At 45.6% G+C, this 110,315-nt stretch overlaps 1 protein-coding gene across 1 annotated transcript; it reads left to right on the top strand.

Moving 5' to 3' along the window:
* Window positions 1–42,375: 42,375 nt before the first annotated feature.
* On the top strand, window positions 42,376–101,068 carry LOC122559165 (protein SSUH2 homolog). Its single transcript, XM_043708539.2, has 13 exons — window positions 42,376–42,525; window positions 55,737–55,798; window positions 62,498–62,596; window positions 65,147–65,225; window positions 71,943–72,072; window positions 72,637–72,697; window positions 74,379–74,503; window positions 75,787–75,849; window positions 79,516–79,598; window positions 80,238–80,330; window positions 89,567–89,672; window positions 93,265–93,372; window positions 96,364–101,068. The coding sequence occupies exons 1-13, from the start codon at window positions 42,503–42,505 to the stop codon at window positions 96,505–96,507; spliced, it is 1,176 nt and encodes a 391-aa protein (XP_043564474.1). The 5' UTR covers window positions 42,376–42,502; the 3' UTR covers window positions 96,508–101,068.
* The last annotated feature ends 9,247 nt before the right edge of the window (window positions 101,069–110,315 follow it).

A 110,315-nucleotide genomic window follows, 5' to 3' on the forward strand; every position in this document is an offset into this window, starting at 1 on the left:
GTGCCTGCACGAGCTGCACTGTGACTGTGCCTGCACTAGCTGCATTGTGGCTGTGTCTGCACTAGCTGCACTGTGTCTATGCCTGCACTAGTTGCACTGTGGCTGTGTCTGCACTAGCTGCATTGTGGCTGTGTCTGCACGAACTGCACTGTGGCTGTGGCTGTGCCTGCACGAGCTGCACTGTGGCTGTGCCTGCACGAGCTGCACTGTGGCTGTGTCTGCATTAGCTGCACTGTGGCTGTGCCTGCACGAGCTGCACTGTGGCTGTGCCTGCACTAGCTGCATTGTGACTGTGTCTGCACTAGCTGCACTGTGGCTGTGCCTGCAATAACTGCACTGTGGCTGTGCCTGCACGAGCTGCACTGTGGCTGTGTCTGCACTAGCTGCACTGTGGCTGTGTCTGCACTAGCTGCATTGTGACTGTGTCTGCACTAGCTGCACTGTGGCTGTGTCTGCACGAGCTGCACTGTGGCTGTGCCTGCAATAACTGCACTGTGGCTGTGCCTGCACGAGCTGCACTGTGGCTGTGTCTGCAATAACTGCACTGTGGCTGTGTCTGCACGAGCTGCACTGTGGCTGTGCCTGCAATAACTGCACTGTGGCTGTGCCTGCACTAGCTGCACTGTGGCTGTGCCTGCACGAGCTGCACTGTGGCTGTGCCTGCAATAACTGCACTGTGGCTGTGCCTGCACGAGCTGCACTGTGGCTGTGTCTGCAATAACTGCACTGTGGCTGTGCCTGCACTAGCTGCACTGTGGCTGTGTCTGCACGAGCTGCACTGTGGCTGTGCCTGCACGAGCTGCACTGTGGCTGTGTCTGCACGAGCTGCACTGTGGCTGTGCCTGCACGAGCTGCACTGTGGCTGTGTCTGCACGAGCTGCACTGTGGCTGTGCCTGCAATAACTGCACTGTGGCTGTGCCTGCACGAGCTGCACTGTGGCTGTGTCTGCAATAACTGCACTGTGGCTGTGTCTGCACTAGCTGCACTGTGGCTGTGCCTGCACGAGCTGCACTGTGGCTGTGTCTGCAATAACTGCACTGTGGCTGTGTCTGCACTAACTGCACTGTGGCTGTGTCTGCACGAGCTGCACTTTGGCTGTGTCTGCACTAGCTGCATTGTGGCTGTGTCTGCACGAGCTGCACTGTGGCTGTGCCTGCACTAGCTGCACTGTGGCTGTGCCTGCACTAGCTGCATTGTGACTGTGTCTGCACTAGCTGCATTGTGACTGTGCCTGCAATAACTGCACTGTGGCTGTGCCTGCAATAACTGCACTGTGGCTGTGCCTGCACGAGCTGCACTGTGGCTGTGTCTGCAATAACTGCACTGTGGCTGTGTCTGCACTAGCTGCACTGTGGCTGTGCCTGCACGAGCTGCACTGTGGCTGTGCCTGCACGAGCTGCACTGTGGCTGTGCCTGCACGAGCTGCACTGTAGCTGTGCCTGCACGAGCTGCACTGTGGCTGTGCCTGCACGAGCTGCACTGTGGCTGTGTCTGCACGAGCTGCACTGTGGCTGTGTCTGCACTAGCTGCACTGTGGCTGTGTCTGCACGAGCTGCACTGTGGCTGTGTCTGCACTAGCTGCACTGTGGCTGTGCCTGCACGAGCTGCACTGTGGCTGTGTCTGCAATAACTGCACTGTGGCTGTGTCTGCACTAGCTGCACTGTGGCTGTGCCTGCACGAGCTGCACTGTGGCTGTGCCTGCACGAGCTGCACTGTGGCAGTGCATGCACGAGCTGCACTGTGGCTGTGTCTGCACGAGCTGCACTGTGGCTGTGCCTGCACTAGCTGCACTGTGACTGTGCCTGCACGAGCTGCACTGTGGCTGTGTCTGCACGAGCTGCACTGTGGCTGTGCCTGCACGAGCTGCTCTGTGGCTGTGTCAGCACAAGCTGCACTGTGGCTGTGCCTGCACTAACTGCACTGTGGCTGTGTCTGCACGAGCTGCACTGTGGCTGTGCCTGCACGAGCTGCATTGTGGCTGTGTCTGCACTAGTTGCACCATGAGTGTGCCTGCACGAGTTGCACTGTGGCTGTGTCTGCACTAGCTGCACTGTGGCTGTGCCTGCACGAGCTGCACTGTGGCTGTGCCTGCACGAGCTGCACTGTAGCTGTGTCTGCACGAGCGATACTGTGGCTGTGCCTGCAATAACTGCACTGTGGCTATGCCTGCACGAGCTGCTCTGTGGCTGTGCCTGCACTAACTGCACTGTGGCTGTGTCTGCACGAGCTGCATTGTGGCTGTGTCTGCACTAGTTGCACCATGAGTATGCCTGCACTAACTGCACTGTGGCTGTGTCTGCACGAGCTGCACTTTGGCTGTGTCTGCACTAGCTGCATTGTGGCTGTGTCTGCACGAGCTGCACTGTCGCTGTGTCTGCACTAGCTGCACTGTGGCTGTGTCTGCACGAGCTGCATTGTGACTGTGCCTGCACGAGCTGCACTGTGGCTGTGCCTGCACTAGCTGCACTGTGGCTGTGCCTGCACTAACTGCACTGTGGCTGTGTCTGCACGAGCTGCATTGTGACTGTGCCTGCACGAGCTGCACTGTGGCTGTGCCTGCACTAACTGCACTGTGGCTGTGCCTGCACTAGCTGCACTGTGGCTGTGCCTGCACTAGCTGCACTGTGGCTGTGTCTGCACTAGCTGCACTGTGGCTGTGCCTGCACTAACTGCACTGTGGCTGTGTCTGCACGAGCTGCATTGTGACTGTGCCTGCACGAGCTGCACTGTGGCTGTGCCTGCACTAGCTGCACTGTGGCTGTGCCTGCACTAGCTGCACTGTGGCTGTGTCTGCACTAGCTGCACTGTGGCTGTGCCTGCACTAACTGCACTGTGGCTGTGTCTGCACGAGCTGCATTGTGACTGTGCCTGCACGAGCTGCACTGTGGCTGTGCCTGCACTAGCTGCACTGTGGCTGTGTCTGCACTAGCTGCACTGTGGCTGTGCCTGCACGAGCTGCACTGTGGCTGTGCCTGCACTAGTTGCACTGTGGCTGTGCCTGCACGAGCTGCACTGTGGCTGTGCCTGCACTAGTTGCACTGTGGCTGTGCCTGCACGAGCTGCACTGTGGCTGTGTCTGCACTAGTTGCACTGTGGCTGTGCCTGCACGAGCTGCACTGTGGCTGTGCCTGCACTAGTTGCACTGTGGCTGTGCCTGCACGAGCTGCACTTTGGCTGTGTCTGCACGAGCTGCACTTTGGCTGTGTCTGCACTAGCTGCATTGTTGCTGTGTCTGCACGAGCTGCACTGTGGCTGTGTCTGCACGAGCTGCACTGTGGCTGTGCCTGCACGAGCTGCACTTTGGCTGTGTCTGCACGAGCTGCACTGTGGCTGTGCCTGCACGAGCTGCACTGTTGCTGTGTCTGCACGAGCTGCACTGTGGCTGTGTCTGCACGAGCTGCACTGTGGCTGTGCCTGCACTAGCTGCACTGTGGCTGTGCCTGCACTAGCTGCATTGTGACTGTGTCTGCACTAGCTGCATTGTGACTGTGCCTGCACTAGCTGCACTGTGGCTGTGTCTGCACTAGCTGCACTGTGGCTGTGCCTGCACTAGCTGCACTGTGGCTGTGCCTGCACGAGCTGCACTGTGGCTGTGTCTGCACGAGCTGCACTGTGGCTGTGCCTGCACTAGCTGCACTGTGGCTGTGCCTGCACGAGCTGCACTGTGGCTGTGTCTGCACGAGCTGCACTGTGGCTGTGCCTGCACTAGCTGCACTGTGGCTGTGCCTGCACTAGCTGCACTGTGGCTGTGCCTGCACTAGCTGCACTGTGGCTGTGCCTGCACTAGCTGCACTGTGGCTGTGTCTGCACTAGCTGCACTGTGGCTGTGCCTGCACTAGCTGCACTGTGGCTGTGCCTGCACGAGCTGCACTGTGGCTGTGTCTGCACGAGCTGCACTGTGGCTGTGTCTGCACTAGCTGCACTGTGGCTGTGTCTGCACGAGCTGCACTGTGGCTGTGCCTGCAATAACTGCACTGTGGCTGTGCCTGCACGAGCTGCACTGTGGCTGTGTCTGCAATAACTGCACTGTGGCTGTGTCCGCACGAGCTGCACTGTGGCTGTGCCTGCACTAGCTGCACTGTGGCTGGGCCTGCATGAGCTGCACTGTGGCTGTGCCTGCACTAGCTGCACTGTGGCTGTGTCTGCACTAGCTGCACTGTGGCTATGCCTGCACGAGCTGCACTGTGGCTGTGCCTGCACTAGCTGCTCTGTGGCTGTGTCAGCACAAGCTGCACTGTGGCTGTGCCTGCACTAACTGCACTGTGGCTGTGTCTGCACGAGCTGCACTGTGGCTTTGCCTGCACGAGCTGCATTGTGGCTGTGTCTGCACTAGTTGCACCATGAGTGTGCCTGCACGAGTTGCACTGTGGCTGTGCCTGCACGAGTTGCACTGTGGCTGTGCCTGCACGAGTTGCACTGTGGCTGTGTCTGCACTAGCTGCATTGTGGCTGTGTCTGCACGAGCTGCACTTTGGCTGTGTCTGCACTAGCTGCATTGTGGCTGTGTCTGCACGAGCTGCACTGTCGCTGTGTCTGCACTAGCTGCATTGTGGCTGTGCCTGCACTAGCTGCACTGTGGCTGTGCCTGCACTAACTGCACTGTGGCTGTGTCTGCACGAGCTGCATTGTGACTGTGCCTGCACGAGCTGCACTGTGGCTGTGCCTGCACTAGCTGCACTGTGGCTGTGCCTGCACTAGTTGCACTGTGGCTGTGCCTGCACGAGCTGCACTTTGGCTGTGTCTGCACGAGCTGCACTTTGGCTGTGTCTGCACTAGCTGCATTGTGGCTGTGTCTGCACGAGCTGCACTGTGGCTGTGCCTGCACGAGCTGCACTGTTGCTGTGTCTGCACGAGCTGCACTGTGGCTGTGTCTGCACGAGCTGCACTGTGGCTGTGCCTGCACTAGCTGCACTGTGGCTGTGCCTGCACTAGCTGCATTGTGACTGTGTCTGCACTAGCTGCATTGTGACTGTGCCTGCACTAGCTGCACTGTGGCTGTGTCTGCACTAGCTGCACTGTGGCTGTGCCTGCACTAGCTGCACTGTGGCTGTGCCTGCACGAGCTGCACTGTGGCTGTGTCTGCACGAGCTGCACTGTGGCTGTGCCTGCACTAGCTGCACTGTGGCTGTGCCTGCACTAGCTGCGCTGTGGCTGTGCCTGCACGAGCTGCACTGTGGCTGTGTCTGCACGAGCTGCACTGTGGCTGTGCCTGCACTAGCTGCACTGTGGCTGTGCCTGCACTAGCTGCACTGTGGCTGTGCCTGCACTAGCTGCACTGTGGCTGTGCCTGCACTAGCTGCACTGTGGCTGTGTCTGCACTAGCTGCACTGTGGCTGTGCCTGCACGAGCTGCACTGTGGCTGTGTCTGCACGAGCTGCACTGTGGCTGTGTCTGCACTAGCTGCACTGTGGCTGTGTCTTCACGAGCTGCACTGTGGCTGTGCCTGCAATAACTGCACTGTGGCTGTGCCTGCACGAGCTGCACTGTGGCTGTGTCTGCAATAACTGCACTGTGGCTGTGTCTGCACGAGCTGCACTGTGGCTGTGCCTGCACTAGCTGCACTGTGGCTGTGCCTGCATGAGCTGCACTGTGGCTGTGCCTGCACTAGCTGCACTGTGGCTGTGTCTGCACTAGCTGCACTGTGGCTATGCCTGCACGAGCTGCACTGTGGCTGTGCCTGCACTAGCTGCTCTGTGGCTGTGTCAGCACAAGCTGCACTGTGGCTGTGCCTGCACTAACTGCACTGTGGCTGTGTCTGCACGAGCTGCACTGTGGCTGTGCCTGCACGAGCTGCATTGTGGCTGTGTCTGCACTAGTTGCACCATGAGTGTGCCTGCACGAGTTGCACTGTGGCTGTGCCTGCACGAGTTGCACTGTGGCTGTGCCTGCACGAGTTGCACTGTGGCTGTGTCTGCACTAGCTGCATTGTGGCTGTGTCTGCACGAGCTGCACTTTGGCTGTGTCTGCACTAGCTGCATTGTGGCTGTGTCTGCACGAGCTGCACTGTCGCTGTGTCTGCACTAGCTGCATTGTGGCTGTGTCTGCACTAGCTGCACTGTGGCTGTGCCTGCACTAACTGCACTGTGGCTGTGTCTGCACGAGCTGCATTGTGACTGTGCCTGCACGAGCTGCACTGTGGCTGTGCCTGCACTAGCTGCACTGTGGCTGTGCCTGCACTAGCTGCACTGTGGCTGTGTCTGCACGAGCTGCACTGTGGCTGTGTCTGCACGAGCTGCACTGTCGCTGTGCCTGCACTAGCTGCACTGTGGCTGTGTCTGCACGAGCTGCACTGTGGCTGTGCCTGCACTAGCTGCACTGTGGCTGTGTCTGCACGAGCTGCACTGTGGCTGTGCCTGCACTAGTTGCACTGTGGCTGTGCCTGCACGAGCTGCACTTTGGCTGTGTCTGCACGAGCTGCATTGTGGCTGTGTCTGCACGAGCTGCACTGTCGCTGTGCCTGCACTAGCTGCACTGTGGCTGTGTCTGCACGAGCTGCACTGTGGCTGTGTCTGCACGATCTGCACTGTGGCTGTGTCTGCACGAACTGCACTGTGGCTGTGTCTGCACTAGCTGCACTGTGGCTGTGTCTGCACGAACTGCACTGTGGCTGTGTCTGCACGAACTGCACTGTGGCTGTGTCTGCACGAGCTGCACTGTGGCTGTGCCTGCACTAACTGCACTGTCGCTGTGTCTGCACTAGCTGCACTGTGGCTGTGTCTGCACGAACTGCACTGTCGCTGTGTCTGCACTAGCTGCACTGTGGCTGTGTCTGCACGATCTGCACTGTGGCTGTGTCTGCACGAGCTGCACTGTGGCTGTGTCTGCACGAGCTGCACTGTGGCTGTGCCTGCACTAACTGCACTGTGGCTGTGTCTGCACGAGCTGCACTGTGGCTGTGTCTGCACGAGCTGCTCTGTGGCTGTGTCTGCACTAGTTGCACTGTGGCTGTGCCTGCACTAACTGCACTGTGGCTGTGTCTGCACTAGTTGCACTGTGGCTGTGCCTGCACGAGTTGCACTGTGGCTGTGCCTGCACGAGTTGCACTGTGGCTGTGTCTGCACGAGTTGCACTGTGGCTGTGCCTGCACGAGTTGCACTGTGGCTGTGTCTGCACTAGCTGCATTGTGGCTGTGCCTGCACGAGTTGCACTGTGGCTGTGTCTGCACTAGCTGCACTGTGGCTGTGTCTGCACGAGCTGCACTTTGGCTGTGTCTGCACTAGCTGCATTGTGGCTGTGTCTGCACTAGCTGCACTGTGGCTGTGTCTGCACTAGCTGCATTGTGACTGTGTCTGCACGAGCTGCACTGTGACTGTGTCTGCACTAGTTGCACTGTGGCTGTGTCTGCACTAGCTGCACTGTGGCTGTGCCTGCACGAGCTGCACTGTGGCTGTGTATGCACGAGCTGCACTGTGGCTGTGTCTGCACGAGCTGCACTGTGACTGTGTCTGCACTAGCTGCACTGTGGCTGTGCCTGCACGAGCTGCACTGTGGCTGTGGCTGTGCCTGCACTAGCTGCATTGTGGCTGTGCCTGCACGAGCTGCACTGTGGCTGTGGCTGTGCCTGCACTAGCTGCACTGTGGCTGTGTCTGCACCAGCTGCATTGTGACTGTGTCTGCACTAGCTGCACTGTGGCTGTGCCTGCACGAGCTGCACTGTGGCTGTGGCTGTGCCTGCACTAGCTGCATTGTGGCTGTGCCTGCACGAGCTGCACTGTGGCTGTGCCTGCACGAGCTGCACTGTGGCTGTGCCTGCACGAGCTGCACTGTGACTGTGCCTGCACGAGCTGCACTGTGGCTGTGTCTGCACGAGTTGCACTGTGGCTGTGCCTGCACGAGTTGCACTGTGGCTGTGTCTGCACTAGCTGCATTGTGGCTGTGCCTGCACGAGTTGCACTGTGGCTGTGTCTGCACTAGCTGCACTGTGGCTGTGTCTGCACGAGCTGCACTTTGGCTGTGTCTGCACTAGCTGCATTGTGGCTGTGTCTGCACTAGCTGCACTGTGGCTGTGTCTGCACTAGCTGCATTGTGACTGTGTCTGCACGAGCTGCACTGTGACTGTGTCTGCACTAGTTGCACTGTGGCTGTGTCTGCACTAGCTGCACTGTGGCTGTGCCTGCACGAGCTGCACTGTGGCTGTGTATGCACGAGCTGCACTGTGGCTGTGTCTGCACGAGCTGCACTGTGACTGTGTCTGCACTAGCTGCACTGTGGCTGTGCCTGCACGAGCTGCACTGTGGCTGTGGCTGTGCCTGCACTAGCTGCATTGTGGCTGTGCCTGCACGAGCTGCACTGTGGCTGTGGCTGTGCCTGCACTAGCTGCACTGTGGCTGTGTCTGCACCAGCTGCATTGTGACTGTGTCTGCACTAGCTGCACTGTGGCTGTGCCTGCACGAGCTGCACTGTGGCTGTGGCTGTGCCTGCACTAGCTGCATTGTGGCTGTGCCTGCACGAGCTGCACTGTGGCTGTGGCTGTGCCTGCACTAGCTGCACTGTGACTGTGTATGCACGAGCTGCACTGTGGCTGTGCCTGCACGAGCTGCACTGTGGCTGTGCCTGCACGAGCTGCACTGTGACTGTGCCTGCACGAGCTGCACTGTGGCTGTGTCTGCACGAGCTGCACTGTGACTGTGCCTGCACGAGCTGCACTGTGACTGTGCCTGCACTAGCTGCACTGTGACTGTGCCTGCACGAGCTGCACTGTGGCTGTGTCTGCACGAGCTGCACTGTGGCTGTGTCTGCACGAGCTGCACTGTGGCTGTGTCTGCACGAGCTGCACTGTGGCTGTGTCTGCACGAGCTGCACTGTGGCTGTGTCTGCACGAGCTGCATTGTGGCTGTGTCTGCACTAGCTGCACTGTGACTGTGCCTGCACGAGCTGCACTGTGGCTGTGTCTGCACGAGCTGCACTGTGGCTGTGTCTGCACGAGCTGCGATGTGGCTGTGCCTGCACGAGTTGCACTGTGACTGTGCCTGCACGAGCTGCACTGTGGCTGTGTCTGCACGAGCTGCACTGTGGCTGTGTCTGCACGAGCTGCACTGTGGCTGTGCCTGCACGAGCTGCACTGTGGCTGTGTCTGCACGAGCTGCACTTTGGCTGTGTCTGCACGAGCTGCACTGTGGCTGTGCCTGCACGAGCTGCACTTTGGCTGTGTCTGCACGAGCTGCACTGTGGCTGTGCCTGCACGAGTTGCACTGTGTCTGTGCCTGCACGAGTTGCACTGTGGCTGTGTCTGCACGAGCTGCACTGTGGCTGTGTCTGCACGAGCTGCACTGTGGCTGTGTCTGCACAAGCTGCACTGTGGCTGTGTCTGCACAAGCTGCACTGTGGCTGTGCCTGCACTAGCTGCACTGTGGCTGTGTCTGCACGAGCTGCACTTTGGCTGTGCCTGCACGAGCTGCACTGTGGCTGTGCCTGCACTAGCTGCACTGTGGCTGTGTCTGCACAAGCTGCACTGTGGCTGTGTCTGCACTAGCTGCACTGTGGCTGTGCCTGCACGAGCTGCACTGTGGCTGTGCCTGCACTAACTGCACTGTGGCTGTGCCTGCACGAGCTGCACTGTGGCTGTGCCTGCACTAACTGCACTGTGGCTGTGCCTGCACGAGTTGCACTGTGGCTGTGTCTGCACTAGCTGCACTGTGGCTGTGCCTGCACGAGCTGCACTGTGGCTGTGCCTGCACTAACTGCACTGTGGCTGTGCCTGCACGAGCTGCACTGTGGCTGTGCCTGCACTAACTGCACTGTGGCTGTGCCTGCACTAGCTGCACTGTGGCTGTGCCTGCACTAGCTGCACTGTGGCTGTGCCTGCACGAGCTGCACTGTGGCTGTGTCTGCACGAGCTGCACTGTGGCTGTGTCTGCACTAGCTGCACTGTGGCTGTGTCTGCACGAGCTGCACTGTGGCTGTGCCTGCAATAACTGCACTGTGGCTGTGTCTGCACGAGCTGCACTGTGGCTGTGCCTGCACTAGCTGCACTGTGGCTGTGTCTGCAATAACTGCACTGTGGCTGTGTCTGCACGAGCTGCACTGTGGCTGTGCCTGCACTAGCTGCACTGTGGCTGTGCCTGCATGAGCTGCACTGTGGCTGTGCCTGCACTAGCTGCACTGTGGCTGTGTCTGCACTAGCTGCACTGTGGCTATGCCTGCACGAGCTGCACTGTGGCTGTGCCTGCACTAGCTGCTCTGTGGCTGTGTCAGCACAAGCTGCACTGTGGCTGTGCCTGCACTAACTGCACTGTGGCTGTGTCTGCACGAGCTGCACTGTGGCTGTGCCTGCACGAGCTGCATTGTGGCTGTGTCTGCACTAGTTGCACCATGAGTGTGCCTGCACGAGTTGCACTGTGGCTGTGCCTGCACGAGTTGCACTGTGGCTGTGCCTGCACGAGTTGCACTGTGGCTGTGTCTGCACTAGCTGCATTGTGGCTGTGTCTGCACGAGCTGCACTTTGGCTGTGTCTGCACTAGCTGCATTGTGGCTGTGTCTGCACGAGCTGCACTGTCGCTGTGTCTGCACTAGCTGCATTGTGGCTGTGTCTGCACTAGCTGCACTGTGGCTGTGCCTGCACTAACTGCACTGTGGCTGTGTCTGCACGAGCTGCATTGTGACTGTGCCTGCACGAGCTGCACTGTGGCTGTGCCTGCACTAGCTGCACTGTGGCTGTGCCTGCACTAGCTGCACTGTGGCTGTGTCTGCACGAGCTGCACTGTGGCTGTGCCTGCACTAGTTGCACTGTGGCTGTGCCTGCACGAGCTGCACTTTGGCTGTGTCTGCACGAGCTGCATTGTGGCTGTGTCTGCACGAGCTGCACTGTCGCTGTGCCTGCACTAGCTGCACTGTGGCTGTGTCTGCACGAGCTGCACTGTGGCTGTGTCTGCACGATCTGCACTGTGGCTGTGTCTGCACGAACTGCACTGTGGCTGTGTCTGCACGAGCTGCACTGTGGCTGTGTCTGCACGAACTGCACTGTGGCTGTGTCTGCACTAGCTGCACTGTGGCTGTGTCTGCACGAACTGCACTGTGGCTGTGTCTGCACGAACTGCACTGTGGCTGTGTCTGCACGAGCTGCACTGTGGCTGTGCCTGCACTAACTGCACTGTCGCTGTGTCTGCACTAGCTGCACTGTGGCTGTGTCTGCACGAACTGCACTGTCGCTGTGTCTGCACTAGCTGCACTGTGGCTGTGTCTGCACGATCTGCACTGTGGCTGTGTCTGCACGAGCTGCACTGTGGCTGTGTCTGCACGAGCTGCACTGTGGCTGTGCCTGCACTAACTGCACTGTGGCTGTGTCTGCACGAGCTGCACTGTGGCTGTGTCTGCACGAGCTGCTCTGTGGCTGTGTCTGCACTAGTTGCACTGTGGCTGTGCCTGCACTAACTGCACTGTGGCTGTGTCTGCACTAGTTGCACTGTGGCTGTGCCTGCACGAGTTGCACTGTGGCTGTGCCTGCACGAGTTGCACTGTGGCTGTGTCTGCACGAGTTGCACTGTGGCTGTGTCTGCACGAGTTGCACTGTGGCTGTGTCTGCACTAGCTGCATTGTGGCTGTGCCTGCACGAGTTGCACTGTGGCTGTGTCTGCACTAGCTGCACTGTGGCTGTGTCTGCACGAGCTGCACTTTGGCTGTGTCTGCACTAGCTGCATTGTGGCTGTGTCTGCCATGCTGCACTGTGGCTGTGTCTGCACTAGCTGCATTGTGACTGTGTCTGCACGAGCTGCACTGTGACTGTGTCTGCACTAGTTGCACTGTGGCTGTGTCTGCACTAGCTGCACTGTGGCTGTGCCTGCACGAGCTGCACTGTGGCTGTGTATGCACGAGCTGCACTGTGGCTGTGTCTGCACGAGCTGCACTGTGACTGTGTCTGCACTAGCTGCACTGTGGCTGTGCCTGCACGAGCTGCACTGTGGCTGTGGCTGTGCCTGCACTAGCTGCATTGTGGCTGTGCCTGCACGAGCTGCACTGTGGCTGTGGCTGTGCGTGCACTAGCTGCACTGTGGCTGTGTCTGCACCAGCTGCATTGTGACTGTGTCTGCACTAGCTGCACTGTGGCTGTGCCTGCACGAGCTGCACTGTGGCTGTGGCTGTGCCTGCACTAGCTGCATTGTGGCTGTGCCTGCACGAGCTGCACTGTGGCTGTGGCTGTGCCTGCACTAGCTGCACTGTGACTGTGTATGCACGAGCTGCACTGTGGCTGTGCCTGCACGAGCTGCACTGTGGCTGTGCCTGCACGAGCTGCACTGTGACTGTGCCTGCACGAGCTGCACTGTGGCTGTGTCTGCACGAGCTGCACTGTGACTGTGCCTGCACGAGCTGCACTGTGACTGTGCCTGCACTAGCTGCACTGTGACTGTGCCTGCACGAGCTGCACTGTGGCTGTGTCTGCACGAGCTGCACTGTGGCTGTGTCTGCACGAGCTGCACTGTGGCTGTGTCTGCACGAGCTGCACTGTGGCTGTGTCTGCACGAGCTGCACTGTGGCTGTGTCTGCACGAGCTGCACTGTGGCTGTGTCTGCACGAGCTGCATTGTGGCTGTGTCTGCACTAGCTGCACTGTGACTGTGCCTGCACGAGCTGCACTGTGGCTGTGTCTGCACGAGCTGCACTGTGGCTGTGTCTGCACGAGCTGCGATGTGGCTGTGCCTGCACGAGTTGCACTGTGACTGTGCCTGCACGAGCTGCACTGTGGCTGTGTCTGCACGAGCTGCACTGTGGCTGTGTCTGCACGAGCTGCACTGTGGCTGTGCTTGCACGAGCTGCACTGTGGCTGTGTCTGCACGAGCTGCACTTTGGCTGTGTCTGCACGAGCTGCACTGTGGCTGTGCCTGCACGAGCTGCACTTTGGCTGTGTCTGCACGAGCTGCACTGTGGCTGTGCCTGCACGAGTTGCACTGTGTCTGTGCCTGCACGAGTTGCACTGTGGCTGTGTCTGCACGAGCTGCACTGTGGCTGTGTCTGCACGAGCTGCACTGTGGCTGTGTCTGCACAAGCTGCACTGTGGCTGTGTCTGCACAAGCTGCACTGTGGCTGTGCCTGCACTAGCTGCACTGTGGCTGTGTCTGCACGAGCTGCACTTTGGCTGTGCCTGCACGAGCTGCACTGTGGCTGTGCCTGCACTAGCTGCACTGTGGCTGTGTCTGCACAAGCTGCACTGTGGCTGTGTCTGCACTAGCTGCACTGTGGCTGTGCCTGCACGAGCTGCACTGTGGCTGTGCCTGCACTAACTGCACTGTGGCTGTGCCTGCACGAGCTGCACTGTGGCTGTGCCTGCACTAACTGCACTGTGGCTGTGCCTGCACGAGTTGCACTGTGGCTGTGTCTGCACTAGCTGCACTGTGGCTGTGCCTGCACGAGCTGCACTGTGGCTGTGCCTGCACGAGCTGCACTGTGGCTGTGTCTGCACTAGCTGCACTGTGGTTGTGCCTGCACTAGCTGCACTGTGGCTGCGTCTGCACGAGCTGCACTGTGGCTGTGCCTGCACTAGCTGCACTGTGTCTGTGTCTGCACGAGCTGCTTTTTGGCTGTGCCTGCACGAGCTGCACTGTGGCTGTGTCTGCACTAGCTGCACTGTGGCTGTGCCTGCACTAGCTGCACTGTGGCTGCGTCTGCACTAGCTGCACTGTGGCTGCGTCTGCACTAGCTGCACTGTGGCTGTGTCTGCACTAGCTGCACTGTGGCTGTGTCTGCACGAGCTGCACTGTGGCTGTGTCTGCACTAGCTGCACTGTGGCTGTGTCTGCACTAGCTGCACTGTGGCTGCGTCTGCACTAGCTGCACTGTGGCTGCGTCTGCACTAGCTGCACTGTGGCTGTGTCTGTACTAGCTGCACTGTGGCTGTGTCTGCACGAGCTGCACTGTGGCTGTGTCTGCACTAGCTGCACTGTGGCTGTGTCTGCACTAGCTGCACTGTGGCTGTGCCTGCACGAGCTGCACTGTGGCTGTGTCTGCACTAGCTGCACTGTGGCTGTGTCTGCACTAGCTGCACTGTGGCTGTGCCTGCACGAGCTGCACTGTGGCTGCGTCTGCACGAGCTGCACTGTGGCTGTGCCTGCACGAGCTGCACTGTGGCTGTGTCTGCACGAGCTGCACTGTGGCTGTGTCTGCACGAGCTGCACTGTGGCTGTGTCTGCACGAGCTGCTTTTTGGCTGTGCCTGCACGAGCTGCACTGTGGCTGTGTCTGCACTAGCTGCATTGTGGCTGTGTCTGCACTAGCTGCACTGTGGCTGTGCCTGCACGAGCTGCACTGTGGCTGTGTCTGCACGAGCTGCACTGTGGCTGTGTCTGCACTAGCTGCACTGTGGCTGTGTCTGCACTAGCTGCTCTACACAGCTCAGCAACAAGGGATGGGAAATAAACTCTGGCCCAACCAATGGTAGCCACACCCCATCAGTATATTTAAAATCTTAGAAAGGCATTGGAATGTTCATCAGAACATACTTTTTAAATAAGGTTCAAATGGTGGTTGAGACAGGTTTTTCTTAATTCATTCACAGGATGAAGGTGTCACTGGCACGGCCAGCATTTATTGCCCATCCCAAATTGCTCAGTGGCCAGTTAAGGGTCAACCACATTGATGTGGGTTGATCTGGAGTCACATGTAGGTGAGGATGATAGTTTCCTTCCCTAAAGGACATTAGTGAAGCAGGTTGGGTTTTCCTGACAATTGATTCATGGTCATTATTAGACCCTTAATTCCAGATTTTCTTTTTATTGAATTCATAATTCTCTTGTCAAGAGGAAGAAGGAGGCTTATGTTACGATGAGACGTGAAGGCTTAGTTAGGATGCTCGAGAGTTACAGTTTAGCCAGGTGTTATGAAAGTGTAGTACAGTACTCTTCCTTTAAGAAAGTGAAGGACTTTAGAGACGAAGACAGAGTGTTGCAGAAGTTACATTGCAACATTTGGTCCAGCAGCTAGAGTAGCTGGTTGCCTCGATACAAAACAAATTCGAATTCGGGAAATCAATTTAAATTATACCCCAAAAATACCAAACTCCAATCCAGTTTGAATTGAGTCTCTGCTTTGGGGCTATAAGACTGGGGAAGAATTGACCAGTTGAGAAAGAACTACCAAGCCAGCAGCATGTACAGACTGTCTGAAACACAGCTCTCTTAAAGGTACTTTATCTATCAATGATCTGTGAAGCAGAAAACTCTAAAAAGAAGAAAATCTACAGAGGAAAATACAAAGGTAAGATTTGACAGCTGCCTGGTTTTGAAATTTGAATTTTTGGTAAATCATACTTCGGGGTTTTATCAGACTAGTACTACAGAAGGGCAAGTAAAAGATAAATTAGAGGAAGAAATTGTAAATATTTGTTCGTCAATTATTCTCTGTAATACTTTAAGAAATAAAGTTGTTAATTTGTACTTCAAATACTTCTTGGCCTCTCGAATTTTAACAGATTACTGCATGGGATAAATCTTTTCTGTGTTGCTAGTTTAAATTAAGCAGGAGGGTTTACCCCGTGTTGTAACAGTTTGGGGTCTCATTGGTGGGGTTTGAATGATTTGGGGGCTTTTGTCCAAGATTTGAACTGGTTTATACAGATTTGAATAGATTTGGGGATACGAAAATCCCAGCAGATTTAAACACTTGCAAGTTAGTGCCCTAGATCTTTAAATAAAATGTAGGGGAGACAATTTGTTTAATTTCGGTGACTTGTGGTTGATTAAATTAAAAATGAAAGAAATAGCTCTTAAAAATGCTAAAGAGGTTTCGGGATTTGAAGATGATTCTCAAATTTGCCAAGAAAGTTTCGAAGGAAAGAAAAAAGCCATACTTTTAGAATTAGCAAATAAATTAGTTTTGGGTTTAACCAAGGACAAAAGTAAAGCTGAAATTGTAAGGGAATTACTCAAACACTTATGTGTGTCAGAGAAACAGCCAAGTGCAGTAGAGGTAGAAAAACTTCAATTACAATTGAGGAAAATGAAGTTAGAAGATAAACAAAGATAGACAGCGAGAAGAGAGAGGGAGAAAAGGGAGAGAAGGACAGATGTCAGAGGTAGTTTCTAAACTCAGAGAGTAGTAGGGGTGTGGGACACATTGCCTGCAACTCGCCAACTTTAAGGGTATTTAAATGGTCATTGGATAAACATATGGATGAAAATGGAATAGTGTGGATAGACAGGCCTCAGATTGGCGCAACATCGAGGGCCAAAGGGCCTGTACTGCGCTGTAATGTTCTATGTACACTCCACCATGGGATTCAAAGCTGGGTCTCAAAAACATTCTCTGGATCAATAGCCCAGCGATAATACCACTAGGCCATCACCTCAGGCTGGACTAGGAATCTGGGTGTTAATGTTCACAGCACTCTGGAGTTGGGTCAAGAAGTCACTCCATTTTCAGATTTGCCTGTTTTGATGCAAGAACAGTCCTATAGCGCCACCTACTGATATACAAAGCTTTACGTGTTCTGTGAGGAGAAAGTGAGGTCTGCAGATGCTGGAGATCAGAGCTGAAAATGTGTTACTGGAAAAGCGCAGTAGGTCAGGCAGCATCCAGGGAACAGGAGAATCGACGTTTTGGGCATAAGCCCTTCTGTGTCATGAAACAAAGGAAGATGTGCAATTGTTTAGTAACTTTTGTGACCTCAGCTAGGTAGATGTTTCTGAAATGTCTTCACTGCTTTAATGCAGGGAACACAGCAACTAATTGGTGTGCACTAATCATCCATAAACAGTATTGTGGAGCAAACAAAGACTGAACAGTTAGAGTTGTTCTCTTTGGAGAAAAGGTTAAGAGGAGATTTGCTAGGGGTTTAAATCATCGTGAAGGGTCTAGGCAGAATAGATAGGAGAAAAAATGATGCTATCTGTGGAAAGATTGCACCCCAGAAGACACCAGTTTGAGGTGATTGGTAAAGAGAGCAAGAAAAAACATCGTTATGCAGCGAGTGTTTGGGATCTGGAGTGCACTGCCTGAGAGTGTGGTGGAGGCAAGGTCATTCATGGTCTTCAAAAGGGAATTGGACAGGTATCTGATGAGAAAGGGGCCAAAGGGAAAGACTGGAACAGTGAGACCAACTGAGCTCAGGGCTGTTGGACACAATGGACGAATTAGTTTCCCTCTATGCTGCTACGATGTAATGATTCGATGACCGTGACCAGCCAATCTGCTTTTAGCTGTTGACTGGGGGTAAAATATTGGCCAGCATACTGGAGGGGCCTCCTAAGCTCCTCGTCAAAGTAGTGCAGTAGGAACTTTTACATCCCCTTCAGAGAACATTCAGGATCTCATTTTAACATCAGTTGCTCAGAGATCTTCCAAGTGAGACAGGGTCACACTGGAACACCAGGTTAGGCTGGGAGAAAGTGAGGACTGCAGATGCAGGAGATCAGAGTCGAGAGCGTGGTGCTGGAAAAGCACAGCTGGTCAGGCAGCAGCCAAAGAACTGGAGAATCGATGTTTCGGGCAAGAGCCCTTCAAAAATGACTGGGTTTTGACTCCACAATCCTCTGATTCCACAGCAGGGATGGTGTCCAATGTCCAACCACTATCCTAACCCCCACCACAGTTTATTGTTTTCCGGAAGGGAGGCCTGAAGCCTAATGTCACGTTGGGCTGAATCTGACCTTCTCTTGCCTATTTCCAAGTCGCATCAGGTTATTTTTACACCCCTCTAAAGATTCCACCCTCAGTATCTGCCATAAGCCTCTTTTTTTCCCTTAATCCTAACCTTTATGATCCTTCACACCCAGGATTCGCCGATCGAGGTCCCATACTTCGTCTTTATGGGAATATATCTGCCCACTACTCTCGCTAGATTTTTTATTTCAAAAATAAACTTTGTTCATAAAAGTTTCTTTTCACTGAAGCAGTTCGGATTTGTACAGTAGCATATGAAGAAATAACAAACATTGCAGTTTGATTCTATTCAACAAATAAACCAAAGGCATTTCGTACTTGCACAAGATTATATTTACATATATTTGAGGCACTGGGAGGGTCTGCAAACTGAACAGATCACCACTTAACTTTGGCAGAAAGACATTAGATGGTGATCTTTCCCCACTGTCGCTTGCTGGCAGCTGTCCCAGGCTTTAGTGCATCCATTCCCCGGGACATACACCGAGACAAACATCAACCATGCCTGGAGGACCATCAACTCGGTGAAAGATGCTCTTTGGCTAGCTACCTGAAGAAGGACCAGCGCTGAAAGCTTATGTTCCAAATAACCCTGTTGGATATAACTTGGTGGTGTGTGATTTTTAAACTTATTCAAAATTTGTTGGTCTTCCAGAGCAAGGAGTTGACCTTGACCAAGTGTTGCGGATTGGCACATTCCAAAGTCCATGAGTACTCTTGCTTTTTTCCTAACAAATTTATCTGCAAGTAGCTGTTCCCAGTCCACATAGGCTATTTCATATTTTATCTTAGTCAAATTAGCCATTCTTATCCTCTTCCTCCATGATTATCCTAAACCTAACTGCATTACGGTCACTACCTCCAAAATGCTGCCCTACTGATATGCCTTCCACCTTCCTGGGCTAATTTCCATATATTAGGACTGGAACTGTCCCTTTGTGTTTGGCTTTCTATGTACTGGCTAAAAACGTTCTCCTGGATGCAATTTAAAAATCTTGCTCCATCCCTGTCTTGCACACCAAATTTATCCCAGTTAATACTTGGGTCATTAAAATCTTCTTTTATTACAGCCTTATCATTCATACACTTCCCTGAAATTTGATTATGTATTTGATCTCAATCTCTCCTTAACTGTTTGAGGGTCTATGGTACACACCCAATGGAGTGTTTATCACTTTTATAATTTTTACATTGATCCATTTGGCATACTTTGACGACCCTTCCAAGATATCACCCCTTCTCACTGCTATGTGTGATGCCTAGATCAAAATTGCATCGTTCCCTTCTCTATTAATTCCCTCTCTATCTTTTCTGAATAACCAGGAATGTTGAGCTGCCACTCCTGCCATCTTTCAGCCAAGTCTTGGTTTGGATGGCATGGTGGTTCAATGGTTAGCACTGCTACCTCTCAGCACCAGGGACCCAGGTTCAATTCCAGCCTTGGGTGACTGTCTGTTTGGAGTCTGCACATTCTCCCTGTGCCTGCATGAGTTTCCTCCCACAGACCAAAAATGGGCAAGTTAGGTGGATTAGCCATGGTAAATTGCCCTGTAGTGTCCAAGGATGTGCAGACTTAGCTATGGTAAATTCATGGTTACAGGGATACGGTAGGGGGCTGGGTTTGGGTGGGATGCTGTTCAATGGGTCAGTGCAGACTCAATGGGTGAATGGCCTTTTTCCACACTGTAGGGATTCTATGATCATGAGGCATGGTCAGAAATACAATTTCAGAAAGAATAATCATATTCTCATGGAGGAATACATAATGGTATTCAGTAGATTGAATGCAGGGCTGCAGAAGTTTTATTTGGAAATTCCCCAAATTGTGCTGGCATTAAAATTATTAAATTGTGAACAAAATGTTGAGTTTAGGTAGAGTCCTATTTAGACTGGGGTTAAATTTGCAGATAATCACACACTGTTAGAAGAAACGTCAAAGGCACTTAAAAAGAAACTCTTTGGAAAGCATTTCTGTCCAGGAACATTCTTGGGGCAGTTAGCAATATGACAGAAAATGGAGGACATATTGTTACCCGTGTGGCATGACCACTTCGATATAGGTCACAGGAGACAGTACAAAACAAGAATATTAACCAAAAAAAATGGAGCTAAGAGGATTTGAGATTTACAATAAAAGAATGAATCTCAGAAATGCCCAGAGTATAGCAATCAATTGTTTTTTTGTGTGATTCAAAGCAGCATTAAACCATGAACTGTTCCAAACAGCAATCAAAACTAAACTTGAAACAGAAGATTCAGAGGAAAACAATGATGACATGGATCATGAAGGGGGCATTGTATTAATCACAAGATGTATCAATCCAATGATGAATGTGGTGATAGAAGCATCCTTCAATTGTGTAGCAATAGATGGCAGATACATGTCTGCAGTGCGCGCAATAGACTGACTAAAATTCTACCTAGACTCTCTGAGTAATCAGGATTTTATTATGGAACTAGCTCAGGAATTTTAGATTTCGACCAGTTTTAAATTTGGGGATAATGACACAAAAAAAATTTTAAAACGTCGTCATTCCCTGTAAAATGATTTTACCAGTACCGATGTAGTGTCCAGTGAAATATGCTGTGATTAAGCAAACAATTGTTGAAAAAGTATTGGATGGAAAGCTGCAAAGCCATTGTATTTGGAAAATCTTTGTGCTGCAATTGACTGCAAATGATAGATCCATTAGGAGAATCCGAATCATAGAATCCCTACAGTGTGGAATTAGGCTACTCAGTCCATCAAGTCTGCACTGATCCTCCAAAAGGCATCCCACCCAGACCGAAACTCCTACTCTAGCCCCATAATCCTGCATTTCCCATGACCAATACACTTAACCAGCATATCTTTGGACTGTGGGGAAAAACTGGAGCACCCAGAGGAAACCCATGTAGACTTGGAGAGAATGTGCAAACTCCACACAGACCCAGGGTGGAATCAAACCCAGGTCCTGGAGCTATGAGGCAGCAGTGCTAACCACTGAGCCAATGTACTGCCCAATGAAGCCATTGAATCCAAAGGACTACTCCCAAAAGTGGGTACTAAAGTTAACTACTTACTAGATGGAGCTTATCAAAGGAGGAATAGGACCCATATAAGTACAGCAAGGAAGGCCATTGGAAAATAAAACAACTGGCTGTTTGTACAGGACGAGAGAGCAGGAGGTTAAGTCTTTAGATTGCGAACATGAAGCACAAATATGGAAAGCAAAGACAAAACAACGTAATTGCAAACAGTGCCTTTGGAAGTAAACATGTGTCTAGAAAGAAATCACAAACTGTTGAAAGGGAGGATCAAAATGTAGCAATCCAGAAAGAGATAGAAGGTTTGTTAGAGAGCTATTTTGGAGATTTCCTCAGTAATGTTAGCAGCAAATAGTTGGGAGTGTAGATCAATTGATATTAAGATTACCTTTCCACAGGAAGATCAACTCAAAAGGGAAGTGCTTCTTCACTCTCCAAAGAAGCATAGACATTTTAAAATGGCTTAAAGCAGAATTTGGGCACTTTTCATCAGAAAATGTATTTGAAAAATGATAGCACCAGTACAGTTGGTCAACATTAGGCTTCGCAAAAAAATGTCTTCCAAAATGGAAATGGAGGCATTATGATGTCTACTTGGACAGCAAAATTGACTGGGCACCCAAACAATGCCAGATATCAGTTTTGCAGATTTTAGGATAATTATTAAAAAAAGACTCTGGTTGAATACATTACTTGGACAAAAAAAACATTTAAAAAAAAACAAAAATAAAGTGTTTTGAAATTTTGAAATTTCCATAATGCTATGATGATGAAACACAGTGTTTTTAGAGATCCTTCTTGCAGAAAGATCTATGAGGGTTCGAACGTGCAGAAGGGTTTATCATTTTTCTTGTGAGAGAGGAAGCCCTTTAACTTGGGAAGCTAAGGTCAAGAGAGGAACAAGAAGTACCTTATCAGCAGAAACTCTCGCTCCTTCAGGGGAAGTCGATAAATAATGTGGTGCATTATTTATCAAAGAAACTGAAAGAAATTCTAAAAAGGAATTCAGTAGCAATTCCCATTGAGTACTGCTTCAATGAGAAGTCACGACAAGATAACATACATTCAGCAAAATGTTTGAATGAACAGGACTGTGATTGATATTGCAGTTTTAAAACAGATAGTGGAGAATGGTGAAATCTCCAAATTGAAATAGGTGGATAGCGACTGTCAGCTCCCTGATTACTTTACAAAAAAAGGAATCAGCTCTAAGAAGTTATTAGAAATACCAGTCAAAGGACATTACAACTCAAATGGACCCAAAAAAAGCAGTAATATACTATGCTGTAACTCTGAACTATCACTTTTGCTCATTTTCCATTGTTATCGAATATAATCTTTTTTTATGAAAAAGAGGTATGTTATTGTTTAGTACGGCCTCACAGCAATGCCTGAGATCAAATGGGACTTGGGAACTGGTGATGGTTATATATTAATTAAGAGATTGTTCAGTGAGATCCTGGTGAGTGTGAGATATATTTATATATAAAATTGAGCAATCTATGTTAGAGTTTTGTAAGATGTGTAAGCTAACTTAAAACTCCGACTAGAAAAACCTACATCTAAACTCTGTCAGATCAACCTTTAGTCTGTGGAGTTTAACACTCTAGGTCTGTCCTTTGTGAACCCCGTGTTACACAATGTGTGTGTGAGATTACAAGCCAAATCTGTTCCTGCCTCTGTGAGGTTTACGTCAGCAACTTTTCTAGAAATGATATCCAAAAGTCTGGTCCTGCAGCCTCATTTTTTTAGCAATCCTCACACCCATTTCTAATTTTCTTGGGGCACAAAAATCTGGTCACTGTACTACAAAGATTAAATTGTGAGAAGAGATAACAGAAACTAGAAGTGCATTCCCTGGAACTTTGAAGATTAAGAGGCCATTTGATTGAGATTTTTAACACATTAATTGGAACTGGTAGGGGAGGTTAGCTGGGGAGTCCACAAAGTTAAAGCTTCCCATCTTGCACACACCAGCACCAGAGTGCAGGAACACTAATGAGAAGAGAGTGCTGATCGCTTGGACTATGTTGGCACAGAGATACAGCCAGATCTGTTAATTGTCCATTCTAACTAGTTGACTAACCTTAGACGAGGCTGGTCTGCTTTAGTTGATCCGGGTCATTGACATGGGCAATGCCATCTCCATAATCTTCTCTCAATGAAAAAGGCTCAATGTATACGCAAATTCCTTTTACCAACACTGAACCTGTGTGCTGTGTGTGAATATTATGTGGCTCTATAAGATGCATAGTGAGTCAGACTGATGATCTTAAATTGGTTTTGAATGAAATACTTACAGTCTGGATTACTTAATAAATGTCCATTATCGGATTCACATCTAGTTATATTCTGAGTGTTGTCGACACAGACTGATTAAACACAATTGGCATGCTCCCCACTGCAAACAGCCACAACGACATGTCATTTGAGATGACCTGCAAATTGTTGAGTTGAATGACATGTACCTGACATCAAGCTGACACTGAAACTCATATTGTGTTACTCATTTGTGTGGGAGACAGAAAAGCTTTCCAGCTGGACAGCAGTGTCCTGTGAGTGGAGAAAACCACTTGTGAGTTCACCGTAAAGTAGCAGCACGGAACGGCCAGCTTCAGGTACTGCTGAAATATTTGGAACACCTTCCCCTTTAAGGGTAAGCTGAGACAGACTGAGCACCTTTCAGGGTCAAACATGGCCTCAAGCATATTCTGTATCATTCTTTTTCACTGCAGAAATGTGGTATACCCTATACGTTATAATCAAACAGAGGGATGGCTACGAGAGGCAGTATAGTTGGTCTCCATGCCCTTCAGTCTGCTTGTCCTTACTTCCATCTGTGTTTGCAAAGGTCACACTGTGAGTGTCCATTTGATCTGTCCTTATTTTTGAGCAAAGTCCTCCGACGTTTGCCATTGCCTTCTGCGGATGGCTGAGTAGGGAAGTCTCCCATTCTCAACATCTTACCCAGCAGGCATTTTGGAAGCACTTACAAGCTGACAATGAAACGTTTGGCCATATTACAAGCACGCCTTCCATGGCCAATAAATCCTGGTGTGGGGCTCAAACCTGGAACTTATAGCCCAAAAACAGGGATGCTATTATTGTAACACAGGATCCCTGTCTTTCAGTTTAACATAGGAATATAAATCCAGGTCCCCTGCTTTGTTCACTATCTAATGACCCTTGGTGGAAATGCTATGATTCTTTATCCCTAACCCAGTGCTGTATCTGCTCTGGAAGTGTTTGATTGAACAATACACACAGAATATACTCAGCATCTAACCCTTGTTAACTAGGAATGCTTAAAGCTGACAAGGAATGCAAGAAGTGCAAAATGTTCCATTACACAGTGTTAACATCACTCACCATGAAAATCATATGTAATCCCAACCAATGTGATTTTTTTTTCAGAAAATTTATTTTACTTAAAAAAGGATGCAAGTATGTTAGAAACAGTTCAAATGATGTTTGCTGAAGTGATAGCTGTGTTGGAGTTGGGGGAGCTATGCTATGAGGAACAGCTGGACAAGTTGGGTCTGTATTCCCCTTTGGAGTTTAGGAGAATGAGAGGTAATCTTATTAAAATGTATGAGATCCTGAGGCAACAGAGTGGATGCTGGGGGGATGTTTCCCTTCATGGAATTGAGCAGAACTAGGGGACACAGTTTAAAAATAAGCAGACTCCTGTTAATGACGGAGGGCATGAAAAATTATCCTCTCTCAGAGGCCCATGAGCTTTGTGTTTGCCAGAAAGTGTAGAAGACGCCATCATTGTACATTTTTAACACAGAGGTAGGAAGATCCTTGACTAAAAAGGCAGTCAAATGCTTTTGGAGAGGTGGGGGGAAGGTAGGTGGAAATAGAGATGTGAGGCCACAGTGAGGTCAAGCTTAATCTTATTGAACAGCACAGCAAACAGGAAAGGACCCAGTGGGCTACACCCTCTACTAATTCATAAACTGCCTTCCATATTCATAAATTCACAAAACAATAAAACCCACTGAAACGTGGCAGTTCACAATGTGCAATGCAAAACAATTTAGTTCAATGCACGATATAGCCTCTTGGTTGAGTCAGTCCACTTTGAATGCAGATTGCTTGTAAACTTACATTGCCGGGAACATTTCCTGATGCACACAATCCAAGAGGGCAATGTAGAGCAGCATGCTAAAGGGAGGGAGAGAGAGCCCTTCACACAGCGGCAGCCAAGCTTTAACTTGATGCTTGTCTGAAAGTGGCGGTAATGACTGAAATGATGCTCTCAGCCTGATCCAGGAGCAGGATCCAACCTTCCCTTTTCCCACAGGGAGAAGCAGACTATTGCCTGATCGACCTGTAGTCCAATTTAACAGGCGAGTGTGGAGGCTGAACCTCACTGATGCTGAGATGGAGGTGTCAGAGCTCTATCTCACTTCACAACTTTAATAGTGGGTGAGGGTGCAGCTCTGACTTTCTACTGCAAACAACGAGAAATATGTGTACCACATCCTCCTCACTACGTGGTGAACATGAGTAACATTCACACCTTTGTGCTGTGCATTCTGAGGAGAGTCTCCAACACTTCATGAGCTGGAGATGGGTAAGACTAACAGCAAACAACATCGATTTACTTTGAAGCCAGATTGCTAATAAGCAAGTCTCTCCAAGCTATAGAGTGATCGCTCCAGTAAAATGCAATGACTTGCAGATGGCTTTAAAATGCAAAACCCAATCCCAGTCTATGAATGATTGATGGGAAACTTCTGCATTCTTCTCCATTGTGGCAAGGAACACTGGTGCCCATTTTTTGCTGTCCCTATTTCTTGGGTCATATTATTGTTATAACACATTTGTAACATAGGGCTGAAACTTACACATTTTTGTCCAAATTGTGTTGTGTGGTTTTTTTTGGAAGGTACATCACTATGAAACCTCATGCATTTTCTCGCGAAAGCCACTGAGTGGCCATCTCAGAATTCAGGAGTAGGGTCACTGGAGCCAACACAATAACTCTGCTTTCCCTCCATAGGTGAGGCCAGACCTGCTGGGTCTCTCCAGCAATTTCTGTGTTTGTTTCTGATTTCCAGTATCTGCAGTCCTTTGGGGTTTTGTTCTGGTTCAGAATTCACCAGCATCCTTTTTAACAGAGCCATCTTTAAAAGCCCATTGTGCACCCGGATAGCCACTGTCAGTCCCTGGCTTTTGCAGGCACCTAGAGCTCCTGCAGGATAGGCTGGTGCAGAGATAGGAGTTCCTTCTCCTCATGCCAGCCTGGTCCAAGTTTGCCACCTGGGTAAAAGCAATCCGATCCATCTGGAGGAATGCCCAGCACTAAGAGGGAGGTCAACAAACTTTTTCATCCCTCCAGGGTACATAGAACATAAACATTACAGTGCAATACACGGCCTACGGCCTCAATGCCAATCTGAAGCCCATCTATTCCAGTTTCATCCATATGCCTATCCAACGACCATTTAAATGCCCTTAAAGTCTACTACTGTTGCAGGTAGGGCGTTCCATGACCCTACTACTTTCTGAGTAAAGAACCTACCTCTGGCGACTGTCCTATATCTATCACCCCACAATTTAAAGATATGTCGCCTCCTGCTAGCCATCACCATCCGAGGAAAAAGGCTCTCACTGTTCACCCTATCTAACCCTCTGATTATCTTATATGTCTCAACTAAGTCACTTCTCAAACTTCTCTCTGACGAAAACAGCCTCAAGTCCCTCAGCCTTTCCTCATAAGACCTTCCCTCCAGACCAGGCAACATCCTAGTAAATCTCCTCTGCACCCTTTCCAAAGCTTCCACATCCTTACCATAACGTGGTGACCAGAACTATAAGCAAGTACTGTAAGTGTGGCCACACCAGAGTTTTGTATAGCTGCAACATGACCTCATGGCTCAGCAACTCAATCCATCTACCAATAAGAGCTAAAATACCGTATGCCTTCTTAATAATTCTAACAACCGGGGTGGCAACTTTCAGATTTCTATCATCTTTCATCTCATCTTTTAGAATGACCATGTTGGTTTCAGTTCTTTCATAAGTAAACCACAGAGCTTTTTTAAAGTTACATTCTCATGTGAACGTTACAATAGGTGCCATGTTGGCCCAGATAATGCATTGAAGGTGTGAGGTGCCCTGTGTGAGACTGTCTGTGCCCCTACGTTCAGACTGATTCTAATCTAAAAAATGGGATTTACAGAATCTTACATGGATTCATGCAGTTTTTGAGCAAAATAAAATGTAATTCTGCAAGTACAAATTCGCCCCACAAACTTATATGTGGGTGTGTGCATGTGTGCGTGTGTGTATTTGCATGTGTGTAGTGCAGTGGGGCCACTTGTAGTGTGACATGAACCCAAGGTCCCAGTTGAAGCCATCCCCATGGGTACCGAACTTGGCGATCAGCCTGTGCTTGGCCACTTTGCGTTGTTACCTGTCCCAAAGTCTGCCTTGCAGGTCGGTCACCTGAAGGTCTGAGGTTGAATGTCCTGGACCACTGAAGTGTTCCCCAACTGGGAGGAACACTCCTGTCTGTTGATTGTTGTGCGGTGCCCATTCATCCGTTGCCGTAGCCTCTGCTCGGTCTCACCAATGTACCATACCTCAGGGCATCCTTGCCTGCAGCGTATGAGATAGACATGAGTACCTGCCACGTACATGGTGGGAGGTGTCCCCACCCGTAATGGTGGTATTCGTGTCCACACTCTGACTCGTCTCGCAGCGCCTACTGCGACAAGGTTGTATGGTGTTGTCCTGAAAGCCGGGCAGTTTGCTGTGAACAATAATCTGTTTGAGGTTTGGTGGTTGTTTAAAGGCAAGAAGTGGCAGCATGGGGAAGGTCTTGGCGAGGTGCTCATCCTAAATGATAATGTGCTGCAGGCTGCAAAAAACATAGCATAGCTTTTCGGCTCTTGGTAGGTACTGGACAACGAAGGTAAAACATCTCCGAGACACCCGCACCAATCAACCACACCGCCCGTGGCCCAACATTTCAACACCCCCTCCCACTCTGCCGAGGTCATGGAGGTCCTGGGCCTCCTTCACCGCCGCTCCCACACCACCAGACGCCTGGAGGAAGAGCGCCTCATCTTCCGCCTCGGAACACTTCAACCCCAGGGCATCAATGTGGACTTCAACAGTTTCCTCATTTCCCCTTGCCCCACCTCACCCTAGTTCTAAACTTGCAGCTCAGCACGTCCCCATGACTTGTCCGGACTTGTCCTACCTGCCTATCTCCTTTTCCACCTATCCACTCCACCCTCTCCTCCCTGACCTATCACCTTCATCCCCTCCCCCACTCACCCATTGTACTCTATGCTATTTTCTCCCCACCCCCACCCTCCTCTAGCTTATCTCTCCACGCTCCAGGATCACTGCCTTTATTCCTGATGAAGGGCTTTTGCCCGAAACGTCGATTTCGAAGCTCCTTGGATGCTGCCTGAACTGCTGTGCTCTTCCAGCACCACTAATCCAGAAACTGGACAACGAAGGGTACCCTGTCGGTTGCAGCACGTGTCGGTCTCCTGAGGAGGTCATTATGTTTCCTTGCTGTGGCACATCGGAACTGGCGGTCGACGAGTTGGGCATCATACCCCATTCTTGTGAGGACATCCCTGTGTACTTCCAGGTGTCCATCACGTTCCTCCTCATCTGAGCAGATCCGGTATACGTGTAGGGCTTGTCCATAGGGGATGGCTGTTTTAATATGCTTTGGGTGGAAGCTGGAGAAGTGTAGCATCGTGAGGTTATCTGTGGGTTTGCGGTAGAGAAACGTGCTGAGGAACCCATCCTTGATGGAGATGTATGTGTCCAAGATTGAGACAGATATTAGAGAGTAGTCCATGGTGAGTTTAATAGTGGAATGAAACTCATTGATATCACTGTGTACTTGTTTCAGTAACTCCTCACCATGGGTTCAGAGGAAGAAAATGTCATCAATATATCTGGTGTATCGTGTTGGGTGGAGGTCCTGTAAAGAAGAATCTTATTCGAACCTGTGCATGAAAATGTTGGCATATTGGGATGCAGATTTGGTCCCCATGGCTGTTTTGTGTGTCTGGATGAAGAACTGATTGTCACAGGTGAAAACATTGTGGTCAAGGATAAAGTGGACGATTTATAGGACATCATTGTAGGGGATGCTGGTGAAGAGTGCTGAAACATCCATTGTGACGAGGAATGTTCCCAGTTTGACTAGTCCCTGGGTGCTGAGTTTCTGTAAGAAATCTGTAGTGTCGCGACAGAAGCTGGGGGTCCCCTGCGCATTGGGTTTCAAGATGACTTCGACATAGCCAGAGATATTCTCACACAGGGTCCCAATGCCTGATGTAATGAGACGTCCTAGTGTGTTGGCTTTGTGTATCTTCGGAAGGCAGTAGAAGTCGCCTAAGCGAGAAGTACATGGGATGAGGGTGCGTAGAGAACTCTGAAGGACTGGGTCCTAAATCCTGATCAATGTGTTCTTTGGTCGGATCGGCCAGTAGTTGCCAGTCATGTTCCTGGTAGTTCAGTTGTCGGTATACTTCCTTGCAGTAATCTGTTCTATTCTGAATGATGATGGTTCCTCCTTTATCTGCTGGTTTGATGGCAATGTCGTGATTGGTTTTGAGCATGGATGATGTTGCGTTGTGATCAGGTGATGTTTTGCGCGACCTTGTGGGTGCAACTGATGAACCTGGCATTTATATATTTCCTGATGCTTGAGCATACATGTCAAGCCCAGGGCAATGACCCTCTGGTGGGGTCCAAGTTGACTCTTTCTTTGGTTGCTCTCTACAGATCCCTGTGATGATTGTTCCAATTCCTCGGTGGGCCCATTGGGATCACTGCTGGCATCTTGAAAGAATTCCCGTAGTCTCATTTATCCAATGAATTCCTCCGTGTCTACTGCAAGAACCATAGGGTCCATTTTGGTGGTGGGGCAGAAATTGAGACCCACGTTAAGAACTTCAATATCTTCTGGTTGAAGGGTGTGGTCTGATAAGTTGATAACCCTCTTCCCCGTGGTGCCAGGGCAGGCTTGGCTACTACTGGTGGTGAATCCAAATTTCTCCAGTTTCTTGTTCTTGGTGTGCATGTACGTTTTGTCGCCTTGCCTGTTTGGCAATGTCCCATAACTGTCCTGCTGTATCCTGAGTGCAGGCTGAGAGTGTGGACTCCATCTTAATTTCAAGATTGTGGCGCCTGCTGTATAGTTGATGCACAAGATGATTGAGGAGTTTGCGAGAGGTGCGATGGCAAAGTCTCTCTGCGTAGTCTGTGTTGCAGATCGACTTGAGTGGGTTAGCGATCCGTAATCCTTTTGGAAGCTTTCCTGCTTTTCTCTAGAAACTTGATGTCTGTGTCAATGTGTGTGATTTTCTTGGAGATCCTCTCCACTTTGAGCCGGCAGTTAGTGGCGTCAATGCCTGGCTTTCAGGACAACATCATACAACCCTGTCACGGTAGACACTGAAAGACGTGGTAAAGTGTGGACACGGATACTACCATTACACATGGGGACACCACCCACCATGTACGTGGCAGGTACTCATGTGACTCAGCCAATGGTGTCCATCTCAAACGCTGCAGGCAAGGATGCCCTGAGGCATGGTACACTGATGAGACCGAGCAGAGGCTATGGCGATGGATGAATGGACACCACACAACAATCAACAGACAGGAGTGTTCCCTCCCAGTCGGAGAACATGTCAGTGGTCCGAGACATTCCTCGGATCATCGGGTGACCATCCTCCAAGGCGGACTTCAGGACAGGCAACAATGCAAACTGGCTGAGCAGAAGCTGATAGCCAAGTTCGGTACCCATGGGGATGGCCTCAACCTTGGGTTCATGTCACACTTAGGTGACCCCACTACACTACACACACACACACTCACACACAGACACTCCTACAGATACACACACACCCCTACAGACCCATACACTCACACAGACCTTCACTAATACACAACCTCTCTCTCATACGCTCATACATCCACTCCCACACCCACCTCCTCTCACAAACGTACACCCCTTTACACTCACATTCATATTCATACACACACTCTCTCACAGACCCTCATAACCGCCCCCACCCTACACACACACACACACCCATATAAGTTTGTGGGGTGAATTTGTACTTGCAGAATTACATTTTACTTTGCTCAAAAACTGCATGAATCCAAGTAAGATTCTGTAAGTCCCTTTTTTTTTTAGATTAGAATCAGTCTGAACATTGGGGCACAGACAGCCTCACACAGGGCACCTCACACCTTCAATGCATTATCTGGGCCGACATTGTTAAAGTTCACATGAGAATGTAACTTCAAAAAAGGTCTGGGATTTACATATAAAAGAACTGAAACCAACATGATCATTCTAAAAGATGAGAGACTTAACAAACAATCCAGGTCTTTTTCAATATATCATTTCAGTTACATCATACTGTAAACTTTTGCTATAAATTCTGGGTTCTACGATCCTAAACTCCACAACTACCTGTTGAAGGTGCAGCGTTCTGAAAGTTAGTGCTTCCAAATAAACTTGTTCGACTATAACCTGGTCTTGTGTGATTTTTAACTTTGTACACCCCCAGTCCAAAACCGGCATCTCCAAATCAAGAATCTTACCATTAGCCGAGAACTCTTTATTTCTGTTGCTCCTTCCAAAGTGAATCACCTCACATGTTTCCGCATTAAACTCCATTTGCCACCTCTTAGCCCAGCTCTGCAGCTTATCCATGTCCCTCTGTAAACTGCAACATCCTTCACCACCAAAAGACATGACCAACTAGTATCCTTCCACACAGACAATGAAGGACACCACTTCGAGTGGGACAACACCTCCATCCTAGGACAAGCTAAACGAAGACACGCACGGCAATTCCAAGAGGCCTGGCATTCAAACCAGAACTCCATCAATGAACACTTCGATTTGGACCCCACTTACCAACCTCTGAGGAAAAGAACCGGAAATGATGTCACCTACCGTAACAGACCAGGACACATAAATAGAAAGCAGGACAGAACTTCAGCACTTCACACTGGAGGCTCACTGACTATGTTACCTAGCATCATGATGACAAAATGTCTGAAAACAAACGTACCAGCTCAGCAAGCAAACTTACAACCTGAACCTCAATCTCAGCGATAAATCTTCTCAAAAATCGCATACCCTGAATTAGTCTCGTCCCATTTGTCAGCACTCGCTCTATATCCCTCTAAACCCTTCCTATTCATGTACCTATTCAGATGTCTTTTAAGTGTTGCAATTGTACCAGCCTCTACCACTTCCTCTGGCAGCTCGTCCCATTCACACAGCACCCTCTGCGTGAAAAAGTTGACACTTAGGTCCCTTTTAAATCTTTTCCCTTCACCCTAAACTTACGCCGTCTAGTTTTGGACTGCCCCACCCCAGGGAAAAGACCGTGTCTACTCACCCTATCCATGGCCCTCTTGATTTTATAAACCTCTATAAGGTCACCCCTCAGCATCCGATGCTCCAGGGAAAACAGCCCCAGCCTGTTCAGCCTCTCCCTGTAGCTCAGATCCTCCAACCCTGGCAACATTCTTGCAAACCTTTTCTGAACTCTTTCAAGTTTCACAACGTCCTTCCTATAGGAAGGAGACCAGAATTGCACGTAATGTTCCAAAAGTGGCCTAACCACTGTCTAGTACATCCGCAACATGACCTCCCTACTCCTATACTCAAAGGTCTGACTAATAAAGGAAAGCATACCAAACACCGTCTTCACTATCCTGGCTATTTGAGGCTCTATTTTCAAGGAGCTCTGAACCTGCACTCCAAGTTCTCTTTCTTCAACAACACTCCCCAGGACCTTACCATTAAGTGTATAAGTCCTGCCCTGATTTGCCTTTCCAAAATGCAGCACCTCACATTTATGTAAATTAAACTCCATCTGCCACTCCTCAGCCCGTTGACCCATCTGTTAGTGTCTCTTGATGTGGGGTGGATGTTGGTGCCCATGGAGCATGCCCTGAGATGTTGATGCCCAGTTTCCAATGTAGAGGTCACTTGGAGCAAGTGGTGAGCCAGTTTCACCAGGTACTTGTTCTGGTTTCCTTGTCAAGTTTTCATCGAGCTATTGAGGGTGGTTGAATATTAGTGAGGTGAGTTGGGCTGTTAACAAGGTGGCTATCAAGCATTAATCCCTGTCACTTGCATCTCGCTGCAGTCTAGCAAGAATTTCACAATACCAATTGTGAAAAGCATAAAAGATGGAGCAAGTTGCTCCTGACATCAAGATGGGCCACTCTGCAGTTGTCATCTGATTCTGTCGCACTATAGTCCCACATTCTGATAAGATTCCACTAATAAACTTTACGCTAGGTTCCAGCCATTAATTTCATTCATTGGTGTCTATTATTGTACATGTAAAGCATCTATAACCTCTACTTCATTCCCAGGTATCCACTATTCCATATATGAACCATTTAAATCCATCAACAATTTACTTTTATATGGCACCACTAATGTAGAAAAATGTATCATCGTGCTTCATGTGAAGATGGTAGATGTGCTCTCTGATTGATTGGTTAATTATAGACTCAGTCTTCACCTTTAAAAGGAAATTGGACAAACATTTGAATGACAGTTAGTTGCAGTGATATGGGGAAGACCAGAGCTGGGTCATACTAGCCATATTGCACAGAACCAATGAGCTGAATGGTCTCCCTCTGCATTGTATCATTCTGCAATTCTCCGAGATCCTAGGAGGGCTATTCAAAAGGGTGGTTAAAGAGGTGGATTCTGGGAAGGATTTTAAAGAACAGAGATGTGAAGAGGGGCAAATGTTACGAAGGGGGATTCCAGTGTGTGGGGTGTAACTAAAGAAAGCTTGGCCACTAATGTGGGTGCTGTAGAATGATGGGATGAACAAATGTCCAATTTTAGGACTGGAAGGCATCACAGAAAGAGGGAGTGAAAATCAACTAGGTAAAAACAATGACTGCAGATGCTGGAAACCAGATTCTGGATTAGTGGTGCTGGAAAAGCACAGCAGTTCAGGCAGCATCTGAGGAGCAGTAAAATCGGGCAAAAGCCCTTCATCAGGAATAAAGGCAGAGAGCCTGAAGCGTGGAGAGATAAGCTAGAGGAGGGTGGGGGTGGGGAGAAAGTAGCATAGAGTACAATAGGCGAGTGGCTGAGGGGATGAAGGTGATAGGTCAGAGAGGAGGGTGGAGTGGATAGGTGGAAAAGAAGATAGGCAGGTAGGACAAGTCATGGGGATAGTGCTGAGCTGGAAGTTTGGAACTGGGGCGAGATGGGGGAAGGGGAAATGAGGAAACTGTTTAAGTCCACATTGATGCCCTGGGGTTGAAGTATTCCGAGGCGGAAGATGAGGCGTTCTTCCTCCAGGCGTCGGGTGGTGAGGGAGCGGCGGTGGAGGAGGCCCAGGACCTCCATGTCCTCGGCAGAGTGGGAGGGGGAGTTGAAATGTTGGACCACAGGGCAGTGTGGTTGATTGGTGCGGGTGTCCCAGAGATGTTCCCTAAAGCGCTCTGCTAGGAGGCATCCAGTCTCCCCAATGTAGAGAGGACCGCATTGGGAGCAACGGATACAATAAATGATATTGGTGGATGTGCAGGTAAAACTTTGGTGGATGTGGAAGGCTCCTTTATGACCTTGGATGGAGGTGAGGGAGGAGATGTGGGCGCAGATTTTGCAATTCCTGAGGTGGCAGGGGAAGGTGCCAGGATGGGAGGGTGGGTTGTTTTTGGGGGGGGGCGGGCGTGGACATGACCAGGTAGTCACGGGGGGAATGGTCTTTGCGGAAGGCGGAAAGGGGTGGGGAGGGAAATATATCCCTGGTGGTGGGGTCTGTTTGGAGTTGGCGGAAATGTCGGCAGATGATTTGGTTTATGCGAAGGTTGGTAGGGTGGAAGGTGAGCACCAGGGGTGGTCTGTCCTTGTTACGGTTGGAGGGGTGGGGTTTGAGAGCAGAGGTGCAGGACGTGGACAAGATGCGTTGGAGGGCATCTTTAACCACATGGGAAGGGAAATTGCGGTCTCTAAAGAAGGAGGTCATCTGGTGTGTTCTGTGGTGGAATTGGTCCTCCTGAGAGCAGATACAGCGGAGGCGGAGGAATTGGGAATACGGGATGGCATTTTTGCAAGAGGTAGAGTGGGAAGAGGTGTAATCCAGGTAGCTGTGGGAGTCGGTGTATCACCTTCATCCCCTCCCCCACTCACCGATTGTACTCTATGCTACTTTCTCCCCACCCCCCACCCTCCTCTCATTTATCTCTCCACCAGGCTCTCTGCCTGTATTCCTGATGAAGGTCTTTTGCACGAACGTCGATTTTACTGCTCCTCGGATGCTGCCTGAACTGCTGTGCTTTTCCAGCACCACTAATCCAGAAAGAGGAAGTGGTAAGGCCTAGTGTTGTTAAATGCAAGGAAGAAACGTTTAAATTGGCCAGTAATACACCATCTATGATTCTAAGTTTCAACCATTCAGTCAGATGACGCTAATATTCATGATTATTCATCATTCTATCATTAGAAAAAGTGGAAAGCATCAATTAGGTCAAGGTTCATTGAAGCTAAGAGATAAGCCTGTCTATTAAAAACAAGCAGTTGTCCACAGAGTGAAAGATTAACTGGACCATGGCAGACATTACACTCTTGTGATGTTTGCCAGTGGTCAAACTGATCAAACTGAAGGCTGTACAATGTCAGGGTTTGATCACCCAGGCTGTTTGTGTGGAAAAGGAGTAGGGAAGAGTGTCCTCAGAGTGGTAGTTAGCTAGCTCGAGAATGGGAGCTGTCTGATCAGAGCTGGAGGTGGAGCAGGTTAATCATTGTTTCAGTGTAATCCTCAGACAAGATGTATAAGCCAGGGTCAACTTCAAATAGAGGCATTGTGCAAGTAATGGACCAGGGAAAATGGGAATAAAAGCCTACAATTTTTTGGATATTCCTAATTGTCACTTGTCTTATTAATAGCTCCTCATTCTATTGCATTTGCAAGCTTTGAATCACCTGCAAACCTTATAGTCTTGCCTGTTGGTCTAAGCCAATTCATATTTCAAACAAATGCATCCAACATCAACCCTTGGACGATATCACTGTACATTTCCAGTCAGACTAACAACTTGGTTTCAATAGAGAAGTATTTAACCCTGAATCTATTTCAACATAAAAGCAATTGGGCAACAAGTTAACCAGTTTGGTTGTGTGGGTTTATTTGCCTTTTTGTGAGAGAAGTAGATTTGTTGCTGGCACACAGCAGACTATTAAAAAAGAAAGTCAGTGTTTTGTTTTTATCCAGCATTATATCACTGCTCTTCGCACATGGCTGTCTTTCCTGTTTAATGTAACATAATTTAAAATTAAGAAACGGGTAACACCTCAACAGCTCTATCAATTTATTAAGTCAGTAAGAGCTCCCTAAACTTAGACATTAAACCGAGCCCTATCTCCCCTTTCTGGTGGTTGCAATAAGATCCCATTATGTTACCTTGAGAAAGCTAGTTTCTCCCAGTGCCTTAATCAATATTTATCCATTAACCAACAAATAAAGCTTAACCTGTCATTGACTACATTGCTGTGTGAGGGAGTTTGCTACATGCAAATTGCCTGTCACGTTTCCTCATTACAACTTTTCAACTAGCTGTGAAATGCCTTAGGATTTCTTGTGACTCTGTTTCAAATCATATCCAGCATGTGATCCCCAGACTGTGAAAGGTTAACCTCTGTCAAATCCAGAAGTCTCTTCAACTCCATTGCTTCAGCAGAGGGGAATGCAGCTTGCTGCTCAAAAATAACTTACATTTTTGTAATGCCTTTAATGCAAGGAAACATCCCAAGGTGGTTCACAGGGGCTTTTATACAACAAAATACCCATGCCAGAACGTACGAATTAGTTGCGGAAGTAGGCCATTTGTCCCACAAATCTATTCTGCCATTCAACAAGATCATGGCTGATTTGTTTGTGTTTTTGAATTCTGTACTTCCATCTACCCCAATAACCTTTGATCCTCTGTCTAACAAGAATCTACGTGCCTCCACTTTCAAAAATTCAATGACTCCCTATTCTCTTTTGAGGCAAAGAGTTCCAAAGTTGCACAATCCCGATAAAAAAATTTGTCTTCGTCTCTGTCCTAAGAGGGCGTCCTCTAACTTGTAAACACTACCCCCTGGGTTTTGATCTCATCCCCAGGAGAAAACATTTTCATATTCACCCTGTCAACTTCATTCAGGATCTTGTACATTTTAATCAAGTCACTGGCAAGATGGATCCAAAGTTGGCTCAGTTGTAGGAGACAGAGAGTGGTGGGGGGAAGACAGTTTGTGTGACTGGGGAACGGTCTCCATTGACATACCATAGAGATGAGTGCTGGCTCCTTTCTATATATATATATATATATATATATATTATATATATATATATATAATGTGTGTGTGGGAAGATGATAACTAAGTTTGCGGATCACACGATAATTTGACGGGGGATTTTGAGTGGTTGAAGAAGGTCTCAGTTTACAGGAAGATATCTATGGGTTGGTCAGGTGAGCAGCTCAATGGTAGATGGAAGTTAACCTGGATAAATGTGACGTGATGCACTTTGGAAGAAGTAACAAGACAAGGGAATACTTAATTAATGGCTGGACACTAGGAAGCTCAGAGGATCAGAGCGATCTTGGGGTGCTTGTCCACAGATCCCTGAAGTTGTAGGTCAATTTGATAGGGTCGAAAAGAGGCATAAGTGACAGCTGCCTTTATTTGTTATGGCATGGATTATAAGAACAGGGAAGTCGTGTTGGAGCTGTACGGAACTATGGTTAGGCTACAGCTAGAATATTGTGTGCAGTTCTGGTCACTGCAATATGGGAAGGATGTGGTTTGCCCGAAGCCTGGGATGGAATGTTTTGGCAATGAAGAGAGGCTGGATAAGCTCAGATTGATTTCATTAGGAGCAAAGAAGGTTGCAAGGGGACCTGAAGAAGGGCTTATGCCCGAAACGTCGATTCTCCTGTTCCCTGGATGCTGCCTGACCTGCTGCGCTGTTCCAGCAACACATTTTCAGACCTGATGGAGCTGTATAAGGTTATGAGGGGCATAGATAGGAAACAGCTGTTCCTCTTAGTTAAAGGGTCAATAACGGGTGGGGGGGGGGGCAAATTTTAAAATAAAAGGTAACAGGTTTAGAAGGAATTTGAGGGTTGTGGTGGAATGCACTGCCTGGGAGGATAGTTGAGACAGCGTTGCCAAGTGGATGATCTGTCTCGGCCTCCTCCAATGGTCCCCAGCCTCACAGACACCAGCTGAAACAGGAAACCTCACATGCTTTAAGATCAGATTCCCCACAATATGGAAACAGGCCCTTCAGCCCAACAAGTCCACACCGACCCTCCAAAGAGTAACCCAACTAGACCCATTCCCTTACATTTACCCATGATTAATGTACCTAACACTAAGAGCAATTTAATATGGCCAATTCACCTGGCTTGCACATCTTTGGATTGTAGGAGGAAACTAGAGCACTCAGAGAAAACCCATGCAGACACGGGGAGAATGTGCAAACTCCACACAGACAGTTGCCCAAGGCGTTCTTGGCACTGTGAGGCAGCAATGCTAACCACTAAGCCATCATGACACCCATAGAGAACTTGGATGAGCACTTGAAATATCATAACGTCTTTTCTTTACCAGCACCCTACACCCTACCCCAAGCCATAGCATAAATGATGTCCCCTCCACACTTCACTTCAGCTCTAATGAAGAGTCATCTAGATTTGAAATGTCAGCTTGCTCTCTCTCTCTATGGATGTTGTCTGACATGCTGTGACCTGGCATTTGTTGTTTTCAGTACAGATTGCAGCAGCTGCAGTAATTTGTTCCTGTAATATGAAATGTCATAACGTTCAATAGCTGGACAGTGGGATTAGTGTAGATTGGCTGGCACAGACACGATGGGCCGAATGACTTTTTCTGTACTGTATGACTATGACACCCGTCACACTTCTAAACTACAGTGAAAACAAGCTCAGTCTGTCTAACTTTTCCTCATAAGGCAACCCATCCATTTCAGCACTAATCTCATAACCCTTCTCTGAAACAGCTTCAACACATTTACATCTCTTCGAGATGTGGTCCCACCAATGTGCAGTATCACTGAAACATAACTTCCTTACTTATGTGATCAATTCTTCTTGTAGGACAGTATTCCATTAGCTTTCTTAATTGTTTATTGTATCTGCATACTAATATTGTATGACTCATTTACTTGAACTGAGAGAAAGTGAGGACAGCAGATGCTGGAGATTGAGTCAAAAAGTGTGGTGCTGGAAAAACACAGCAGGTCAGGCAGCATCTGAGGTGCAGGAGAGTCAACGTTTTGGGCATAACCCTTCATCAGGAATTGATATAAATTATAAAAAGCTGAGGTGCAGGGAGGGAATTCTACAACTTGGGGCAACCGAAGGCATGCCCATTAATGGTAGAGAAATAGTAAGGAATTCACAAAAGACAAGAATTAGGAAAGCATGGAGTTAACTGATGATCGAGAGTAGACTGATGGGATGGTAAATGGTTGGGCTGGAGTTGTCCTGGTGATTATGTAGGGGACATACCTGGGCAATTTACCACATAGGTGGGTAGATGCCAGTGTTGTAACTGTACCGGAAGAGCTTGATTAGGGGAGCGGCAGGTTCTGGAGCACAAGTCTCTAATACTATTGCCAGAATGTTGTCAGGACCCATTGTCTTTGCAGTATCCAGTGGCTATTTCTTGATACCATGTAGAGTGAATCAAATTGACTGAAACCTGGTATCTGTGATGCAGTGAACACTGGATGAGGCTGAGATGGATCATCCACTGAACACCTCTGGCTGAAGGTTGTTGCAAATGCTTCAGCCTTATCTTTTACACTGACGTGTTGGGCTCTTCCATCGTTGAGGATAGGGATATTGTGGAGCCTCCTCCTCTTGTGAGTTGTTTAATTGTCCACCACCATTCACAACTGGCTGTGGCAGGACTACAGAGCTTGGATTTGATCCGCTGGTTCTGGGATTGCTTCGCTCTTGGCATCGCTTGGCATGCAACTAATCCTGCTTACATCTCATTTTCCGGTATAGCTGGTGCTGCTCCTGGCATGCCCTTCCTGCACTCTTCACTGAACCAAGGTTGATCCCCTGGCTTGATGATAATGGTTAAGTGGAGGATATGCTAGGTCATTAGGAGTACACTTCTGCTCCTGTTGAAGACCTGCAGTGCCTCATGGAGGCCCAGTCTCGAATGGCTAGGTCTATTCAAAGTGAGTTCCTTTTAACGCAGTGATAGAGCGACAAAACTTAATGTAAAGGTAGAACTCTGGCTCCACAAGGACTGTGTGGTGATTACTCTTCCTGACAGTAGCATGGACAGATGCATCTGCAGCTGGCAGATTGATAAGGGCGTGGTCAAGTATGTTCCTCCCTCTTGTTGGTTCCCTCACTACTTGCTGCAGACCCAGTCTAGCAGCTCTGTCCTTTAGGACTCGACCAGCTCAACCAGCAGTGCTGCTGCCGAGCCACTCTTAATGGTGAACATTGAAACCCCCCACCCAGAGTATATTTTGCCACTCTCAGTGTTTCCTTCAAGTGTTCAACTTGGAGGAATACTGATTCATCAGCCTAGGGAGGTTTCCTTGCCCATGTTTAACCTGAAACCATAAGACTTCATGGTGTCCAGAGTGTTCAGGACTGCCAGGACAACTCCCTCCTGACTGTGTACAACTGTGCCACCTCCTCTGTGGGTCTGTCCTATCGAGGGTTAATATTGGTGATGTCTGTTACATTGTCTGCAATACTGGTGACAAGTATTCATTTGAGACCTCACCCACATCCTCTGATCTCATGCACCAGTTTCCCCTTTGGTCTCCTGTCATGAGACCCCGAATGACTATTTTTAGGGGCTCCTCACTTGGTTAGCCTGGATGATCCGCCTGACTAGTGATAGCCAATCACAAGCTACTGGAATGGGACAGTAAGTCATAACTAGGAGGCTGTTTCAGCACACCGTGTCCATTGCATCCCCTCGGGTTTTATTTCATTTTTATGGGGATTTGGATGTCACTGGCTGGGCCAGCATTGATTGCCCATCCCTAGTTGCCCTTGAGAAGGTGGTGGTGAGCTAACTTCTTGAACCGCTGCAGTCCACCTGCTGCGGGTTGTCCAACAATGCTGTTCGGGAGGGAATCCTAGGATTTTGACCCAGTGACACTGAGGAACCATGATATACCTCCAAGTCAGGATGATAAATGGCTTGGAGGGGAACTTGAAGGTGGTGGCGTTCCCATGTATCTGCTGCCCTTGTCCTTCTAGATGGCAGTGATTGTGTGTTTGCAAGGTGCTATCTGAAGACCTTTGGTGAATTTCTGCAGTGCATCTTGTAAATAGTACACACTGCCTCTACTGAGCGTCGGTGGGGGGAGGTATTCCATCACACTCCTGACTTGTAAATGAAGAAGGGTTACACCTGAAACACTAACTTCTCCAACTCCTGATGCTGCCTGGCTTGCTGTGTTCTTCCAGCCTCCTGCTTGTCTACTTTGTAAATGATGGACGGGCTTTGGTGAGTTACTTGGCACTGTAATCCTAGCCTCTGACCTGCTCTTGTAACCACTGTGTTTCTGTGGCAAGTTCGGTTTAGTTTTTACTCAATGGTAACCCCAGGATGTTGACAGTGGGGGATTTAGTGATGGTAACACCATTGAATGTCTACAGGCAATGGTTAGATTGTCTCTTATTGGTGACAGTCACAGCCTGGCCTTTGTGTGGCATGAATGTAACTAGGATCTCATTGCATGGGCTGAAGAGTCTAGGTGTGGGGGAGTGCTGTCTTGCTGTCTCTCTAGAACATCTGTCCATGTGTGGAAATGTGCCAGAGCTGTCTCAGGCTGTAGGTGTGATGCATCCAATACATAAATCGCTGCACTGTTCACCCAGAGAGTGGCAATGTGTGCAAGAGCACAAAATGGGCTTTGGAGGATGCCCACAGTGAGTCAGCACCATGTGTGTTAACCCTGGGATGGGGGAGTCCTGAATTAGAAGGCATAGGTTTAGGTTAGATTAGATTAGATTACTTACAGTGTGGAAACAGGCCCTTCGGCCCAACAAGTCCACACCGCCCCGCCGAAGCGCAATCCACCCATACCCCTACATTTACCCCTTACCTAACGCTACGGGCAATTTAGCATGGCCAATTCACCTGACCTGCACATCATTGGACTGTGGGAGGAAACCGGAGCACCCGGAGGAAACCCAAGCAGACACGGGGAGAACGTGCAAACTCCACACAGTCAGTCGCCTGAGGCGGGAATTGAACCCGGGTCTCTGGCGCTGTGAGGCAGCAGTGCTAACCAGGTTGAGATGGGAAAGATTTAAAAGGGGGCAACTTTTTCTCGCAAAGGGTGGTACGTGTATGGAATGAGCTGCCAGAGGAAGTGGTGGAGGCTGGTACAACTGCAACATTTAAAAGGCATCTGGATAGGTATATGAATAGGAAGGGTTTGGAGGGATATGGGCCAAGTGCTGGCAAATGGGATTAGATTAATTTAGGAAAACTAGTCGACATGGACAAGTTGGACTGAAGGGTCTGTTTCCATGCTGTACATCTCTATGACTCTAAACTGGGTAGAAGTGCTATATAACATTGCTGTGATCAGGGAAAGTCAGATCACTTCCGCTGTTCCGCCTTTGGCAGTGTAAGCGATTTGAGCCTCCCCTGAATATTTAATTCTAACTCTGAAAGGCTGCTGTAGTGGAAGGAAGGAGTGGACTAAGGCGTGGAAGACAGCGAGAAATCGAAACTGACTGAGCTCTGGATTGTGTGGAGTGAAACTGACCAGTTCCTGGACGGGGAAGACTGGGTACCGCTGGGCAGCAACACAGACTGAAGGCTCCAAACTAATGGAAAGACAAGCACTGCTCAGGTAAAGCTAAAATAAAAAAAGCAATCAAATCGTGAGGCAACTTTCTCGGTGCGGGCTCAGACCTCCCCTTGTGCTGACAGAGCCCCTGGCTGCAGTAAAAAGCTGGGGGGGGGGGGGGGGTTCTGCATGTTGTTGCAAAATTCCGGTCCAACCGCGACTGCAAAAATGCAACCAGAGTTCCTTGGCTCCTTTCCGTCGCTGTTCCCATTGTCTTCGAGCGGTGGCCTCGGCTTTGAACAGGGTCATTGCCAGCAGGTAACCGCGGTCCCGACTGCTCTCCAGCTTCCAGCTGGGTCTGAGCTACCAGACCAGAGTGTGTCAGCGCCCACAGGCGGAGGTATGGACTTGCAGCGATTGGAAGTTACCAGCGCTGAGAGCATTCCAGCAGGGGCCTGAAAAGAAATAAGTTATTCCTCAGTACCAGATGGCTGGGCTTTGAGGAAGGTTTGGATGGCTGGTGAGACTCCTCTCTTTGCGCTGGTTGGGGTGTAGGTAGGGCACGCTCTTGGGAATGGCCATGTTCTGTACCACACAGTGGTAAAAGCGGGGCAAAGGAGCCCATTCTGCCCATCGTGTCCTGCGCCATCTCACTGAGCAGTGCGACTTAGTGCGAAACTCCTGCCTTTTCCCCATAACTCTGCACTTTGTTCCTGCTCGAGTTGTTGCCCAGTACCCTCAGGAGGCGCCACTGTCATCCTCGCCCTTGGATTAGCATCACTTAAGGAGTTTCTTGTGGACCAATGGCAGTATCCCTAGTTCTGAGCCAGGAGGTCTGGCTTGAAGTCCTACCTGCTTCAGAGGTGTGCCATAACCTGTCTGGACAGGTTGATAATAAACACATATCTTTATCATTGTATTTCAAATCTTCCTCCACTGACACGGATCTACTGGGTCCACCTCATTCCAAGAACCAGGACTAGCATGCCTCCTGCCTCATTGAACTGAACCCTTACTGCTGCAGGAAATTCTTCTGAACACAAAATGGCTCCCGCAAACTATCCCAATCTACCTATGGGTAATTAACCCCCTCCCCCATCGTACCTACATTTTGATATTTTCACATCTTTATTGTTTCTTTGCAATTGATTGTTCTGCTACGTCCACCCCACTTGTCTCCCTGCTATAGGAAAAATGTTGTGAAACTTAAAAGGGAACAGAAAAGATTTACAAGGATGGTGGGGTTGAGGGTTTGAACTGTCGTGCGAGGCTGATTAGGCTGGGGCTATTTTCCCTGGAGCGTTGGAGGCTGAGGGGTGACCTTATAGAGGTTTTATACAATCATGAGGGACAGGAATAGGGTGAATAACCAAGGTCTTTTTCCTAGGGTAGGGTAGTCGAAATGTGGAGGGCACAAATTTAAGGTGAGAGGGGAAAGATGTAACCCGTGATCTAAAGAGCAGTGGTTTCACACAGAGGCTGGTGCATGTTTGGAATGAGATGCCAGAGGAGGTGGTGGATTCTGATACAATTACAGCTTTTAAAAGGCATCTGAATGGGTGTATGATTAGGAAGGGTTTAGAGTGATATGGGCCAAATGCTGGCAAATGGGACTAGATTAGTTTAGGATATCTGATCGGCATGGGCAAGTTTGGTGAAAGGGTCTGTTTTCATGCTGTACACACCTCTATCACTGTATGACTACACTGAGCAAATTGTTGTACCTTTTCTTATTCCTCAGCTCTGGTCAAATTGATTCTGCCCACATCTGAAACATCCTCTTTCTCTAGTACTACAATACTCTCTTTAACCAAAACACCCCTCTTTTATCTTTTAACCATCTTTTCAAACACCTTGCAACCAAGGCTATCTAACACCCAGATCTACCCTTCATTCAACCAGGTATCCATTATTTCCACAACATCATAATCCTATAATCCAATTTATACCTGTGACTCCCAATCTTATTAACTATACTCCGTGCATTCACATATATGCAGCGTAACCCTGATTTCAGACAGCATTACTTTCTCCTTTGGAAACTTTGAACACTTCTTCCTGTACACAGTACTCTACAGCAAAACGTATCTCAATTCTGTGTTCTCCAACCTGCAATATTCTCCCAAATCTCATCTTGACTGGCTGGTTGAAAGAAAAGTGTCAGTGTGGCTAAGCCCACCTTGAGGTTCTACTCCCTGATTTAGCCCATTTGCTATCTTTCTTTTTTGAAAAACTGCATTTATGTAACATCTCTTGCATTAGTTTAATGTCTCAGTTTGAAAAAAGTAACACCTGTCATAGTGCAGCCACCACTCGATATGGCTCTGAAGTGTCAGACTCAGTTTGATGGTCCAGTCGCAGAATGGAACTCTGATTCAGAGACCAGAGTGTAAACCATTGAACCAGTGCAGGCATGAGAGTCATTGTGAACATTTCCCAAAGGCTTTTGAAATACTAAATTATCTCTTATCTGTTCTGTTTTGTGTGACTGTGCTCATTTCTAACTATAGAGGAACCACGATTATCTGAATGAGATGTACAGGCACTATTTCATTCGGATAATTGATTATTCGGTTAATTGATTCGATGCCTCTCCTCTGGGACTCAGAGTTTTCTGAAGTTTATTTTTTCCTCGCTCTGCCTGTCTTTCTCCCTCTCTCTGACTCAGGGCTTGTTTCTGAGCAGACACACACTTGTGGATAAGGGACCTGCAGCATTGCTGAAGCCTCCAGCCTCCCCCCAACCCTGTCAACAGGATTGGCACAGCGAGCACTTGCTAAGTCTGCTCCCAGTTCAGGAGTCAAGCAGCTGCCCACCGCGTGTGAGCTCCTGCCCCCACCCCACCCTTGCCCCCCCCCAACCCTGTCCAAACCTGCCTCCCATCCACCCCCACAGAGAGAGAGAGAGAGAGATCAGTCATTTGGAGATGGTGGGCTCCCATCGATGTCCGGGACTGTTCTCAGCAGCATTTCAGTAAGCTGAGATCGTTTTTAATCATTGTAAATAAAAGACCTGAACAGTGTTGGAAACACCCCTTTGATGTAATGTTTCTGTCGGGACCCTGACATCTTCTTCTTCGGATAATTGCTATTCGGATAATCGCGGTTCCTCTGTACGTGTTTCTCACTGTGTTTCTCTGCATACTTGTGCCCTTGTTTTTATGCCCATGTCTCTTTTACGTCTGACTTCCTCTGCCTCTGATTTACATGAATGACTTCCCCTGGTTGCCCAAAATAAGCCTGATTTTTAAGGGGAAAACCCTCCTCACCAGGTTAAAAGCTGCAAAACACGTCTTGTAATCATTAAATAAGTAGAAAGCTTTTCCAAATAGAATGTAGGTGTACAAATCACAGGGATGAAATACAGATTCATACAGCACAGAAGAAGGCTGTTCAGCTGACCAAGTTTGAGCCTGCTCTCCGAAGCAGCTGTCTAACACAGCCCCAAGTCCCAACTTGTCCACTTCCAATTCATAACCAGTTGCCTTTTGGCAATCTGCATGGAATGTACCACAATACACTTCCACGTCATGTATTCCATAACCCGACAAACCTCTGTTAAGAGCAAAACATTTCTCTTTTGGTCAATTATTTTAAATAGAGTCATAGAGATGTACAGCACGGAAACAGACTCTGTGGTCCAACTTGACCATTGAGACCAGATATCCCAACCCAATCTAGTCCCACCTGCCAGCACTTGGCCCATATCCTTCCAAATCCTTCCTATTCATATACCCATCCAGATGCCTTTTAGATGTTGCAATTGTACCAGCCTCCACCACTTCCTCTGGCAGCTCATTCCATACACATACTACCCTCTATGTGAAAAAGTTGCCCCTTAGGTCCCTTTTATTTCTTTCCCATCTCACTCTAAACCTGTACCCTCTACTTTTGCACTCCTCTATCCCAGGGAAAATACCTTATCTATTTATCTTATCCATGCCCCTCATGATTTCATAAGCCTCTATAAGGTCACCCCCCAACCTTCGACGCTCCATGGAAAACAGCACCAGTCTATCCAGCCTCTCCCTATTGCTACAACCTTGGCAACAGCCTTGTAAATCTTTTCTGAGTCCTTTCAAGTTTCACAACATCCTTCCGATAGTAAGGAGACTAGAATTGCATGCAATATTCTGAAAGTGGCCTAACCAATGTCCTGTACAGCTGTAACATGACTTCCCATGTATAAATCTATAGCCTTTTGTGCTCATCCCTTTCCCTAGGGCACAACTTTTTCCTATTTGTTGCATTAAAGCCCCCTCATAATTTAGACAACTCTGTTAAATCTCTCCTTAACCTTCACTGCTCTAAGCAGCTTTACACAAAGCTGTGCTCTTTTATCCTGGTTAACCTCTTCTGTCGCCTCTCTGATACCTTGATGCCACGACTAATATTTATGCCCAGGTTTAAACTCCAGAACTGAGGCTTAACTAGTGATTTTATTTCAACATATATTATGGGATGCAGGCTTCACGTTATTATCTGTCCTTAATCAGCCTGGAGAAGGGATTGGTTCGCCTCCTTTTGAACCACTGGAGTCTTTGTGGGGTCAATGCTGCTAAGAAGGCGGCTCTAGGATTTTGATCTAGCAATGGCGAAAGAATAGCTAAGCCATGATAGTACATGGCTTGGAGGGGTGTTTGTAGGTGATGGTATTCCCATTTGTTTGCTGCTTTTGTCCTTCCAGATGATTGAGATCATAAGATCTGTAGATGGAAGAGCCCATGGACACTCTTCAATGAGTTCATGGCTGATCTGATGATCCCCAACTCCACTTTCCTGCCTTTTCCACATAACTCTTGATTCCCCTTAAAATCAGTCAATCTCAGCCTTGAATGTACTTAACACAGCCTCATCAGCCATCTGTGGTGAAGAATTTCACAGAGGACCTACCCTCTGAGAGAAGAAATTGCTCCTCATCTCGGCCTTAAACGTACGACCTCTTACTCTGATGTCCTGTGCCATAAGGGGAAACTAGCTTTCAGTATTTACTCTGTTAAGCCCCCTAAGAATCCTTAATGTTTCAATCAGGTCGCCTCTCATTCTTCTAAGTTCCAATACATGCTTAACCTACTCAACCTCTCCTCATAAGATACGCCCTCCATACCTGGTTTCAGCTGAGTGAACCTTCTCTGGACTGTTTCCAATGCCAGTACATTACTTGACCACCCCATCTCAGCTCCTATGTTGCTGAACATGTATGCCTTTAATCTTGCCAGACATGACTATTCTCCCACAATCCTGGACACCTCCTTGCATTCTGACTTGAGGTCATACAATACTCTCTTGCCCATATCTGAATTTGCAATAGGCTCTGTTCATCCATAACCCCAGTCGACATTGGCTCCACATCAAACGCTTTGGCTTTAAAATTCTCTTCCTGGTTTTCTAATTTCTCCACTACCTCACTCCTCCCTCCCTCTAATTTCCTGTGATCCTCAGCGATTTCCTTTAATTCTGGCATTTGGAGCATCTTCATGACTACCATGGGTCACAATGCCTTCAGTTCCTAGGCCATAATTACTGGAATTTACTTCCTTAAGTTTTTGCAACTCTCAATCCCTCAAACTGCATTAATATTGCCTTGCAGCATTGTGCCATTTTTTTTCTCATGTCCCTGTGAGACACATTTCTTACCCACTATGTAAATACAAAGTGTCTTATTGTCTCGTGTTTAGTTTCACAAAAATAAGCTTGAAGGTTTATATGTTCCTGACAATTATTTTAAACACCTTTCATAATGTCGCCTTCATTCACAGTAGCTAGCGATATACTCATGTATGTCACTTTCAGGAACAATTGACTGCCATCTATAAAGTTCCAATGTGCAATACTTACACAAGAACATCTGCTCATTAACACATTGTAAACCACACTCAAAACTCTTGGCAGAGTATAGATGTTAGTTTGCGGTATTAACACAACTAAATCCAAAGCAGAAACTGCAACAAGTTGCATCTATCATGAGTCTGCCCATGGCCTTCTAATGTCAGCTACTCATTTCCTCACCATGCAGTGTGATGCCACAGTTTGCATTAGGTGCAAGGTTCACAATTGTACTTGATGTACTCAGGCCTCGTTATTTAAAAAAGAATAGAACGTTCCTAATGCCGAATCCTGAAGGGTCTTATTTTGAATTTCTAATAGGAAAGTCATCCATTTATCATTACTTTCTACTTCTTGTCCTTAACCAGTTAGCTAACAGGTTGCCACTGTCATTTTAATATTATACCCTTCTATATTCCATCTAAGTACGTTGGTGGAATGTAGAAGTAGTACTTTATCAATTATCTTTTTAAATTCTATATATATGTGTAACATTTACTGCACTTGCATTCCAGAGAGCATTGGATGATTTTTTTTTGGATAGAAATGATATGTAAGAATATGGGGAAAAGGCACTGGGTAATGGAACTGGAGCTGACATGATGGGGCTAATGGAGCACAGAACTCAATCAGGTTAGTTAGCCATATTTTAACAAAATCTGTGCTGGCTGTCCATTCGTCCCCAAAGAAGGATTGATTTTGTGGTTGTTTTTCAGACTGGAGGCCTTTGACCAGTGGAGTGCCACAAGGATCGCTGCTGGGTCCACTACTTTTCATCACTTAGATAAATGATTTGGATGTGAACATAGGAGGTATAGTTAGTAAGTTTGCAGATGACACTAAAATTGGAGGTGGAGTGGACAGCGAAGAGGGTTACCTCAGATCACAACAGGATCTGGACCAGATGGGCCAATGGGCTGAGGAGTGGCAGATGAAGTTTAATTTAGATAAATGTGAGGTGCTGCATTTTGGGAAGCACATCTTAGCAGGACTTACACACTTAATGGTAAGGTCCTAGGAAGTGTTGCTGAACAAAGAGACCTTGGAGTGCAGGTTCATAGCTCCTTGAAAGTAGAGTTGCAGGTAGATAGGATAATGAAGAAGACGTTTGGTATGCTTTCCTTTATTGGTCAGAGTATTGAGTACAGGAGTTGGGAGGTCATGTTGCGGCTGTACAGGACATTGGTTAGGCCACTTTTGGAATATTTCGTGCAATTCTGGTCTCCTTCCTCTCGGAAAGATGTTGTGAAACTTGAAAGGGTTCAGAAAAGATTTACAAGGATGTTGCCAGGGTTGGAGGATCTGAGCTACAGGGAGAGGCTGAACAGGCTGGGCCTGTTTTCCTTGGAGCGTCGGAGGCTGAGGAGTGACCTCATAGAGCTTTATAAAATCATAAGGGACATGGATAGGATAAATAGACAAAGTCTTTTCCCTGGGGTGGGGGAGTGCAGAAGTAGAGGGCATAGGTTTAGGGTGAGAGGGGAAAGATATAAAAGTGATCTAAGGGGAAATGTTTTCACGCAGAGGGTGGAGCATGTATGGAATGAGCTGCCAGAGGAAGTGGTGGAGGCTGGTACAATTATAACATTTAAAAGGCATCTAGATGGGTATATGAATAGGAAGGGTTTGGAGGGATATGGGCTGGGTGCTGGCAGGTGGGACTAGATTGGGTTGGAATATCTGGTCAACATGGACGGGTTGGACCAAATGGTCTGTTTCCATGCTGTACATCTCTATGACTCTATGGCTCTCTAATTGTCTTTAATTTTCCCACTGACACTGAGTGGCCTATGGTTACTAGCTATGGCGTCTCTCCCTTTTTTGACTTGTGGTGTAATATTTGCATTATCAACATCTTAAGAGTTACTACTGATCAAAAACTGATCAGCCATTCTGTGGCTGCATGTGTAGGTCCGAGGTTAAGAAACCTTGTGAGTAACTCAACTTGTGACTGACCAAAAGCCTGTCCATATTCTGAGGCACAAGTAAAGTGGGTGATGAATTGCTCATCACTTGCCTGAATGAGTAAGCCTCCAGTATTACTCAAAAAGCTCAACACCATCTAAGACAAAGCAGACTTCCTTGATTGATGCCTTCTCCATGCTCTTAAGTAATCACACCTTCCACACTGATGCACAGTGAGAGCAGTATATACCATTTACAGGTTGCACTGCAGCAACTCACTATAGCTTCCTGAACAGCATCTATCAAATCTGTGACCTTGATCACTGAGAGGGATAAAGCTAGTAGACACTTTGGAACACTATCATATGTATGTTCCCCTCCAAGTCACACCATCCTGACTTGGGAGCTATATTGTTGTTTCCTCACTGTTGCTAGGTCAAAATCCAGGAATTCCCTCCCTAACAGCACTGTGGGTGCTATATAACGTGTACTGCAGTAGTTTAAGAAAGTGTCTCACTATCCCTACACAATAATTCATCACCTGTAAAAACTTTATATTGCAGATTCATTGTTTTTTTTGGGCAATCTGTTTCCAGTTTCCCCATACCAGATCCCTTCTCAAATCACTAAAGTTAGATCTCTTCCAGGTTGGGCATTTTATTCTGTGTCCTCTTCTGTAATTGTTTTAAACATAATTAGTTTACGATCACATTAGACAATAGTTCTCCCAATTGCCCCCACCCCTTAATTTTCTGGAACTAATTCCAACATTGCTTCCTTGCTTAATGCCGAAAAGTAAATGAATTTCAGAAATTCTGCTGTGGACATTTTAGGAATTCTTCACCCTCCTGACTCTTTATTCTGTTTCCCACTCTTCCCCCTCACTATATCAAATCTATCCAGTCATTCTCAACAGAGGCCATATGACCCCCTTAGGGGCCCTGGCACATTTGAAGGAGATCACAGACTGTTCAATGATAAATGATTTTCTGTCTATCTGTTCATGTAAATTTACATTTTGCTCAAATTTGTTTGCACATCAGCTTCTGTTCTTCCTACTCACTCCCTACAGTTCCTATATGCCATTGCAGGCTTTTTACTATGAGTAAATTCCCTAATACTAAATTTTTGGATCAAAATCTCCTCAATGGAAATTTTAAGACTTCCATCAAATTCCCCCTCGTTCTCCTCAAAGAGTAAAGTCCTGGGATTGACAAGGTTTCACCATAAGAGTTATAAAGAAAGCAATGGTCCAGTATGATTAGGATCTCTGGAAGGGTGACTCCAATTACTTACCTCTCATGGCCTGGTGACTTTAAGGAGAAAGTCACATTCTTTTCTCAGGAAAGATACCTGGAATGAGTGGATTGCCTGATGAGGAAAGGCTGGACAGGCTAGGGGTTTAGGGGAGTCAGGGGGACTTAATTGAACCAGTGAAAATTCCTCAGGAAGTTTGAGAATCGAGAACTAAGCATTTAAAAATAAATTTTGCCCATTTAAGACAGATGAGGAAAAATATTTGTCTCTAAGGGTTGTGAATCTTTGCCTTCCTCAAAAGGGCAGTGGATGCAGAATCTTGAATTGTTTCAAGGTAGAGGTGGATAGATTCTTGATTACTACATTATCAGAGGTTTTCAGTACTGTACAGGTGAAATTAAAATCAGATCAACCATCATTTTATTAGAGTCATAGATTCACAGAGATGTACAGCACGGAAACAGACCCTTCGGTCCAACCCGTTCATGCCGACCAGATCTAGTCCCAATCTAGTCCCACCTGCCAGCACCCGGCCCATATCCCTCCAAACCCTTCCTATTCATATACCCATCTAAATGCCTCTTAAATGTTACAATTGTACCAGCCTCCACCACTTCCTCTGGTAGCTCATTCTGTACTTGCACCACCCTCTGCGTGGAAAAGTTGCCCCTTGGGTCTCTTTTATATCTTTCCCCTCTCACCCTAAACCTATGCCCTCTAGTTTTGCACTCCCTGACCCCAGGGAAAAGACCTTGTCTATTTACCCTATCCATGCCCCTCAATTTTATAAACTTCTGTAAGGTCACCCCTCAGCCTCCGACACTCCAGGGAAAACAGCCCCAGCCTGTTCAGCGTCTCCCTATAGCTCAAATCTTCCAACCCTGTCAATATCCTTGTAAATCTTTTTTGAACCCTTTCAAATTTCACAACATCTTTCTGCTGGGAAGGAGACCAGAATTGCATGCAATATTCCAAAAGTGGCCTAACCAATGTCCTGTACAGCCGCAACATGACCTCCTAACTCCTGTACTCAATACTCTGACCAATAAAGGAAAGCATACCAAATGCCTTCTTCACTATCCTATCTACCTGCGACACCACTTTCAAGAAGCTATGAACCTGCACTCCAAGGTCTCTTTGTTCAGCAACACTCCCTGGGACCTTACCATTAAGTGTACAAGTCCTGCTAAGATTTGCTTTCCCAAAATGCAGCACCTCGCTGAATTAAACTCCATCTGCCAATGGCCCATCTGATCAAGATCCCGTTGTAATCTGAGGTAACCTTCTTTGCTGTCCATTACATCTCAAATTTTGGCGTCATCTGCAAACAAACTGACTATACTTCTGAAGCTCACATCAAAATCATTTATATAAATGACGAAAAGTAATGGACCCAGCACCGATCCTTGTGACAATCCACTGGTCATCAGCCTCCAGTCTGAAAAACAACCCTCCACCACCACTTTCAGTCTTCTACTTTTGAGCCAGTTCTGTATCCAAATGGCTAGTTCTCCCTGTATTCCATGAGCTCTAACCTTGCTAACCAGTCTCCCATGGGGAACCTTGTTGAATGCCTGACTGAAGTCCATATAGATCACATCCACCGCTCTGGCCTCATCAATCCTCTTTGTTACTTCTTCAAAAAACTGAATCAAATTTGTGAGACATGATTTCCCATGGACAAAACCATGTTGACTATCCCTAATCAGTCCTTGCCTTTCCAAATACTTGTACATCCTTTCCCTCAGGATTCCCTCCAACAACTTGCCCACCACCGATGTCAGGCTTACTGGTCTATAGTTCCCTGATGTGTCCTTACTACCCTTCTTAAAGAGTGGCACCACGTTAGCCAACCTCCAGTCTTCCGGCACCTCACCTGTGACTATCGATGATACAAAAGCTTCCCACAGAGTTCTAGGGTACACCTGATCAGGTCCTGGGTATTTATCTACTTTTATGCTTTTCAAGACATCCAGCACTTCCTCCTCTATAATATGGACATTTTTCAAGATGTCACCATCTATTTCCCTACATTGTATATCTTCCATGTCCTTTTCCACAGTAAATACTGATGCAAAATACTTGTTTAGTATCTGCCCCATCTCCTGCGGCTCCACACAAAGGCTGCCTTGCTGATCTTTGAGGGACCCCTTTGTCCTTAATGTATATGTTAAAAACCTTTTGGATTCTCCTTAACTCTATTTGCCAAAGCTATCTCATGTCCCCGTTTTGCCCTCCTGATTTCCCTCTTAAGTATACTCCTACTGCCATTATACTCTTCTAAGGATTCACTCGATCTATCCTGTCTATACCTGACATCTGCTTCCTTCTTCTTCTTAACCAAATCCTAAATTTCTTTAGTCATCCAGCATTCCCTACACCTACCAGCCTTCCCTTTCACCCTGACAGGAATATACTTTCTCTGGATTCTTGTTATCTCATTTCTGAAGGCTTCCCATTTTCCAGCCGTCCCTTTACCTGCAAACATCTGCCCCTAATCAGCTTTTGAAAGTTCTTGCCTAATCCCGTCAAAATTGACCTGTCTCCAGTTTAGAACTTCAGCTTTTAGATCTGGTCTATCCTTTTCCATCACTATTTTAAATTTAATAGAATTAAGGTCGCTAGCACCAAAGTGCTCCCCCGCTGACACCTCCGTCACCTGCCTTGCCTTATTTCCCAAGAGTAGGTCAATTGAATGACATTGAATGGCAGAGCAGGTTCAAAGGGTGGAGTAGCATACTTTTGTTCATATGAACCAATGTGGATACACAGGAGTCTTGACTCAAGGAATGGAAAGTTCAAAGAAGAGACTTCAGAGGTTTGGAGCAAGTCCCACAGTTAGGGAGAGGCGTGAAATCACAGAGACCAGTCCTCTTTCCTGTGTTTTCAAGTCTAAACTCATGACATTTTCACTTCTTCTACTTAAACTCCTCACACTTATCATGATTTATATTTTCTGTTTCTTTTCTCCTTGTTTGTATTGCTGATCCATTTCTTGCTATCCTTCCTCTTCATTTTTCCTGCCTTCCTCCTTCCCGTACCCGACTTTAGTTTTCAACACCTGTTCCTGTTTCCATGATTTCCAGCTTGTCTTGGTCAGTTTTGCTGGAAAACGGTACCGAAACACTCCAGGTCAGAATGATCCAAAAATACTTTCTTGGCCTCCGGGCATCCCAAACTACTTTACTGATGATGAGGTACTTTTGGAAGTTTACTCAGTGTTGTAGTTTAGGAAACACATCAGCCAATTCTCACTCAGCAAGTTCCCACAAACTGCATTGTGATATAACCTAATAACCCGTGTGAGTTCATTGAGGGATGGACTGGACAGGACACCAATAAACAGTCACCTGCTTAATCTGTAAATGTGTTGCAGAAGATCTCTTGCATGCAACTTAAATCCAGTTTAGCATCTCAGCTGAAAGACAATACCTCCAGCAGTGAAGCACTTCCTCAGGGCTAGAACATGCGCTGTTGTCTTTACAGTGGGACTCAAATCTGAAATCTTTTAACTCTGAATGAGGAGTGGTATTTCTGAGTCACAACTGATGCTGAAGTATAGTATACAGCCACGGTAAATGAACAGGAAAAAAATACCTGACCCCACATTCCTATTACATCTTGGTTAGGTCAAGTACAGGTTAGGTGCTGGGTCAAGCTCCTCACACACTACCTGACAATGTACGTCCATCTCAAATTCAGGAGATCCTACCCCCGGGGACAATGGAGTTGCATGTGTATCAGTGCCATCTTGGTAACTGCTGCATGCTCAGTGGTTGCTGTAGGTTTGAGACCACTGGGAACAGCATTAAAACTGGAGTAGTGACCAGGTGAGGTTTGTGCAGTGTATCAGTTTGAGTTGGATTCAAACCCAGACCTAAGACTGGTTTTATATATAAATGAAGAAGGACAGAATAGATCTCCCCAATACCCTGGCTAATATTTGACTTTGAACCAAAATCAGCTAAACACTTTACCTGACCATTTACTTCATTCCTGTATATGGGATCTTGCAACATGCAAATTCATTGCTGCATTGCAGCAGCAAAGTGCTCTGGAACATCCTGAGCTCATGAAAAGGGCTACATAAAATGCAAATGTATTTTGCTTCTTTTAAGATCCTTATTTCTCTTTTGGTCGATGGTAGGAAATACTTGTCATAAAAATGAGTCGTTTTTCTTGTGTGTCCCCAGTATCATCAGACCAGGCTTGTTGTATGAATGATGTGGAATGAATGCAGTATGCTGCTTCAACTCACACCGATCAGTTCCTGTGTTTCTGTTTCAGTGCCACTGGACCCCAGGACAGCTATGGATCCACACCACCCCAGCCTGATCCAGCAGCTTCAGGTAAAGCATCGGCGAGGTCTGAATTCTTTTAAAAGTGTTAAATGGCTATGACATGTGTGGAGGGACACACCCAGGAAGCACATCTGTGGAGTTGTGGGTTGTTTACTGGGAATGGCTGTCTCTACTGGGAATCTCTGATCCTGCTATTAGCCTTTCACCGAGTTTCTTTTTGTGACAGGATAATAGGAAATTCAGTGGAAACATTTAATTAAATGTTTTCCACTTTATTTTTAACCAGTTGTGTGGATTTTGAACAATGGCAAACCCGTTTAACAGGAGTGCCCTGTTCAAGGAACGGTCACAAAGCTATGACTGATCAGCACGGTGGCTCAGTGGTTAGCACTGCTGCTTTATAGTACCAGGGACCCAGGTTCAATTCCACCCACAGGCGACTGTCTGTGTGGAGTTAGCACCTGCTCCCCATATCTACATGGGTTTCCTCCGGTTTCCCCTCTCCATCCAAAGATGTGCAGGCTAGGGTTGTTTGGATGTGCTAAATTACCCATCGTGTCCAGGGATACACAAGCTAGGTGGATTAGCCTTAGGAAATGCAGGTTTGCAGGGATAGGGTAGGGGGCTGAGTCTGGGAGGGATGATCTTTGAAGAGGTAATGTGGACTCGATGGGCCGAACGGCCTGCTTCCCCACTGTAGGGATTTATGATGTGTCCTTAGGGGAGTTGAGGTATAATAGGGCATTGCAGAGCGAGGACCAGTATGGGGCTGACCTGGCACTACAACAATCTGTGTTTATATGACTCCTTCACAACATCCCAAGGCTCTTCTAAGGAACCTTATCAAGCAAGATTTGAAAACTGTCACATAAGGAGATGTTAGAGCAGGTAACCTGAAGTTTATTCAAAAAGATAAGTTTAAAGAACATATTAGAGGTGGAGAGAGAAATCAAGAGCCGGAGAGGGGATGCCAGAGTTTCGGCGACTCAAGATACAACCATTTATAGTGGATGAGCAAGTGTGGAGATCTGTGTTTGATAACAAGAACCTAGAGCAGCAGAGCAAGGAACTTTTAGTGAATGCTTCATCATTTGATGTGAGAGAAGGGACATCGTCTCTACTCAAATGAAGGAGCAATTGAGTAGAGCAGCTGTCTGTGGTTTTCAGGGTGTTCTAGGTAGAACCCTCTCTCCTGATGGCAAACCGATGGCCCTTATGTATGTCGGATGTTGACTGGATGAAGCAGAGCTGTGATGCCCAAGCCTTTCCCCTCCCTAATGGATGCCTAGCTGGCTGACTCGCTCTCCCCGGCTCAGACGTGAGTAATGGCTGCTCAGGAGAGGTACTGGTGAGTCACCAGCAGCTGTGAACCACGTGAGGGACCAACACCTGAGGAAGGGGAAGAGAAGTACGCTAGGAAACCGTTCCGAGTTATGGAAGTGATTCCCTCCTGGGGCACGGCCAACCTGTTCAGCCGCACCTTAGTCGGGTATAGGGCACAGGAACTGGTCATTGGTCCCAACCAAGCCAGGTGGGAGCTGATGATCCTCCCTACTCTTATCCTTTCCTACCTAAATCTATCACCATGTTCATCTCCTTCTCCCTCAGTCTCACCTTAAATTATTCGTTTTAACCGCTCTCACTGTGAAAACAAGATCCCCCACTTTCACCAGTCTTTGGGTGAAGATGTTCCTTCTGAATTCACTGTTGGGGTTTTTGGTAACTATCTAATGTTGATGAGATTGAGTTATGCCGTACCCCTCAAAGAAACATCTTCTTTGTACCTACTCTGTTGAAACTATTATAATTTTAAAGACCTGTCTTAAATCCAACCTCTTCCTCCTTCGTTCAAAAAAGACCCAGGCTGTCAGCCCTTTCCTGATAAATTCTTGGTTTCATCACCCGAGGTTGGCAAAGGCTGAGTGGGGGACGGAGAGGGAAATTCTGATTTGGTTACACTTAATATCCTGTTCAAAGTTAAACATGACTTCCAGCCCATTGACATCTACGTGGGCTTGAAAGTATTGGAGAAGAAGCAGAAACCAGACAAGCTTGTGAATTTGCCTGAGTCTGTTACGGTTCAGCTAATGACAGAAATTTGCGGTTGGAATGTGTAGGCAAACAATATGGTGTTTTTTGTGCATATCTGTGCATATGTTTCACATTGAATAAGCTGCTGTGGTTTTTTGTGCTAAGCTGGCCGTTACATCATGTGGTTTGGATCCAAAACAACCTCAAGCATGTGTTCAATTGACGGATATTGTCTGAGAGGTTGATCTCTCAATCTTTTGAGAGACTTTTCCGGCTGGGGGGGTTTGCTTATAAGAAAATGGAGGGGAATTACGAAAACATGGTTGTCATTGTCAGGAATAAGGTGAAGTCAGCAACTGGAGTCTCTGCGGAAACCTACTCCCAGTTATATTTCCCCAGTTTATTCGTAGTTTAACACAAATGCAGTTAAACTAATGCAGTTAAACTCTCTGAATGTAGAGTGGATGAACAGAAGAAAGAGTTCCCCTTTACTGTGGTTGCCTTTCTGTGGAGCTGTAATGTGGTGAGAGACAGTACACCTGTCACAATTTCCTGCAATAAACGGTTGACTGAGGCTGCTTGGTCAGGATAAATGCCCACTGAATTCTAAAGTGAAGGGTTTACTCCACAATCTGGATTTCTCCTATTGCAGAGGACCTTCAATTGTGAAGGTTGTGAGTCGTGCATAGGAGTGTGAAATCATTGCCACAATTTCCCAACCCTTAATTCTGGGGTCACTGTGTTTCTTGTTGTTGTGAACCTAGTGAAGTGCTTCCCAAAGTAGAGGTCCGGACCCCACATTTTTAGCTAAAGTTTTTGTGGTTATAAACGCGTACATCTCTGTGCTGCCTCTCTGACAGGGGCCTGTGCTCAGAGGCTCCCCCACCAATTCTCACGTGTTTCCCTCCCCCCTGCTTCATCAAGGGGCTTCTCTGCCCTCCCCCACCCCACCAGTCCCACTGGTTGCACCCTCGCTGACCGCTCTCTCACTGAAGGGGATCACAACAAATTTTGGAGGCTCAAAATTGAGTCACAGTTGGGGAAAAAGTTAGGCCTAGAGCCTGATAACTTACTCACATGATTTTGCCGGCAATGCTCAGTGACAACCAGCAGGAGGCAGGCGTGGGTAAGTTAACATGTAGTTCTCTTTTACCTGATGTGTACCGTAATGAGAGATGATGCTTCGGGTGTGTTTTCCTTGGTCATTCCTGCCAAGGTTACCATTTATTGACATCCCTACTTGGATGCAACTGAGTAACTTGGTGAGTCATTCATGACAATTCGGAATTAGTTGCATTGGCTCAAGACAGATCAGGTGTGCGTGATAGATTTCCTTCCTTGAAAGAGATCATTAAACCAACTGGATTTTAACAATAATTCTATCAGCTTCACAGCTATGATGCCAGCCTACTGTGTTTCCAGTTTTATTTTCTCAAACTGCCTTGGTGGGGTTTGAGCTTGAGACTTTTTTTTGTCTGTGTTGTCCAGGTCTCTTAATTGCTGAACGATTATGGCTTGGATTGAGGCTTTATCAGAGGACAGGAGAAAGTGAGGACTGCAGATGCTGGAGATCAGAGCTTAACAATGTATTGCTGGAAAAGCGCAGCAGGTCAGGCAGCATCAAAGGAACAGGAGAATTGACATTTCGGGCCTTCCTGCAGAAGGGCTTATGCCCAAAACGTTGATTCTCCTGTTCCTTTGCTGCCTGACCTGCTGCACTATATCAGAGGACAGCCATGTCTGGGTTCCTGTGCCGAGCATATAAGCACATGTTCTTATGAGACAGAATTTCACTGGTCTAAACTTGATAGCAAAGATGATTTAAAATCACTGTTATATCCAATGCTACAGACAACAGAGGGCTGTTCTCTGAGAGACCAAAGAAACCGTAATGATTGTAACGAGACCAGCCAAGGGTCCTCACTGAATACAAGTTCCTTGATTGGAGCTGTTAATCTGGTCCAATCAGGAAGCCCTGGCTGACAGATTTAAGCAGAGTTTCTTGTCACTGGCCACCCGGGTGTTTTCCTATCTTCCTGGTGGTGGAAATTGAATAAAGATTGGTGCACTTTGTGTCTTTCACTGTGTCTCACACCTGCACACACACACCATGGGTGCTGGGGATAAAATAAGCACTACCGCACTTAGGTGGTAGTGTGGGGGTTAAAGGGGATAAAAAAAAACAGGAGTGATTACGGAGGAAAAAAAAAATTAACAGAGGAGTGTCGACCAACACCCTGGAGTTGTTCAGGGAGAGGTGGACGCCGCAGGGAGTGGAGTGCATCATTTCTCCCTCCAATTCTATTTTGATTTAGTCCCTACAAGAAAAAATTAAGCAGAGTTTCTAAAAAATAAGCACTACCGCACTTAGGTGGTAGTGTGGGGGGTTAAATAAAAAAAAATAAACAGGAGCGTAGCAAAAAAAAAGAAAAACAAAAGAGAAAAAAAAAATTAAGCAGAGTTTCTGTTCATTCTGAGAGCTGGTTCTGAGGAAGCCAGACCAGTGTTGAGTGTAAATAAAGGGTGACTTAGTGACAGGAAACCAGTTTCTGTGGGGCTATCTCAGAGAGTAAAGGCTGAATTGTCCCAAAAATGCTGTGTGACATCAGCAAACCAAGTGGACAAGTGCAGATAACTGAGGCTTAATTGGCTGCACACCGTGAATTGCTCCTTGGAAAAGACATGGAGGTGACTGGCTTGTGGTGTTTATACTCCAGAGATCTGGATAATGTTCTGGTTTGAATCCCACCATGGGAGATGGTGAAAGTTGAATGATTTCAAAAATCTGGAATTAAGAGTCTAATGATGACCATGAATCCATTGTCAACTGTTGGAAAACCCCATGTGGTTCACTCATTTTCTTCAGGGCAGGAAAATACCATCCTTACCTTGTCTGGCCCTACATGTGACTCCAATCTCACAGCAATGTGGTTGACTCTTAACTGCCTTCTGGGTAATTACGAATGAACAATAAATGCTGGCCTAGCCAGTGATGCCCACATCCAGTGAATGAATAATAAGATAACCCCACAGGGGATCATCCTGACATGCTGTTCTGAATTCCCAAACACCCTCGGCCACTTCCAAGGGGTTAGGAAAATTCCAGTCACATTCCTAGAGCCAAACAGACACATTTTCAGAGTAATTCTTTTAATTCATTCTTCGTGGGATGTGGACATCACTGACAAGGCCCGCAGATAATGCCCATCCCTCACTGCCTTTCAGCTGAGCTAGGCCATTAAATGTCAACCATATTGCTATGTGTCTTGAGACACATGTAGGCTAGACCAGGCAAGGATGGCAGCTTCCTTCCCTAAAGGAGATTAGGAACGATGCAAGATTCACAGTTATCATGACTGAGACTAACTTTTAATTCCAGAATGATTGATTAATTGAACTTAAATTCCACTAGCTAACATTCTGGTATTTAAACCCATGCCATCAGCACATTAGCCTGGGTCTCTGCACTACTGGCTCAGTGACACTGTCACTACACCACCAGTAGGCCCTCTGATCAGCAGGCCTTCAGTAAATGTGAATAAAGTTGTAAAATGAAAATCACTTGGCTGTTGGATAGATTGTAGTAGAGCGCTCTTCCTCCAACCGTCGTGTTGTTGTGGTCTGGTGATGGAGGAGTCCAAAGACCTGCATATCCTGTTGGATAGATTGGGTGACTCATAGAGTCATGCACCATGGAAACAGACCCTACAGTCCAACCAGTCTACGTCAACCATGTTCCCAAACTAAACTAGTCCCACCTGCCTGCACTTAGCCCATATCCCTCCAAACCTTTCCTAGTCATGAACTTATCCAAATGTCTTTCAAGCATTGTAACATTCCTCTGGCAATTCATTCCACACATGAACTACTCTCTATGTGTAAAAATAAAATTGCCCCCATGACCTTTTTAAATCTTTCCCCATTCGCCTTAAGAATATGCCCCTGTCTTTGAACTCCCCCACCCTAGGGAAAAGACCCTTGTTATTCATCTATGCCCCTCATGATCTTACAATCCTCAATAAGGTCACTCCTCAACCTCCTACACTCCAATGAAAAAGTCCCAGTCTTTCCAATCTGTTTTTATATCTCAGACCCGCCACTCCTGGCAACATCCTGGTAAATCTCTTCTGAACCTTCTCCAGCTTAAGAATATCCTTCTTATTACCCAAGGCAACTAGAACTGGATGCAGTACTTCAGAAGAGGCTTCACCAACATCTTGTACAACCTCAACCTGACTTCCCAACTCCTGCACTCAAAGGACTGACCAATGAAGACAAGGATGCTAAACATCACCTTAACCACCCTGTCTACCCGTAATGTAGATTTCAAAAAATCACGTAAACCCCTGGGTCTATCTATTTTACAGTACTATCCAGGGCCTGACCATTAATTATATAAGTCATGTCTTTATTTGTTTTACCAAAATGCAATACCTCGCAATTATCCAAATTAAACTCCATCTGTCACTCCTCAGTTGCACAAGGGAGAATTGAATATACTGCTAAGATTGGATGAAGAACATTAAGAAGGAGGTCTATTCTGTGCTATCAATTCCACACAATATAGTGAAAGAATCTGTGACGGTGAAACGATAGAGTTTCGGGGCCAGTGTAACTCTTCGATGGCTAGTCGAGTTAGCTTCAGAAAAGCATTTGTCACCATGCAAGTGGTTCAATCAAACAATTAATGAGAGAAATGTCACCTTCTGTTTGCAGCTTTCCCCGAAATCTCGCCGGGTGAGGAATGGGCATCAGCACCTCCCGTTGATATGCTGGACGATGTGGCTGGATATGAAGGAACTATATCAGGTGGCGGTATGTAAGAAATATCAATTCAGGGGGTTTGTTAGTGAAATCAGCAGCGCGCACACAGGCTGGAGAGAGGAGCCATTATAAACAAAGAGGCCTCACTCCAGCATTGGGTCAGGATCCCAACCCCATAGCTGCACAATAAATGTTGTATTGGTGTCAGATATCACATTGCAGTGTTGCTGAGGTGATGGTTTCAATGGGGCCAGAAACTGCAATGTCAGGTACCAGCAATAGACAGCTGAGCGATTGCCAGCAAACGTGCCCTTGAGCAGGGAAAAGAAAGAAAGACTTGCAATTCACTAGTGGCTCAGCTGCTCAAGATCCTATCCCCAGCAATGACAGGAATGAACATTGAAAGGAGAATGTTGGCCAGGATATGGGGAGATCTCCCCCTCATCTTTAAAGAGTGGCTGTGGGATCATTTAGTGCTGCCTGGGGGCAATAGAATAGGCTGACAGGACCGCTCCTTAGTGTTGCATCTACTTAATGATGTCTCTGCTATGCATTGCTGCCTTAGCATTGCATTGGAATGGCTGTCTAGATGGAGTGGCTACTCTTCTGCAGGGTTTCAAACTCCAACCGTCAACTGAGCCAAGGTGATAACTAAATGCAGAATGAACCTGCAACATCAACATGTCATTTACTTCAACATGGGAAGAGTCAAAATATAGTGAAGCTCTTCCATTTTTCCCCATCCTCTCCCTCACTATCAGAACCTTGTCACTTTCCACTGCAGCAGTGGAGGACCCCCAGTTCTTTGCCCAAGTGTCTCTGCCCCATGGTAGGCTACTGCAGAAAATACGGAGATATGGCATTGAGGGTGAGTTGGAGGTTTGGATTAGGAATTGGCTGGATGGAAGAAGACAGAGGGTAGTAGTTGATGGCAAAGTTTCTTCATGGAGTGCCGTCACTAGCAGTGTTCCGCAAGGATCTGTTTTGGGACCATTGCTGTTTGTCATTTTTATAAATGACCTGGAAGAGGGGTTAGAAGGTTGGGTGAGCAAGTTTGCAGATGATACGAAAGTCGGAGGAGTTGTTGACAGTGAGGAAGGATGTGGCAGGTTACAGCAGGATATAGAGAAGCTGCAGAGCTGGGCAGAAAGGTGGCAAATGGAATTCAATGTAGCTAAGTGTGAGGTGATTCACTTTGGGAAGAATAACAAAAAGATGGGGTACTGGGCTAATGGTCGGATACTTGGTAGTGTGGATGAGCAGAGGGATCTTGGTGTCCATGTACACAGATCTCTGAAAGTTGCCACCCAGGTAAATAGTGCGGTGAGGAAGGCATATGGCGTACTGGCTTTTATTGGTAGAGGAATTGAGTTCCGGAGTCCTGAGGTCATGATGCAGTTGTATAAGACTCTGGTGCGGCCGCATCTGGAATATTGTGTGCAGTTTTGGTCGCCATACTATAGGAAGGATGTGGAGGCACTGGAACGGGTGCAGAGGAGGTTTACCAGGATGTTGCCTGGTATGGAAGGAAGATCGTATGAGGAAAGACTGAGGCACTTGGGGCTGTTTTCATTAGAGAAAAGAAGGTTTAGGGGTGACTTGATTGAGGTGTACAAGATGATTAGGGGGTTAGATAGGGTTGACAGTGTGAACCTTTTCCCACGTATGAAGTCGGGTATTACAAGGGGGCATAGCTTTAAATTAAGGGGGGGTAGATATAGGACTGAAGTTAGGGGTCGGTTCTTCACTCAGCGAGTCGTGAGTTCATGGAATGCCCTGCCAGTAGCAGTGGTGGACTCTCCCTCTTTATGGGCATTTAAGCGGGCATTGGATAGGTATATGGAGGATAGTGGGTTAGTATAGGTTAGGTGGGCTTGGATCAGCGCAACATCGAGGGCCAAAGGGCCTGTACTGCGCTGTATTCTTCTATGTCTATGTCTATGTCTAAAGTGTGACCAATGTGGAATGCCACCAGACTTTGACTGTGGTAGGCAGCATAGCCAAACCCTATCCTTTTTTTTTGTCTACAGGTTCACCTGTACCTGATACACACACGAGTCAATAATGTTTTTGTAGAGAATCCCAGTCCACACTTATAGTCAATTATTTCAGTTAACCACACCCATAAAACCCACACCTCATGGATGACTTTTAAGATTTTCTTTCAATATAACCACAGTGATGGTTAGCTCCCTATATTTATACAGTCAATTCAGACAGCATTAACTCTTGATTAAAATATCCATCCCCTCCAATGATAAAGTTTCCTCATTCCATTAGGTCTGAAACATCCCTTTGGATCACGTTAGATGATTTCAGATTCCCTTTCTTCTCAACAGCAATAACTGGGTATCTATCAGGACTGGGGACTCTGTCACCACCATTATGTCCCTTCAGTGCACCTACTTGAAGCAGGTATGAATGCTCTAACTGAAGTGAGCACAAAGTCACAATCAAACCTGGAATTTTCCTGACCTCTGGGAAGGCATGTGTACCTGTGTGCATGTGTCTGTACACATATGTGTGTGTGCCAGCAGAGGGCATTGGTAGAGAGCCTAGATGCTCCAGCTGATGTTCTAATCGTGTGCTTATCATTCACAGAGGGAAGCTACATTCTCCCACCTAGTTCTATAGCAGAAGGAGCACGGAGAGATGAACCTCATCCACAGACAGCGTGGAGGTGAGATCCTAAAAGTGGCAAGTCACAGTTCATCTTACAACCCTTGAACCTCATTTTTGGCCTTGCATCCTACAGGCTTGCAGTGTTCCTCCAGTCTGAATTGTAGCTCCTGAAGTAACAGTTTAAAGTTTATAACCAAGGTTAAAATTCACTCTATAGCACCTGGACTTTCATTATCAGACTCATTATTAAACATCAGAGTGACTCATTTTAGTTTCATACACACACATACACACACATACACACAAATTAGGAACAGGACTAGACCATTCTGCCCCTCAAACTTGCTGTAGCGTGTGATAAATTCATTAACCCCATTGGCAGATCTGATTTGATCAACTCCACGCTCCTGCATATTCCTGGCACTCTTCAATTCCTTTGTTAGATAAGAATCTATCTAACATAGCCTCCGAGTTAATCAATGATTCACCCTCCATTCCACTCTCGGGAGAAGAGTTCCACATACTCATGATCTTCTGAACAGAAAAAATTCTCTTCATCCCCACCTTAAATTGGAGATCCCATATTTTTTTAAAATGAGTCCCCTCCTACTCTCTTCCAAAACAAATTCTCTTTGTCAAACATTCTGTCATCTTCCCTCAGGATCTTATATTTTTCAACAAGATCACCTTTTGTTCTTCCACACTCTCTCTCTTTATATATTATGTTGCTTTCCTATTCCTCCTGCCAAGTTCACACCTTTTTCCACATTATTTTCCATATCTTCGTCTGCTCACTTAAACTATCTGTATCAGTTTGCAAATTCCTTATGCCCTCTTCACCAACTTACTTCCCTTCCTAAAATAAAAACGGAAAGTTCTGGAGAAACTCAACAGGTCTGGCAGCATCGGTGAGGAGTGAAACAGAATTAATGTTTCGAGTCCTGTATGACTGTTCTTCAGAAGTTAAGGGGCCTGGAAAATGGTCTTTTTAATCCTGTTAACAGAGGGGGAGGAGAGTGAATGCAACAGATGTGAGGGTGCCCAGAGCAAAACACCAAGGGATTCCTAATAATAGTAAGGGAGAGATTGAGATATAAGGTAAGTGTTAACAGCTCTGCTGAGAGAACATTTATGGAGGTAAGGAGTGTGTGATCAAAATGGAAACATGGTTATGCTCAAAAGCTTTGAACTAAACTTTGAGTCTTGAAGCCTCTAAAATGTTGAAGTGAAAATGAGGTGCTGTTTCTCCAGCTAGTGTTGAGCTTCTTGGGACATTGTAGAAGGCTCGGGACAGAAATGGCCAAAACTAGAAGGTCAGGGTCATTGCTGCAAGCAGAGCAGAGGTGCTTTGCAAAGCGGTCACCCAATTTGCGTTTGGTTTCACAAATATAAAGGAGACCCCCACATTGTGAGCAGTGAATATAGTAGACTAGATTGAAAGTAATGCAAGTAAATGGCTGTTTCACCTTGAGGCTGTGATTGGAGTCTTGGGCAGTGAAGATGGAGGAAGTTAAAAAGTCTAGTGTTACAGCTTCTGCATTTTCATGGAAAGGTGTTGTGGTAGAGTGAGGAAGTGTTGGGCGTGATGGAGGAGTATGGACCAGGGTGTCACTGAGGGAACGTTCCCTGCAGAATGCTGGTAGCGGAGAGGAGGAGAAGATGCATTGATTGTATCGTCAGGGAAAGGTGGAAATGATGGAGGATTCGCAGACACGTTAATGGTGAAGAGGAGGTGGCTGGAACTGGAAAAAATGGAAATTGTGGAACCTTTGTAATGTCAGAAGGATCACGAATGTAAATGGGAAGAGACTGAACAAGAGGGGGATGATAAAAAAAAGAGTCAAGCTAATAAGGAATAGGTTCAGTGGGGCAGATTGGAAGGATGGGTCAATCCTCTGTGTGGGATTTGGGAAAGGAGTAGAAGCGGGATATGTTGGGATATGGGGAATTCTGGTGGGAAGCTTGGAGGAGATGAGGTCAGTGGAAGTCCTGGAAACTGCAGCCTTATGTTCAGTGGGGCTGTGGATCAGGGAGAGATGGCACTCAGCTTCTGCAAGGTCATTGTCCGTACATCAGACAGCCACACTCCCCTCCTCAGCAAATTCTAACAACATCAGGGTTAGACTTGAGAGAACAGAGTGCAACGAGTTCAAAGGGAGACGGTTTGAGTGGGTGAGCGGAGCAGAAAAATGAGTTGCAATTTCTGTTATGATGTAAGCAAGCATGGCGGCCAATTTTTGCAGAAGTTATTTCAGCCCACACAGAGGAAATAACCAGTAAGTCTTGTCTGTAGCAAGATTATTTGCGGGATAAAGGTCAACCAGATCAGCAGGTACCCTTCTGTTCTTCAAATCATGGTCTGTGTGCAGCAGTCCCTCAGAATAGCACCAGAGTATCAGCGTGGAATCTGTGCTTCAGTGTCTGGAGAGGACATTCCAGCTTCTGACTTGAAGCCCCGGTGCTACCACTGGCAACAGCTTACAACTAGCTGCTTAGTGAGTTGTCAGTTAACTTTATCATGAACTTGTCATGAATCCATAAAGCCTGTTTTAGACTTGGTTAATTCTGACTTTGGGGGTTTTTTTTTGGCATGGCTGTGCTGGTACCTTGCTGAATTATTAAGTAGTGATTTGTATTTTGCAACCAGTTTTCAGTTAAGTATAGAGCATATATCTAATGCGTGCATCACACCCCGAAAAGTGCCAACCGTGAAAGGCGTGTTGACTCAAATATCCCATTCGTTAGATAAAAATGAAGTACAACTGATCCATTTAATCAGCAGTTCTTGAATAGAAAGCAATTTGATTTATTACTGTCACACGTTCCAAGGTGCAGTGAAAAGTGTTGTCTTATGTTCTTTACAGGCAGAGCAATAGAACTCATTGATTAATACACCACAGAAAAGGCCCTTCAGCCCATTGAGTCTGCAATTACATAGTTACCACTAAAAGTATGCTAATCCAAATTTCCTGCACTTGTCAATATCCTTGAATGTTGTGATTAGATTTTCTTCAGTATAGAAACAGGCCCTTCAGCCCAACAAGTCCACACCAACCCTCTGAAGAGTAATCCACCCAGACCCATTCCCCTACTCTGTATATACCCCCGACTAATGCACCTAACACTACGGGCAATCTAGCATAGCCAATTCACCTGAGCAGCACATCTTTGGATTGTGGGAGGAAACAGACACGGGGAGAATGTGCAAACTCTACACAGACAGTCGCCCGAAGCAGGAATCGAACCCAGGTCCCTGGTGCTGTGAGGCAGCAGTGCTAACCACTGAGCCACCATGCCACCCAGTGATATTTGATGAGCTCATCCAAGTATTCTTTAAAAGGTTGCAAGGTTTCCAAACTCCATTACCTTCCCAGGCAATGCATTCCAGATTCCTCCCCCCCCCCCCCCCCCCCCCCCCCCCCGAGTGAAAAGGTTTTTTCCACAAAGCCTCTCTGAATCGCCTGCCCCTTACCCTAAAACTATGGCCTTTTGTGCTTGACCCTGCAAACAAGTGGAACAGCTGCTGTCTATCCACCCTGTCCTTGGCTGTCAAAATCTTATGCACCTTAGTCTTCTCTGCTCTACAGAAAACGATCCAAGCCTATCTCTTTACAGCTCAAGTTCTCCATCCCAGGCAGCATCCTGGTGAACCTCCTCTGTGCCCCTCTTGTTCTATCACATCCTTCCTGCAGTAAGGCAACCAGAACTACACACGCTAGATTAGATTAGATTATATTACAGTGTGGAAACAGGCCCTTCGGCCCAACAAGTCCACACCGACTCGCCGAAGCGTAACCCACTCATACCCCTACATTTACTCCTTACCTAACACTACGGGCAATTTAGCATGGCCAGTTCACCTGACCTGCACATCTTTGGACTGTGGGAGGAAACCGGAGCACCCGGAGGAAACCCACGCAGACACGGGGAGAACGTGCAAACTCCACACAGTCAGTCGCCTGAGGCAGGAATTGAACCCGGGTCTCAGGCGCTGTGAGGCAGCAGTGCTAACCACTGGGCCACCATGCCGCCCAGATACTTCAGTTATTGCCTGCTCAATGTTCTGTACAAGTCCAACATTGTTAATATACTCTGTGCTATGTCTGATGCAAGTAAGTGTCCCATTGCCTCTTAATTATCCTGTTCATGTGCTCTGCCACCTTCAGAGATTTGTAAATAATTAGCCCAAGGTCCCTCTGTTCCTCTAAACTGCCCAGTGTCCTGCTTTTCATTAAATACTCCCTCATCTGGTTTCTTATTTCAAAGTACATCACCTCACACCTATCAGGGTTAAATACCATGTGCCACTTGTCTGCTCATCTGATCAACCCATGTACATCTTTCTGCAACCTACAACCATCTTCTTAGCTATTAACCACTCTTGGTGTCATTTGCAAGTTTTGTTGCTGGCTTCTGCTGCAGAGATGTAAAAACGTCCATAAGGTCTAACAATTGGCCACTGAATTCAGAATATGCCTCTTTAGAGAATACTTAGTATAGGGCTTCTAAAGCATGAGGAGTGGGCTTTCAGGGATGTTTTTCAAACTGGAGGCCTGTGAGCAGTGGAGTGCCACAAGGATCGGTGCTGGATCCTCTACTTTTCGTCATTTACATAAATGATTTGAATGTGAGCATAAGAGGTACAGTTAGTAAGTTTGCAAATGACACCAAAATTGGAGGTCTAGTGGACAGCAAAGAAAGTTACCTCGGATTACAATGGGATCTTGACCAGATGGGCCAATGGGCTGAGTAGTGGCAGATGGAGTTGAATTCAGATAAATGCGAGATGCTGCATTTTGGGAAAGCAAATCTTAGCGGGACTCATACACTTAATGGTAGTGTCCTAGAGAGTGTTGCTGAACAAAGAGACCTTGGAGTGCAGGTTCATAGCTCCTTGAAAGTAGAGTCGCAGGTAGATAAAGTAGTGAAGAAGGCGTTTGGTATGCTTTCCTTTATTGGTCAAAGTATCGAGTACAGGAGTTGGGAAGTCATGTTGCGGCTGTACAGAATATTTCCTGATGAAGGGCTTTTGCCCAAAACGTCGATTTCGAAGCTCCTTGGATGCTGCCTGAACTGCTGTGCTCTTCCAGCACCACTAATCCAGAATCTGGTTTCCAGCGTCTGCAGTCATTGTTTTTACCTCAGAATATTGGTTAGGCCACTGTTGGAATATTGTGTGCAATTCTGGTCTCCTTCCTTTCGGAAAGATGTTGTGAAACTTGAAAGGGTTCAGAAAAGATTTACCAGGGTTGGAGGATGTGAGCTCCAGGGAGAGGCTGAACAGGCTGGGGCTGTTTACCCTGGACCGTCAGAGGCTGAGGGGTGATCTTATAGAGGTTTACAAAATTATGAGTGGCATGGATAGGATAAATAGACAAAGTCTTTTCCCTGGGATCGGGGAGTCCAGAACTAGAGGGCATAGGTTTAGGCTGAGAGGGGAAAGATATAAAAGAGACCTAAGGGGCAACTTTTTCACGCAGAGGATGGTACGTGTATGGAATGAACTGCCAGAGGAAGTGGTGGAGGCTGATACAATTGAAACATTTAAGAGGCATTTGAATGGGGATATGAATAGGAAGGGTTGGGAGGGATATGGGCCGGGTGCTGGCAGGTGGGACTAGATTGGGTTGGGATACCTGGTCGGCATGGACGGGTTGGACCATAGGGTCTGTTTCCAAGCCGTACATCTCTATGATTTTATGACTCTATATAAAAGAGACCTAAGGGGCAACTTTTTCCACACAGAGGGTGGTGCGTGTATGGAATGAGCTGCCAGAGGAAGTGGTGGAGGCTGGTACAATTGCAACATTTAAGAGGCATCTGGATGGGTATTTGAATAGGAAGGGCTTGGAGAGATATGGCCCGCGTGCTGGCAGGTGGGACTAGATTGGGTTGGGTTACCTGGTCGCATGGATAAGTTGGACCGAAGGGTCTGTTTCCGTGCTGTGCACCTCTATGACTCTCTCAATAAAGAAAGGGCAATTGAGTCAGCCAAACACTCTGCATCTCTGTGGCAGTACTTAGAACAATAAAATTGACTCAGCTGGTTTAAATTTAATTTCCATACTGGCATAATGTGTGTGTGTTTTAGTGCTTTTTACCTTAAGAACTGAATGGATTCTGCTGCTTTCTTGTCTTATCCTTCTCATCTTTAGATATTGCAGAGGTTATTTCTGATTTCTGTAATCGGTGCTGTCTGATTGGCTTTCTCCACAGTCAAAACATTGAACTATAATACGTCCGAAAAAAAAAACCCATCAGCAATTTCAACGACAATTCTGTCTCCTATAATTCTGATTCTCCACAGTCACATTTCTCCACCAATCTGTAGAGACCATTAATGAAATTATCAATAGATTCCCTTGGGATGCTGAACTCATCTGTTTAATCTTGTGTTTTCAAGAATTTTATTTTTTCTAAGATTAAAATAATTCACAATTCTTGTAGAACATCACCAAACATATCTTTCCATTTTTGTTTAACTATAATGTCATCAGTTCATATATGATTTGGATCAATAACATTAACACTAACGTTGGCGTGCTTGCATCTATGTGTGAAATTGTATTGGTGTGCACCGCAGTGACTTGAGCGAGGTCCCAGTGGTCTTTGAATATATGTTATTCCAATCTACAGTTTTGTTTTGAGTGACAAAAGCTAAAATGATCAAGGAATTTAATGTAAAGATCTTGTGTATGTGTTTTGTAATGTTTGTGGAACAATTGTAACAGCAATATGTTTTTTTCCGTTCTCCTTATTATTCCCTTCTCATCAGTATTCCCAATATCACTGAAGACGTAGCTAGAGAAGCATTCATTGAGTTTGCATCCAGCAAATGTTGCTACAGCACCAGCCCTGCCAAAGAGATGATCTTTCGGGATTTAAGACCATACAATACCTACAGAGTAAGTGATGCCCTGTTATAAAGAAAGAGGAACAAAATTACATTGTTACACAATCCAAACACCTCTCCAGAAATATCTCCATTCTTCAGATGAGATGTTTTTGAAGTGACACATTTACCCAGCAGGTTTTCTGTATTGGGGTAAAAACAATGACTGCAGATTCTGGAAACCAGATTCTGGATCAGTGGTGCTGGAAGAGCACAGCAATTCAGACAGCATCCGACGAGCAGCAAAATCGACGTTTCGGGCAAAAGGCCTTCATCAGGAATAAGGTTTTCTGTATTAGCAACCTTACCTTTGCATCTCTAGGTTAGAAACCCCCTCCAGGGCTTGAGTGCTAAATCCAAGCTCAGCCTTGCCTATACTTGACTTAATTAATGGAGTGAAGATTGCAAAGTTGAGGGGACCTCCATACCACACTTTCTCTCTCAATTCAGGATTCTCCAGTCCTGACAGTTCTGCCCTATATTACTGACTCAAATGCAAGCCGTCAGTGAAATATTACGAATGTAAAGCACTTAAGGATTGTGAAACATTGCTAAACTAAGGTTTATTTTACTTCAGTATCGCCTAGAAAGCTTCACCGAGTCCAGATCAACTGAGTGGAAGATGGTGCCTTATAGTGGTGAGTGTATAACATGCAGAACAACGTAAATCCAAAGAATGTAGGAGCTGTACAGAGAGCACAGTCACTGACAATCTGTTAAACTTTGAAGGCATACTGCTGGCTATGTATAACCTTCAGTGCCATAGCAATTCTATCTCTGCCTCAGTCAGAGATATAACAATTAACTACTGTCAGCTGCTTTGGGTTTTCAATGGGCACATTGTTTTTTAAAGTCTATTCTACTTTCCATGTTCCTGGCCAACCCCTAAATTTTGTTCTCTAATGTGACATCTAGCCTCTGTGATCAATTCAGTTAAGGTTGTCTGGAGTTGCCAGTGCCTTAAAACGTTGTGATTGCGTCTACTGGACCAAAAGGATTGCCTAGGGTAGATTCATTAATCTTGGTAAACCACACCTTATTGGTATGCCCTCATGCAGTCTTCAACAGAAGATAAGCTCAATCTTGATAAGCGATAAAGGTCTATTGTAATTACTAAATAGCAAAATACATTACATCTTAAATTACATGGGAGTCCAAGGCAAATGTCCACGCTATACTCAGAGGTAAGTACAGCTACCGAAATGTTCTCACAAAGTATTGATAACAAACACAGAACAAGTTAGCTCCTCCTAGGAACAGTTCTGAGATAACTTCACTGAGGCTGATATTCCATCACCAAGTCACCCTTTGTTTCTCTGTGCATAGTCCATGGACTCTGCCTAGCTTGCTCAGAGCCAGTCTCTAGAGTGAGGATAATCCCTGACATTCCTCTTTTTTTTTTGCTATACCAATTTCCATTCAATTAGTAGTAAGAAAAGGACTGAGCAATTAGTGACAGCTATTGCATTTCACAGCTCCTTGTACAAAAGGCACAGAATGTCCCATAAGATAGGGAATCACAGATTGCAGTCAGTTCATTTGCTCTCCCCCAGGGTGAGCCTGTCAAACAGGTACTCTCCCAGAGCATTACACTCCTTTTTATTTATTTATTTATTTATTTTTATTTTATTAAACAAATTACAAAAACAGTTTACAACAAACAGTTACATTTACAGCTGCATACAAGAGACAGCAATTTTACAAGGGAGAGGAGCAGCAAAGCCAGGCCCCAAACCCTACTGTTCAAACAGTTTACAGGGACATGAGGACAAACCTCAAATCCCAGTTTCACAAAGATATAAAGAGACAACAGCAATGACAGTTGTACATTACACAGTACTGTTACATACAAAAGTGCAGACAATACAGACTCAGCAAGCTTCCACCTTCCGACCACTAAGGAAGCCCGCCCCTACCCACCTTCCAGTTTACACTCCTTTTTATATCTGTCAGCCTGGACTCCTGATTGGCTCAGGTTAACAGCTTCAATCAGTGCACTCCAACTCAATGAGATCAACTTAGCCAACCTCATTCCAATCACTACAGGTTCTTTACCTGCTGATGGATGGTGTTTATGTGGCCCTCGTGCTACTGCACATATCCTATCCAATTACTAGCCACTCTCAAATCCTACATGTGGAAATAAAAATCACATCCTTTACGCTGTAGCTACCATCTTGCAATGAAGACGCCACTGCTGTTCCCCATGGCTGGCTCATGTCCACCTTTGATGTCCTTACATTTTACTATGGTATTTTTCTGATTTTTGTACCTACTGGTTGTTTTTAAAAGATAACAATGGTCTCTTGTTGTTTTTAGGGCAGTTTGTGGACAGCAATGCATATGGAATGCCTCCCCTCCCCTGGGATATAATAGTGGAGAAGCCTCCAATGTTTCAGGACCATAAGGAGAAAATCCCAGTGCCACACACTTCATCCATAAAGGTAAGGCTTCACATGAGGGAACACTTTCTCTGAGGCAGCTCTGCAAAAGGATCACTGAACCTGAAACATTCACTGTTTTCTCTCCATAGATACTGCCAGGCCTCCTCAGTTTTTTTCCAGCAAGTTATGATGTTGTTTCTGATTTCCAGCACCAGCAGATCTTTGTTTTTGATGACTATTAAAGGGTCAGATCCACACCAAAGAGAAATTCTCAGGTTTACATACTCTGAACTCCATGGAATAACTGTGTCCCATCTCCTGTGTGAAAACTGTTAATGGCTTTCATCATCTCAGAGCATCAGAACCATCGATCAAGCTTGCTTCTGCTTGTGTCAAATTTGCTTTGACCTGTCAGAGCATGCTTCTGAAAAAGGAAGAAGCAAAATGAATTCTGTAGTGAGTGTTGTCACAATCTTACTTTCTGATGAGTCTTTTTGAGCCTATGCTCTACGTTGAACCTGTTAGCCAAAAGGATGATCACCTCCTGCATCTGGAAGGTCCATATTATTTTAACTGAACTGCAAAACTCAAAATTACAACGTTTAAAACCTGCCAATGTATGCATTCTGCTGAATGTACGCAGGCACTTTGAAAGTCAGTCTTCTGATTGATTTGAAAGACTAAGTTGCTCAAACATTGAAATGCACAGCAAAAGATGTACCAGGATATACTGAACTGCCAAATCTACATCATGTAACTATAAAGAGACCTGACTCAATGGCAAAACATTTTCTGAAACCTGTTTTCACTTAGTGATGTCTTTCTGCATTGTTGCTGTACACATTGATGCTTCCACACAGGTTACCGCAAGAAGAATTGAATTTTAGATTAGATCAGATTACTTACAGTGTGAAAACAGGCCCTTCAGCCCAACAAGTCCACACCAACCCTCCGAAGAGCAACCCACCCAGACCCATTCCCTTACATTTACCCTTTCACCTAACACCAAGGGCAATTTAGCATGGCCAATTCACCTAACCTGCATAATTTTGGACTGTGGGAGGAAACCGGATCACCCGGAAAAAACCCAAGCAGACATGAGGAGAATGTGCAAACTCCACACAGATAGTTGCGTGAGGCGGGAATTGAACCTGGGTCTCTGGCACTGTGCCACCGTGCCGCCCAAACATTTTGATTGTGAAATGTTACCACACAATGTAGATGGTGGTTTATTGTACAGCTCTCTGCTTTAAATGCACTAAGATTGAATTTATCTCTTGTAATTTGTAGATGAACTGACAGAGTACAGGGTCAAATTTAATCTCATATAATTGTGTTCTCAGGGGTGTCACGTATGTATGACGTTGGGAAAAGTAGCATGCAACAAATGCACTGCAACTGGGCAGGTAAGTAGTGAACTTGAGAGGTTTTCATTTGCTTTTGATGTTGTCTTGCCTGAAGATTACATATTACTTAGCAAGGTTAATCTCACATGTGTGAAGATGCCTCACTCAATAGAAGTGCACCTCAGCAATTGACTCAAGGTGTTAAAAGTCTACCTGCGATGCATACTACTGTTGAACAGCGCTCTGAGCAGGATTATTACATTAATGTTTTGGTAATTAAAATGGATTAATAATTCAGTCAGACTTCTCAGTGAGCTCAAGAACTGAAATGTCCCTTTACCCCTAGGCCAGTCAAGGGAGACAGTGTGTAATACTCCCAGACTCCCAAGATAATGCTCTGAGGTCATAAGTTCAAATTCCACCAGAACAGCTGGTGGAATTTAAATTCAATTCGTCAAGTTTGGATTTGGAAGCTAGTCTCAGTAATAGTGATTGTGAAACTATCATTGATAGTCTTGGACTGACTAATCCCTGGAGCCACCTGGTGATCATAATCCTCCTACTGGAACTCAATCATTTCTGAGCCCCAACAAACGAGCCAGAAGCTCTTGGCTGTAACTTTCAACATGGCTGGTACCAATGGTGAGACTGAGCCAAAATGTGTGAATTTTATTTTCAAAGTAAATATCTGACTGGGAACAGGATTGTGGGGGAAGTTGGGAGGTCCTCAAAATGGTTCCTGAGCAGCACACAGCTTCTATGTGCCATGCCAGAGCAACCAACTAGTCAGGGGCTCCTGAAAGAGGAGCTTAGAATGTTCCAGAATATTGCTTGGCTCAAAGCTCAGGATGAGGAATGGGTGTTTAGCGATGGAGAGAAGCTGTGGGCAGTAAAAGGAGTTCTTCAGTCATCCATGGAACAAGCAGGTCTGATGGGCCAATTTGGTTTCTATCATTTGATACTTCCTTAGGAAGGAAGATTGAAAGAATTTGCATTTCCATCGTACCTTTTAATGACTTCAGGATATCTCAATGCGCCTGGCAGTGAGTGAAGTACTCTTAAAGTTTACACCATTTTAATGTAGGAAACACAGCAGATAATTTGTCTCTTAAACAGTGGATAATGACTAGGTAACCTATTTTACTAATGTTTATGGAGATGTCAATACTTGCCAAGATGATGTTAAGACCTTCCCTGCTCTTTCTATACCAAACAGGTTTCGCATCTAACTGAATGGTAGGAAGGACCTGGATTAACATCTCATACGAAATACAATCTGCATTTCCACCGAACTGCACTTGAGTGTGTCAACCTAGATTTAGTTGCCAGGTCTCTGGAGACTTGACACCACACCCTTTGGACTCAAGAGATGACTATTTGTCGTCTTGTTCAAAGTGTGTGGAGACAACAGGTTAATGACTTTTGTGTTTTTCGAGCAAAGGTTGACTCGAGCTGATACTATGATCAGTCTCTCAACTGGGAAATGCTTGGAAATTGGATTTTATTGGCTATTTCAAAAGTAGTGACTCTATGCCCTGCTGTCCCTTGTGGAACTTGAGCAAGAGAAAGCTGCAACATGGAACTCACAATAACATAAGAACAGGGAATAAGAGTAGGTCACTCGGCCTTTCAAGCTTACTCTGGCATTCAGTAAGATCATGGTTGATTTGATTTTGGACTGTAGTGTAAGGTGGGGGCTGATTATTGAGTGCGGTGCATTTAATTAATTATATTCTTACTTCCATAGATTCAAAATAATCCAAACCCTTTCTAGTGGGGAGAATAGGGCCCCTCAGAGATCAGCCTTTGTGTGGAGCCACAGGAGACTGGGAAGACACTAAATGAGTATTCTGTATCAGTGTTTACTGTGGAGAAGGACATGGAAGGTAAAGAATACAGGGAAATAGATGGTGACATCGTGAAAATGTCCATATTACAGATGAGGAAGTGCTGGATGTCATGAGACAAATAAAAGGACCTGATCAGGTGTTCTCTAGAACACTGTGGGAAGCTAGAGAAGTGATTGCTGGGCCCCTTGCTGAGATATTTGTATCATGGATAGTTACAGGTGAGGTCTCGGAAGGCTGGAGGTTGGCTAACATGGAGCCACTATTTAAGAAGAGTGGTAAGGAAAAGCCAGGGAACTATAGACCTGTGAGCCTGACGTCAGTGGTGGACGGAATCCTGAGGGACAGGATGTACATGTATTTGGAAAAGCAGGGACTGATTAGGGATAGTCAACATGGCTTTGTGCATGGGAAATCATGTCCCATGAACTTGATCGAATATTTTTAAGAAGAAACAAAGAGATTTGATGAGAGCTGAGCAGGGGACATGATCGAATTGGACTTCAGTAAAGCATTCGACAGGGTTCCTGATTGGAGACTGATTAGCAAGGTTAGATCTCATGGAATACGGAGAGAACAAGCCATTTGGATACAGAACTGGCTCAAAGGTAGAAGACAGAAGGTGGTTGTGGAGGGTTGTTATTCAGATTGGAGGCCTGTGACCAATGGAGTGCCACAAGGGTCGGTGCTGGGTCCACTACTTTTCCTCATTTATATAAATGATTTGGATGTGAACATAGGAGTTATAGTTAGTGAGTTTGCAAATGACACCAAAATTGGAGGTGTAGTGGACAGCAAAGAAGGTTACCTCAGATTACAGCAGGATCTTGAACAGATGGGCCAATGGGCTGAGAAGTGGCAGGTGGAGTTTAATTTAGATAAATGTGAGGTACTGCATTTTGGGAAAGCAAATCTTAGCAGGACTTATACACTTAATGGTAAGATCCTAGGGAGTGTTGCTGAATAAAGGGACCTTGGAGTACAGGTTCATAGCTCCTGGAAAGTGGAGTCGCAAGTAGATAGGATAGTGAAGAAGGTGTTTGGTATGCTTTCCTTTATTGGTCAAAGTATTGAGTACAGGAGTTGGGAGGTCATGTTGCAGCTGTACAGGACATTAGTTAGGCCACTGTTGGAATATTGTGTGCAATTTTGGTCTTCTTCCTATCGGAAAGATGTTGTGAAACTTGAAAGGGATCAGAAAAAATTTACAAGGATGTTGCCAGGGTTGGAGGATTTGAGCTGTAGGGAGAGGCTGAATAGGCTGGGGCTGTTTTCCTTGGAGCTTTGGAGGCTGAGGAGTAACCTGTATAGAGATTTACAAAATCATGAAGGGCATGGATAGGATAAATAGATAAAGTCTTTTCCCTGGGGTCGGGGAGTACAGAAGTAGAGGGCATAGGTTTAGGGTGAGAGGGGAAAGATATAAAAGTGATCTAAGGAGAAACTTTTTCACACAGAGTGTGGTGCATGTATGGAATGAGCTGCCAGAGGAAGTGGTGAAGGCTAGTACAATTGCAACATTTAAAAGGCATCTGGATGGGTATATGAATAGGAAAGATTTAGAGGGATTGGGGCCAAGTGTTGGCATATGGGACTAGATTAGGTTGGGATATTGGGATATCTGGTAGGCATGGATGAGTTGGACTGAAGGGCCTGTTTCCGTGCTGTGCCTCTTTATGATTCTATAATGTTTTCTCTCAAATGAATTTAATATGATTGCAAGTTCCTTCATTCTTGGATAGTTCACCATTTGAATCACTTCCTTTCTGGGCATCCTTCAGTTCATTGCATGCCAAGCACTGTACTCACCAATCAATGGAATGACACGTATTAGATATCTAAAGATATAAAGTAACACGGTGCTGTTTTGTAAATGCAGGTTAAGTGTTGGGTGTGTAAAGGCCGAGGATCCCATCTTAGCAATGATATGTGCACCCACTGTAATGGCTTTGGACTTGAAAGGTAAGAAAGGATGATCAAGCTTATGCTGAATCTGTGAATTCCAGTAAGTTCTTAGAGCCCAGTTTGGGAACAATGTCTGGTGATAGAAGTATCTTGTGTGTATGTCTAGAATGAGAATCTCCTCGTTTCCTACCCTGATCTTCCCCTGCCCTCTTCAGTAGCTTGGGTTGGTAGAATCCAGGTAGTATTCAGCATTGTGGTTGCTAGGTGGGATCTCTTCACACCAGGTAGCGTGTTCACTATAATTTTTAAAAACATTAACGGTCAGGATTCATCCACAAATAACAGCCTCTGGAATGAAATATCACCTTATTGCAGAAAGGCCCTCATAGAGATGGGAGTCACATTGGAAAGGAATGTTTTCCTAAGTATTTTAGAGCAGAGCCATTTAGACTTCTCTCGTTGTTACTAGGACAATATACTGAAGTCAGTCAGCCACATTGCTATCTAATGTAGTATATATCAATCTTAAATCCAGAATACAAAATACCCTGAATTTAACATTTCTTTTTAACCATCTTGAGTGCACCAAGGCATGGATTCTTTGACATGCATTTAATTGACAAGTCTCGTATTAACGTTGGTTGGAAGGAAAATATGATGGCGTTTGTCTAACTTGAGTTTCTTGTTGGTCCTCAGATGTACTCATTGCTCTGGCAATGGGACAAGATTGTGCCAAATGTGCAAAGCAAGTGGACAACTAATGGTGTTCATCCAGCTGACAGTCAAGTGGTAAGCTTAATGGCTTTGTTGTGTGTAGGAATATAGTGCTACTCACTCACATTTTCAAGGGGTGTGGGAATTTGATATAAGAATGCAGCCCTGGCGTACTGTTTCCTCATCTGTTTCCTGGTTGTTCATGCCTAGATCAGGTAAAAGGAGGATGTCAAGACTTTGGAAGGGCTTTGATTATTCTGCCTATAAGGTGAGAAAGTGGCAATTTGTGCAATTTCCACGGATATACAACCATAATACGAACCTACAATACGTCACTGCCCTTACCTAGCAGATCTCAGACTGACAGGTCGCAAGGACAGCTAATGAAAGAATTAAGAATGCTACACTCGTAGCACTGCGGAAATTGTAGTCGAACCCATTTCCTACAGAAAGGCTTTGTTCTTAACTTAGGTTTTATTTTCCCTGGGAATACCTTACGCCAACACAGGAAATGAGGCAGCCTAGCAGAGATTAAAGAATTAATAAGCTAATGTAAATATGTCATTGGTTTGGAGGAGAAGGGACATTATAGGAGGCAGACAAGAAGGCAAAATTGGAATTTGGGTTTTCTTTCTCAAAAAAAAAAGTGATTTTGGAGCAGAAAGAACATTTGGGTAGAAAGAAGATATTATTTGAAACCGTGCAATCAAATTTAACAGTGGACAAATCTGTAACACGTACATGCAGCTCTGTAATACTTAAATGGTTATACTGGGAAGCTCTGTACCTAACACTCCATTGGGTGAAGAATTAAGGTGCACTTACATGTTGCAAAGATCTTCTGGAAGGTCTGGTGTAAAGACCGGTGAAAGCAGAAACAAGGGAGTTGTTTAGTGGATTGATGGATCTGGAATGTAGAGGACCAAGAAAAGGGAATCCTTAGGGTCAGGGAATTTGGAATACTTTCACCATTTTTCAGAAATAGAGTTCCAAAGACTCTGAGCTTTAGTAGAGAGAAAAGCATGGACTTAATTTCTGTTTTAAATGGGCAACTCCTGATTTTTGGACAGTTCTAGATTCTCCCACAGAGGAAACATCCTGTGCACATCTACTCAGTCAAGACCCCTCAGGATCTTCCATGTTTCAATTAAGTTATCTGTTACTCTTCTAAACTCCAGTGGATACAAGCCTAGCCTACCCTCATACAATACCATGTACATTCCCAGGTATTAGTCTGGTAAACATTTGCTGAACTTATGCCAATGCATTTGCCTTCTTCCTTAAATAAGGTCCCTAGTACTGTTCACAGTATTCCAGTTGTGGTCTTGCCAATGTTCTGGCTCAAGCATAACCTCCCTACTTCTGAATGCAATTCCCCTCACAATAAATGATTACTGTTCCCATTCCTAACTACTTCTTGTAACTGCATACTACATTGTTTCATGATTCATATATGAGGACATCCAGATCCCCCTGCATCTCAGAGCTTTGCAATCTCTCATTGTTTAGATAACACACTTTTTAGTTTTGATTTTTCATGCTAAAATTGATAATTTTATATCATATTCCCATTTGTTGCACCTTTGTCTACTCACGTTAAACATCTTTTTATTTTTGTAGTGCCTTATGTCCTCTTCTTTATTTATAATTCTCCACATCTTTGTGTCATCAGCAAACCTGGCAACCATATCTTCAGCCCCTTCAACCAAGTCATTTATATAAATTGTTAGAAGTAAAAAAAATTAAAATAATACAAAAAGTTGAGGTCCCTGTGGCGCACAGCTCACTAAATCTTGCTAGCCTGAAAAAGACCCATTTATGCCTATTGCTTCTTTCTATTAGCCAGCCAAACATCTCTCCATGCAAATATGCTCCCCCTCCACATTCCCCAATTCGAGTTTTTATTTTCTGAATTACTGTTCGATGAGATACCTTACTAAATGGCTTCTGGAAATCTCAGCTTTCACTTATCCACGTTGAGTCTTACTTCTTCACCGGAAACTCCAATAAATTGGTCAAACGTGATTTCCTTTCCACAGTGCCATGTTGATTCTGACCTATTACAATCAACATGTCTTGCTGTATCTTCTTTCATAATAGCTTCTAACATTTTTACTGTGACTGACGTTAACGTAACAGGGCTGTAGTTTCCTGATTTTTGTCTCCCTCCCTTTTTGAATAAAGGAGTTGCGTTCGCTATCTTCTCATCACAGAGATATACAGAGCTGAAAATGTGTTTTCCTGAAGAAGGGCTTATGCCTGAAACATCGATTCTCCTGCTCCTTGGATGCTGCCTGACCTGCTGCGCTTTTCCAGCAACACATTTTCAGCTCTGATCTCCAGCATCTGCAGTCCACACTTTTTCCATAGAGATATACAGCACAGAAACAGAACCTTTGGTCCAACTCATCCATGCTGACCGGATATTCTAAACTAATCTCGTCTCAATTGCCAGCATTTGGCCCATAGTCCCTCTTAAACCCTTCCTATTCATATACCCATCCAGATGCATTTTAAATGTTGTAATTGTGCCAGCCAGCACCACATCCTCTGGCAGCTCATTCCATACACACACTACTCTCTGCGTGAAAACGTTGTCCCTTAGTTCCCTTTTTTATCTTTCCCCTCTCACCTTAAACCAATGCCCTTTAGGTTTGGACTCCAATACCCTGGGAAAAAAGACCATGGCTATCACCCTCTCAATGCCCCTCATTATCTTATAAACCTTTATAAGATCAATCCCTTAACCTCTGACACTCCAGGAAAAATACCGTAGCCTATTCAGCCTCTCCCTATATTTCAAACCCTGCAGTCCCATTAATGTACTCGTAAACCTTTTCAAGTTTAACAACATCTTTGTCTAATGGAGACTTACCCAAATCAAGGGATTTTTGGAAAATTAAAGCCAGCACATCGACTATCCCACTATTCATTTTTTCAAGCCCCTAGGAGGAAGTCGATCAGACTTAGGGCACCTGACAGCCTGCAGCTCCAATCATTTACTCAGTATCACTTCTTCAATACTTATAAGTTTCCTGAATACCTCCCTTCCTTCCATTTCCACTTTGGGAAGTAATGTAAATTATGATATCTCCAAGTTTGTAGATGACACAAAGAATGTGAGGGTGGACTGTGAAGAGGATATAGAGATTCTTCAGTATGATTTGAACAAGTTGGGTGAGTGGGCAAATGCATGTTAGATGAAGCATAATGAGGTAAATGTGAGGTTATCCACATTAGTGGCAAAATAAGGAAGGCGGATTAATATCTGAATATCACCGAAAATAAGCAGGCAAGAGTAGCAGATAGTGAAGAAAGCAAAGGCATGATAGGCTTCATAGCAAGATGATTGGAGTACAGGAGCAGCGATGCCTTACTGTAATTGTACAGGGCCTTGGTGAGACCACGGCTAGAGTATTGTGTTTAGTTTTGCTCTCCATCTCTGAGGAAGGATGTTCTGGCTGTGGATGGAGTGCAATAAAAATTTACCCACCTGTTTCCTGGGATGCCTGAATTGACCTATCAAGAGAACCTGGATCAGTTAGGATTACGTTCACTGGAGTTTAGAGGAGGGAAGGATAGATCTCAGAAATCTGTAAATTTCTAAAAGAACTAGACAGGGTAAATGTGAAGGTAGGATGTTCACCATGATGGAGAGTCCAGAGCCAGAGGTCACAGTCTGTAAATATGGAATTGACCATTTAGGACTGAGTTGAGGGGAAATTTCTTCACCCAGAGAGTGGTGAGCCTGTGGAATTCTCTGCCACAGAATCGGGTTGAGGCCAGAACATTGAATATTTACAAAAAAGGGAGCTAGGTAAAGCTTTTGGGGCTAAAGGGGTAAAAGGGTAGGAGGAGAAAGTGGGAATGGTTTGGACGATCAGCCATGATCATGTCAAATGGTGAAGTAGTCTCACAAGGTCAAATGGCCTATTCCTGATTCTATATTCTATGTTTCTATATTCTTTGGATATAGTATATAGAATCTCAGGTATGAAGATTGGTACAAAATACCTAATCAATTCACCTGCCATTTCCTTACCTTCCATTATTATCTATGGACTCATTTTTAAAATACCAACACTCTCACATTGTAAACTTTTTTTTAATATGGAAACTCTTACTATTCGTTTTTATATTTCTGACTAGCTTTCTCTCATACCCTAACTTTTCTGTCTTCATTGCTTCATAATTCTTTACTGATTTTGTTTGTCATTTATGATTTATGAGAATATAAAAAACATGGTCAGTAAGTTTACGGACAGTGGCATTGTAGACCATGGAGAAGGTTTTCTAAGATTACACAGGGATCTTGATCAAATGGGTCAATGGGCTGAAAAATGGTCGATGGTGTTCAATCTGGATAAATGTGAGGTATTGCATTTTGGTAAATAAACAAGGGCAGAGCTTATACAATTAAGGGTGGGGCCTTGGGTAGTGTTGTAGAACAGAGGGGCAGGTACATAATTCTTTGAAGTTTACGTCACATATAGACAGTGTGGTTAAAAAGGTGTTTGGCACACTTGCCTTCATTGCCCAAACCTTTGAGAATAGCAGTTTGGAAGTCATGTTGAGGTTGTACAGGACATTGGTAAATCCTCTTCTGGAATACTGTGTCCAGTTGTGGTCGCCCAGTTATAGGAAGGATACTAAGCTGGAGAGGGTTCAGGAGAGATTTACTGGGATGTTACTGGGTATGAGTTATAAGGAAAGGCTGGATAGGCTGGGACTTCTTTCACTAGGAGACTGAGAGGTGATCTGATAGAAGTTTGTAAATGAAAGGTATAGATAGATAGATAGATAGATAGATTTAATGGTAGTTGTCTTTCCCCTAGGATGGGGAATTTCAAGACTAGGGGGCACATTTTTAAGATTAGAATGGTGCTGGAAAAGCACAGCAGGTCAGGCAGCATCTGAGGAGCAGGAAAATCAACATTTCGGGCAAAAGCCCTTCATCAGAATGAGGCTGGGAGCCTTGGGGGTGGAGAGATAAATGGGAGGGGGGTGGGGCTGGAGGGAAAGTAACTGAGAGTGCAATAGGTAGATGGAGGTGGGGGTGAGGGTGATAGGTCAGAGAAGAGGGTGGGAAGGAAGATTAATAGGTGGGACAGGTCATGAGGATGGTGCTGAGCTGGAAGGTTGGAACTGGGGTAAGGTGGGTGGGAGAAGAAATGAGGAAACTGGTGAAGTCCACGTTGACGCTCTGGGGTTGAAGTTTCCGAGGCGGAAGATGAGGCGTTCTTCCTCAGGCGTCGGGTTGTGAGGGAGCGGCGGTGGAGGAGGCCCAGGATCTGCATGTCCTCGGCAGAGTGGGAGGAGGAGTTGAAATATTCAGCCACGGGCGATGGGATTGATTGGTGCCAGAGATGTTCTCTGAAGCGCTCTGCGAGTAGGCGTCCAGTCTCCCAAATGTAAAAGAGACCACATCGGGAGCAATGGACGCAATAAATGACGTGTGGAAGTGCAGGTGAAACTTTGATGGATGTGGAAAGCTCCTTTGGGGCCTTGGATGGAGATGGGGGCAGGGGGGGGGAGCTGTGGGCACAGGTTTTGGAATTCCAGTGGTGGCAGAGGAAGGTGTCAGGAGGGGAGGGTGGGCTGTTAGGGGGCGTGAATCTGACCAGGTAGTCGTGGAGGGAACAGCCTTTATGGAAAGCGGATAGGGGTCGGGAGAGAAATATACGTCTGGTATTGGGGTCTGTTTGTAGATGGCTGTTCTACAAACCCATCGACTCCCACTGTTATCTGGATTACACCTCCTCTCACCCTACCCCCTGCAAAAATGCTATCCCTTAGTCCCAATTCCTCAACCGTATCTACTCCCAGGAGGACCAGTTCCACCACAGAACACACCAGATGGCCTCCTTCTTTAAAGACTGCAATTTCCCCTCCCATGTAGTTGAGGATACCCTCCATTGCACCTCCACCCTCGAACCCCATCCCTCCAACCGCAACAAGGACAGAACCCCTCCGGTCCACACCTTCCACCCCACCAACATCTCATCATCCTCTGCCATTTCTGCCACCTACAAATGGACCACATCACCAGGGATATATATTTCCCTCCCCACCCCTATTCGCTTTCCATAAAGACCATTCCCTCAATGACTACCTGGTCAGGTCTACACCCCCTAACAACCCACCGTCCCCTCCTGGCACTTTCCCTGCCACCGCAGGAGTTGCAAAACCTGCGCCCACACCTCCTCCCTCACCTCTGTCCATGGCCCCAAAGGAGCCTTCCACATCCATCAGAGTTTTACCTGCCCTTCCACATGTGTCATATATTGTATCCATTGCTCCTGATGGGGTCTCCTCTACACTGGAGGACAGGCAGCCTACTTGCACAGCACTTCAGAGAACATCGCCGGGACACCCGCACCAATCAACCCCACTGCCTTGTGGTTGAACATTTCAACTTCCCCTCCCACTCTGCCAAGGATATGCAGGTCATGGGCCTCCTCCACCACCACTCCCTTATCACCCGACACTTGGAGGAAGAATACCTCATCTTCCGCCTTGGGACCCTCCAACCCCAAGGCATCAATGTGGACTTCACCAATTTCCTTATTTTTCCCTCCCCCCACCTTACCCCAGTTCCCACCTTGCAGCTCAGCATCATCCTCATAACCTGTCCCACCTGTCAATCTTCCTTCCCACTTATCAGCTCCACACTCCTCTCTGACCTATCACTATTACCCCCACCTCCATCCACCTATTGTATTCTAAGCTACCTTCTCCCCAGCCCCACCCACCTTCCACTTATCTCTCCACCTCTGAGGCCCCCAGCCTCATTCTTGATGAATGGCTTTTGCCCGAAACGTCGATTTTCCTGCTCCTCAGATGCTGTCTGACCTGTGCTTTTCCAGCACCAGTCTAATCTTGACTCTAATCTCCAGCAATGCAGTAATCACTTTTGCCTGGCATATTTTTAAGGTGAGAGGAGAGAGATTTTTGGAAAAAAAAACCATGTGGGGCAGATTTCTTTACAAAGAGGGTCAATCGAATGTAGAATAAACCTTCTGAGAATGTGGTGGATGTGTGTACAATTACAACATTTAAAATATATTTGGGTAGATACATGAATAGGAAACGTTTGGAGGGATATGGACCAGGAGCAGGTAGTTGGGACTAGTTTGGTTTGGGATTATGGACTGGTTGGAATAAAAGGTCGTGCTTCCATGCTGTATGACCCTAACTCTGTCTAATTTTCTGACTTTCCACCTGTCATTACACACCTATTTGCCTTTTCTTTACGTTTAATACTATCCTTAACCTTTCTAATTAACCACAAATGGTAGATGTGTTCCTTGAGATGTTCCTTACTCATTGATTGTATACTAACCTGTGTATTCTGAAATAACCCCTTTAAATGTCCACCAGTGTATCCCTATTGAACTTTCAGCTAATTTGCCAATTCACTTCAGGCAGATTTGCTTCTGTATCCTCATAATTGCCCTTATTTCAACTTTTAGAAAAGTCTCAGACCCATCTCGCTCTCCCCAGAGTTAATATAAAATTCAATCATATTATGATTGTTGCTACCTAAGGCCACCTTCACTATGAGATTGTTCATTAGATGTGGTATTTTGTAATCGTAGGATTAATATAAAAACAGAAAACGCTGGAGAAACTCAGCAGGTCTGGCAGCATTGTGGAGAGGGAAACAGTTAATATTTTGAGTCTGATATTATTCTTCAAAGGTTCTAGTTCTCAAAGGGTCAAATTTGCCCTTCATGTCTTTTTTAAATCTCTCACCTTAAAAATGTTCCCCCTCATCTTGAAGTTCCCCCATCCTAGGGAAAAGACAACTACCACTAACTCTATCTATACCCCTCATTATTTTATAAACTTCCATTAGATCGCCTCTCAACCTCCTTTGAAAGAAGTTCCAGCCTATCCAGCGTTTCTTTATAACTCTAACCGTCCATACCCAGGAACACCTTGGTAAATCTCTTCTGAACCCTCTCCAGCTCCTATTTTCAATGTTTCTCTATTGTTTGTATTCTTCATCATGAAGATTGATGCAAAATACCTAATCAATTCATCTGCCACATCCTTTCCATCCTAAGGATAATAATTAATCTGGTTCCTCCAGCCTTTTCTTGTCTTTTTTCAGATTTCTAACATTCAAGGTAATTTGCTTCCATTACCAGGTCTACTTTGGCCTGCACTCTGGTGTTCTGACTCCAGAACATGCACATCTAAGAAATTATCCTGAAAACATCTATGAACTCTTAATATTCCTCATACCTGCCTATCTGACCTTTCCAGTCAATATGTAGATTAAAAATTATGGTCATCACCTTGCCTTTCTGATAAATTGTTTACTCCTTTATGCTCCAGCCAACTGTGTTGTTAACTGCTTGTGGTCTGCACAGCACTCCTGCAAGTGACATCAGGCCTTTGTGCTTAAATTGCTTTCACAATGTGGTTTGCTAAATTTAAGTTGTCCCCGACTATTGTGTGACTGCCATCTTTAACTGACAGAACAACCCCTCCTCATTTTTTCCAGCTTCCTGTCCTTCCTAAAGGTTATGTACTTATTAATATTCAGCTCCCCAAGTCGTGTGATCCTTTAAGATTAGAGTGGTGCTGGAAAAGCACAGCAGGTCAGGCAGCATCCGAGGAGCAGCAAAATCGACGTTTCGGGCAAAAGCCCTTCATCGGGTTTTTGCCCGAAACATCGATTTTCCTATTCCTCGGATGCTGCCTGACCTGCTGTGCTTTTCCAGCATCACTCTAATCTTGACTGTAATCTCCAGCATCTGTAGTGCTCACTTTCGCCCATGTAATCCTTTAAGCCATGACTCTGTAATGGTGAGTAATGCAAGTGGACGATTGAACTTTTGAAAATGCCTTGAGTTAACCCTTACATTCAAGTGCGTGTACAGTGTTACATAGGCTTCAGGCCTCAGTGCAGTTGTGCTTTAACGACATCCCAATCATAATTTGACTCCACAGTTATTAAAAAAATGAACTAAATAGCAATAAACTGTGTGTATGTATATACTGGGTTTAAACAAAACCAAACTTTTGTTTGGTTTTGTTTAAACCCAGTATCCACACATAAAGGCATTGCAGTCCTTCAACAAAGAAGTCGAGACATAGCAGCTCCTGCCCATATTTGTTGAGGATAGAACGCAGGACAACAGATCAATATTTGCATCCAGGCTGTACTATGACAATACAACTTCACTGAAAGAGGGAGGTTTTGATACATGCTTACTGTTTCCTTTCAAAGGGCATGGCTAAGCCTAACCTTTAGCTACACTGCACTGAAAGAAACTAAGTTATACCTTTTCCTCAATCAGGAAAAATAACATCTTCGAAAAAATTGCTGATCAACAAAGTGGACTTCCTTTGGACCTTTATAACAAAATGGCAGGCCAGAACATCTTCACTGATCAACAATACATGGTAAGAAAAGGCATTTTCTCTGCAAGCTCAGCATTATGAAAGGTTGGACCTGCAGTTGCTGAGTGAGTTTATCAAATCAGCTGCAGAGAGATCAAAGGGCTGGTTTGTGTGGGAGATGAGTAAAGGACACTCCTAGAGTACAAACTGAACATATATACACAAGAGCAGGAGAAGGCTACTTGGCTCCTTGAGACTGTTCTGCTATTTAATAAGGTCATGGCTGATCTGATAATAACTTCACATTCCCCTGACCTTTCACCTCTGTGCTTACCAAGAATCTATCCTTCTCCACCTTAAAAATATTCAAAGATAATAATTCCACCACTTTCTTTCCTTTTTCTGAGGCTGTGTTAAACCTGACCGAGGGGAACTTGATGCTGGTATGGGTTCACTGTCCTGAATGACTACAATCTTCGCAAAGGAGCTTCGATGTTGAGGGCAGGCTATATGCTCAGTCACTGTGCTTGAGGGTTAGAGACACCCCTCAGATTGGACCAATGGTTATGTTAATACTGATGGATTCAGTGATGGAAAATACATTCAACATTGAGGTGGAATAGATAGATAGATTCGCTCTTGTTGCAAATGATCATCGCCTGGCATTCATGTGGCAAGAATGCTACTTGCCACTTTTGAGCCCAAGTCTGGTTATTTTCCAAATCTTGTTTTACATTTGAACTCCTCCTCACTGTCTGAGGAGTTGTGAATAGTGCTGAACATTGTGCATTCATCAACAAACATCCTCACTTCTGATGTTATGATTAAATTAGATCAGATTCCCTACAGTATGGAAACAGGCCCTTTAGCCCAACAAGTCCACATCGACCATCCACAGAGAAACCCACCCAGACCCATTCCCTTACCCTATAATTACCCCTGACTAATGCATCTAACACTATGGGCAATTTAGCACCCAATTCATCTGACCTGCACATCTTTTGGATTGTGGGAGGAAACCGAAGCACCCAGAGGAAATCCACGCAGACACGAGGAGAATTGCCCAAGGCTGAAATTGAACCCGGGTCCCTGGTGCTGTAAGGCAGTAGTGCTAACCACTTCAGCCACTGTGCCACCCATTGGCGGATGGAGGGAAGGTCATTGATGAAGCAGTTGAAGCTGGTTGGGCCTAGGACATACTCTGAGAAACTCCTACAGAGATATCCTGGAGCTGAGATGACTAACCTCCAACAACCACTATAATCTTTCTTGGTGTCTGGTATGACTCCAACCAGTGGAGAGTTATCCCCCTTTTTCCCAAGAAATGGTTGGAGACATTGAATACTGTAAAGGCTAAGGGCCCTGACAACATTCCAACAATAGTACTGAAGGCTTGTGTCCAGAACTTCACAGTCCCCTAGCCAAGCTCTTCCTATAGTTACAACACAGGCATCTCCTTGACAATGAGGAAAATTTCCCAGGTAGGTTTTGTACATTTGAAAACAAAGGATAAATCCAACCTAGCCAATTACTGCCCCATCAGCGTACTCTCGATCATCCATAAAGTGTTGTAAGGTATCATCAACAGTACTATCAAGCAGTAAATGCTCAGTAATAACCTGCTCAGTGACCCCCCCTCCCAGTTTGGGTTCTGCCAGGGTCACACAGCTCCTGACCTCATTACAGCCTTGGTTCAAACATGGACAAAAGAGCTGAATCCTCAAGGTCAGGTGAGAGTGGCAGCTCTTGACATCAATGCTGCAATCGATCGTTTTGCATCCAGATCAAACATTTCTTAATATCACATGGAGTGAATCTAATTTGCTGAAGACTGCTGATGCTGGGGGACCACTGGAGGAGACCAAGATGGATCATTCACTTGGCATATCCGGCTGAAGATTGCTGCAAATGTTTTAGCCTTATCTTTTGCGCTAATGTGCTGGGCTCCCCCATCATTTGAGAATGGGGATATTTGTGGAGCCTCCTTCTCCTGTGAGTCGTTTAGTTGTCCACCACCATTTGACATTGGTTGTGGAATTTCTTCGCTCTATCACTTGCTGCTTATGCTCTTTTTGACGTATAAGTAGTCCTGTTTGTAGCTTTGGGGATTGGAAGATACATGTTCCTGCTTAAATTATTAATATTTCAGGGACAATGAATATTTTTCTTGCTTTATTTGGGAAAAGAGGATTTCACCCCTTATCCCATGTCTCTATACAGTCTGGTCTCTGCTTATTTCATGGGATGTGGGAAGATGTCATATGTATTTTGTTTATTGATTTTTGAAGGTTTTTAAAGGTTAAAGGGACTTTCAGAGATTTGTGGTGATTGCCATTCATCATTTGCTCAAGAAATATCATTATTATTAGTAATTTTTTTTAACTATTCAATCTTTGGATGTAGATGTCACTTATTAGTTCAGTATTTTAGCCCAAAGGGCAATAATGAATCAACCACGTGGCTGTGAATCTGGAGTCACAATTAAACCAGACCAGGTAAAAAAATGACAGATTTCTTGCCTGAAAGGACGTTAGTGAATCTCATAAGTTTCTGTGATAATTGACATTGCCTAAGTGGTCGCCATTATGCTAGCTCTTCATTCCAGAGCTCCATTTAATTCAAATTCCACCACCTGCCATTGTGTTTCTTTAAGAAAGTAAGAATTACGGGGCAGGAGTAGGCAATTCAGTCCTCGAGCCAGACCCACCATTTAATATGATCACGGCTGATCCCATCTCAGCCTCAAATCCACTTTCCTGCCTGCTCTCCATAACCCTTCAACCCAATGCTGAAGATGTGGGAAGATGTCATATGTATTTTGTTTATTGATTTTTTTGAAGTGTTTTAAACTTTTCCTCAGTACATTACTGTATCCTTTCTGATTGGGATTTGTCACTTAAGATTTTTATTTCAATCCTGGCTGAACTGTACAGAAACATAAGCACTTCATCCAAGTTAACACTGTATTAATCTGCTGAGAGTGTGGAGTCCCATCTTTCAGTTGAGACATTAACCCGTAACTCTGTACCTTATGAAGGGCTTACGCCCGAATCGTCAATTCTCCTGCTCCTTGGATGCTGCCTGATCTGCTGTGCTTTTCCAGCGCCACATTTTCTGACTCTATCTGTCCTGTCAAGTGATTGTGAAAGATTCAGTGCCACTGTTCACTAAAGAGAAGGGTATCTCATCTAGTGTCCGAGCATTTAGCTCTCAAGCAGTGTTGCTCAAACAGATTATCTGGTCTTTTTTTCTCATTGCTGTTTGCGGGAATTGTGTGTGTGGCTGCTGCATTTCCTTCACTATATATCAAAGTGATGACTTCTTTGGTTGGGAGGATCTTTGAGATGTCCTGAGGAAATGATAAGTGTTAGATAAGGACAAGTTATTTCTTGCTTTTGGTCTTTCCCCTTCTTTGACCAAATACTGGAGAAGAACAAAAATATAAAGTAAACATTTGCTGGGCTCTTGACATCTCACAACTCTCTTGTCTCATTCGGTGTGATAATGATAACGTCTGTAAATTTAACAGATCCCAAATAAATTCGGTTGAATGATACAGGTGGTGATTTGTGCATTTGGATTTTGAACCGTGGGTTTGACATTCTGAATTTATAATAGTCTTTGTGTTCCTACCCTTTCTGTTTTGTCCCCTTAGGTCTATCCTATAGTGGGATTTCCAGAGAATCAGATTAATCATGCCTCCCAGCTAGCCATCCAAAAACATCAGAACGAGCTGATGAGAACCTCCCACATAATCCAACAGGTGAGTTTATGAAACTACGGCCAGAACCTGCAGTAATTCATTATGAATCTCTGTTTCCAAATGGGAGCATGATTTGATTCAGATGTTTTGCGTGTGACCTTTTTCGATCTGTTGTTGCATTTGTTTCACGTGTAACAGCTGAAATCACTGCATTTCACCACTTGGGACAAAAGTCCTTTGGTCAGCCTTTTCAACTTTGTGTCAGGTTCCTAACAACTGGCTCCAAGTCCATGTCAATGAGCTGACAGTATTGTTAAAGGGAAAGGCCCTGATTGACCCAGAATTAGATTTGGCACTCAGTCAATTATGCTAGGCACAGGGAGAAGGTGGGAAATAGTCTTGGAGGGCAGTTTTAAAGGCAAACAGCTTGCCTTTACCTGGATAGTACGTTTTTAGTACATTTCACACCTACCTTCTCCATGTAAGAGCTCCAGTACTCTCATTGCTAACAGAAAGTATCCATTTAATTCCAACCATTGACTAATGGTGGCACTTACCAAAGAAATTTTGATCAGTTGGGTCAATGGCCTGAAGAGTGACAGATGGAGTGTAATTTGGATAAATGCGAGATATTGCACTTTGGTAAAACAAACAAGGGCAGGATTTGTACAGTTAGTGGTATGGCACTGGAAAATGTTGTCGAATAGAGAGACCTAGGAGTTCAAGTACATCATTCTTTGAAATTTGCTTCGCAGGATGGTTAAGAAGATGTTTAGCATGCTTGCCTTCATTGGTCAGACCATTCAGGAGAGGATTTGATGACATATTGAGGTTGTATAGGATGTTGGTGTGGCCTCCTCTGATCTCTTATAGGAAGGATATTATTAAACTGGAGAGGGTTCAGAAAGATTTATCAAAATGTTGTCAGGAATGGAGGGTTTGAGTTATAAGCAGAAGGTGGATAGGCTGGGACTTTCTTCACTGGAATGGAAGTTGAGGGGTGAACTTAGAAGTTTATAAAATAATGAGGGGACAGAGATAAGTGAATAGCAAAGATCTTTTCCGTAAGGTGGGGGAGTTCAAAACTAGGGTATATATTTTTAAGGTGAGAGGAGAAAGATTTACAAACAGCATGAAGGATAACTTTTTTTTACATGGAATGTGGTTCTACATGGAGAAGGTAGGCGTGAAATGTACCAAAAACAGGAGGCTTCCTTGACTCATCCTTCCTGCTCTCCTTGTGGAATGACCTTCCAGAGGATGTGGTGGATGTGGGTACAGTTACAACATTTAAAAGGCATTTGGATAGGTACATAATAGGAAAGGTTTGAAAAGATGCAGGTCAAACATAGGCAGGTGGGACTAGTTTAGTTTGGGAACATGGTCGGTATGGACTGGATCGAAAGGGCCAGCTTCCATGCTATATGACACTACGATCTCTGTTTCACATTCCCCAGCTCCTCCACCTCAAGTCAGGAAAATGTACAGGCTGCTGTCAGCTCTCATGCTGCTTCCCATATTGCCCTCAGTGTTGCCACTTCATGATGTAAAAGTGTTAGGCTTAAAAAAAAAACACTGACTTCTAAAATGGAATGGATGCACAGTGGTTCAATATATCCACAGCCTTCTCACCCCTCCTCCCCGCCCCACAGCCTACACTCACCTCTTTGTTTCCCATTTGCAACACCACAGGAAGATGACTGATAAATAATTTCACCCACTTAGAAATGTAGAAGCAGGAGTAAGCTATTCAGCTCTTTGTTTCCTGCCTACCAACCAGTTCTCTATTCATCTTACTGCACCACCCCCTATCCTATGCTCTTTAATTTTAAATGCTGTTTGCATACATTAATTTGTAGCTTTCCTTCCCATTCCTCTTTAGCCAGCCCAAGGATCTGTCCTTAGCCCCCTCTTGTTTCTCATCTACAGACTGCCCCTCCAGGGCATCACCTGAAAACACAGCATTAACTTCCACATGTATGTCAATGATACCCAGCCCTACCTCATCATTACCTTTCTGTACCCCTCCCACATCTCCAACCTGTCAGGCTATATGTTCAGCATCCATCCAGCAACAAAAATTTCCTACAGCCAAATATTGGGAAGACCATTGCCGTCAGTCCTGATCTCAAACATTGTTCCCGAAACATTGACTTCATCCCAGTCCTGAGTAACTTGCTGAGCTGAACCAGATTGTTGGATGCCTTGGGGCTATGCTTAATTCCAGGATCAGCAGTGAATCACGTATCTACACCATTGCTCAATCCCATCTACATCCACCTCTGTAAATTTGGCCTGCATCGAACCTTGAAACTCTCATCTCTCCTTTGATATCTCTAGACTTGATTATTGAGTCTTGGCTCAACTCACACCCTATTCTACCCTCCACAAACTGCTCTGCAGAATTCTACCAGCTATTGCCATGGTGCACCAGCTCACCACCCCTGTGCTCATTAACCTACATGAAAAATTAAGGAATGCCTTGTCCTTTAAATTCTCAGCATTATTTTCAAATCCCTTTATAACTTCATTCCTTCCTGTCTCTGTAGTCTCATCCATTCTTACCCTGCCCTTGAGGTATCTGCACTCATTGAATCCTGGCCTCATCATCACCCCTGATTTTTGAAGACTCTGCTATTGGTTGCTACATTTCCAGCTGCCCAATCACTAAGCTCTGGAAAGCCTTTCCTAAACCTCCCCATCTTGTACAAAAATCCTCCTGAGATATGAACTGTTAACCCAGGTTTTGATCTCCTTTATATCTATCAAATTTTGTGTGATCATGTCCTGGTAAAATTCTTCAGACTTTTTACTCTGTTAAAGGCACGGCATAAGTGCAAGTTATTGATTTGCAACTATAATGGTTCACTGTGTGAGTATTGAAATCATTATGTGCTCAATTGTATCTGAAGTAATGCACACTATAAATTTAGCTTCTGATCAAGTCTGCTATAAGCAGGCTCGATCAGAAGCTAAATTTACATTGTGCAGACTCCAGTTAGGAAACTCTGAAAAATGCCACTAAATTATTAAATTCTGTCTTCTTGGCAGCGTCAGACGATTGAGTTCATTCCAATTACTCAAGTGTTCTACGAATGGAAAGGAATAGAATACAACTATTTCACATGCGGTACGGAAAATAAAGTGTATGCCCCAGACTATCCTGCAAAGTGCTGCTGCTGCAGCATTCTGTAACCATACCAAGTCAAAACTGCTGCTCCTACCTACAGAATGTCCACACAACAGCCAAGATGCAGCAGCTCACTACCAGCTGCTTAAAACCCAGCTCTTATTCAGCAAGTTGTTGGTGAGTTAATTCTGCCAAACCTATGCCAGTTTCTCCAATCAGTAGTTGATCATCACTCTAATAACTAAGACAATGGACCAGTCTCCGAGTCTCTCCATGGTTTACTGGTGGATTACCCCATCCAATGAGTCCTTGATTGGGATGGCTCCTGTTCAGACGGTGATGTCTACCGTAATAGGAATGGGTACTACAGTTACAGTTAAGGAGTGTGACAGAATTACTAAAGTTCCAGCAGTGACCCAGTGACCTTTGGGAGTGCAGATGTATTGTGGGATGTTTGGTCAGGCTTGGCTGTATTGGCCCCACTCAGGTAAAAGGACTGGCAGCATCTATGCTCATTGTTTCTGAATGGGGATATCTCTCCAGTAACTACTCGCTCCCATTATAGAATCGGGTTCATTTTATAAAACTTAAGCTTCCAATCTGCGATCTCTGTTCTGCTTAAACACTAACTCTGTCTGTTGAGACTTTGCAATGGAAACCTTGCGTTAGTTGTATGTCAGTTGCATGCAAGTAGAAATTAGTAATTGGGGTTTCACTCGAGCATATAAAATACCACTGGTGAGTTAGGAGGTGTATGTTTGCAATGTTTCATTCTGTAAATAAAAGCAAGACCGTGTAGATTGGCTGAAATATCCTTCTCATGTTCTCCTTTCTGGTGTAGACCACCTTGCATTATAAGATAACCTTTTGTAAGTCACTGTGGAAAGATAATTAGTCCTCAGGAGGTCTGAACCCAGAATAAAGGTTGTGTGGCACATAATATCACTGTGGGCCTGTGCTGTGATGAAAGCAACAAGATGAGATTGAGCAACTGCATTGCTGACTGGTATCTCATAAACATAGAGGCTCTGCATTTGTGCAGATATCCTGAGGGAAAGGAGATATTCCAGAGAACATCACAAATAAGCCTAAAGGTAATTCTCTGCCAAAGAGAGCAAATGGGCTGTTATTTCTGTGGTGAGGACAGACAGGCACTGCGAGCAACTGCAACACAAAAGGGACATTTGTGTTTATGAAGGGAACAGGATAACTACAGAGTATACTTTTGTGCATTTTTTTTCTAGTTATTGAAACTATAATTTGCGTAGTCCACATGTGACATGTTTTTGGCTTTACAAGAATTAAATTCACAAGATCTTCTAAAGAAACAAGACTGAGGACAAAAGACCGACACACAAAACTCAGTGTAGAGAGGGAGAGAGAGAGAGACGGAAAGAGAGAGACACAGACTGAGAGAAAAAGGGACATGCACATACAGACCAATAGAGAAACGCACATTGGCCGAGAGAGAGAGAGAGAGAGACATGCACAGACCCGATAAAGAGAAAGACAGTGGCACACTTAGACCCAGTATTGGGGGGATGGCGGGAGGGGAAAGGAGGACAGGAACATAAGGACCAAGACACACACACCAAGAAGCAGAAATTGAGACAAAACATGCAGACTGAGAAAGAGGGAGAAACACACACAGACTGAGAGAAAGACAAACAAAATTAGATGCACAGACCAAAGGAACAAGACTGGGGCAAAGTTTGACCGAGGTACAAACACATATGCAGACTGAGAGACAAAGATGGAGACACACGCACAGATCATGAGGGAAAGATGGAGAGAAGCACTGACCAAGAGAGAGAGAGACGATGACAAACATACAGACCACGAGGGTTCGGCAGAGAGACACATACAAAGTGAGAGAGGAATATGAAGCCACATGCATTCTGAGAGAGAGTGAGACACATGCAGACTGTGAAAGTAAACCAAAAACAGCCAGTCATCTCCCGACCTGATGTCTTTATCTTGGCCTCCCATAGTGTCCCAATGAAGCTCGTTGTGAATTTGAGGAACAGCACTTCATCTTCTTGTTAGACAGTTCACCGCCTCTGTATTCATCACCGATTTTTCAAATATCGCCAATCATAACCACACCCCTACTTTGGTTTTGTGTACTTTTAGCTTGATTTTTGGATGGCAGCTAATCCTGCTTCCTGTTGGGCATCTTTTGTTTCTTTACTTGACCTATTGTTAACCCTTTTGCCTTGCATCATCAACCTTTTATCATTTAATCGCTCCCATCTTCTACCATGTCACCAAGGCATTTATTCCATCCTAATCTCTGCCCTGGTCATGACTCTACACTTGTTTAAATCTGTTATAGCTCTAACTGCTCCAGTTTTGATGAGAAGTCATTGACCTGAATCATTCAGTCTGGACTGAACCATGCTCTATTTCAGCAAAGTGCCATTTTTGTCAAGTTTCATGGAGTGTTTCTCTCCATGAGGCCTGGTAAAGTTTCTTGTACTATGGTCCCAAACTTGTCTTATTAACTACTTATCAGCCTCTATGACACTCCTTCTCACCTGATGCTAGCCCGATTTTCTCACTGAGCATATCCCAGAGGTCCTCGCTGCTACAAGGGTAATCCAGGATCCTGGCACTGTCATCATATTTAAAAAAAACTATTGTGCTGTCAGTCCAGGGCTGCCCTGCGCAGTTTGTGACATTTGCACCAGGCGTGACGGGGAAGGGGGAATTGGCACCACGCCACGAAAACCGTGAACTGCAGCTTCTGGTGGACAAGGTGGCACAAAGGAGGAATGTCCTCCAGGACACTCAGAGATCACCATGGCAACAGATCATGGCAGTCTGGTCCAGGGTTGCCACCAGATTGGTGTGGTCTCAGCCATCTGGAGGACTGCCGGACAGTGTACAAAGAAGGCCTCTCCGAAAAGCTTTGCTCCTACCTCCTCTCTCAGTCCGAAGGTGTGTATGTTAAGTGGATTGGCCATGCTAAATTGTCCATAGTGTCCAGGGATGTGCAGGCCGAATGGATTAGCTATGAGCCATTGGAAATGCAGGGCTATAGAATAAAGGGATGGGTCTGGGTGGGTTGCTCTTCAGAGGGGCAGTGTAGATTGATGGGCTGAATGGCCTGCTTCCACACTATAAGGATTCTGTGATTTATGATATCCAGAGGCTGCCTTGATTTACTGTTTCAGGACCCCCTGACTAAATGGTATTCCCCTTGATTGATAATTATTCCCCCTTGATTTTGAGATATGGTTGTTAACATAAAGCATGTACCATTTGTCCTCTCATGTTGGAGTGTGAGACAGTGTTGTGCAGTGTGTCCATCCCCTTGACTCTGTCTTGACTTGCTTATAGCACAGAGGTGCTGTGCACTTGTTAGCACTCAGACTGAGGAGGAAATGTGCTAGAAAGTGAGGCTGGGGGCGACTGTGAGCATCCAATTAGGTGCTAAATAAAGGAGCTCTAAGAAAGCAAGTGAGAGCAGCCTTGAGAGGTAGCCTGGTCCACTCTATCAGCTGGATGCCTGTCCTTTCAGCAACCTCAAAGTGAGAATCTCATCGTGCTGTTCCGAAACTCAGTTGGGAAATGTGACTTGTTGCTTTCGACGCCGAGAAAACCACACTCAGTTCTGATGAAGGGTCACTGGACCTGAAACATTAGCCCTGCTCTCTCTCCACTAATGCTGCTAGATCTGCTAAGTTTCTACAGCAATTTCTGTCTCAGATTTCCAACATCTGTTTCCTAGTTTTTGTTTTTTTGTTAAAAATTTGTTGTTTTCAATTCTAAGAAGAATTCTAAGAAGAACATCCAACTGGACTGGATGTTGGTGGCATTGTGACTGAATGAATTCAGAAGTATGTTAACTAACACTTGCTTTTCCAAATAATTTTTTTGATCCTACTATCTCAAGAAGCCTAATGATAACACCCAATCTGTCTTTTGATCTTGTTTCTGAGAATTGAGCTGTAGACTTCCACTATTTCCATGGTCCATATATATGGGTAAAGTACTGCAGTGGTTTTCCATTGTTATCTACAGTTAGAGTTTTGATTTACTTCCTAATGCATATTGGTGTCCTCAGCTCACTTGCTTTGTTCATGTACACTTCAATGCAATCTGTTTTGACATTAAGCTCCGAATTCTTATACTGTCTACTTTCCTTTGATTCTTCTCTTTACCAACTGCACTGGAAGGACTCACAGCCGATAACAAGCCTGTTTAGTCCCGTTACAAACTCACCTTCTTCCACAACCTAACAAGTCCCAGAATGAGGTTCAAACTTGGAGCTTCTTGCTCAGAGTTAGGGACACTACCACTGTGCCACAACACTTAATAACAGTGCTGCAAACTGTATAAATTTCAAGTTTTTGAAGAAGTAATTACCCTATGTCACCCTTAACATATTGAAAGATTGAGGACAGACAGTGTGAATGGGGAAAAACAGCTTTACATATTCATAGCTGAACCGTACACTTTGGCGAGGTACTACTAGATATACATTGTACTTTAAATATAGATCGAAATATCTGTCCCATTTTAATTGTAATGAATCCTGATTTGTAATTGTCTAATTTTATCTATTGGAATATTTGTTGAAATGGATCATTTTCACTTGATTAAAACATTTTTGGACATTAATGCTGTCTCCGTTTGTTTCTTAACACCTGAAGCTTTTAATTATAATTCTGTGTTCTGAATGCAAGAACAGCTTCTTTCCCAATGTTATCGGACTTACGACCTCTCATGTATTAGAGTTGATCTTTCTCTGCACCTTCTCTTCAGCTGTAACACTATATTCTGCATTCTGTGCTATTCCCCTCATATACTTGTCTAAGGTATGATTGGTCTGGTTAGCATGCAGAACAATACTTTTCACTGTATCTTGGTACATGTGACAGTAATAAATCAAATCAAATCATTCATTATTTGTCAAAACCAGCTTGCCAGACCACTATAGGATTATTCATTGTAGAGTCACCTGTCAGACAGTCATACCTAAGGCTCCACACTCCTGAGGGTGGGAGGGGGAAAGTGAACAGTCAGAGGTTAATATCATTTACTCCAGCTGAAGGGTGGGATACTGTGAGCAGATAAAGTAAGTGAGGAAAGAAATTTGAAACCATGGCAACAAAAATGTTAGCTCCTGAATTCATCTCAATGCCACACACTTGTGAATACTGTAATTAGGTGGCCATTGGTGGAAATGGTTAAGAGATATACAATCAAGCATGCTGGGAATTTTGGTCAAGGTTGTTTAAACTCTGACCTTGGTTAAAACTGCCGCCAGGAAATGTCGTGACCCACAGTTCCTTGTTGTGATCAAATAAGGCAGGCCTGGCACTATATTGCCTTACATGGAGCATGGAATATGGCTGTTTACGACCTGGTACCAACAAATGCAGAGTTCTTTACCAATAAACTCCATTGGCTTGGATTGGACGTTGTAATCAGGGTTTGGTCAATTCATTGGCTGGCTGCCAGAGAAGGTTCTGGAAACCAGGGAATTTTGGGATAAAAGTTAACAGAACAAAGGACCTCTTGAGAGTGTGCCTTTTTTTTAAAATCATTTTTTCAATACAAATATTTATTAAGTCTTTTACAAAATTGCAAAACCAGTACAAAGTAGTGTAGCAACTTTATAACATAATAACAATAACAGGAAACAAACTACTACTCTACTCCACAAACCACAAATAGATCTCCCAAACAGGAGATTCCTCGGGATTCCCAGAACGTAAAGCCAGAGTCCATCGACCCCGGCTGGAATCCCAACATTTCCACTATGGGAGTGAAAGGGGAAGTTTTTTTGTAAATTGCCCTCGCCCTGCCACATTATTCTCCATGCTTTAACTGTGTTTAGGACAATTTCTGCAGAGGTCCATAACAGTTCTCATCTTGTAAATAAACAACAAATTCATGAGGGAGCATTTTGTCTGGTAGGCCTCAATACCCAACCAGATGAATCACAGGTCTTGACAGGCCCATTCAGCCGAATAGGAGAGTGAAGAACTCAATTGGTATTTCATAAAGTCTGGAAAATCCAGACGCCCCCACCCTCTCCTGCGGAAGCTGCAATTTTTCCAGCTTAATAAGAGGCTGCCTATGATGAGAGATAAAAGATCCAAGCCAACTCTAAAGCCTCTGTAGTGTTTGCCTTGGTAGCATCAAGGGGAGCTTTCTCATGGGATATAGTAAGTGAAGAAGAACATTCATTTTAACCAGAGCTATCCTGCCCAATCAAGATATTGGAAGATCTTCCCAGCGCTGAAAGTCCTGCTTTATCTTCTCTAGCAACTGCACATAATTGGCTTTATATAGTTGATCGAAGACCGGCGTGATAAAAATACCTAAATACTGAAAGCTTCCCTGTGATCACCAGAAGGGGAAATGGGTTCCATTCCCAAAATTGGATATACTAATAAGGCACCCCAAAGGCATGGCCTTGGATTTCATGAAATTAATTTTATACCCTGAAAACAAACCAAATAGATTAATCGCTTGTATAAGCGGGGCCCAGATGTCATTGGATCAGTTAAAAAGAGAAGGGCATCATCCACGTAGAGGGTAATTTTATGCCTGCCTGACCCTAGCTGTGGGGCAGTTATATTGGGATCCATCTGGATAGCCTCTGCCAGTGGCGTGGTCACCAATATAAACAGTAGTGGCGGGAGAGGGCATCCTTGATGGCAGCCTCTGCCAACACTAAAACTATCTGACCTTGTACCGTTAGTGAGAACCGCTGCTTTCGGGTCACTACACAACACTGCCACCCATTTGGCAAAAACCCCTCCAAGATGAAACCGTTCCATGACATAAAAGAGGTACCCCAGCATTTTCGACAGGATTTTAAAATCCATGTTCAGTAATGACATGGGCCTGTATGAAATGTGGCATTTTCTTTCTTAAGAATAAGGAAATATTTGCTTCTCACAAAGATGATGGGAGGCAGTCCTAAGTGTATGAGTAATTGGATATATCCAAGAGTGGCCTGGCCAGCTTGTCTATAAACTCCTTATAAAGCTCACTTTGAAATCCACCTGTTCCGGGCGCTTTACCACTCTGGAGCTGCATCACCGCCTCCTGTACTTCCTGAATTGTCAAGGGGGCATTCAAAAAGGAAGCCTGTTCTGAGGTTACACCTGAAAGGTCCAGGTCTTAAAAAAGGATTCCATCTTCATCATTCTGTCCTCATAGCCCTCCGACTGGTACAGTTCAAAATAAAACTTTCTAAATGCTGCATTAATCGTTTTAGCATTGCCGGTAAGAATACCAGCCCTCTCTCTGATGGATGTAATAGGTTGGGAGCATTCTTCTTTCTGGCCAAGTACGCTAGACATCTACCCAATTTATCATCATACTCAAAAAATCTGTTTCATAAAAGAGATTTCCCTCCTTGCTGTTTGGGTGAGTGCAGCATTCAAAGTAGCCCTAAGGGCTGTAATCTATTACAATTTAGTTAGAGACAATCTGTCAAAATATGCTAACTCAGCTGCCTTCAGGCAAGCCTCAAGCAAGCATTCCTGTTCTCCCTTCTGTCTCTTCTGGGTCGCAGAGTAAGAAATAATCAAACCCCGTGCACAGGCCTTGGCAGTCTCCCACAGCACCGAGGGATTACTGGCCGTACCAGAATTAATATCGCAAAGGATTTTAAATAGTCTATAAACTTGCTATCTTTCTGGAGGAAGGGTCCATGCACCAGTGCCAGGAGCCAGTTCCGCTACCACTGGCCTGCACCTCCATGTCCACTGCCGCATGGTCAGAAACAGCTATGTTTCCTATTTTGCAAGACAGCACGGAGTTCAAAAGCTTCAGTGGAACAAAAACATGTCAATTCTACAATAGCACTTATGTGGGTTAGAAAAAGGGTAAAATCCCAACCCCAACACCCTGTTCAGGTCCACCAACTGCCTGCAAGACCCCTAGGCATCCTGTCCACCTTGGTGTCAATAATACGATTAAAGTCTCCTCCTATAATTGTATGAGGCGCCCCAAGGCATATCCGTTTAGAATTTAAGGGGATGTGCTGGGGGCAATTATACATTCAGAATCCCATAATCCTCTCCATGTATTAAAGCTTTAAGAATTATGAACCACCTGGACTCACCCTTAATTTGGCCGAGCATTTGAAACGGGAGGTTCTTCTGGATGAGAATAGCAACTCCTCTACTTTTCAAATTAAAGGATGAGAAAAACACCTGGCCAAATCCTCCCTGTTGCAACTTCATATGGTCCTTATCGGTTAAATACGTTTCTTACAGCAAGGCTACATCGACCCTCTCTTTTCTAAGGCTTGACAGTATCGTTTTTCTCTTAATTTGTGGGTGACTCCCCTTAACATTCTAGGTGCACCATTCAAACGAATGGCTAGCCATGATCATCCGAAACAGTCTGTGATCCCCCGCGCGCCGAGTCAAAACCATGAACAGTTTGTATAAGTTTAAAAATGTAACTTGCAAAACTACTAAATCAAAACTTCTAACAACTACATCTGCAACATACCAATGTATAACATAAATGAATGGTGTCTTTCCCCCTTGTCCACGGAGGGGGGGGGGGGGGGGGCGCTCATACCATCCATTAACCCCTCCATGACTCCTTCCGGCTGAAGTCATGCCCCCACCCCAGACAACACAAAGTGAGAAAAAAAAATCTTTTAACAAGAAAGGTAAAAATGGACACTCAACCCGTCCTCTCCATACTGTAACCCTAGGCACTCCTGTAGAACCAAAAGAAGACCTCTCCCCGATTCCCCCCATCGCCCCTCCCAACCCAAACCAGAAAAGAAGGACAAAAGGAAATAATAAGAAAAGAAAACCCAGGAAAACAAAGGATGATAGGAAGGGAGAGCGAAGGGAGAGGAGACAAAAAAAGGGAAATAATTATGACCCCGACATATTTAAAACAAATCCCAAGACCACCCTCCAACAACCAGGTAAACCAGGCAAATTGCAGAGTAAAAAACAAAATCAACACCATTGTCCACATAATTCAAGCCAGTCAGTCTGTTTTAAAGTATCCAAGAAGTCCTTTGCCTTTTCCGGTGAATCAAAGTTGTACACAGACCCTCCACAACTGAAATGCAGTATCGCCTGATATTTAACAGAATACTTGATATTCAAGTCCCTCAGCTGTCTTTTTACCTTATCAAAAGTCTTCCTCTTATGAATCATGACCAGAGAGAAGTCCTAGAAAAGCATAGTTTGTGATCCGTTATATAGCATCCTTCCCCAGTGCTCTAGAGGCTTCCAGCATCATTTGTTTATCTCCATAATGCTAGAGTCACACCGGGCGGTGGCGCTGGTCCGATCGGGACTACACACTGCGACCCGGTGGGCCCACTTGACCCGCACCCGGCCTACCTCGACCTCCTGCCTCAGAAATTGCGGGAGCCATTGCCCCAAGAAGCTGACAAGCTGGCCTTTTTTGTCGTGTTCAGGAAGCCCCAGCAAACAGATGTTCTTCTGACGATCTTGATTTTCTAGGTCATCAGCCTGCCCCTCCAAGGCCTGCACTCGACGATCCAGGGCCTGAACACGGCCTGTCGAGGACTCCGCTGCGGTCTTGGAAGCCGCGGCCCATTGCTCCGCCTCCCTGACACCCTGCCTGGGGCGCTCGATCTCCTGGTCATGCCTCTGCAGCACGACCGAGATCGATTCAAGCCTGGCCCGGGTCTCCTCCATCAGCAAATCAATCTTCTCTCGGAGTTTCTTCTCTCTTGAGATCAGGCTCTGCTCCATAGGTGTGTCCCCTGGGGCGGTCACGGAGGCCGACTCTGCAGCCATGGGTGTGTCGTTGTTGCGGGGGGAGGGGGGGGGGGGGGGCGGGCGGTGGGTCCCTGCCTGATGCAATCCTCGTGCTCACTTCCCTTTAGTAATTTTCTTAGCTGTTCCAAACTAATACCAAATAGTTCTAGGGGTCAAGAAATGGTTATTTCCAGCACATTAAGCAGTAAAGGGAGGGTGAGTGCCCCATTTTGTCGGGGTTCTGGTACAGAGCTCAGCAAAGCAGACCTACTGGGTCACTGCCATCTTGAATCCCCCCAGGAGTGTGAGAAGTACATGTCCTGAATTCATCTTCAGAAAAGATCTGCACTGAGAGCAAAAAGTGGCCACTTCATTCAAATCGAAACCAAACTTTTTGAGTTACAGTTAGGGTTTGATGTGAATTAAGTAAGGTGAAATGAAGTTAAATGAAGTGAGTTGCAGTTGAAGTTAAATTAGGTGAAGTGAGAAGTAAATGTTGCAACAGGTATATGTCTGAGTTAAATAAAGAAGAGTTTGTTTAATTGAAGTCTGAATCGGTTCTCTGCTTTTGTCTTGTCTATCACACAAATGAAGGACATCTGGGTAAAAGGTTTGAGTATTCCTTTTTGGGCAACAATTCAGATATGAGAGCACAGTGTGGTGAGTGTATGCCTACTGAGATGGTGCAGAAGGCAGGACATTGGCTCCAATGTTGGGCAGAGGCTGTAGAGCCTCTACAAACCTGAACTCTTACAGAGAAATATGTTCACAGGTGCCATCCAGAAGAACTTAAACAAATCTGGTAAAGAGATGAAAACATACACACAGATCCAGAAGGAAAAGAGGCAAAACTTGAAATAGAAGGCAGAAAATTAGCGAGTATGCAAAGTTGAGGAATCAAAGGAGAGAAGCCACCAAAGGACTGGAGGGCATCGGTTTAAGGATAGAGGGGAAAGAATAAATGGAACTTGAGGGGAAACCTTTTTACACAGAGTGTGGTACGCACATTGAATGAGCTGCCAGCAAAAGTGGTTGAGGCGGGTACATTAACAACATTTAAAAGGCATTTGGGCAAATACATGGATAGGAAAGGTTTAGAAGGATATGGGTCTAGAGGGTGGTTCACATGTGGAATGAACTTCCTGAGGAAGTGATAGATGCAGGTATAATTACAACATTTAAAAGACACTTAGATAAGTAGACTGTATATAAATACAGTGATTACAAGAATATGTCAAATGTGGGAAAATGTGTGGAGTGTAATTCACTGTTGCAATCTCAAAGGCAGTTAAGTGTTGGTCAATTAATGCAGACCTGTTGGCATCTCCCTGCACTTGGCCCATATCCTTCTAAGGCAAAAGTGAGGACTCCAGCAGATGCTGGAGATCAGAGTCTAGATTAGAGTGGTGCTGGAAAGGCATAGCAGGTCAGGCAGCATCCGAGGAGCAGGAAATTGATGAAAATCAGGCATTCCTGATGAAGGGTTTTTGCCCGAAACGTCGATTTTCCTGCTCCTCGGATGCTGCCTGACCTGCTATGTCTTTCCAGCACCACTCTAATCTAGACTCTGATCTCCAGCATCTGCAGTCCTCACTTTTGCCTTAGAAGGATATGGGCCAAGTGCAGGGAGATGCCAACAGGTCTGCATTAATTGACCAACACTTAACTGCCTTTGAGATTGCAACAGTGAATTACACTCCACACATTTTCCCACATTTGACATATTCTTGTAATCACTGTATTTATATACAGTCTACTTATCTAAGTGTCTTTTAAATGTTGTAATTATACCTGCATCTATCACTTCCTCAGGAAGTTCATTCCACATGTGAACCACCCTCTGCATAAAGAAATTGCTCTCATGTCTGTTTTAAATTCCTCTCTTCTCACCTTAAAAATGTGCCCCAGTCTTAAAATCCCCCATCCTGGAGAGAAGACACCTACCATGAACCCTATAAGACCATAAGACAGAGGAGTGGAAGTAAGGCCATTCGGCCCATCGAGTCCACTCCGCCATTCAATCATGGCTGATGGGCATTTCCACTCCACTTACCCGCACTCTCCCCGTAGCCCTTAATTCTTTGTGACATCAAGAATTTATCAATCTCTGCCTTGAAGACACTTAGCGTCCCGGCCTCCACTGCACTCTGCGGCAATGAATTCCACAGGCCCACCACTCTCTGGCTGAAGAAATGTCTCCGCATTTCTGTTCTGAATTGACCCCCTCTAATTCTAAGGCTGTGTCCACGGGTTCTAGTCTCCTCGCCTAACGGAAACAACTTCCCAGCGTCCACCCTTTCCAAGCCATGTATTATCTTGTAAGTTTCTATTAGATCTCCGCTTAATCTTCTAAACTCCAATGAATACAATCCCAGGATCCTCAGCCGTTCCTCGTATGTTAGACCTACCATTCCAGGGATCATCCGTGTGAACCTCTGCTGGACACGCTCCAGTGCCAGTATGTCCTTCCTGAGGTGTGGGGACCAAAACTGGACACAGTACTCCAAATGGGGCCTAACCAGAGCTTTATAAAGTCTCAGTAGCACAACGGTGCTTTTATATTCCAACCCTCTTGAGATAAATGACAACATTGCATTCGTTTTCTTAATCACAGATTCAACCTGCATGTTTACCTTTAGAGAATCCTTGAGTAGCACTCCCAGATCCCTTTGTACTTTGGCTTTATGAATTTTCTCACCGTTTAGAAAGTAGTCCATGCTTGTATTCTTTTTTTCAAAGTTCAAGACCTCACATTTGCTCACATTGAATTCCATCAGCCATTTCCTGGACCACTCTCCCAAACTGTCTAGATCCTTCTGCAGCCTCCCCACTTCCTCAGTACTACCTGCCTGTCCACCTAACTTCGTATCATCGGCAAACTTCGTCCCTTCATCCAGATCATTAATATATAATATGAACCGCTGCGACCCCAACACTGAACCCTGTGGGACACCCTTGTCACCGGCTGCCATTCTGAAAAAGAACCTTTTATCCCAACTCTGTGCCTTCTGTCAGACAGCCAATCCTCAATCCATACCAGTAGCTCACCTCGAACACCATGGGCCCTCACCTTACTCAGCAGCCTCCCGTGTGGCACCTTATCAAAGGCCTTTTGGAAGTCCAGGTAGACCACATCCACTGGGTTTCCCTGGTCTAACCTACTTGTCACCTCTTCAAAGAATTCCAACAGGTTTGTCAGGCACGACCTCCCCTTACTAAATCCATGTTGACTTGTTCTAATCTGTGCCCCTCATGATTTTATAAACCTCTAAAAGGTAATCTCTCAACCTCCTACGCTCAAGTGAAAAAAGGCTTAAACAGTCTTTCTTTATAACTCAAACCTTCCATACCCAGTAATGTTCTGGTAACTACCTTCTGAACCCTCTCCAGCTTAATAATATCCTTCTTGTAACTGGGTGACCAGGTCAAGCTCAGTTACTGGTTAATGGTAAGCCTTAAGATATTGGTAGTGGGGGATTCAGTGATAGTAATACAATGGAATGTGGTTAGATTCTCTTCTGTTTGAGATGATCATTGCCTGACAGTTATGTGGCATGAATGTTACATTTCCATTTGTCAGCCCTCACCTGGATATTGTCCAGGTCTTACTGCATTTGGCCATGGAGTGTTTTATTGTGGAGTTGATGTGACTGTACCAATTGCATCTGAACAGGAATAGAACTGACAACCTTGCAGGGAGATTTGCTAATGCTGTTGGGACAAATTTAAACAAGATCCACAGGGAATTGTGATTCTGGCATGTAATTCAGAGGGGAGAGTGGCTGAAATGAAATTATAAGTTAAATGTAAGCACATCTGGAAGACAAAGTTATCACAGGTTAATTAAGAAAGAAATTAATTTGGCAAGGCTAAATAGAGTATATTTGAATGTGAGGAGCCTGAGGAATAAGACAGATGATCTGACAGCCCACACAGGCAGGTGGGAGTATGATGTCACAGACCAAGACCTGTCTGAAAGATGGGCAGGATTAGCAGCTCAACCTTCCTGGTTATAGGGTGACAACATTAGAGAGGGAGATAAAAAAGTATGGGTGTTTGCAGTGTAGATCAAGGAATCAATTATAGCAGTGGAAGGCAGGCAATTACCATCTCCAGTAAGAAACAATCTAATCATTGCCTGT

This window comes from Chiloscyllium plagiosum, unplaced genomic scaffold, assembly GCF_037043375.1.
Source record: "Chiloscyllium plagiosum isolate Xiang-an unplaced genomic scaffold, Cpla_swu_hap1 HiC_scaffold_14, whole genome shotgun sequence".
NCBI lineage: Eukaryota > Metazoa > Chordata > Chondrichthyes > Orectolobiformes > Hemiscylliidae > Chiloscyllium > Chiloscyllium plagiosum.

Coding starts and splice junctions, on each gene's coding strand:
- LOC122559165 (XM_043708539.2), top strand. CDS start 42,503: ATGGAAAGACAAGCACTGCTCAG. Junction 42,526..55,736: donor GAAAGACAAGCACTGCTCAG/GTAAAGCTAAAA, acceptor TTTCTGTTTCAG/TGCCACTGGACCCCAGGACA. Junction 74,504..75,786: donor CACACACTTCATCCATAAAG/GTAAGGCTTCAC, acceptor TTGTGTTCTCAG/GGGTGTCACGTATGTATGAC.